Source organism: Pelodiscus sinensis, chromosome 4 (assembly GCF_052426305.1).
Source record: "Pelodiscus sinensis isolate ZL-2025 chromosome 4, ASM5242630v1, whole genome shotgun sequence".
Taxonomy (NCBI): domain Eukaryota; kingdom Metazoa; phylum Chordata; order Testudines; family Trionychidae; genus Pelodiscus; species Pelodiscus sinensis.
The window spans coordinates 111,199,018-111,343,196 of NC_143055.1; the positions used below are offsets into that span (position 1 = coordinate 111,199,018).

The 144,179-nt window shown below is 43.9% G+C and overlaps 3 protein-coding genes across 5 annotated transcripts in view; all 3 read left to right on the plus strand.

Moving 5' to 3' along the window:
- The first annotated feature begins 11,079 nt into the window (after positions 1-11,079).
- LOC102454554 (radial spoke head component 4A) lies at positions 11,080-27,492 on the plus strand. The gene is made up of 6 exons (XM_075929677.2): positions 11,080-12,295; positions 13,139-13,373; positions 15,562-16,314; positions 21,349-21,490; positions 26,485-26,602; positions 27,121-27,492. The coding sequence occupies exons 1-6, from the start codon at positions 11,178-11,180 to the stop codon at positions 27,353-27,355; spliced, it is 2,601 nt and encodes an 866-aa protein (XP_075785792.2). The 5' UTR covers positions 11,080-11,177; the 3' UTR covers positions 27,356-27,492.
- A 2,686-nt stretch (positions 27,493-30,178) lies between these two features.
- Positions 30,179-115,472, plus strand: CENPE (centromere protein E). Its single transcript, XM_089778051.1, has 44 exons — positions 30,179-30,336; positions 31,821-31,915; positions 33,682-33,771; positions 33,858-33,976; positions 40,628-40,747; positions 42,304-42,385; positions 42,691-42,758; positions 42,852-42,920; positions 49,561-49,612; positions 50,994-51,081; positions 52,596-52,722; positions 56,378-56,497; positions 59,315-59,473; positions 60,068-60,212; positions 61,964-62,052; positions 63,261-63,317; positions 63,399-63,566; positions 64,872-64,946; positions 65,219-65,341; positions 65,713-65,847; positions 66,146-66,323; positions 66,911-67,065; positions 69,025-69,339; positions 70,146-70,457; positions 70,662-70,820; positions 75,784-75,996; positions 79,734-79,892; positions 81,921-82,046; positions 87,012-87,116; positions 88,485-88,634; positions 88,908-89,129; positions 91,884-92,018; positions 96,439-96,636; positions 96,739-96,885; positions 100,515-100,727; positions 102,917-103,126; positions 103,574-103,783; positions 105,386-105,604; positions 106,356-106,559; positions 106,857-106,969; positions 108,643-108,740; positions 112,840-113,002; positions 113,559-113,818; positions 114,714-115,472. Exons 1-44 carry the CDS (start codon positions 30,194-30,196, stop codon positions 114,809-114,811), a joined length of 6,486 nt encoding a protein of 2,161 aa, XP_089634177.1. The 5' UTR covers positions 30,179-30,193; the 3' UTR covers positions 114,812-115,472.
- Positions 115,473-126,834: 11,362 nt separating this feature from the next.
- BDH2 (3-hydroxybutyrate dehydrogenase 2) overlaps positions 126,835-144,179 on the plus strand; it is a 22,593-nt gene continuing 5,248 nt past the window's right edge. The window contains exons 1-7 of one of the 3 annotated variants that reach the window (XM_006126885.5): positions 126,837-126,978; positions 130,998-131,077; positions 133,168-133,246; positions 135,437-135,533; positions 136,237-136,345; positions 139,698-139,758; positions 140,805-140,918. In XM_006126885.5, the coding sequence (XP_006126947.1) occupies positions 131,006-131,077; positions 133,168-133,246; positions 135,437-135,533; positions 136,237-136,345; positions 139,698-139,758; positions 140,805-140,918 (532 nt within the window). In that variant the 5' untranslated portion in view covers positions 126,837-126,978; positions 130,998-131,005. Of the gene's footprint in view, positions 126,979-130,976; positions 131,078-133,167; positions 133,247-135,436; positions 135,534-136,236; positions 136,346-139,697; positions 139,759-140,804; positions 140,919-144,179 lie in introns of all 3 variants that reach the window. The other 2 variants (XM_006126886.5, XM_089778050.1) reach the window with 2 other exon arrangements.

The following is a 144,179-nucleotide window of genomic DNA, read 5'->3' on the forward strand; positions in this document are numbered from 1 at the left end:
AATTGAATGAAATTGACTATGAAAGATTTTACATTCATCATGGTAGAAAAATGTTTTTGTGATACTGTAAAATCTGTAGGTATAATGTGACCACAAAGCCAGCATTAAGTGTTTAAAATTTTTCTAACACCGGCTTTGGCTTATAAAGAATATTTAAATATATTATATTTGTTTCAGTCAAAATGCCTTAGTTCACTTAGTGAGTAATTCTCTCACTATAATTTAAAATCTTTTACAGCCTAACCTGGGAATGATTTCTGAGTATTTTTGAATAGCCATAAAACAAATTACACTCAATAAAAAGTTGCATCCATTCATCTATGAATGATAGAAAAGTTTAATTCCTTATTTTAAAATACTGAGATGTGGTTTAGTTTTTTCATTTATTGAATGTAGTAGACTGATAATCTTACTAGGGCATTCTGCTGGCAGACTTCTTCATATATATACTGTTGTGCATCTCTCCTGAGTAACATGTGAATTTCACTGATGGTAACAGTAATGGATCATCTAAAATCCCTCGTGAACCACTTTAAAGAGTTACTGTCAAAGCTTCTTCTAGGGATATTCCAAAACTGCATTTGCCCATGGCACTTTTTTGCCTATGTTGCCCTTAGCAACTGAGGAGATGAGGCTGATTTCCCGCACTCCTGCCACTAAGTTACTGTAACTGTCTTTAGATCCAAAGCCTTCAAAAAATTAGGCAAATGTAACTTTTCTCACATAAGTAGTCCTATTGACATTAATAAGACTACTCACATGAGTAAAGTTATGCACATGCTTGTTTGCAAGGTCAGGACCTTAGATCATAAGAACTCCAGAGCAGGGATAATTTCTTCCATATGTTTTACAGTGCCTAGAACAATGGTCTCTGTCTGCTTGGGATTTCTGGATACTGTTTCCTAAGATTACGTATAAATTTCTAATTACCGCCTTTAGGGCTGACAGGTCCTTTGTCCCAGGATCAGGCTCAGTATTCAATTATTCTACAGTTGGGAACCCTGAGGTGCACAGTTGCAACGATCACACTATAGAAACTCTTGTATATTTACAAATTTAGTTTATTAATGCAGTTAGCACAGTCACAAACACCACAATTTCATAAGATAGGGAATGTACATGCATATTTCCTTACCATATACTTACATCATTCCTTCTAGAACAATCTTAGAGCCCATCATCTTTCTCATTATCTTCACCTTCTCCATCATCATCAGAGGCCATTATTCTAGCCCTTCCAAGGACTACATCTTCTTCTCCCTATTGCCCATAGGCGGGGGTCCCACTTTTATACTATGTGACGCTGAGATGTTTGATACATATTCAATAGGGGATGTTTCTAATGTTGAAGTGTTCTTTTCCTATAGGTCAATGTATCATTGCTCTCGACTTATTATCATACATGTCAATTTGTTACCATGGGCCTTTGTGGTCATTTATCACATCCTGTGACCTGATTACTTCAGCTCAGCCTGAACCAGTTATGTTGGGACTTTTTATATAATAATGCAACTGCTGAGTCTGAGGGTATTTTCCCTACCATCCTATGTGGGTGAAAGGTCCCAGACATAAATTCTCCTTTTCAGTCCAGTGAAGCTCTAAATAAGCTATGACCTGTGTCTGGGTGAGATCAATGTCTCAACCACAGAAATCTGCTCACCTTAGCTTCTGCTGATCTTGCAAATGGCCTTTAGCAGATTTCTTGCGTTACAGCTCTTAACTATTACCTCTATACTAAATCTACCCATTAATATATTAATGAAATGATCTAAATCAACACAACCATATTATTAGCATGCTAGGCTAGCAACTTGATAGGCTACAATACTGTTGGGCTGTGTCTAGACTGGCAAGTTTTTCCGCAAAATCATCTGATTTTGCAGAAAAACTTGCCAGCTGTCTACACTGGCCGCTTGAATTTCCGCAAGAACACTGACGATCTCATGTAAGATCGTCAGTGTTCTTGCGGAAATACTGTGCTGCTCCCGTTCGGGCAAAAGCCCTCTTGCACAAATCATTTGTGCAAGAGGACCAGTGTAAACAGCACAGTACTGTTTTGCACAAAAAAGCCCCGATGGCTAAAATGGCGATTGGGGGTTTTTTGCGCAAAACCACGTCTAGATTGGCCACGGACGCTTTTCCACAAAAAGTGCTTTTGCGGAAAAGCATCCTGCCAATCTAGACATGATTTTCCGAAAATGCTTTTCACGGAAAACTTTTCCGTGAAAAGCATTTCTGGAAAATCATGCCAGTGTAGACGTAGCCTTGTAGTATTATAATACAGAACAACTCCAATAGTCCAGCACCCAATTGTCTGGCACTCCTGATAGTCCGGCATCAAAATGGCAAGCGCTCCTGATGGAACCGGGATGGAACCCGGAACTGCTCAGGTCAGCCGCTCTCACATGGGTTACAGCAGGGAGGAGAAGTGTTTGGCTCCAGGGAAGGGGAAGGGGAGTGGGAAGGAAATTGGGTTACACACAGCATCCCGGCCAGCTGATTGAAAAGCCAGCCGTGCAGCGCACGTGCACCAGAGCCTGGAGGGAGATGTGCAGCTGTACCAGGACCTGAGCATAATGTTGGGGTCGGGGAAGTGGGATCAGGTTACAGCAGGGAGGAGAGGTGTTTGGCTCCAGGGAAGGAGAGGGGAATTGGGTTACAGCAGGGAGGAGAAGTGTTTGGCTCCGGAGAAGGGAAGGGGGATCGGGTTACACATGGCATCCCGGCCAGCTGATTGAAAGACCGGTAGCTCAGCGAACATGCCCCAGTGGCTCCGGGACCCGAGCATAAGGTTGTGGGGGTAGAGGGATTGGGTTGGGAGTATGCAGTACCTCCTGATACTCCAGCATATCCAATAATCCAACACCACCTGGGTCCCAAAGGTGCCAGAATATCGGAAATCTACTGTATACATAAAAGAATGTACAGTCTCTAACTAATTTACAGTATATTCATTATATGCTCTATCACATGGTCCTATTCACTAAATCATTTCAGTGCATGCTTAAAGTCAAGTGCATGATTATGTCCCTTTGACATGAATGAGATTTAAAAACATGTTTAAGATCATTGTTGAAATGGATTAATAATCAGTAAGAGTCTGATTCTGTACCTATGTAATTCTAAACCAAGCTCTTACTGACTTCCATAGTACAAGATTGAACGCTACACAGCCCACAACATATGTAATCACACAAGTTATATGTATCTGATCATCATTAAGTAATTATTTTCATATTTTGTATGTAACCCTTCTACCAGATAGCACCAGCAGCAACCAGGGCCGGGTTCAATCTCTAAGGGTCCCTTTTCATCCATCTCACACACAACCAGCTTGAGCTCCCACCCAATAGCCTGGGAAATTCACACACCCCTGGGTGCCTCTGAGAAGCAATGCTTCCCCACTCTGAGCATAGAAAAGAAACTTTTAATGAAAGAGAGAGAGAAGTCACATGGCATTAGCTTGGGAAAATGCCATAACCAGAGTTCATAACCAACCCATGAGTAACCAGCCCAGCTCAAATGGATTGAGCCTCTCAAGCTCACTAGTCCAACAATGTAAGGGTCCCACTCACCTACCCAAACTTTCTCCGTACCCCACTTCAAATGCCCCACTTACAGGTCTGTTCAGTCAGTGCGGACCCAGACACATCACCCTGATGACTCCACTCATTAAGCCTGAGGTCATGCCACCTTTGTGCTGCTCCTGTGGTCTGCTTGCACCACCAGCCACCCTCCACTTCTTTTACCGGCCGTCTGCAGGTCACACTGACCAGCCGCCCTGCTGGCCGCCTGCCGCTGCTCCTACTGGCTGCCCGTCACTCTCACCAGTCACTCTACTGACCACCTGCCACTGCTCCTCGCCAACTGCCTGCCTGCGGCTTCTCCTACCGGCCACCCACTGATTGCTCCCACCAGCTGCTCTGCTGGCCACAATGGATCTGGCTCCAGGCCAAACCAGTGACTTCAGCTCTTAGTGATTTCAACTCTTTAGCCACCACCTAGGCTGGCAAAAAGATTCCAGGTTTCATTGGAATATCAAAAAGACTCTTGATGGAGTCTGCTTTAGGTCTATCCTTAGAACTGGGGGGATCAGAGGGAAGAAGAAGAGACAGGTTGAATAAGTCTTATAGCTCACACCTGGGAGGCATGAAGCAGGCTGGCTCAAGCCCTTTCCCCCAACTCAGTTCACTTAGATCTGGAAGGGGGTGGTTTGTTTATCTGAGACCCCTTACAATGATGGTGTCTCTCCTGCAAGCACTGGTGTCATATTTTACAGTTCCTACATTTAGCGGTAGCATGGTTTGTGACCCCACAACAGCCAAATTAGTTATATTACACCACATTACATTCTAACAACAGATCCTCCATCAGCCCTAGCTGAATTGGATTTACATAATCACACCCCGGATTCCTTCCCCATCCTGGCATGAGCTGTATTTACATATCAACAGTTAATTATCTTGCAGGGCTAAACAATTTGAATGAGCATACCCACCCCCAGGGCTACTCTCTCCTTTTAGCTGGCTGATTGCAAGCAGTAGTTCAGCCCCTGCTTACATGTAGTTGAGGGAGGACAGAAGAGGATGGCTAAAGAGAAAGTTGCTTTGTCTAGACTCAGATTACAGGAACCCTGTGTAATAAGAAACTGGCTCATTTTTGCATTATAGTGATATTTATTTGGTACAAAAGAAATTATATCTGTGACCAGAACCACTGACCAGGAGAGGGAACGGGAGAAGCAATTGCCCCTGGTCCTGACAAGTAAAAGGGGCCAGAGGCTCTAGCTACCAGTGCTGTCACAGTACCAGTGGTGGCTGCTGGAGCTCCAGGCCCCTTTGAATCTGCCAGAGCGCCACTTCATGTGGCTCTTAGGACTGATGGGAAGGGCTGCAATTCAGGCAGTGCTGAGGGCTGGCTGCTCCCGGCCCCACCCCTTCTGGGACCACAGAGACGACCTCTCCCACACCTTGCCCCAGTTCCCACAGTGACTGTCGGCCCCACTATCTGTGACACAGACTCTGTATGGAGTTATCACTGTGTCACACAACACACTTAAGGGCTTCAGAAGCATATTGCACTTACTATTTTCTTAATACAAATTATTTCAATTATCAGAACTAAATAGGCTCTCCTTTATTGTGACAATATTAGTCTTTTGGTTCTCTGCATGAAAGTATAAAGCTAAAATTCATTTGCTAACATTGACATAAAAATATCCAGCATGTTGGACTCATATAAACAAATCATTTGCACTGGTACACCTCCAATCTGATATAAGGTAAATCAGTTTTTAATTCAGGATCATATTTCTACATCCAGCTGATGCTCAGAAAATAATCTTTTCCTCCTCCAAAATGAACATGCTCAGTTGGTGTCTGATAGCAATAGTATGATAAATCACCAGTGAAGGATGATTGAATCTACTTGGAAGATTAAACTGCTTTTTCCACTGTACCTACTGAGAACAATGTGAGAAAATTAATGTCACACATTCCTTATTAAATCAAAGTCAAGCATTTGATGATATAGTCTTGTGCTGTCTTCAGCAGAGAACTAAAATACATTTGTATCATAAATGTTCAAGACAAAAAATGTTCACCTGCATTATGGATTATGATTGAAAGGCAATATATAATGCTTAAAGATCTCATCAGAAAACCAAACAAATAAGTGAGATCCTTGAGCAGCTGAACATAGATTAGAATTCCAATAGTTATGTAGCACAGAGTTTTCATACTATCAAATATGTTAACATTTTCAAGACTCCAAAAATAAAAAATATATGAAGTACCTATAAGTGTCAGATATTACTACTAATATACACAAATAATAACCAGCCCAATTTTCAACAGTCGAAAACCAAAAGAACATCCAAACTGCCCTTTTAGATGTTTGTAACAGCTCCTACAATCATAAGGCCCCCTTCTTACCCAACTAAGAATTTCAGAATGAAAAAGAGACAATTTGGGCACCTTACTAGTTCTCAATGTTTAAAAATTGGGCACACAATTTTAGATTTATAGTAGCATTTCTAGATTACAGGTTTTATATACGATAGGGGTGGTGTCATTTTTTTGTTTTGTTTTGTTTTGAGCACTAGTATAAATCCGTACTGTAGGCACTCTTCACTAGAGTAAAAGGTAACTTTGCAACAATATATCTTACTCCAGTTTGAGTTACACCAGTGTAAAAATGGAGAGAATCAGGCCTAATGGCATTTCTTCCTAATTGAAATCTGTGTGATTCTGAACAGAATTTGACCAGATAAGTGGCAGTCATTCCAGTATGAACATTTGTATTTGTAGTTATGTATTTATCAAGGAACTTTTAACATTTCATCTGTATTCTGCTCTTTAATCCAAATCCAGCTGAACAATTTCTAATTTACCAAATCTCTCAACATTTTCAGACAGTTATCTTTGTAAAAAGCAATACATAAATGAATACAGGCAGTCCCCGGGTTACGTACAAGATAGGGACTATAGGTTTGTTCTTAAGTTGAATCTGTATGTAAGTTGGAACTAGCATCCAGATTCAGCCACTGCTGAAACTGATCAGTTTCAACAGCGGCTGAATCTGGACACCAGTTCCGACTTACATACAGATTCAACTTAAGAACCCCAGGCGTCCCCAAGTCAGCTGCTGCTGAAACTGATCAGCAGCTGATTCCAGGAAGCCCGGGGCAGAGCAACTCTGCCTGGGGCTTCCTGTAGTCAGCCGCTGGTCAGTTTCAGCAGCGGCTGACTTGGGGATGCCTGGGGCAGAGCAGCTGGGGTGCTGCCAGGTTGGTCCAGTAGCACCAAGGAGCGGTGCTGCGGGACCAACCGGCCAGCACCCCACCTGCTCTACCACAGGCCCCGGGCTTTGCTCCACGTTTCCCTGGTCTTCTGGGGGAGGGGTGACACTAGCTGCGTCCCCCCCCAGCAGACCAGGGAGTCGCGGAGCAAAGCAGCGGAGGACCCAGGCCGGACCGCGGCGCTTCCAGATTAGCTGGAAGCGCTGCGGGTCTGGCCCCGGGTCCTCCGCTGCTTTGTTCAGCGTCTCCCTGGTCTGCAGGGAGTAAAGCGGCGGAGGACCCGGGACCAGCCCCGCGGCGCTTCCAGATCAGCTGGAAGCGCCGCGAATCTGGCCCCGGGTCCTCTGCCGCTTTGCTCAGCATCTCCCTGGTCTGCAGACCAGGGAGACACTGAGCAAAGCGGCGGAAGACCCGGGCCGGACCTGCGGCGCTTCCAGATCAGCGCTGCGGGTCCGGCCCGGGTCCTCTGCCGCTTTGCTCCCCGTCTCCCTGGTCTGCTGGCTCCCCCAGCAGACCAGGGAGATGGGGAGCAGCTTTTCTCGCCCCGGAGGAGGCGGGTGGCGGGACCAGGCGTCCCGCCGCTCCAGTCCTCTGGGGCGAGAAAATCCCCGTTCATAACGCGGATCCGACATAAGTCGGATCCGCGCAACTCGGGGACTGCCTGTACATAAAATCATGTTTTCAGAAAAAAATAATCTTTTCCTGCAAAATGTACAATTCCTCCATCCCTAAAGTGTAAGGACTTTTATTTTCAGTTTAAACTTCTTTTTTTTTTTCAGAAAAATCCTTGGTTTTACCAAAAGCATAAGTCATTTTTTCCTGCTTTTCACACTACTTCTGTATCATTCAAATATATAAAAACTGTTTTATTAGGAAAATAGATAGATAGATAGATAGATAGATAGATAGATAGATAGATAGATAGATAGATAGATAGATAGATAGATAGATAGATAGATAGATAGATAGATAGATAGATAGATAGTCAGTGTGTATATGCAAAACTGCCTGTTGAAGGAAGGCTATGGGTTAATCTCTAGAGGTATGTCTACACTAGCCTCCCTAGTTTGAACTGTAGACATACCCTAGAAGATGCACACAATAAACAAACAGCCATGCACACAAGCTCTGAAATGTGTGTGCATCTGAACGTACTGATGAATCTCATACCCACAATATACACATTTCAAGCTGTTAGCAGATAACACTTTAAAGATCTGACATTAAAATGGGAAGAAAATAAAAATCTATATCAGAATATGTTAGAGAACACAAGAAAGTATTCAAAAGTTTTTTTTAAAAAAGGAGAAAAGGATTAACTTAATTGTATATGTCGCAAATGGTGTGGCATGATTATTAAATATAAATATTTCTAAGCTAATCCTTTAAAGTCTAAACAGTAAACTATTTATTCAAGTGAAAAGTTTTATCTTTGAATTAGAAATATAATTAAATTCAGAGTTTTTAAGTTCTATTTTAGTTTCGCAGCAAACCACTCTGAATTCCATTCATCAAAACATTGATCTACTGAATACTTTTTCCCCAGTCCTTCTGTCCACCAAAATAGATGCTGATGTTTAATCAGAAAAATTATTAATTAATAGTTTTCTCCGCTAATTTTCAACAGTTTTTGTTGTTGTAGAAATAAACACTGATAAATTCCTGCAATAAATAAAATAAAATAAAAATCAAAGCCAAGAAGCCTACTAATGTACTATCCTGGATCACTATCCTTTTTGGATACTAGCTTGAATCAACAGAAAAAAGAAGCCTGGGTTTTAGTGGAGAGTCAGATATCTCATTTGGGTATCTCAAATTTCCTGGGGATTTTTTAAGCAAGAGCCCAAATTTTAAATTGGATTGGCATATAAAGTATGTAGAAAGAGAGCTCTGCTCTGACAGATCTTACAAAAATGTAAAAAAACAATGAGTGATCCTGTAGCACCATAGAGACTAACAAAAAATTATATTTTATATTTATAGTATTATCATCTCATTCTGAGGTTTAACTAGTAATTCGAAGTAAAGGGTTTATTTCAGAATCGCCCTTCTCTGCTGCGTGTAGACACGGGCAGTTCTTCTGGGCTAGTCAATTTCCAAAAATGGTGACCGCCCGGGAACATGTTAATAAAGCGCGTGATATTTAAATCCTGCGCTTCATTTGCAATTTCGCTCTCATTAGCCTCCCTAGTTTGAACTAGGTGGCTAGTATAGACATGCCCTTAGTCACTAAGGTGCTAGAGGACCACTCGTTTTTTTTAAGCTTTTTTAAGTTTCAGACTAGCACAGCTACCCCTCTGAAATCTTAAAGGGCCCTCCCAACCAAGGCTCTCCTCCACTAGATGATAATATCTATGTGTATTGGGAATTTATACCTGAGTGTATCATGGGGATGGTAATGGACAATGAAAGGCAAAAGAAAAGGATACCTGTTGATATACGGGCAAAGTGCTCCTAGTGTGGGCACAGTTAAACTGGCAAAACTGTGATTTTGTTTGTATCATTTATTTCACTCCTACTCCCATAACCATGAGCAACATAAGCTTTCTCAGAAAACTTCCAATTTTGCTGCTATCACTACATCTACTGTGAGGGCTTTGCCAGAACAACTGTATCAGGCAGGGACCCACCTTCTTCACACCCCTCAATGACATATACCAACAAAAATATGCAGTGCAAACCTCTTTAACAATCTGGGAGGCTACGTCTAGACTGGCATGATTTTCCGCAAATGCTTTTAATGGAAAAGTTTTCCGTTAAAAGCATTTCGGAACAGAGCGTCTAGATTGGCACGGACACTTTTCCACAAAAGCACTTTTTTCAGAAAAGCGTCCGTGCCAATCTAGACACGCTTTTCCGCAAAAAAGCCCCGATCGCCATTTTCGCGATCGAGGCTTTTTTGCGGAAAACAAATCTGAGCTGTCTACACTGACCCTTTTGTACAAAAGCAAAAGGGACTTTTGCCTGAACGGGAGCAGAATAGTATTTCCACAAGAAGCACTGATTTCTTACAGTAGGAAGTCAGTGCTTTTGCAGAAATTCAAGCAGCCAGTGTAGACAGCTGGCAAGTTTTTCCAGAAAAGCAGCTGATTTTCTGGAAAAACTGGCCAGTCTAGACACAGCTGGAGTGTTTGCTTGAAATACCTCTTTGAAAATGCCAGTGTAGAGCTTCAAAATATTTTTCCTGCCCTTTGTACGTAGATGAGCTCTGAAACACTTAACGCTGTTGATATTTGATGTATCGTGTTGGTACCTATGCCTTCATTAGCACTATTAAAATGAAGGTGCAGTTCAAGTCTCTACTAGTGATTCAGGATTTTTTTTACATGAGAATATTATACTAGTTTAATGTAAGATGTGCTTTTAAATCCATTTACTTAACTTGATGAAGGGTCCCCTTTGGACACTCTTATTTTGGTTTAAACAAGTCTTTTTTTCATGTATCTTTAAATCAATTTAAGATAAAGCGAAATAAGCCACTTCCAAAATGAAATAAGAATATCTGAATAGAAATGTATACCAATTTAAATCAATTTAAAACTCAATTTAAAATTTGTGACACTTTGTCATATAGCCCAGGCCATTTTTAAAAATTAAATCTGAGGCTCTGCAGACAAATTGAGAGGTCATTTCATGTCCTGAGGCTAGTCCTTTGTAATTCTCAGAAGCATAGGTGATTTGGGGTAACACCACTCCCCTGTATCCCTGCCAAAATCGTAATTACTAAATGGGGTGCCTCCGCATGGCCCCTCCCTTTTCCTATGGGTGGTCCTACCTGCACACACCCTTCTTCACAGCACCCGTCTCTTATGCACATAACCCACATTTTAGGAAACACTGGGCTGGACAACTTGACAGGGACCAAAGAGACGGGATACAGCACAAGAGCAGGGAAGACTAAGGAGGCATCAAAATATTGCTCGGACACAGGCCACAAATGAATGTCGTTTGCATGTGCATTGCCCTGCATACGCATTATTAGTCCGCAAACTTTTCAGGGCTAGCACTGCGCCCGCTTTTGCTTTGTATTATCAAGACCTCCCCCTTCCCCGCAGATACTCCGTGCCGCGTGAAATCAAGATGCACCGCAGCACCACCCGCCCTTCTGGGGCAGCGAGCCCAACCTGGGCGAACCCCGCAGAGCGGAGTGGAGGATTGAGCGCGCGCTGGAAATCCCCGCCCGGCCCCTGCGCGCTGACAGCCAGCCAGCCAACCACGCACGCGCTGGAGCTCGGCCACGCCCCTGGAAGGAGCCCTGGAGGGTCACGCGGCGCACGTGCACCCAATCAAATCCGCCTAGCAACTGACTCGCGTTTACCTTGGCAACGCTCGGAGACAGGTGCTGGGGGACCGGTAGCGCCGACGGGCAGCCAGCGCCATGGCGGATCCCTCCGAAGACCCCTCGCCTGAGGCTCAGGCGCCGAGCTCGGAACAACTAGACCCGAGCCCCCCATCCGGCCAGGGCCCCGACCAGGGAACCCCCCCTGCTCAGGGCCCAGACCAGCCCACCGAGCCCGGCCAGGGAACCCCTCCTGCTATGGGGCCCTATCAGCCCACCGAGCCCGGCCAGGGAACCCCCCCTGCTATGGGGCCCTATCAGCCCAGCCAGCCCGGCCAGGGAACCCCCCCTGCTATGGGGCCCTACCAGCCCACCGAGCCCGGCCAGGGAACCCCCCCTGCTATGGGGCCCTATCAGCCCACCGAGCCCGGCCAGGGAACCCCCCCTGCTATGGGGCCCTATCAGCCCACCGAGCCCGGCCAGGGAACCCCCCCTGCTATGGGGCCCTACCAGCCCAGCCAGCCCGGCCAGGGAACCCCCCCTGCTATGGGGCCCTACCAGCCCAGCCAGCCCGGCCAGGGAACCCCCCCTGCTATGGGGCCCTATCAGCCCAGCCAGCCTGGCCAGGGAACCCCCCCTCCTATGGGGCCCTACCAGCCCAGCCAGCCCGGCCAGGGAACCCCCCCTGCTATGGGGCCCTATCAGCCCAGCCAGCCCGGCCAGGGAACCCCCCCTGCTATGGGGCCCTACCAGCCCAGACAGGCCCTCTACCAACCCTCTCAAACAGGCCAATTTCCATATGAATCATATGAACCTGGACAAACTCCTTATCAACCTCACCAGCCAGGCCAGATTACCACACCAGGTCAAGTTCCCTATCAGCTTCACCAACCAGGACAATCTGCCTATGAAGCTCATCAAATGGGACAAGAGCTCAGACAAAGCATCTATCAGCCACATGCACCAGGACAAACTCCCTATCAGGCACAGGAACCAAGAGGAAGCCTTTATCGGCAACAAGAACCTATGCTTGGTCCCTATGAGCCTTTTGCACCTGAACATGGCCCTTACCAACCACATGAACCAGGCTATGGCCTGTATCAGCCAGGATACAGCCCATGTGAGAATGAAATATCTGATCCTGGACCTAGAGCATTGGCAATCCAGAATGCAAAGGCCTATCTAATGAAGAGCAGCACGAAGTCTGGCCTGAACTTGTGAGTATGAAAAGGGGGGGAAAACTTTACCTGGGAAAGGAGGTATGGGGGGGAGAGGGTGTAAGATAGTGTATGTGGAGAGGACAAAGAGGTAAGGAGCTATAGAAAAGAGAAGGGGAAATATGCAGGAATCAGGGTTAATGCTTTTGTGGCATTTATAGGTTCTCAGCAGCACTGAGGATCGGACCTACCAAAAGGAATTTAGAGGCATTAAAGGGAGATCGACACAATTAAGGCCATGTTTTCACTACTGGGAAGACTGGCACTGTGGTGGTCAATCTTCCAGAGTTTGATTTAGCGGATCTAGTAAAGACACACTGAATAGAATGCTGAGGGTGCCCCTGGTCAAAGCTGGCACTCCTTGATTCATGAGGAGTAAGAGAAGTCGATGGGAGTGTTTGCTTCCATTGAGCTCTCTCTGTAGAGATGGTGCTAAAGGTTGAATTAAGGTAGGCTAACTCCAGCTACATAATTAATGTAGCTGGAGCTGCATATCTTACTTTGAACTTCTAGGTATGTATAGATAAGGCTTAAGAGTTTTAAATCCAGCTTCAAACAGTTTGTGGGAAAATAGTGGGCAAAGTTATAAATGGAAGATGAACATATATTATTTGTACTACAAACATGCTATTCCTTATGAATATTCCAGGGGTATATCTCAGGCTTAGTTTCCATAGCACTCAATTGAGATTTTCAATATCACAGCTAATTACTATAGTGATGGCAGCTTATCTCAGGACATATGCATTTACCTTTGATATGAAAAATATACTGTGCTGAGAATTTGATATAGTTAGACAGTAATAGTCTACTGGGAGTTTTCATTCTCTTTTGATTTGATAGATATGATCATCTTGCTCGCATGCTGACCAAGATCTTGGATGAACGCCCTATAAATGCAGTAGACATAATTGAGAATATTAGTAAGGATGTGAAATGGGCTCAGTTCCAGAAAAAAATGGACACGCTCCGTGATGAGCATGAAATGCTTCCAACATTTGAACTGGCAGAGAAATATAAGGCTCTGTTCCTCAAGGGGACAGGAGAGGGAGGAGATCAAGAGCCAGAAGAAGAAATAGTGAGTAACTATCGTAGAAACAGAGGTTAAAGATGGAAAAGGCATGAGGTTATCTTGCCCATCCACTGGCAAGTTAGGATTTTCCCCTACAGTATATTCGAATCTTCACTGATATACCCCCTCACAATCTTGAATGATCCCTTCAATGGGTTTCTACCTCTTGTCCCTCTAGAAATGAGGTATGAAAAAGAAGCACTACAGCATTTTCTTACATAAAAAAACCAAAAAAGCTCCCTTCAATCCCAGTTCCAGTTTTGGTCAGTGTACCATATATAAAAAAATGATGGTGACATTTGGCCTAAAGAACTGAAATGTAGAACTGAAAAGATATTTTTTATATAAAAGCAATAAGGTATTTTTGGGTCCCCTTACTTTGTATATGCTGAATATTAAGTTCTCAAATAGTGTTAATAGAGGTCTGTGGTGAAAGGTAGAAAGTAGATACCAGTTGTTTGGGTTTGACCTTTCTATCAAGCTAACATTATATGTACAAGTAAATCACTGAAACTGAATATTAAAGATGGAAAGACATTAAGCCATCATGTGCGTGCTATAACAGTCATCTTCAGGTCAGTGACAGCCAAGAACAAAGTGGCAACATGTCCTTGTGCACACAAGCAGGCTACGTCTACACTGGCATGATTTTCCGAAAATGCTTTTAACGGAAAACATTTCCGTTAAAAGCATTTTCGGAAAAGCACGTCTAGATTGGCAGGGTGCTTTTCCGCAAAAGCACTTTTTGCGGAAAAGCGTCTGTGGCCAATCTAGACGCGGTCTTCCGCAAAATAGCCCCGATCGCCATTTTCACGATTGGGGCTTTTTTGCGGAAAACAGTACTGTGCTGTCTACACTGGCCCTTTTGCGCAAAAGTCTTTCGGAAAAAAACTTTTGCTCGAACGGGAGCAGCATAGTATTTCCGGAAAAGCACTGACGATCTTACATGAGATCGTCAGTGCTTTTCCAGAAATTCAAGCGGCCAGTGTAGACAGCTGGCAAGTTTTTCCGCAAAAGCAGATGATTTTGCAGAAAAACTTGCCAGTCTAGACATAGCCGCAGTGTATTTTGGAAGAAGAAATTTAATGTGTATACCCTCACACAATCAGTTGATAGTTTAAAGCTTGAAAGTGCCAGAAACATTCCACATAAACCAAAAGTCACTTGGACTAAACTACTCACCCTATAGTAGTGAACTTCCAGTCGTACATTTTTTGCTCCTCTATCTGAGATAAGGGGCTGGGAATGATTGTCAAAATGGTAAAGGGGCAGGAGAACAATTTGTATAGTGGAGGTGCTGAGAGCCATTGAACCAACCTGTAGTGTAAACCCTGTATATATAGAAACCACTTCAAGTCAAGGGTGCTGCAGCACCCGCATCACCTGTAATTCCAGCACCCCTGTAAAGGGGCAAAGATGGCAAGGCATATAGGGAGACTTTTCAGAAAGGTATGTTGTTGGCCAAATGTGTTCCCATTAAAGCCAATGGGAGTTTTACCACTGATTTCAATGTGATCAGAAGTACACCAATGTGAATGCTTTTTGAAACACCCACATCTAATGTAGTCAATCTTAAATAATGCATGCTTAGAATATCTCTATATCCAAGTATTCAAAAGAGTGACACTAATTTCTGGGAGGGATTGCTGTCTTTATGTGAATTTCTCTGGTTCTTTCAGGCTTTTGAAATCCAACCAAATTGACTGAATATGTAAAAAAAAGGTTCTGTCCATCCAAACTGCACCTATTTTGCACATCAGGAAGTGCAGCCTCACTGTCCCTGGCCACGAGTGGCCTTCTAGCCAGTTAGTGGCATGTATGTGCTAGAATATGAGTGCCAGCACTCAGATCCCTTATATAGATTGTTTATGCTGTCTATCTATAAATAATGTGACCCTGAATGTTTTGAAGTAAAGAGAACATTGGGAGTTTGAACATTTTTATTCTTTTCCAGACTGTGCTACCTGAAAGCTGTGTATTGTTTAAGCTCTCTGCTTCAGTTTCTCCTTCTGTAAAATGGTGTATTATTATTTTCTTCTGGGATGGTGTGAGGCTTAGTTGTTTATAAAGCACTTTGAAAGGATCAAATACAATATAGAAATGCTAAGTATTATTTTAGTGAGTAATACATGTAACCTTTTAAAAATTTCTTTTATTTACACCTCAGCTTTAACTCCAACAACTTCTTCCCTAGACAGATACTCCTCTACCCAATGTGATGGAGACAGCCTTCTATTTTGAACAGGCTGGAGTTGGCTTGAGCATGGATGAAAACTACCACATATTACTTGCCCTCAAGCAGCTCGTCAGCACGCAGCCAATCCAGACATGCCGCTTCTGGGGCAAGATCTTGGGCCTGGAGACGAATTATATTGTGGCTGAAGTGGAGTACCGTGAAGGGGAAGAGGAGGAGGAGACAGAAGAGGAAGAAGTGATTGAAGAGGGGGGGAAAGAAGGGAGTGAGGGCGAAGAAGAAGATGAGGAAAAAGAAGATGATGAGCCACCAAAGTCCACCTATAAGCCCCCACTGGCGGTCCCAAAAGAAGAAAACCGGACTGGAACCAATAAGTTTATCTATTTTGTCTGTAATGAGCCAGGTAAACCCTGGGTGAAGTTACCTCCAGTGACACCAGCACAAATTGTGGCTGCTAGGAAAATCAAAAAGTTCTTCACTGGAAGGCTGGATGCTCCTATTGTGAGCTACCCACCTTTCCCAGGGAATGAGGCTAATTACCTACGTGCACAAATCGCTCGGATCTCAGCAGGGACCCAGATCAGCCCTCTGGGGTTCTACCAGTTTGGAGAGGAGGAAGGAGATGAAGAGGAAGAGGGGGGAGCAGGAAGAGATACATATGAAGAAAATCCTGACTTTGAGGTCATTAGTGTAACAGAACTTGCAGATTCCCTTTCTAACTGGGTGCACCATGTACAGAATATTCTAATACAGGTAATGCTCTATGTAATCCTCATCGATATTGGCTACCAATTACATGATTACCAGTGGTGTCTCAGAAAGTAAATGAAAATCTTCATCTGTAGAGAGTGTACTGTTCACAATTGGGGCTAAGCTAGAATTGTCTACTATGACATACTGGAAGCAACTTTCTAAGGATTTGTTGTTGTTATTTTGGTTCTTGGGGGGGGGAGGGAGGTGCCTTCCTGTGGATAAATAATCAGGAATAACCTGATAAGAGAGTATATCCCTCAATAATCAATTTCCTGTAATTATTTGGAGTGAGCATTGATAGACTTTAATCCTTTCTGGCTAGTGTGTGGTTTTGCATTTCTGTTTCTCCAAAGGATGGTGACAGTTTGTTTCCTGATTTGACAATGACTAGGTATGTTTTGCTAGCTAGAGTGGGAATACCAATATGGGCTGCTTGTAACTGTACGTAAGGGGCACACAATTTTCTTCAATTGATTTTTTTGTTGTACAGGCAGTCCCCGGGTTACGTACAAGATAGGGACTGTAGGTTTGTTCTTAAGTTGAATCTGTATGTAAGTCGGAACTGGCATCCAGATTCAGCTGCTGCTGAAACTGATCAACTTAAGAACATACAGATTCAACTTAAGAACCCGAGGCGTCCCCAAGTCAGCTGCTGCTGAAACTGATCAGCAGCTGATTCCAGGAAGCCCGGGGCAGAGCAACTCTGCCTCAGGCTTCCTGTAGTCAGCCGCTGGTCAGTTTCAGCAGCGGCTGACTTGGGGATGCCTGGGGCAGAGCAGCTCGGGTGCTGCTGGGTTGGTCCAGTAGCGCGGCCGCTCCTCGGCGCTACTGGACCAACCCAGCAGCACCCCAGCTGCTCTGCCCCAGGCATCCTGATTCAGCCACTGCTGAAACTGATCAGCAGCGGCTGAATCAGGACGCCTGGGGCAGAGCAGCTGGGGTGCTGCCGGGTTGATCCAGTAACACCAAGGAGCAGTGCTGCGGGACCAACCGGCAGCGCCCCACCTGCTCTACCACAGGCCCCGGGCTTTGCTCCACATCTCCCTGGTCTGCTGGGGGGGGGGGGGCACTAGCTGCGTCCCCCCTCCCCCAGCAGACCAGGGAGACGCTGAGCAAAGCCGCGGACGACCTGGGCCGGACTCACGGCGCTTCCAGCTGATCCAGCTCAGCTGGAAGTGCCGCGGGTCCGGCCCCGGGTCCTCCGCCGCTTTGCTCAGCGTCTCCTTGATCTGCAGACCAGGGAGACACTGAGCAAAGCCGCGGAGGACCCAGGGTTGACCCGCGGCGCTTCTAGCTGATCCAGCTCAGCTGATCCAGCTGGAAACGCCGCGAGTCCGGCCCCGGGTCCTCCGCCGCTTTGCTCAGCGTCTCCCTGGTCTGCAGACCAGGGAGACGCTGAGCAAAGCCGCGGAGGACCCGGGCCAGATCGCGGCGCTTCCAGCTGATCTGGAAGCGCCGCGGGTCCAGACCGGGTCTTCCGCCGCTTTGCTCAGCGTCTCCCTGGTCTGCAGACCAGGGAGACACTGAGCAAAGCGGCGGAAGACCCGGTCTGGACCCGCGGCGCTTCCAGATCAGCGCCGTGGGTCTGGCCCGGGTCCTCCGCCGCTTTGCTCCCCGTCTCCCTGGTCTGCTGGTTCCCCCAGCAGACCAGGGAGACGGGGAGCAGCTTTTCTCGCCCCGGAGGAGGCGGGCGGCGGGACCAGGCGTCCCGCCGCTCCAGTCCTCCGGGGCAAGAAAATCCCCGTTCATAACTGCGGATCTGACGTAAGTCAGATCCACGTAACTCGGGGACTGCCTGTATGCACTGTAAGTAATGTCATTATAGAAGCTTGAAAATAATACTGGACTCTGCTTATTTGTTCTCTTTGTTTCTTCTGAAGGAAAAGCTGTGTGTGACATGGCATTTGTTTCCATGTTAAAAGTTAATGATGTCAGCACAGGTCCAGGAAAAGTATTTGTTAACTTAATCTTCTTTGCTGAGTGATTGACTGCCCCCTACCAGTACAACAATAATACTATAAAGTCACACATTGAGTATTTTGTTTTTCATTTCTTGGCAACAGAAGAACAATGGCTTTAAATATAAAATCAATAGATATTTAGAATCTTACGGATATTTCAAGTTGTTCCTTCCAGCTGTTGGAGAGACATAACAAGTAACCTATACAAAATGATGGACAGCCATGTATTTCAAGGCCAGAGGGGACTGTCGTGGTCAGATAGTCAGAACCCTTCTATAACACAGATTATAGAATTTCCAAAATAATTCTTGGAACCTATATTTAGCAAAACATCCAATCCTAATTTTTTTTTTAAAAAAACTGCCCATTATAGAGAATCCACCAAGACATTTAGTAAATTTTTCCAATTTTTCTTTTTGGAACCCTCTCCAATTTATCAACATCATTCTTGAACTGTGAACATCAGAACTAGATCTAGGATTTCAGAAGCAGTCACACCAGTGTCCAGAGGTGAAAATAAGCAGGTGCACAGCTCTAGCAAGACCAGCAATAGCGACCAGTGAGCTATTTAAAGAGCTGGCAGGGACCCAGGTTGCAATAGTATCTGTAAGAAATGTTAAATTACTTTCACCACTGCCAGTATCAAATACAGATGTAAACTAACCTCTTTATTTCTGCTTGGGATTCCTCTGTTTATACATGCAAGGTCTGCATTATCCCTTTTCATCACAGAATCACACTGGGAGTTTTTGTTCATATGATTATCTAACATGACCCACAAATCTTTTTCAGAATCACTGCTTCTGAGGATGATTTCTTCCATCCTATAAGTATATATTCCTTTTTCCCCAGATGTATGCACTTACATTGGATATTTACATTAAAAAACATTGTTTGTTTGCTTCCAGCACACCAATCAATCTGGATTGCTCTTATCAGTGACCTCCCCTCTTCATTATTTGCCATTCCCCCAATTTTTCCATTACATGGAAACTTTATCCATGATGATTTTATAGTTTCTTCTAGGGATGTAAGCGAGTAGTCAAGTACTCGACCACCCGACAAACCTAAGCTTTTCGGGTACTTGAGTACTTGACCACACGCTTTCCTCCCCCCTTGCTGCCTCTGTATGAGAGGCAGCACATGGTGGGAAACAGGAGCCAATGCTGGGGGGAGCTGACTTAAAAGGCAGTTCCCCCCAGCACCATATCCATGGTGCTGCCTGCCCTCCCCCTATAAGAGACAGAAGAGGGAGGGGGGGAGCGGATACTGCCAGGAATCAGCCTTTGCCTACGGTGGGCAGAGGCTGCTTTGGCAGCAGTCCTGTCTGTAGGGGTCCATCAGGGAGGTGGGCCTTGTTCTCCTCCCTTTGCCTGCGGACAGAGGCTGCTGCTGTGAGGTAGTCCCTGTCTGCAACAGCCTGGGCTGGCCATGGGCAAAGGCTGCATCAGCAGTAGCTCCTGTCTGCTTTGGCCAGCTCAGGACACCACAAACGGGCTGCTGGACCCGAGGTCTTTCCACATTTAAAATCCAGAGGCACAGTGGTCCCAGACCGGCGCGAGCCAGGACTGTGTAGTCCTGGCTTGCACTGGCTCCAGGAGCCACACACGCTACACCTCTGGATTTTAAATGGAGTAAGAGCCCAGCGGCTCTTAATACATTTAAAATGTAGAGCAGCAGTGGTCCGTAGCTGTTGTGAGCTGGGACTGCTCAGTCCTGGCTCACACCAGCTCTGGGAGGTACGCCCGCTGCAGCTGTTGACTAATCATATAGTCGATACAAATTGTATAAACTATATGATTAGCCAGATAATCACTCTTTAACATCCTTAGTTTCTTCCAGGTCATTGATAAAAAGGTTAAATAGTGTAGGGCCAAGAACCAATTCTATAGGATACTGCTTGGTGATGATTAACTGTTTACAGTTACAGTTATATTTTGAGACTTGTCAGTAAACCAACTTTTAATCCATTTGTGATGGGGCATCTGCCCCACACTGGCCCTTTAAAGATTAAAACAACCCTGGGAGAGGGCTGGTGCAGTGGAGCTGGGGAGCCAGCAGCTGTGACCAGTATGAGCCAATTAAAGCCCACCTGAGGGCTGTATAAATAAAGGCTCCTGGAGGGGTGGAAAGAGACTTACTTGCTCTAGCTAGGGAGCAGGAAGGATTTGGCTGCCAGGTAAGGGAGGTTTCCCAAGGCAGAGCAGTACTGGGGAAAGGCGGGGAGGGCCGGGGAGCTCTGGCTTGACTTTACAAGGGCTGCAGGGAGGCAGCCAGGGAAGGCAAAGGCGGTAGGTCCATACCCCCTTACCAGCCAGAAGGGAGGCACTCCAGCATCAGCAGGAGGCACCTGCGTGGTGAATCTGCCCTGTGACGCCATTTAATGTGTGCCATATTCATTTTGTTTCCTAAACTGTTTTAATCAAAATGTCATGTGGTCCCAAGCCAAGATCCTTACAGAAATGTGTTACATTAACACTATTATCTGTGTTAACCAAACTTGTAATCTCTTAAAAAACATATGAAGCTAAGGTTATGAAAGAAGATCCTCTCAAACCACATTGATTGTCATTATTTACATTACTCTCCTTGAATTCTTTATTAATCAATTTCTACTTTATTGTAGTCACAGTGGACTAGTACTGTCACAGTTGGTGGTATCAGCAACAACTGTGCCTCACAGGTGTGTCTGAGGCACAGTGCCTAAAGAAGCCCCTGGGGTGTTGAAGCCCTTGAGGGGCTCTGCCTCCCGATACAATCTAGCTATGAATGAAAACAGAGTTTTAGTCTTTTGGTTTAAGTTCCAAATCTTTCAATAACACCAACACTTTTAAAAAAAATGGAGAACCCTAAAGCAGATTGAAATCTGACAATTGACGTATTAGGGAGTGAATTCTTAAGCAGTTGGTTCAATAGGAGATGCATGGAGAACTGACAAGTATAATTGTACGTCATCTATTTTTCTTTTTATATGTGATACCTTGGTGCCTCTGAACTGAATGTTTTAACTCACATCACAGTATTTCAAATATTGCTGTCCTTGTTTTATACCTCTTTGATACGCTGGTTGTAGGGCCGCTGTGCCTGGGTTAACCCGTCTCAAAAGTCAGAGGAGGAAGAAGAAGAAGGCGAGGAAGAGGAAAAAACAGAAGAGCCAGATGAGCCACAGCCAGAAGTGGGCCCCCCTCTTCTGACTCCACTCTCTGAAGATGCAGGTACCGGCAATTCAGACTTCTTCGAATCCTTTATTTATTTAACAGTGAATATCCACATGGAGCTTTTAACAGCTGTCTAATAAACATGTAGGCTACGTCTACATTGGTGTGATCTTGCGCAAAAACGGCCACTCTTGCGCAAAAACTTGTTGCCTGTCTACACTGGCCGCAAGTTCTTGTGCAAGTACACTGACGTCCTAATGTATGAAATCAGGGCTTCTTACAAAAGAACTCTGATGCTCCTGCTCAGGAATAAGCCCTTTTGTGCAACTGTTCTTGCACAAGAGGCCAGTGTAGACAGGCAGCCAAGAGATTTTGTGCAAGAGCCATCCACAAAGAAAAAAGCCCTAGGGGCTGCTTGGACGCTCTGTATGTGCAGGCACTGCTCCGGACTTCCTGGTAACCCGAGCCCCCTTAAAGGCACACTCAGCATGCAGAGGCCACGTGGCAGAAGCACCTCTGCCACCAAGCTCTGCTGTGTGGCTCTGCTGAATCAAAAGCCACCAGACCACCCAGGATGGCTGCTCCAGGGGGGGAGCAATAACCTGCACCCCCAGCTCAGGAGGCCCCAAGGGGCACAAAGCGGCGTGCCCGTTTCTGGTCCCCAGGGGTGATCGAGGCCCTGCTGGACCCTCCACAACGTCCGTGCCTGTCACAGGAATGAGGACATCTTCCGCCGCATGGCCCATGAGCTCTCCAACCAGGGCCATCCAGCCCGGACCCTCGAACAGGTCTGGGCTAAACTCAAGGAGCTGCGCCTGGGCTATGTCCGGGACAGGAGCTGACAGCTGCCCCCGTTACCAGCAGCTCCATGGCATCCCAGGCGAGGCAGCACCCCAGGGACCCTCGGGTCTAGTTGACACCAGTAGGTGTGTCCCCCCGTCACCAGGCCCAGCGAGGCGGGGGACGATTCAGAGCTTCCCACTGGGTCAGAGGACGATGAGGAGGACCAGGGCAGCACTGTGACCCTGCAACTCAAAGTCCGTTCAGGCAGCTCGGACGTCTCCCACGCGTCATTGGAGGCCTGAGAAGGATCCACTGGTGAGTGTTGCACTTTGCATTCACAAGGGCGGGGGGAGCCAGGCACCTGGGGGGAAGGGAGAGAGCGCATCACTCAGGCAGCATGAGTTGCACGCTGTGTACCATACCAGTATGCAGCACGTGCAGCCTGGTGACCGAGCAGCATGTGGCCACGGCAGGCAGCAACAGGGCACGCCTGGGACCATGCTGCTCACACACATCTGGACCGGGGGGAAGGATGGATGCCGGCTGGAACCAGCCAGGGCTCCACCAGGGCCCCAGGGGCTCATACCAGAGCCCACACCTCCCAAAGGGTGCAGCACACAGACAGCACACTGTTCATGCCTGGCTGTGCGACACAGCCAGCTGCTCCTAGGAAAACTGCAGCAACACAGCCCTATGGGCATGGCCCTCACTGAGCCTCTCGCCTGCTCCTGGTGCCTTGACTGGCCTCCCGAGTGAAGTCCCCACTGCAGCCACACATGTCATAGAATCATAGAATAATAGGACTGGAAGGGACCTCAAGAGGTCATCGAGTCCAGCCCCCCGTCCTCCTTGTGACACCCTTTTAGATATTTGAAAACTGCTATCATGTCCCCCCTTAATCTTCTTTTTTCCAAACTAAACAAGCCCAGTTCATGTCCCTGGGGTACGTATGTGAGGGCTAGCAGGAGGGGGAGGGGGAAAGCACTCGGGCCGGCCCTAGAGCCACCTGAGTTTCACCACAAGGATGATACACTCCCCAGTCATCCCTGGTTCCGTCCAGGAGACATCCACATGATGGGGATCTGAGAGCCCAGACCACGTCTGCCATATGTGCTCCCAGGCTCTGTGTGGTGATTCATCTTGCTCCCTGTCAAACACCATTGATTAGCCCACAGCCTCCACCAGCAGGGAGTTCTACAGGTAAACACAACACACACGCATGCGCTCGCGTAGGGCCACATCAACCAGGGCAGCAGGGGGTAGGCCATGTCCCCCACAACAGATGTGGGCATGGGCACGTCCCCAACAGTAAATTCCTGCTGGGGGAAGAAAGTGCCCGCCTCCATCCTGCCAAACAGTCTGGTTTGTCAGAGAATTCAGGCGTTGCATGCCCTGCCGGACCAGCCCGCATAAATGTCCATGAAGCTGCCACGGTGGTCCATGAGGGCCTGGAGCACGATGGAGAAATACCCCTTGCAGTTTATGAAATGGGCTGCTCGATGCTCTGAGGCACCGACAGGGATGTGGGTTGCATCCAGGACTCCCCTGCAGTTGGGGAACCCCAGGACAGTGAAGCTGGCCACCGTAGCCTCCATGTCCTGCAGGCGGATGACTTGCTGGAGCAGGATGTTGTTGATGGCACGGATGACCTGCAGAAGGGTACACAGAAACACAGGGGAATGCATCACATAAGGCAGAGTGAGTGCATGCTCCCTTGGGGGGGTTCCCACCCCCCTGTGATGCCCTCTGTCCTCTCACACACCAGGGCCCCCCCCCGGCTCACGCCCCCCCCCCCAGCAGGCCAGTGCAAGGGAGGGATGGCCCAAACCCCTGGGTGACGGGGCATTCCCCCATCACCCCAGCCTGGAGGCTTGCCTGCCCCTGGGCATGGAGTTCAGCACCCTCTCCCCCTCACCCCCCCCCAGACTTACCTGCATGACAACGGCACCAACAGTTGATCTGCCCACCCCAAACTGGTGTGCCACCGATTGGTAGCTGTCCGGGGTTGCCAGCTTCTATATGGCAAAGGAATGGGTGCCTGCAGCCAGGTGGCGCTTCTCTGGAGCGCAGGGGTGAGCCAGGCACACAGCTCCAGGAATGTCTGCTTTCGCATCCGAAAGTTCCGGAGCTATTGCTGGTTGTCCCAATGACCCAGGACCAGCCGGTCCCACCAGTCCGTACTGGTGTCCAGTCTCCACAAGGGTCTCTCCACGGGGGGCGGGGGGGATGCTACAGGGATGCTACTGCCTCCCTGGTGAGGGAGTCCAGAGCAACCTGCGCCTCGAGGTCCTGGGTGACAAGTGCAGCAGCATGGAGCAGCAGCTGCAGGCACTCCAAAATGGCCGGAAGGGGCCAGAGCAGGCATAAGGCTACCCCTGGCACAACAAAAGAGCTGACGGCAAAAAAAATCAGCAAATGGCACTAAGGCACAACCTGTGGTGTCCAAGAAGGCAGAGGGCAATCACAACTAGAACTGCTACGGCTGTCAGTCCCTGCAAGAGATACTAAAGCACACAGCAGGAGAGAAAAGGCTGTCAGGGAGATCCCTTTAAGCATGTGTCTCAAAGGAGCTCCAGGCCCCGCCCTGGCCCCTGGAAAGGGCTGGTGCCCTTTTGCTATCTCCAAAGTGGTTCTGGGCTCCTGCTTTTGCGCTAGAGCGTCCCACCAATGTAGACGCTCTCTTGCGCAAAAGACTATTGCTCTGACGATGAGTTCTGGCCAATATAGACACTCTTTTGTGCTAAAAGAGTTTTAGCGCAAGATTGCGCCAATGTGGACGTAGCCTGAGTTTTGGGCTCCTAATGCAGCATGGAAGTATTTTGGAATTGTGAGATAATGACATTAGCTGTATGTTTCTGCTAATGTCAACAGAGAAATAAGTGTTGATATTTAAACTCTGGTCTTTCTGTTTCAGAGTTAACAAGTCCACTAGAGTCAGAGAGTTTAAGACCAGAAGAGATCCCTAGTCTTACCTCCTTTATATCATAGGCCACCAACCCCAGATTGACCAGATACAAATTTGCCATGTGGGGTCAGGAGCAATCAGTTAGACCCTTAGCACATGAGCAAGAACCAGTCAGCCCAGCACCTGAGAAAATACTCAGTGCCACCCAGTGTCATATCTCCAGACGTAATCATCCGTAATACTTCACAGAAAGGAGATAAGTCTTTCCTAAAATACATTGGGGAAGGGGGAAAATCCCTTTCCACCTTGTTACCACCTCCTGGCATGCTCTTTTCAGGGTCTTTGCTACTCGTGACTGGACTTCCTTAGTTTGCTCCCAGGTAAGGTAGTTCTTGGACCCTCACCTCTAACTGAGCCTAGCAATTTGCTTCTTTTTCCTGGCTGTGTTCGTAGAGGCTGCCTGGCACAGGGTCACTGCCCCTCTGCTTTTCCAGGTCCCTGTGACTCTTCTTGTTTTTCTGTATTCTCTCCTTTGTAGCAGTCCTTCTTTACTTTATTGGCTGCAGCTATGGGTGCCTGCCTCCATGATTGTCCGCTATGCTGCCTGCATGGGAATGTGATCTAGCTGCTTGCCTGTAAACCTGAGAGGCTTTCCTCCCTCTTCTGCCTATGCTCATGTAGGGTTCATATACACATCTGCTTTGGGAGCAAAACACAAACTGAAAGTGGTTCTCAGACCTCTTCCTTCTAATCCCTGTCAGTACAGGCAGCCCAGCTACACAACTGTATTCATAAATTTGTACAGCTCTCTCAGAACTAATTAAATTGTTTGCCCCACAACAGTTTCCAGAATTCCACCCCTCTCATGGATAAAAATCTTCTATTTTTCTGCCTGAATTTGTCTAGCTTATCCATTTGTTCTTGTACCACCATTATCCTTTAGCTTAAAGCTTATTTGCAGAGAACAATCATTATCCCTTTCAGCCTTCATTTTGTGAGACTAAAAAAGTCAAGATCTTCCTGTCTCATAAAATTAAGTCCCTCATTTCCCCCAATAATTCTAGTAACTCTTATCTGCACCTGCTCCAGTTTAAATTCTGATTTCTTGAACGTGGGTCATCAGAACTGTAGACAGTTTTCCAAATGAGTTCTTACCAACGCCTTGTATAATGTCATTAATACTTGTGTGTCTAGTGGAAATGCCTTGCCTAATACATCCTAGAATTGCACTTGTTTCTCACAGCCGTATTAATAGTCATAGAAACAAAATCTGGTCCTGTACCAGCTACCAAATATTTAATAGATGTTCATGATTCAACTTATTCATCTGTGTGTGTTTTTATTTTATTTGTGTTTTTGGCAGAAATTCAAAATATCCCTCCATGGACATCTCAGTTATCCACAAATCTGGTTCCTCAATACGCCATTGCAGTTCTTCAGTCCAACTTGTGGCCTGGAGCATACTCTTTTGCTATCGGCAAGTAGGTAGCTCTTATTTATGTAGCTTCTGGCGAACCTTGGTATGTCAAAGTGTTCATTACTACTCCATTCTAAATTGGCTAATCAAATAAACCTATTTAATTCATTCAGTTGAAATGTTTATTTTGGTGATTTTTAATCCATTGACTTCACTTATTAAAATATAGTCACCTCAATGATCGTGGAGACCACTTAATAGTGCACAGCAATAGTAAACAATAATTTAGGGCAAGTGTAACTAGTGGAAATCAGATTTACAGAATGTAATTATTGAATTAGTATTTGGCCAAGGTATCAGTCTTACCACCTACCCTTTTTCATACAAAACAGTGCCATGGGAATGGGATCTTTAATAGCCACTGACATGTTTATCTTTATTTACATTAGTTAAGAGCAGATGCCATTATTGAAAATATGTCCAATATTGGTTTTTGTTCAGCGAAGCAGAAAAGCTTAAGAATAGACAGCACCCTCATACTTTTTTGCTAGGAAATTGTGATCTCTTGATTTTGTTCCTCAGGAAATTTGATAACATTTATCTGGGCTGGGGTCACAAATACAGTGTGGATAACTATTCGCCTTCACTACCCCCATCGGTGCAAGCAGAGTACCCTAGTGGGCCAGAAATCACTGAAATGAGTGACCCTACTGTGGAAGAGGAGCAGGCACTCAAAGCTGCACAGGAAGAAGCTTTGGCTGCAGCTGAGGAAATAGATGAGTTGGAGGAAGAAGAGGATGAAGATGAGGATGATTAAAATCTACAAAAGTCAGATTTGTATAAAAGTTTTTCTAAAAAATAGTTTTAATATATTTAGTATAATGAGTATAATGACTGAGCCAATCTTAAAAAAATCAATGTGTGTATATATAAAATAAACACCTTTGTTATTTCTCTTCTTGTAGGCTCTTCTTATTTTGAATAAATATGTTGATGTCCTGCCATGGGGGCAGGAGACTGGACTTGATGACCTCTCAAGGTCCCTTCCAGTCCTAGTATTCTATGATTCTATGTTAGGAAAAATTTCTTAAGGAATCAATTTAAGGCTGGCAGCATGGATCCTGATGCATAAGACCATAAAAATGGCTAGTTCTTTTTTTTAACCTGCTATAGTCTTGGCCTTCACAACATCCTCTAGCAAAGAGTTCCACAGGTTGACTGTGCATTGTGTGGAAAAAATACTTTCTTCCATGTTTTAAGATCATTTGGTGATCCCTAGTTCTTGTAAAAGCGGCGAGGAGTCCTGTGGCATCTTATAGACTAACCAAAGTGTTGGAGCATAAGCTTTCGTGGGCAAAGACCCACATGATTTGCCCACGAAAGCTTATGCTCCAACACTTCGGTTAGTCTATAAGGTGCCACAGGACTCATCACCGCTTTTGCAGATTCAGATTAACACAGCTACCACTCTGATACCTAGTTATGAGAGTGTAAATAACCGTTCAATATTTATGTTCTCCACATCAGCCATGATTTTATAAACCTCTATTGTATCTCCCACCCCAGAATTCAGGATACGGGCAGATCATAGATTTATACAGAGGTAATATAATATTCTGACTCCTTATTTATCCCTCTTATTGATTCTCAACATTGCTTGCTTTTTTAATTGCTGCTGCACATTGAATAGAGAACTTTTCACAGTGACTCCAATATCTTTCTTGAATGGTAACAGTTAACTTAGACCCCATTTCATATGTAGAGTTAGGATTTTCCAATGTGCATTACTTTGCATTTATCAATACTGAATTTCATCTGCCATTTTGTTGCCCGATCACCTACTTTTGTGAGATCTTTTTGAATGCCTTTTGTGTTTATCCTTACACTGGCATTTTTCTTTCCAGCTTATTCCTCAGTTAAAGGGATCACTGTCAACTTCAATTTTCAAAAGTGATTTATGTTCAAAAGAAGCAGTTTTTTAGGGCTGCACCTAGATTAGAAATATTAGAACCTAAATTTCACTACCAGATCATCTACATGTGTAATATAGATCCAGTCCTGTCCTTCATTAGGACCTGTAATTTACCAGTCACTGAAACAGTAATTGGGTGTTTGTATATCTGTATTATATTGTCTTCATACTGGATGTAGTGAAAGTATGTGAGCTCTGTTGACCTGGAAGGCTTGCAGGATCAAATACTAAACCTGTGACATAACTGGGCAGTTCATTAATAAAGGCTTGCTGTCTATCACACAATTACTGTAATAGATTTTAAGATTCAATGTGACTTCTAGTGCAATCAAGTGCAGGTCTCATGGCAAAATAAATGATGTAGGGTTAGAACTTCCATAACTTTTCAAGGATAGGCTGCACTGATCTCTTTACACATGGGGTGCTGCAGGTGTGTGGTATCTATCAGACAATGAATAAAGTTACACCAAAGTCTAGACAAAGGCTATTATTTCACTCACTTAAGCTAAGAGTAACAAGTGATCCTGTGGCACCTTAGAGCAGGTCTACACTGGGGAGTTATTTTAAAGTTATTTCTAAATAACTCCCTTTATTTCAAAATAACAAAGCAAATGTCTACACTACCAAGCCTACTATTTTGAAATTGTGGGCTTGTTATTTTGAAATAACTCCTGCTCATGAAGAGGAATAAGCTTATTTTGAAATAATTCCTGAAATAAGTATTTCAAAATAACCTGGCAGTGTTGTCATAGTTTATGGCTATGTCTACACTGCCCCCTCTTGCAAACAAAAAAGGCAGATAAGGAAAGTGTAGAATATTGTTGCACCTCATTTGCATAATTAACGAGGCTCTGTTTTTGTGCAGTGTAGATGTAGCCTAAGGGTATGTTTACATTACAGAGAAGATCAAAGCTGTCACTATCAATCTTCCAAGGTTTGACTTAGTGGGTCTATGGAAGACATGCTAATTCAAACTGAGAGGGGCACTGGTCAATGGCAAAATGCAGGACCTGCATTTTGCTTCAGCTACCCCAGACTAACACGGCTACATCTCTATCACTGGTCAATGGCAGTAGTCCTGTTTCTACAAGTAATAAGGGAAGGCAAAAGGAGAGTTTTCTGTCTTCCACTTCTTGCACCATGGACATGACAAAAGTTGAGGTAAGGGATTTTGACTTCAGCTATACAATTAACATAGCTGAAGTTGTGTATTTTAATTTGACCTTATTCTATAGTGTAGACAAATCGTAAGGTGCCACAGGACCACTCCTTACTTTTAAGTTACAGACTAACTGGGATATCCCTCTGAGATATTTTAGGGTAAGACAAGAGTGGGGGGCAGAGAAATGGCATAAAACACATTCCAGGGACAGAACCCTGGCTGTGTCACGGACTACAACTCCCAGCATGCAATATGTCCCGGCTGTGCGAGGAGGGCAGAGGGAGGGGTGGCTTTACAGGCTGACAGCTGGAGTTTCTCGAGCTAGAGCAGTTCCCTGTACTGTAGCAGTGTGATCCCCATTACCATGAAACGTTCCTACCCGTTGAATCCCTGAAAGGGGCTGTCTAAAGCCGGGTTGTTCCAGGCACCTCCCCCTGAGTGCCGGTGACAGTGGCGCAGTCCGGATTCCGGAAGTGTCTGTCAGGGACGGGCCAATAAGAAATAGCTCGAGAGTAATTCAAATGCTGGCGGCAGTTGGCGGCCCGGTGGAGGAATCAGCCGGGTGGGCTTGGTGCAACGGCTCCGGGGAGGTGACGCGCAGCGGGGCGATGGCGGAGGAGGGGGCCGTGACGGTCTGCGTGCGGGTGCGGCCGCTTATCGCCAGGTGACTGCGGGCAACCGAAGCCCCCTGCCCGGGACCGCGCCTTGCCCCTCAGCCGCCGCTGGGCCCTTCGATCCCGGGGGCCCTTCCTGCCTTAGTCTCCCCGCGGCGGCGGGGCCGAGTGGGGTCGCTGCGCCCAGCCGGGGGTGAAAGACTTGCGAGCTGGGCTGCTACGTGCCAGGCCTCTCCCTGCAGCTCGCCTTCCCCTGAGCATGGCCCAGCTGATGCGGGGCGAGGGGGCTTAATGTTGCCCCTTGGGTGCCCGGTGCGCTCTGCGGGAAGGGGGGTACGAGCAGACTCGGTGCCTCTTGTGTGTTGGGGGCGGACAGCGAGGAGCCAAGGCAAGGTTGGGAGACCAAGTGTGATGCTCGGAGGAGGGACAAAGCGGGGCTAAAGCGGCATAGAGAACAACGAGCCATATAGCGGGGAAGGGATGTCCCCGTCGGTAGGGAGAGGAGACAATAAGGAAGCAGCCCGTGACGGCAAAGCACAATGAAACAAATGAACAGAGGGGGAAGTGACATAAAGGAGAATCAAAGCATGGCAGAGACCATTCAACTTCTAGCACAGGTTTGGGATATAAGCGACTAGGTGACCAACCGACAAGCATAAGCTGGACCAGGAGCTGGTTCCCCCCCCCCCCCCAGCACCGTCCCCAGGGTGCCATCTGCCCTGACTGCCTCTATCAGAGGCAGCAAGGCGTGGGATGGGGAGGCTGTGGCAAGCAACCCCTGGCTGTATCCAATAATAGCCGCAATGAACGGGCTGCTGGACTCAGCACGAGCCTGGACTGAGCAGATCTGCCTTGTGCTGGTCCAGGAGCTGCACCTCTGCATTTTAAATTGGTTTTAAAATGCAGAGCCTCAGCATGGGTGACTTCCGGAGCTGTCAGGAGCCAGGACTGCTTGGCTCCTGCAGCTACTGGCACCGTAGCTCTGCAGAGTGGTCCTACTGATGAATTGTATAGTTGATACAAATTGCATTGACTATACAGTTAGCTAGGTAACTGCAATTTAACATCCTTAGCAAAGGTATGAAACAGAAAGTTGATGTGGTGAATTGCAGAGTGCTGCTGTTTTATTTAAATTGCTAATGTTTATAACTAGGTATATAGGGTTGATTTGGGGATTAGTAGATATCCGATAAACTTCGCTTTGCTTCACCTCAGAATTTGGTCTTCTGTTTCACTTGTTGAGATGAGTCTGGATGGTGTCCTCTTATTCACGTGCTAAGGATGGGCTATGGATGCCCATTGATCAAATGTGGAACTTGCTTGTGCTCTTGATTGGATGAAGTAGGTAGGTGACAATGGGCACCTACATTTATGTCTCTAATCTGCTGAAGAAAATCTGTTCCATTAAGGTGAATACTACTTTCCTATGACTAAGGGAATTTTTTCTTTTAAGAAGAAAAATAAAATGAACACGATTTCTGTTTTGATCTCTGATAGGATTCATCTTTTTTTTTTTTTTTTTTTTTTTTTAAAGAGAAAATGAAGCATCTGAAGATAAAGTACAGTTTTACTGGAGAAGTGAAAATTCCACAATTTTACAAGTGGATGGTACAAGGACTTTTAATTATGGTAAGACCCCTTATCACTATATTATCTGAGCAATTGACAATTGTTAATTTTATCCTCAACACATCTGTGATTGCCCACCCCTACTATATCACATCCTGTCATGCAAAGTACAGGATGGATGTAGCCTGTCCAGCCCTTCTATCTGACCTGTCCCTCTGATTAGCAGAGCAAGCATACTTACAGCAGGCAGCAACAGCCACTGGAAACATTTAGCTGTCCCCTCCCCTTCTTGTCAAGTCCTGCAGTAGGGCTGCTCTCAGGACTCTCCGGCTAGCAGGGGAGGATAGGAGACAACAAGAGGGGAATGCTGATATGCCAGGGTGTCCTTCCTCCATACCCCATCTTTGCAGAGCACGGGTCTGCGAAAGGGGGACACAGGAGAGATGCTCCAGTCTGAGGTATGAATGGTGACAGAGACCAGTGCCTCCCAAAGAGGCAGTGCACTGCTCCTAACATTTCTTCAGCAACTAGCTAATTCACTCTCTCACACAGTCAGCACCACACACCCCAGTTTGTTGTGCACCCAGTTTCTGTGTCTCCCACTTTCTCAGTCCGCACAGTCTAACACACACAATGTGTGTCAGTCTTTCACCCCCATCACCTTTGCTTGGGGCCCTGCCCCTTCCATAGATCTAGAGCTGTCCCTTGATGATGTCCCAAAATTCATGTAGTGGCCTCCCTGGAAAAAATTGCCTACTCCAGCAGTGTAGGATGCTTCTCAAGGTTGCTTAAAGCCCCAAAACCATGGAGAAAAATTGCTTGCTGGTGACTCTCATGTATTGTGTTTACCCATCATTGTGATGGAGATCTTTTAATGGTTCCTACTTCTATGAGAATAATAAAATCCCCTTTGCCCACACCTTTTCTTTTATTATTATCATACAGCAAAGACGCAGTGTTTGGTTGTTTAAACCCACACTTGGGCTATAGTAATGCCTGGTCTGTGCTACAGAGTCTTACCAGCAAATGTGTAGAGCCCTGCAAATCCACAGCTATCTGTGGCTCATTTTTCTGCAGTTGCGGATACAAATTTTATATTCATGTGGGGCTCTACATATCTCTGTCTGCTACGAGTGTATGAGTATGAGGGAGAAATCACACCCCTTAGCTGACATAGCTGTTCTTGCAAAAACCTTTGTCAGCATAGCTTCACCTAGAGTGCTTCTGTCACCTTAGCTAAAGTCATTCAGGAATAGGGATGTTAATAAGTAACATCCATGCAGCGGAGGGCTGCTCCAGCATTGCCAGCAGACCTGCTTCTGGCTCTGCAAGAAGCCAGAAGCAGCCCGAGGGAGTAGGGTGGTGCTCCTAACATTTAACTGGCTAATTAAATGGGATTTTACATCCTTATTCAGGAAAATGATGTAGCTGTGTCCCCTAAGATTTGCCAACCAAGAACTGGATCAGATTTCTAAGTCTGACTTAAATGACTTCCCTTCCTTTCTTGCTTCAAATCACAGTAGATAACCTAATAATTGTCATATTTATACTAAGTATTTATAGCATCTTTTTCAGTTGCATTTAACCATATCCGAATTTCCCACGCTTTGCCTATTACATTTTTGTTCTGTTCATTTTGCGTCCGTTTGGGTTTTAGACAATAAGTTATCTCTGCCATAAAATATCTTGGCATCATCCTGCAGAAGGGTTGGATTTGGGGCCTCAGTGTTTCAATCCCATTGGATTAAAAGATGCCAAAATTAAGTGTGATGGAAGATCATTTTTTCTCAAATCACTGTGCTGCTTTTTAATTTTTCTTCTTGAAGATTGTGTCTTTTGTGCAAATGACAGCACCCAACAAGTATATGAAGGTGTAGCTGTTCCAATTGTTAAGTCGGCTGTCCAAGGATATAATGGTAAGTTTCATATTTGTTTTTATACCTTTACCCTTATTTGTAGAATGTGTGGGTAGTGGTCAATTAATACTTATTCCTCTTTATAGGCACTATTTTTGCCTATGGGCAGACTGCCTCAGGAAAAACTTACACAATGATGGGGAATGGCAAATCTGTGGGCATTATACCTAAAGCGATTGAGGATGTCTTCAAAATTATTTGTAACGTAAGTAATACAGTTAAACTTATTACCTGGATCCTTGTCATAAAAATATAAGAGAAGGGACTTGGTAATGACGAACTTAACAATGGAAACAAGTTACATGCAGCAGCATGTGTTACAATACTTTGCCATGGTTCATAATCCCATATGAAACTTGCGAAGGGCTAGGCTGGGGATGGGTGGGCCATGTTGCTGTGGGATACAGAGTGACATCATCATCACTCTGTCCCACTGGGATAACATTTTTTTTTATAGGTATAGTAAGATATCTAGTATATTATCCGTTGTTACAAAGACAGTCTCAAGTGCGTTGGGATAAGTATGTTCTAAACTCGTCTCTTCAAATAACTTTTTTTCTAAATGACTGTAAATCACCTCTGAAAGTGATTCTGCTAGGTATTTCAAACTATAGAGCTTTGCATAAGAAGGTCAGACTCACATGGTTGAATGCCAGAAGGGACCATTAGTGTCATCTGGTCTGACCTGCAGAACTCAGGTCTGTGAGGAGGTGCAGTGACTAAATTGGGGGCAAGCAAAATCCTCTCAGTGGGCCAGATCTGGCCCACCTAGGGCTTTGATCTGACTCGTGAGGCAGTTCCAGGCCCTGCTTCCTAACGGGTGTGCCCAATCTGTGGCACATGTGCTGTGGGGGGGAAAGAGCTCAGCACTGCCCCTCATCCCGCCCCATGCAGCGGCTGGAGAGGAGGCAGTGCTGGGGCTGGGGTCCCTCCATGGTGCTTCAGCCATGCAATCCAGGGCCGGCCCCAGAGGCAATGTGGCCATGCGTCCCCAGGATGCCCTGGAGGCGCCACAGCCATGGAGCCTGGGACCAACCTTGGAGGTGCCGCTACCATGCGCACATGGTCTAGAGCCAGCCGCAGACCACGTGGCCCCAGCAGCGGTGTCTTCTGCCTCCGGGATTGGCCCTGGGCTGCATGGCTTTGGCAGCGGTGCCTCTGGCTCCAGGCTACATGACCGTGGCAGCAGTGCCTCTGGGCTCCAGCGCAGGCCCTGGATTGCTTGGCTATCATGGCAGCTGGACCCCCTCTGGGACAGTGTGGCTGCAGCCATTGTTGCAAGGGGGCACAAAGCCAGGTAAGGTTCCTTCACATGCCCAGACCCTCCCCAATCTCCCCTCCTTTCCCCACCTTCACCCCAAGAGATGGCACCCCCAGCTTGCTCCGACACCCTCCCTTGTTCTTGCACTCTCTCCTGGCCACACACTGCACCTTCCCTTGTTTCTTCTCCCTCCACTTGGCCAGACACCCTACTCCCAACTTGCTTCTGCACCCCAGCTCCCTCGCAGATCCTGTACCCCATCCCTATTCACTTGCTGGCAGCTCTGTCTTTCGCACTGTACTCCTCATTTTTGTCCCTACCCCAACCTAAAGGGAACCAGAATATCCACTGATTCCAGAACCCCAGGAAAGTAAATCTGGTCTATGGGAAGCCCTAAATCGTAGTCTCCCTCTGCCTCTCCTTCCTTCACCTCCCCCTATGAGGCTGGGCACCAGAGGAGTGAGGTGTCTCACTTGGGATTATATCTGTGAGCATGAGGGTGGGATTGGAGGAATTTTTTTGCTTCTCACTTGTATGGTCCCCAACTATTTTTATGTGGGTCAGTGACCCCTGACCCAAAAAGGGTTTCCCACCCCTAGCATAAATAAAGAAAACATTGAGACCTTTTGTGTTGAACATAATAATTTATTTAAAATGAAGCTTGATAAACACATGCTTAGTCTGTTTCATAATTTAAATTAAACTGTTCTTACCAGCTACAGCTGATTCAGAAAATAAGGTCACCGTACCCAGCAGGGCAATTCTTGGCCCCGCCCGTTCTGCACAATGCCGGCAGCCACTTCAAAAATTTGAAGTGGCCCCCTCCCCTTCCAAAATTATTGCCCACCCCTCGACTAAATGGTGAAATCTGGAGTTTGACTTCCTGTGCTGCAGTAGCTACAATGTATTGGGGTAGGTGTGCACTAGAAAAATATGCTAAAATGAAAAACTTATCAACATCTAAAGTTGTATTGTGTGCTTCATGCCCTTAGGTCATTGGTCTACAACCTTTTTATGCCCAAGGTCACTTTAAATGCAGGACAACCCAGTACCTCCCTTTACCCGTTCCCTGAGGCCCTGCCCACTCCATTTCACCCCTCTCTTTATCACTTGCTCTCTCCCACCCTCACTCAGTTTCACTGGGCTGGGACAGAAGGTGTGGGCTCTGGACCAGGACTAAGGGATTTGGGTGTGGAGAAGCACTGAGAGGTGCAAGTTCTGGGAAGAAATTTGAGTGCAGGAAGGGACTCCAGGCTCAACCAGAATGTTGGAGTTGGGCGTGGGGTGCTGAACGAACTCCGAGGCCAAGGAGAAAACCCCTGAATGCTTGTAGGAATCAGGGCTTTGCATTTCACCCTTCAGTGCCCCTACTGGTCAAACTTCCCTGGTCTGGCACCCTTGGAACCTGATTGATCCTGGACCAGGGGAAGTCAATGCATTGGGGTCTCCACTTTTCCTCCTAGCCACTGGGCTGCCACCTGGGGCTCTGATCTTCCCATGTGGGGAGAGGCTCCATTTATCCTCCCTCTTCCCCCCCCCCCCCCACCCTTCCCCCATGGTTAGCCAGTCTTGTTGAGTGTGTGCTCAATTATGTGGTTTTACGCATTAATTAACACAGCAGACTTCAAGAAAGCTCCCAAAGACCACAAATCAGACAAGTATCATAGGTGTGGTCAGGTTTATTGTTAAGCAAAGTACAGCAAACTTCTCATAATCCGGCACCTTTAGGACCCAGAGGGTGCCGGATTATCAGATATGCCGGACTATTGGAAGGGGGGGCTATGAGGGGTCTAGCGTGGTGTGGGGGGATGACACCCCAGACCCCTCATAGCCCCCCCCTTCCGATAGTCCGGCTCTGCCCCAGCTGCCCCGATTGAGCCGCTGCTGGTCAGTTTCAGCAGCAGCTGAATCGGGACGCCTGCGGCAGAGCAGCTGGGGTGCTGCCGGGTTGTCCCACAGTGCCAAGGGGCGGCGCTACCGGACCAACCCAGCAGTACCCCAGCTTCTCTGCCCCAGGCGTCCCCAAGTCAGCCGCTGCTGAAACTGACCAGTGGCTGACTCCAGGAAGCCCGGGGCAGAGCAGCTCTGCCTCGGGCTTCCCGGAGTCAGCCGCTGGTCAGTTTCAGCGGCGGCTGAATCAGGGACAGCTGGGGTGCTACCGGGTTCGTCCCACAGCGCCGAGGGGCAGCGCTACAGGACCTACTGGCAGCACCTCAGACGCTCTGCCCCCAGCTTCTCCGATTCAGCCATTGGTCAGTTTCAGCAGTGGCTGAAACGGGGAAGCCAGGGGCAGAGCAGCTTCAATGGTCCGGCTGCCTGGAGCACTTCCAGGTTCCTGATGGTGCCAGACCATCAGATGCCGGACCAATGGAGTTTTACTGTACAGTAACAACAGTCAGTAGACTCTATTGAATCACTAATATGTAATCCATAACAATGGAATGAGTCAATCAGTGGAAGGTCTCCATGCCCGCAGGTCAGACACATACTATCTTCCACCCCTCTCACAAGACACCACTTTATATATAGGTACTAACAACTTGCACATCATTTCTGATGTGTCAGATTCCCATCCTCTGACTCTTCTTGGATATCACCCTTTACTTCATTTGATTAGATCATCTCTATCCATCTGTATCTGTGGGGAGTGTATATCAAGATCATTTTTTAATGAGCTGGTGGTACCATGTGCTTTCAACTTATGACCAGTACCAATTACTGTTTTACACCTGGCCTATTACAAATTAGTGTTTTTCACTCTCAGCCCTGTTTGTGCCAAGTCCTGTGAGCAGGGGCCTGCCTCTTGCTCACAGCTTAGCTTTGCTTTATGTTAGCCAGGTTTTGTCCATTTATAGCTAGAATTCAGACCATGTTTGTGCTACATGGGCTTTTGTTTTAGGCCTTCATCTTATTATAAGGGGTTCCTGGTTTGTCAAGCTGAGAGAGGTTCAGAATACATTGTGCCTGCTGTGTGTCCATTAAGGATGTTACATTGTAGTTATCTGCTAATCATCTAGTCAATACAATTTGTATCAAGTACACAATTATTTGATAAGTGCTGCTCTGAAAAGACTGAGTAATCCCAGCTCATGTGGCTTCAGGACCCACCTGCGCGATGGCTCTGACTTTTAAATGTAGTAAGAGCTGCCAGGCTCCCCTGTTTCCCCTCTGCTGCTTCTGATAGCAGTGGGGAGCAGTGTGGCACTGCAGAGACGGTGCTGCGGGAAACCGGCTTTTAAGCCAGGTCTCCCCAGAACTGGTTCATGGTGGGGTTTTTTTTTTTTTTTTTTTTTTTTTCCCCTCTCCACCCCCTCTCCCCCACACACACCCATAGAGGTGCAGGAGGAGTAGCGAGTAGTCAATACTCCAGTCAACTACTCACTAACATCCCTAGTAGTTATCCCACTGCAAGAAAAAAAAACAGCATTTGCTGCATTTTAAGGAAGCCTAAATCAAGTCAACAGGGGAGTCTGGCTCTGCTGAAGTTTTGCACAGAAGGTGGGGAAGTTAGAGAGGAAGGTCAGTGAAGTAAAGTTGGATTGTGATGAGTGGGAGATGGGGAACCAGACTCCATCTCCTTCCTCTTCCCTAAAAGTGCAAGTGAGACAAATGCTGGGAGTAGAAGAAAGCAGGGATCACGTGGAACAGAAGGATAGGTGTGAATGCTGGGGGGTGGGAGGGACGCAAATGTTCTGTTTACCCCTAAAGCTTATTTTGCTGAGAGATGATGTTCCCACAGGCAGCTCAGCATGGCACAAACACAAAGCTGTCTGCGTAATAACCATCCCAGTTCCACATTCTCCTTGCTGAATATTCCAGGAAGAGACTGGGATTTTTTTCAGGAAGGCACAAGCACATTTCTTCCCCTGTCTGAAGCTAGTAATGCTTCATCTCTAGTAGTTTCTTTCCACCCCTGCATGCTGCTACAGCTGGGGAGTCTGCAAGGGCTGAGGAGGATTTACCCCATGTAGCTTCTTCCAGTTGGTTATGCAAAGTAAGCACTCTGAACAATTTCCAGCAATGCTCAATAGGTCAGTGTTATAAGCACAGCTCCTGCCCAGGTCAGTTTTCTGTTCTTCAGGATCAGAGGAGGGAACCTAGCAATGAAAGCAGTGAGGCAAGCCCATATCCCAGTCTCTACACCTCCCTTAAAGTACTTTTCAAAGAAAAGACACCCCCACACACACAGCATATAGCAAATCATCCTGCGGCTACTGGCAGCATGCAACCTGAACTCTGAGCTTTGTTGAAGCTTCTTCTGCTACTGGACAACAAAGCTGGGGAGGAAGGGCTGAAAGGGTAGGACTGAGAAGGAGATTAATAGTCAGAGCCTCTAGTTGGGGACATCTACCTTAGGCTAATGGGGGATGGCTATGGTTAACTCACTGCAAATGTGCATCACTGAATGCGTACAGGAAGCAGGACGCTCATGAAGAGTCCCATTGAAGTCAGTGGGGCCAGAGCACAAGAAGCTGTATTTTGGCCTTCATGTGATGCAAGAGATTCCAAGTGCCATTTATGAAATGTGGGAGAGGGCATTGGTTAATTAATGGTTTGTCTATGAATTTGACAGCATAAGAGTAAATCTCCAAGCACTTTATACCAGATCTTCTTTCAAAAAGGTGCAAAATGCACATTACATAAGAATGGCCATACTGAGTCAGACCAAAGGTCCATCTAGCCCAGTATCCTGTCTTTCAACAGTAGCCAATGCCAGGTGTCCCAGAGGGAGTGAACAGAATAGATAATCATCAGGTGATCTCTCTCCTGTCACCCATTTCCAGCCTCTGACAAACAGAGGTTAAGGGCACCATTCCTACCCATCCTGGCTAATGGCCATTGATGGATCTAGCCTCCATTAATTTATCTAGCTCTTTTTTAGAACCCTGTTAAAGTCCTAGCCTTCACAACATTTTCTGGCAAGGCGTTCCACAGGTTGACTATGTGCTGCATGAAGAAAAACTTCATTTTGTTTGTTTAAAACCTGCTACCTATTAATTTCATTTGGTGACCCCTGGTTCTTAGATTATGGTAACAAGTAAATAACTTTTCCTTATTCACTTTTTCCAGACCAGTCATGATTTGATAGACCTCTATCATATCCCATCCTTAATCTCCTCTTCACTAAACTGAAAAATCCATGCCTTCGTAATCTCTCTTCTTATGGGACCTGTTCCAAACCCCTAATCACTTTTGTTGCCCTTTTCTGAACCTTTTACAATGCCAATATATCTGTTTTGAGATGAGAGCACATCTGAACACAGTATTCAAGATGTGGGCGTATCATGGTTTTATATCGAGGCAATAAGATAGTCTTGTCTTATTCTCTCTCCCTTTTTAAATTATTCCTAACATTGTTTGCTTTTTTGATTGTATTAAGGGTAGAGAAATGTTAATTAATTACTATTAATTAATTAATTTTCCTTGGAAGTAATTATGGGACAGTATATCAGAAGGGAGATGCTGTGCACATTGGCAATGAGGGAAGAAAATCAATGAAACCATCCATGTAAAGATGTAGTCAAGACTAATAAGCATCTTCTTTTAAAGCACATTTTTGCCCTTCTGATCTAATGTTTGTTTTTTAATCTTTAGATTCCAGGCAGAGAGTTTCTTTTGAGAGTTTCCTATATGGAAATATACAATGAAACCATAACAGACTTACTCTGTGATAGCCGGAAAAACAAACCTCTAGGAATTCGAGAGGATGTTAATGTAAGTACATCAAGCTGACATGAGATGCTTTATTTGGTCTTACTGTTTGACTTTTTTACAAATCAGTACAACAAATCACCGTTGTGTAGGCATGGATTCAAATCATGAAATGTGGATGTAAATAGACTCTGGCTGAATGTTTGCCAAATTGTGGTTATGTAATGTTTACTAAGATTACATTGGAAGAATGCTTTTGTCGGGGTTTTAGGTGCCCTGGCAGAGCTTTTAAGGGGTGATTCTTTGAGGTTCTTGTGAGTAGTCTCATTTGGGTTGTACTGGCCAGTGCAGCTAAGATGATGGAACCTTCTAGCAGTGTTTAGAGTGCTCACAGATCACTTCTACTCCATCCCTCAACCTTCCTCAATATGTTACATGTATAGGATGTCAGCTACAACAATATCGTGTGAATGCCTGTTCTCATTTTTAGTTGACATAAACAAGAAGTGGATAGCATCATCTCGTGCAAATGTAACCAGACTTGTTTGTCCTAGTGACCTTTTATTTTTATTTTTTCTGAACAAGATGTACAACTAAGTTGACTTCTAGGTTTTAAGGTTTCTTTATGTGAGTGCAGTTTATTTTATTTTATTTTGTTTTTGTACACAATTCTACAACTGTAAGTTGTAATTTTCTTGGTAGAGATTGCATTATCATACTTCAGAGAATTGAAATACTATTTTTTTTCAGTGTAAAATTGTTGCAATTAAAGTGACCATTGTGCACTTTGTATTTTGTGCTGAAATTGAAATCAGTATATCTGAAAATGTAGAAAACATCCAGAAATACTCTGTTGCTTAACAGCACTATTTAGTTGTGATTGATTTTTGTTGTTGGCCCCAACTGAACTGCTTTCTTAATTGCCATAACATCAACAAGGTGAATGAGTGAAGATGTGTCTGTACTGTACAGTAAAACCTGTGCTATTCAGCACTTAACTAGCCAGAAAACTTTAGAAACTGGCAAATTTCGGAGCTGCGGGTGGGGGGAGACTGGCACTTTAAGCCGGGTGTGCAGCATGTACCTGGGGAATGGGCGAACGGCCGTCTGTCGCCATGCTACATCTCAGCCCCTCCTCCTGGCAGCCCAGCACCCTCGTGGCTTCCCTGGCAGCCTGCCCTCCCTGCAGGTCAGCCCCCTTGCGGCTCCCCCGCACCAGGTTGCCTCCTCTGTCCCTCCCCCCAGCAGGCCACATCCCCAGCCCTTGCACTGCTTTCCCTGCCCCGCCCCCCCCAAGATATCTGGAATTTTCAGAAAACCGGCACAACCTAATCCCTGTGTGTGCCAAATAACACAGGCTTTACTGTATTTCAAAAAGAGAAGTGAAATTTCACTCTAACTATGAAATCTTAACCAAACTAGTATAGGTTGGACGGGTCTGGCACCCTCAGGAATGAGGGAATTTACCAGAGCAGGGAAGGTCCCCTGCTTCTGGTCCCACAGACCGCCTCCCCTCCCTGTTGCTGTGTGGCTTTTTATTTATTCAACTGTATAGTCATCTGTATCTCATTTATTTTAGAGTTGGATGAAATTCATCTTTAATTCTGTTTCACTTGCAGAGAAACATCTACGTGGAAGATCTGATTGAAGAGGTGGTTGTTAATCCAGAGCAAGTCATGGAATGGCTCAGGAAAGGAGAAAGTAGGATTATTAGTCTCATCATTGATGCAATTTTAAAACACATGACCGTTCTTCTAAATTTAATATGTAGCTTTTGAGATGGCAGTTTTAGCCATTATTTTCAGTTTATCAGTTAGACTACTTTTGCTTACAGTTTTAATATTGTCTAGAGCATATAGGTTTTTGTTTAAAACATTTATGGTTAAGACCAAATAAATCTATTAGTCTTAAAGGTACGATAGGCCTCCTTGTTGGTTTTACAGATAGAGGCTAACACAGCTATCTCTCTAATGCTGGTTAAAACACAATGACTTTTATTTTGACAGAAAACCGACACTATGGAGAAACAAAAATGAATGAACACAGCAGCCGTTCTCACACCATTTTCAGAATGGTAAGTGTCTGTGTAATAGGTTTTGTTTTTTTCCCATTATGTTTTAATTGAAAGGATATGCAATGATCTTATGAGACTTTTTTTTTCTTTTAGATTATAGAAAGTCGGGAAAATGACCCTAACAACTCAAACTGTGATGGAGCAGTAATGGTATCTCATCTGGTAAGTTACATTTGAAGAAGGTTGTTGGCTACTACTTGGGCATTAATGTGAAAAATTAGCATGTTAAAAGTAGCTAAAATATTGGGCATCACTAAGATGTAATCCTAGAATCAGATTTTTCTCCCATCATATTTAGAGTGAAACATTCTTAATGGAAAAACTTGAGTGAAGGAGAAATATTATACAGTTTTAAGACTATATAACAATACACATGTAAAATTCTATTAGATATTGTGCAGGTGGATAATTTGCATCATAGCCTCACTGAAATTAGCATACATACTGCCTGGGATTTCTGCAAGGGAAGGAGAATTCACTAAGTCTTAGAACTACTTCATAGCCCCTTTTGGCTGCTGGGACAGAAAGGGGCATGGCGGGGGGTAGGAGGCATCTGATTGAACTCCACAGTTGCCATAATTCTGTCAGCCTCTGTCAGTTGGGGTAAGATGAAACAGCCTTCAGGAGCCAGGTGGCCTCAGGACTAGAAGAACATATAATGGTGGCTTGCAGCCACTCTTGTTGAGAGATGTAATAGCTGCTGACTGATTCCTTTTCCTCTTGGTTTGGTGAATAGATTTTACCAATATGGCAGGTATTCAAAGGAGGGAATTAATATTTGATCTATCAGTTTGTATTCAGGGAGCTAAGAATTAGGCTCTATGTGCAATTCCTTTTTAAAACCTCTCCAATATGACAAACTACTGCCTGCTTGCCACACTTTGGTGAACTGGTTATCAAGGAGGCAGTCACTAATCATCTCTAACTTCTCCAGTATCAAACTTCTTTGGCTACCTGCATCTTGACCAAACTAGTCTGATCAGCAGTGGATCCGTCAGAAGCTTTAGATACCTTATGATTATTGGTGGTTGGGTTGTTCTCTTCAGCAGAATTGGGTCAAGTAGATTCTCAGTTTTTGAGCACTTTCCTGAAAACTGAGGTAGAATATAACCGCTGAGATTTTCAGCAGTTTAATGGTTACCTAGTTAACTGCTTTAACATCCCTGATGTGAATTGGCCAATTCTTAATAAATAGTTCAAAACAATCACAGAATTCCATTTAACGTTTTGCAGGAATTAGTTTGGATCCTTTTCCGTGAAGCTGAAGCAAAATAGTTAAAGAAATTTTTTTTTTTTTTTTTGCTTCAGTAGCATTTTTTCTTTATTTCTAAAGAAGATGTACTTAAGTCTTCGGCTAAAAGATGCATTAAATGGGCACTGCAGCCATATGTTAAGGAACATCCTTCCATTTCTTCTAAGTATCTTCTCATCTTTGGCACATTTGCAGCATTCTGTGACAAATGTGCATGTGACTGTTGACTTTTTGTTCAGTTTATTATAGCTTTCACTGCCATTTCTTTATACTGTGTTGTGTGATTTTTTTTTTTTAATTGTTTCTGAAAGAAATGCAACCCCATCTTCTGTTGTCATACAGGCACATTTTACTGGATCATTATGTACATTGCTCCACTCGTCAAGGCTTAAGCTGGCAAGTTTCCCTTCACTATTTCTTGCACACTGTTCAAGATCTTTTGCTAGATACAGTGTATGAAATCTTCTACCAATGTCTACTTTGCCAGGGGAGTGTAGCCTGGTAGTAAGGATTCAACCATGTCAATGAAAGTGTTTTATTGTTGATGGTGCTAAAAGGAGAATTTGTGGCATAAATGAACCAAGCCAACTTATCTATGGTGTCTTGTTGGTATTTGCTGGTCCTTGTTACAAACCCATCAATGATGATAGTTTTACTGGATTACTGAAGTCTTTTATGAGTGCACTTAATTTTGTAGTACGCTCCATTTGGTTTGTTTGGCTGTGAAAGCAAGTAGGGAATGGGGTGTTCTTGGGAAAGCTGAATTATGCTGAAGTAAAATAGGAAATAGACTTATGGCATTACCACTATGATACTTGGCCATTATTTCCAAAATAAGGGATATGTATTATGTAATATGAAATAAGAAAATGACACTAATTGGCAAATCTAGAGTTCTCTTTACTGGGATTCTCCATACCATATACTTGGGGGGATGGGGCGGAGAGAGAGATATGCATGCAAAACTTGGTTTCATTTACCAGTCTGACCTCTGGAGTCAAGGTCTGAACAAAGACCTGAAGTAGATTGGTCACTACATCTAAATAGGAGTCAACAGTGTGACACTGTTGAGGGGAGGGGGGGAACAAATATGATTCTGGGATGCGTTTATAGGAGTGTTGTGAGCAAGACATGAGGTCATTCTTCCACTTTACTCTGCACTGATTAGGCCTCAATTGAAGTACTGTGTCCAGTTCTGGGCACCAAATTTCAAGAAAGATTTGGAAAAGGTTCAAAGAAGAGCAACAAGAATAATTAAAGGTCTGGAAAACATGAGCTATGAGGCAAGGCTGAAGGAATTGGGCTTGTTTAGTTTAGAAAAGTGTTACAAGGAGGAGGGAGAAAAATTGTTCTCCTTGGCCTCTGATGCTAGGTCAAGAAGCAAAGGGTTTAAACTGCAGCAAGGGAGGTTTAGGTTGGTCATTAGGAAACACTTCCTAACTGTCAGGGTGGTTAAACACTGGACTAAAGTGCCTAGGGAGGTTGTGGAATCTCTATCTCTGGAGATTATTTAAGAGCAGGTAAATAGGCATCTATCAGGGATGATCTAGGCTGAGCTTGGTCCTGCCACGAGGACAGGAGACTCAATGACCTCTCGAGGTCCCTTCCAGTTCTAGTGTTCCGTGATACTATGACCATAAAAAAGCTAAGCACCAGGTGTCAAAGTGGGCAAGTTGATCCACTTGATCAAGCCGTATACGCATTTAGTTCTGCATTCACAGAACAGAAGAGGCTCCCACAGTATTTCAACTATGCAATAAAACTTGTTAAAGGTAAGCAATTCAAGAGCAGTTTTAAAAGCATATATATAGTACTAAGCAATTAAAACTGCCTTAAAAGGCATCCCAAGCATTAAAAGCAATATTTTTATATCTAATCCTTAATCCAGTTTAGCAGCCTAATTCTCAATTCAGGTTAACACACACATTCTACTCACCCTCTGTAGCTGGCCAGACTCCAGGTAATGTTGGTTAATTTGGTTGAGGCGGAAGTCCGATGTGCTGTATTTATGGACTCCTGCTCGTGGGGCAAAATGGTGTGGTATATAACCCCTTGAGGGAGGGTAAATTAGTCTGTGTGGAGTAATATCCATTGGTTACACAAAGTTCGGGTCCGGGTGGGATGATGTCCGTAGGCTACACCTCTCCCCCCCTTCTGCAGGTGTTTTCACAACCAATCTCGGAGCATCCTGCTTACACCACCCAATTTTGCTTGCCTCACTACGAGTTATAAACAATAGAATGTCCTTGACTAGGTCTCTTCCTTGTTACTCTTTATTTTCTTCTGTACCATCAGCACACATACACAGTTCTTTTATTTCACAAAGTCCTTTTTCTTAAAGTTGTAAACAAGTCCATAATTCTCCAGGGCTCTTGCCTGGACCTCAGCATGGCTGCTCTTCAGCTCATTTACTGTTAGTTCAGTCATGCTAATCATTCATGCTATCCATGATTCATGACACCAGGTACAGGCAGTCCCCGACTTACGTGGATCCGACTAACCTCGGATCCCTAGATACGAACGGGGTGAGGCAACTCCCACACATGTGCAGCAGCATTCCTGGGCTCGCTCACCTGGGTCCTAGGATCCTCCTCCTCCTCGGGCCGGCTCCGACTGGGGTCCCGCAGAGCTGCCGGGCAGAGGAAAAGTGCCTCCCCACCCTCCTGCCAGCAACAGGCTGCGGAACAGACAAAAGCAGCCTCTCTGCCCCTCCTCCCCTCTATACATGCCGGGCTCCCGGAGCACAGCAGGGTCCCCGGGGCTCGCTCACCTGGGTCCTAGAATCCACCTCCTCCTCCTCTTCGGCTGGCTCCAACTGGCCTCTGCCTGCAGCAGCTGGCCACAGGGACAGGGATCCCGCAGAGCTGCCGGGCAGAGGGAGAGTGCCTCCCCACGCCCGCTGCCCCCCCCCCCCCCCCCCCGCGGCCTCGCATCCTGCACACCTCCCCCCTCCCCCCCTGCCAGCAACAGGCTGCCCCCTCCCCTGAGCAACAGGCTGCCGAACAGCAGACAAAAGCAGCCTCTCCGCCCCTCCTCCCCCTATACATGCTGGGCTCCCTGGGCAAACAAAGACTCCACCAAAACAAACAAAGTGCTGACCTCATTGTGTTAGCAAAAAAAGGACCCTCCTCCTAGAACCCTGGGTGGTGTGTGGAAATAAAGCTATTAGCTCAAAGCATGGTGCAGAGCTGTTTGGTATTTGATGAGTTACTCCTTTAGTCCTGAGTTTGTCACAGGGACAGAAATAGATGTGAAATCTTCTGAACAGGGGAACAGACAGCAAAACAAACATTAGAGGGGAGTTAACCTTTCCCTATGCCATCCAAAACTAAAAAAAATGTTTGGCTAGAGTTTCCCCTACAATATGTATCAGTTCCGACTTACATACAAATTCAACTTAAGAACAAACCTACAGTCCCTATCTTGTACGTAACCCGGGGACTGCCTGTACTGAGTCTATTCTATTAGCTTCAATTTGCTTTAATTCACAATATTTCTCCCCATTTTTTTTCTTTCCCTCTCATTCTCTATTTGTACCCTGGACCTCGTAACTCAATTCATCTGAAGAAGTGGGTTGTGCCTGTAGAAGCTCATGATACCAGCTACATATTTTGTTAGTCTCTAAGGTGCTGCAAGACTCTTTGTGTTTTAAATTTTTCCTTTTCTAGTAACATCCAACATTGTAAACAGCTTGGGAATTTACTTGATAAATAACCTTTATACTAAAAACCATAGAGAAAGTCTTGAATGATGCATTGCGAAGTTAATTTATTTAAGTTGATCTGAATCTTTCATCCCTGTCATTTTCTCTCAGTAGGCAGTATTTCTTATGATTTTTCATTCTTGCAACTAGGCCCTACAGATCCTCTTGCACTTACACTTGACATAGTTTTCCTTTTGTACCCAGGGAATGAAGGTGTGTGTGTGTGTGTGTGTGTGTGTGTGTGTGTGTGTGGGTGTGTGTGTGTGTGAGAGAGATATGTTTGTGTTACTAGTCCATTCCACATTTTGTTCCTGTGCTGCCTCTATCCTCTTCTGTATGGCTGTATCTAGACTACAGGGTTTTTTCCGAAAAAAGTAGCCTTTTTTTGAGAACTTCACTTACATTCTTCACTGCAGCTGCATTCTTTCAAAAGTAAATCGAAAGAATGCTGCAGTCTTTTTGATCATGGTAAAGCTCATTTTACGAGGAATAACACCTTTTATTCTAAAGCACTCTTTAGGAAAAAAGGCGCTAGTGAATGCAAACTCTTTTTTCGAGAGTGTCTAGACTCTCTTTCGAAAAAGCTGCTCGCTTTTTCTGAAAAGCTGCTTGTAGTCTAGACACTCGTTCGAAAAAGCCTCTTTCGAAAGAGGCTTGTATTCTAGACATAGCCTATGTTGTGTCTCTATCTTAAGACAATGTCTTAACTAACTCTTCTGCCATGCTTGGCCAAGGTCCACCACCACATAAACCCCAAACAAAATCAATCCTTTCCAGCCTCTGTCTGTCTTAGCACATGTGCCTTTAGTCTGAGAAACACATTGAAAACCCACAACTTTGAAGAAGGAAGAACTAGTAGGGTGGACAGACTAGGGCCATTAATTCATTCCTATTAGTCTATAGGTATGTGTATAGCATGGTTTTTTATTATTATTATTTGATTGTAACTTTATTTTTAAATGGCTTAGTATTGATTTAAAAAAAATCATGAATACAATATAAATAAACTGATTTTAATAGATTTTTATCCACCCAGCTGCTAGCTCAGAATCCCTGCTACCTGCCAACTGTACCACATACCAGTATAAGGGATTATGAACAGATACTGTTATTTTGGCACTTGACTTCCTCCATTTGACCTCTTTTATTGGGTGTGGGGAGATGAATAGTTGCTGTAGGCTTAGTTTAGAGGAGACTGAAGGTCTCCATTAATTATGTATTAATGGTAACTGAGGACTTGGCAAATTTATTCACTTGTGTTATTCAGGGTGTAGAAAAAGAAATGTTTGCTTGGGAGACAAACTTGTGTTCAATGGGAGTTTCAATGTATATTAAAGAGTACATATTTTAAAAGGAAAACTTGCATTGCAAGTTTATGGATAGAGTTTGTGATGTTGGTAATGGAGTCTACATTGATTATTTTAAAGTCATTTTCTTCGTGAAACATACGAAAATTTTAGTCTCGTTGGTGTATAGTATAGAAATGTCAAAGCTATTTGCTTACAAAATGTGGACTAAAGCGACGAGGAGTCCTGTGGCACCTTATAGACTAACTGAAGTGTAGGAGCATAAGCTTTCGTGGGCAAAGACCCACTTCGTCAGATGCATGTGACATGCATCTGACGAAGTGGGTCTTTGCCCACGAAAGCTTATGCTCCTACACTTCAGTTAGTCTATAAGGTGCCACAGGACTCCTCGTCGCTTTTGCAGATTCAGACTAACACGGCTACCCCTCTGATACTTGACAAAATGTGGACTGAAATTCTTAGCATATATTTAGAACTGAGAACATTTAAAACTGACTTATTTGAGACCTGTGCTTCATGAAATCTTTAATGAATTTGCAGAACTTAGTGGATCTGGCAGGAAGTGAAAGAGCTAGACAAACAGGATCAGAAGGTAGGTAACTACTACTAAATCTGTAATAGTTTCCTAGGGTGTGTCTCTGTCTGCCTAGCACTTAAATGCTGACTGAAATTATAACAGCTGGAAAGTAATATAACCTAGACGAAATTATCTGTCTACAGTGTGCTGGATTCTAAATGTAAATAGAACCATTGAGGAAAAAGAAGCCAGGATGTTGGCGATAGTTCAGAACAAGGGGCTATTCAAAAAAATTAAAAGGCAAACAAACTTAAAATGTAAATACAGGTTGAGACTCCCTGGTCTGGCACCGTTGAGATCTAACCGGTCCTGAATGGAGGAATTTGCTGGATCAGGGCAGGTTTCCTGCCACCAGTCTCTTAGTTCACTGATCCTCCCCGGTGCTGGCAATGCTTCCTGCTCAGCTGCGTGTCCCCGCCCCCCTTCCCCGTCCCATGGCCTGTCTAGGTGGTCAGCCCTAGCGAGGGCCTCTGGGCTGCTGGCCCCAGCCAGGACTGTTGTGGGCTTCCAACCCTAGCCGTAGCTGCTGTATGCTGGCCATGCTAGCACTGGGTTCCCAGCCCCAGGGCTCTCTGGGACCACAGTTTAGGGAGGTCCAACCTATGCTACTTGTTTTTCACATAAATCCCTTGTTATGTGTTATCACCACAACCTATTATTGAGGCCAAAAGCTCACAAATTATGCCATAATCAGAGTATTAACAGTTATCTTAGATGGGATTAAAATTTTTGCGTAGATACAAACCCTAAAGGCATCTGCCAGCCACCAATTCATTATTTAATGAGAAGCTCATTCTTCAGTTATCACTCAGGAGGTGGAGTTGAGTGAGCTTCATTAGTTGGTTATATGTTGGATTTTTTGTTAGTGTTTTAAAAACTCCTTCTACATCATTTTCTATTGGCTGCTCTCAGACTACAGAACTAAATGGAAAAATAGTCAGATCTGTTATGGCAACTCCTATGTACCTAAGATAGATTAACTGGAAGTTTTTCTTCACACTGCGCAGTCAACCTATGGAACTCCTTGCCAGAGGGTGTTGTGAAGACCAGGACTTAAATAGGGTTCAAAAAGAGAACTAGATCCATTGCTGGACCTAACCTCCATGAATGTCTGTTAGCCAGTATGGGTAGGAATGGTGTCCCTAGCCTGTTGTCAGGGTCTGGAAATGGATGACAATAGAGGGATCACTTGATTCCATATTCCGTTCACTCCCTATGGGGCATGTGGTATTGGCCACTGTTGGAAGACAGGATACTGGGCTAGATGGGCCTGTCGTCTGACCCAGTATGGCTATTATGTTCTTACGTTACGGTCTCTGAAATAGTTACTTTGATCATTATGTAGGATAAAAGTGAACTTTCATAAGTAAATGCAGTGTTTCTATGTAATCTCTAGGTCTCCGGCTTAAAGAAGGATGTAACATAAACAGGAGTCTATTCATCTTGGGTCAAGTAATTAAGAAACTCTGTGATGACCCATCTGGGTAAGTGTTTGTAGCATCTATTCTGGAAATTAGTATTTGTAACTCATTACACAGTTGACTAGCTAGCAAGCCTTGAAATCCATTTGCATTCGTAATCAGGGCTCGACAAATTAGAGAACCTTACTTGCCAGACAAAACAGAGACTCGCCACCCCCACCGTGCAGGTGCGCGGCACCCGGCGAACGGGACGACCAGGATGGCATGTTTGCTTCTGTGACAGGGTGGGGCCACTTCACAGTGGCGAGGACAACCTGCCCCGTACTTCAACAGCACTGACCCCCGTGCTGCACGGGCAGCGCGGAGTTCTGACAGCAGTCTGCGCCACTTGCTCCCGTGCAGCCGCCCAGCTGAGCGGCGTACAGGGGGGCTGAGTCCTGGGATGGGAGCCGGAAGCGGGGGTGGGGCTGCACATGGGCTTAGGGAGGGGCCAGAGTGTGCGTGCATCCCTGACGTCAGGGGGAGAGGCGCTGGCACGAGAGCACCACATTCTAAAGGGGAGCAGAGGAGAGCAGAAGAGAGGAGGGAGGCGATGGAGGAGAGTAATGGAGGGAGAGGGGAGAACAGAGGAGTGAGCTAGAAGACTGCGGTGGGCGGAGGAGTGAAGGGTGAGAGGGGAGGGGGATGGGAGTCGGAGGAGATCAGAGAAGGCAGGAGGGAGACGGGGAGTGGAGCAGAGAGCAGAGCGTGGGGGCAAAGGCCGTGAAAGGAGAAGCGGAGGTAGGAAGCAGCCCAGAGTGGAGACACTAAGGAGCCCCATCCTGGGCTGCTTCCTACCTCCGCTCCTCCTTTCACGGCCTCTGCCCCCACGCTCTGCTCTCTGCTCCACTCCCCGTCTCCCTCCTGCCTTCTCTGATCTCCTCCGACTCCCGTCCCCCTCCCCTCTCCTCCACTCTCACCCTTCACTCAGGGCCCACTGCAGTCTTCTAGCTCACTCCTCTGTTCTCCCCTCTCCCTCTGTTACTCTCCTCCATCACCTCCCTCCTCTCCTCTGCTCCCCTTTAGAATGTGGTGCTCTCTTGCCCCAGTGCCTCCCCCCCAATGTCAGGGACGCATGCACACTCTGGCCCTGCCCTTCACCCACGTGCAGCCCTGCCCCCGCTTCCGACTCCCAACCCAGGACTCGGCCTCCCTGTACGCTGCTCAGCTGGGCAGCCGCATGGGAGCAAGCGATGCAGACCGCTGTCAGAACACCGCGCTGCCCGTGCAGCACAGGGGTCGGCGTTGTTGAAGTGTAGGGCAGGTCACCCTCGCCACCGCGGGACACCTCCGCCCCATCACAGCTTGCCAGCTGTCAAAATCTACTTACCATGGGTGAGCGAATTTGTCAAGCTCTGTTCATAATATAGATTTGTCCTTATTTCTTTTCATCAGGCAGACATGAAGAGATCTGCTATCTTAAACCAGGTGTTGCTAGGTCAATCTGTTACCTTTTGTAATTTAATTTATTCGCCAGTAGAACACTAATTTGTGCTTCATGGTTGGTTTGGTGTTTTTCTCTTCCCCCTCCACAACAGTTTCATAAATTATAGAGACAGCAAGTTGACAAGAATTCTCCAGAACTCCTTGGGAGGAAACGCTAAGACAGTTATCATTTGCACAATTACTCCAGTTTCATTTGATGAAACTCTCAGCACACTTCAGGTAAAATTATTCCATTCTCTTCTTTTTTTTTTTTTTTTTTCCCCCTCCTAAATATTAATATGATGTGGCTAAGTAGGTCCAAGTGTGGAAGCTGAGAAACTGGTAACCAAACTGACTACTTGATCTTTCCTGTGGACTTAAGAGCTGTTGGAAGTGCACTGCTTTAAATTTTGAGCCTTTACCCCAGGCATCTTCTGGCGCTTGTTGTATGAACGCTGCTGCTTCTGCCAGATTTTTCATTTATTTTTGTTTCCATCATCTGTATAAACTATAGTCTCTAGTTTCTCACACATTCTCCTTTTCAAGGACTTCATTGTTATGGGCATAGTTATCATTTTGTTCGTGTGTAATCATACGTGAACCCTGCTAAGAACCATTAAGGTTGCAAAGTCAAACACTCAGTTAGGTAATGACAAATTTAAGGTTGCTTGTATAGTAATGTTTTTTTCTCCTTTGTGTGGACCTGTCACATGGCTACTGATCCCATTCCTGAAAAGATCACATGACCTTAAGCCAAAAATCGACTTTTTGGGTGATTAAATTTTTGTTCCCCTCCCCTGCCTTTACAGTTTGACTTTTTTCCACAATTAACTCTCACTTGACAGCTAGAACAGCAGCACAATAGAAAAAAAAATAAATCTGTAGTTCTGTAGTGAGATAGGAAAGCTTAGAACTAAACCAAATATGAACTTCTTGCTCATTAAATTCATCTTAGATTAACTTTTGTACATGTGTAGCAACTGCTTCAGGAGGCTTAACATGTGAAGTTCGAATTTAAGATCAGGCACTCTGCACTAAGTGCATAATGTTATGGTATGGGTTTTTTGTTTTTCCCCTTCCCCAAAATAAAGCGCATTCGGTCTGAACCTACAGCCATTACTTGAATTTGTTGTCCCGGGGAAGTTAATAGGACTATTCAGATGAGTAAAAATTGTAGGATTCAGTTTGCTCCTCCATGTTCTGCAAAATCAAATTTGGCTGTATAATGTCTTCCTTGAAACATTGCTTGGTATTAGCCCAAAAATGAAACAAGGGAAGTTTTCAGCCTCCCTTTTTTCCCCAAAAATTCCTCAAGTTATGAGCAGGGCCCTACCAAATTCACAGCCACAAAAGTTGTCATGGACCATGAAATCTGGTCTTGTATGCTCATACCCTACACTATAAAGATTTAACAGGGGAGATCACCTGTGATGGATAGAAGGAGTGCTGGCTAGCACTTGGTAACTAACGGTTTAAACTCAGGTAGCTAAGGGCAGAGCCAGAAGAACCAATGGAATACAGAGCTAAAATTTTAAGTTGTAAATATATTCCTGCTGCCTGCTTTTTTTGGGTAGACTGAAGGGGGGTTTCAGGATACCAGAGGTATCCCAAAAAGCTCCACCACGTTCAGAGACTGCGTTTGCTCTTCTGAAAGGGAAAAAAAAACAAACATAAGAGCAAGTGCACTCTTTCAGAATTCCTCGTTCTACAAGGAAGGGGGTGGGGTCTGACATTTGGCCTAGACTAGACAGGCCAAATGTCGGAAAGCCTCTTCCGACAAAAGAATTGGAAAAAGACATGCATGTTGTGTACCTTTTTCTGACAAAAGCTTGTAGTCTAGCTGTAACCCTCATAGGAGTTCTAAATTAGTAGCTGGAGGAAGCAAGATGAAGTAATCAAATGGAATTACTGTGCCTACAAGAAATATCAGGCATGGGAATGTATTGGATCTTGAAGTACTGCTCGTGAGTAGATAGAGAAATGTATGTTTTTAGTTGTGATTAGGGTATTTTTCTTTATTTTCTTGTTTGGTTAAACTTCTCTGTGTGAAATCCATTTGCCTCCCTCCTCCTCTCCCATTCACTATACTTAAGCTGTGCCAGAGATACCATTTTTCTCTGTTTTAATCTGCTCTTTTCTCAGTTGCTTTAACACCTAGAATGCTTTATCAAATACAGGTTGTACCTCCCTTAACTGGTCCAGTAGCACTTAGAGAGTGGACCAGCATTTAGAGAGCCCCAAGAGGGCAGCATTTAGAGAGCCCCAAGAGACTGAGACAGCAGCAGGGGCAGGCTAGAGCCCTAACCCATTGGCAGCACAGTCCAGGAGGGGAGGGACCTTCCCTGCACCAGCAAATCTCCTCGTTCGGGACCAGTCAGGTCCCAAGGGTGCCAGACCAGCAAGGTCCAACCTGTATATCTTTTGGCTCTGTTAATAAAATAATCTATTTTAAGGTGATTATTTGATTCTCTTGCCCTGGAGGGAGGGGGGTGGGTGGGTGGGTGTGTGTGTGCTTAGACTACAGTTTATTTTCTGTTTTCTTCTGCAAGCTCTATTGTGGTAAAAGAGCTTGAGGTACTTTTCTGGAAGTTCAAATGATTCTTCCTGGGTTTTAAGTCATTAGGCTGCCACCATTAAGTGTCCAATTTCCAGTGTCAATGAATCTTTGACTCTGGGGAGGTCTTGTAAGCAGAACCTAAAGAGATAAGGAATTTTTAGGGTCTCTTGTGGGTCCCCACCTTCTGCGCGCTGAGTGCCTGAGTGGGGAACAGCCCTCACGCCACCCTTTCTCCAATTGGAGGTGCTGACCAAAAAGGCGTGGGCGGGGTGGAGGGGGGGAGAAGAATAATTTCTGTGCAGTCTTCAGACTTGGGTTGCAGAAAAATAGCAGCTGTTGATCGGGCAACCAGCTCTGAAGGCAGCACATTGCCAGCAGCATCACAACATTAAAATGGCAATCCCCTGCCATGCCAATCTTCTGCGTTGCCTTCAGAACTGGGCAACCTGAGTGGTAGGTGCTGACTGCAGTGTAGACGTAGTCTCACAGTTATTTCAGAATAAGCTATTCCAGAATAGTTATTCCGAAACAGCTTATTTCAAAATGGCACATCTACACTCCGAGGAAGCCTCAAAATTAATCTGAGGCAGGTTTCCCAAATGTAGATGTGCTATCTTGATTTAGACTCCCAGGAGGAAGAACTTAGAATGGCCCTGGTGAGGGGCTATTTTGAAATAGCAGAAGTTGATCATCTACACATGCCTTATTTTGAAATAGCTACTTCAAAATAAGCAGGGCTCAACAATCTATGTAATCTACTCGCCCGTGGTGAGTAGATTACAACCCGGAAGAGTTAGGTTTGGGCGATCTGCATGCGCAGATCTCCAGCTGTGCTGTCCGGTGAGCCCTAGAAATAGGCATTGTTCTTTGTAGAATGAAGTTTACAGAAATTGGAATAAGCCATTCATTTTGAAATTTCAAAATAACGGAACTGCTAGGTAGACGTTCACATAATTATTTTGGAATAACAGACATTATTCTAAAATAACTTTGCTGTATAGACACACCCTGACGGTCCAGCTCTGTGGGCAACAGTTCAGTAGTAATGGGGCATGGTATAGTGTGTTAAAAATTGTAAATTGCAAATCGTAGGACTGTGAAATTTACCAAAATGAGCCATGACTTTGGTAGGTCCCTAGTTAGGAATAAGCGAAAATAACAGCAGCCTTAAATACATGGATATATAGTGTTTCCTACTACTCCAAATAGTAAATATTATTTTTACCTTCTAGTCAATCCTGTTAATAGGACTCTTCACTGTGATAGCAGAAGTAAATAAATCTCTGTACTTTTCTATTGGAAAGCTTCACTGTCTTGTATGGTATGTCATTTTTCCAGTTTGCCAATACAGCAAAAAGAATGAGGAACACTCCAAAAGTCAACGAAGTCCTGGATGATGAAGCCCTCCTGAAACGATATCGCAAGGAAATAGTGGACTTGAAAAAACAGCTGGAAGAAGTATGACAGAATATGTTGAACTAACCATAGCATTTAAAGTAACCAAAATAATGCAACATAAAAGCAACTAACCTTATTAAAAACTATTTACTTTTAAAACACTTAGGATCATACTCACATCTCATACAAAAAACTGAAGTGAGATTAATATGGTGTAACGCACAGCTCATGGTAACTAATGTGTATGTCCTCATTTCCATAGATCCATATGTGAACTGTACTGAATCTTGTGAAGTTTAACTTAACTAGATCTATGGGTTTATGGATGTAGTGGGATCTGCATGACTAGCTTCTGTCTTTTGGTGTCAATTCAGAACAAGACGTTTCTAGAAGCAATCAAAGGAATTTCTTTGCATTTGAAAGATCACTAACCTATCTCTAGTATTTCTTAATCTACTATTATAATGCAGTAGTGATAGGAATTTAAGAGGAGACTGAAAATTTTCAGACCTTGTTTCCGCTCCACACGTCCACCTGGTTCAGTCTTCTTATGCATCATATACAGTGAAAACACAGGAAAAATTCTAAATAGTATCACTTCTCATACATCCACTAATTAAATCCTGTAGTTTGTCAGACTGACGAATTTCCTGTAATGAGACCATAATATATGTTCCCTTGACAAAAGGAGACTACAGCAGACTTTCAACTGGCTTATTCTTAGTGTTTCTGTTTACAGCCAATCAATTAATTACAGTCATCTCCATACAGAGCAGAATGAGAAATTCAGATGTATTTGTTGTACCTGAAACTGTTCCTAATGATTCTTTTTTTTTTTTTTTCAAGTGGATAGTGTTACTATTAAGGCTCAGATCTTATCAGAGGAGGCTTTGTTCCAGTCTTGTACTGTAGAAAGCCATATAGAATGGAAGTTTGCCTCAGTTCCTGAATACTCCCTTAAGAGGTTGAAAGAGCATAACATTTAGCTCCATGCTGTAACTTCCTTTTTAAAATAATCATTTTTGCATAGCTCTTTTGTAAACTTAAAGAATCATTAGTTACTTTAAGATCCAAAATGTAAATTAAAACATAAATTACTATTCTATATATAGTTTTTAATGCCACAAAGCCTATAAAATGTATGCAGGTTTTTAAAGGAGGAAAAAAGAATCTTGCTACCTACATCTAAGCCCTTTTCTTAAGAGACCCAAACTTTTTTAATCCCTGTCCATAGGCCTGCAACACTATCCAAAAGTCTTGCCCACCCTCTGCTAAGATGGTCTTTTTCTTTTTATTGTAAAGTTTAAGGAAACATTTATATTTTTCTGCAAAACTGTGGTATCTAAAGCAGTCATGGCAGTGCCAGAACATTAGTTCTCCGAAGAACTCTCCTGAAATGGCTCTCAAAACAGTCTATGGATATCTGATGTTGGAATCAGGACTATCTTTCAGAAACATCTAGCTTAAACTCTGACAGTCTGTGTCATAAACTGCTAGCATTTGAGGGAATTTGTGTTTGTTTGCTATGAAACACTGGGTTTCCACGTTCAACATTGGGTTTCATAAATACAGGTCGAACTTCTCTAGTGTGGCAACCTCAGGGCCTGACCAGTGCCTATCCAGAGAATTTGCTGAACCATAGGAAGTCCAATATTTTCTAGCATGGGGTGGGCAAAACGGCTTCCGTGGGCTGGATCTGGCCCACGAAGTGGGTTAATCTGGCACATGCAGGCCCTGCCACTACCCTGCCCACTCCTCTGCCCCAAGCCAATCAGGACCTAGGAACCAGGGAGCGTGTGGCGGTTAGAGTCAACGCTGGCAGTTGACTCCTAAGCACCACGTGCCCGAGGAAGGGAGTAAGAGACTTTATGTCCATCCCCTGCCCACAGTCTCTGATTGGCCTGGAGTAAGGGGGGGGCACAAAGTCTCCTCCTACCGCCAGGGACATGGGCACCTAGAGAGAACTGCCAGTTGTTCAGAACAGCTGGTGGTTCTCTCTGCGGGTGGTGGGGGCAAAGACTTCATGCTCTCCCCCAGACCAATCAGGGGAAGCACAGAAGTGTCCTGGTCCTGCCCCTTCTGCCTGAGGCCCCACCACTTCCGGGGTGGCCCCCAGTCAAAAATTATTGCCCATCCCTGGTCTAGCAGGATTGCCAACACTTCCACTGCTTATTGGGCTTTTAGAAGACACTTAGGGGTAAATTAGGGTATGTCTACACTACCCCGCTAGTTCGAACTAGCGGGGTAATGTATGCATACCGAACTTGCTAATGAAGCCCGGGATTTGAATTTCCCGGGCTTCATTAGCATAAAGCCGGCACCGCCATTTTTAAAAGCCGGCTAGTGCGAACCCCGTGCCGCGCGGCTACACGCGGCACGGGCTAGATAGTTCGAACTACGTAGCCATTCCGAACTATCTGTACACCTCGTTCCACCTCGTTTATGCTAATGAAGCCCGGGAAATTCAAATCCCGGGCTTCATTAGTAAGTTCGGTATGCATACATTACCCCGCTAGTTCGAACTAGCGGGGTAGTGTAGACATACCCCCTGAGATAAATAACAGCGCAGAACACTGAGAACCAGGACTGATAGCTGTAAACAAACTTTATGGGACCATGGGAAATTTGGCTACATCCATAAGTGGACATCCGACTGACTAAAATCATGCCAGACCACAAAGGGTACCAGACTAGAGAGGTTCAACCTGTAGTAAATTTTTAAAAATACAGGCTAGATTATTCCATCAAGAAAACTGAAAAAACATATGGAAAGCTGTTCAAGTTAACTCTTAAAAAAAATTGCTAATGTATGTATCTCTCTAAAAGTAGTTCTTACTTGAAACAAAACTAACACTGCTTTGATTTTGTTTATGATAGGTTTCTTCAAAAACTCATCTCCATGCAATGGAGAAAGACCAACTAGCTCAGCTGTTAGAAGAAAAAAACTCTCTCCAGAAAATACAAGAAAATAGGATACACAATCTAACTGAAATGCTCGTCACTTCCTCCTCGTTTACATTGCAGAAAGAACTTAAAGTAAGACTAAGTAAATATTCAAGGTCACACAGGTATCTGGAAAACCTTGAGTTATAATGGGAGAACGTGTGTTTTGTGTGTGGTGTTTTGTTCTCTCCCCCCCCCCCCCTCCCCCCCCCCCCCCCCCCCCCCAGATCTGTGAAATCTAGTAAGTGGCCATTTATGAAATGGCTAATATTTAGACTTTTGGTTGACATTTCAGTACAATGACAGGCTATTTAGCTGACCTTGTGGTAAACTAGCTATAATATGCACAAGATGACCTTGTGAGTAAAGCATAGGACTAGGATGAGTTACACAATCTCTTCCTTTTGTTTCCTTGTCAATAAGCTGAGGATAGTTTTTAAAGTAACAGGTTTGTTGTGAAGTTTTTTTTTATCTGGTGGAAAATTTAAATCAGCTGTAATTTTCTGGAAAACAGTGTTCAGCTGAACTCAGTTTTTTGGAAAAACTACAGTACAAAGTCACCCCCTATAGTTATCTGCTTGTACTGTTATAGGAACAACAAAATGTAAAATTTAAAAAAGATTACCGTTATTATTACTATTATTATTATTAATGCTTTATTTGACTCTTGTTGTTCCCCTTTTTAAGGCCAGAAGAAAAAGAAGAGTTACTTGGGCCCCTGGGAAAATAAGTCAAGAGGACATGGGCTATTTTGCCAACTTTAAAAAACTAAAGGAAAATGGTGCTAACAACATGATAACATTGCCAGAGAAGTTTTCAGAAAGGGAGGATTGTGAGTACATGTTTGAGGAGAAGACACTAACTAGGAAACCTGATTTAGAAAGTGTTTGCTGGTTATCTAAATGAAGTCTTTGAGATGGGGCGAGATCTCTCCAACATAAACATAGCTTGGAGTAAAAGAATTTACGGTTGTCATAAAGTATAGTTGCTGTACTGTACTAAAATAGAGATACTGCACATGAATAATAGCAAACTAGAAGACTTGCTTCTAGATTTCCTAATAAGGGTAAAAACAGCACCCCAATGGGGCAAATAAAGTACAGGCAGTCCCCGGGTTACATACAAGATAGAGACTATAGGTTTGTTCTTAAGTTGAATCTGTACGTAAGTCGGACCTGGCGTTAGCTGCTGCTGAAACTGATCAGTTTCAACCGCGGCTGAATCTGGATGCCAGTTCTGACTTGCATACAGATTCAACTTAAGAAACCCAGGCGTCCCCAAGTCAGCTGCTGCTGAAACTGATCAGCAGCTGATTCCAGGAAGCCTGGGGCAGAGCAATTCTGCCTCGGGCTTCCTGTAGTTAGCCGCTGGTCAGTTTCAGCAGCGGCTGACTTGGGGACGCCTGGGGCAGAGCAGCTCAGGTGCTGCTGGGTTGCTCCAGTAGCGTGGCTCCTCGGCGATACTGGAGCAACCCAGCAGCACCCCAGCTGCTCTGCCCCAGGCGTCCTGATTCAGCCGCTGCTGAAACTGACCAGCAGCGGCTGAATCAGGATGCCTGGGGCAGAGCAGCTGGGGTGCTGCCAGGTTGGTCCAGAGCGGCGCTGTGGGACCAACCCGGCAGCCCCCAGCTGCTCTATCCCAGGGGTAGGCAAGAAAAGCCTGGTCTGCCGGGGGGGGGGGGGACACTAGCTGCAGCCCCCCCTCCAGCTGACCAGGGGGACAGGAGAAAAGCGCGCCTGGGCTGTCCCGCTGCGGGCATGCTCCAAGGCTTTGCTCCCCGTCTCCCTGCAGATGACTTCTTCAGATGACTGGAGTGTTGGAAGCTTCTATTTGTTGTTTTTTAAGTTTTATCTATTTCAGATAAAGGATAAAAGCATAGACCCACAGTGTCTTCCCAGGAAAATGCAACTCCAGATGGCTAATTAAAATTAACTGTTTCAGATCCTGGAAAAAAAAAATTCTTTACAACATAGGGTCCCTATCCAAATTGCTGAGTAAGATTTGTAATAAAATAAACAGATCAGCAGAAATGGGTGAATTCATTGTTAAAACCATAAGCCTCAAAAGCAGGGGATAAGGGTTATATAAGAATATATGGACACAGTTGTTCACTGGAACTTAACTCCTTCCTGCTTCCCCACTTCCCTCAAAACTACTTCTAGGATGAGCACATTGCATTTAGAGGAAACCCAAAGGGGGAAAAGTAGTATATCATTTTAAAACAAGGTGGTAGTGGTGGGGGGGTTTTGGGGGGGAGGCGGATTTCCTTACTTGCGGTTCTTCTCGCTTTGTAATAAAGAATCCATCAACTTGGATCTTCCTCTCCTTAGATTAATATTTGTTTGCTGTCAGGTTGATACCTGTACTTTGTGGCATAGTTTCAGGCCATCGATAGAAGGATTGCATAAGAGCAAAAATGTAAATCTAGTTAGCCACATCTGTAGACATTGCTATCTAATAACTGATTATGACGAATGTAATCCTTTTTGTGAGGAAACAAATTTCACCATAATGAACAAGTTGCTGGGGATTTTGTTTGCTTGTTTTTTGTTTTTTTTAATGGTACCTATCTTTCTTTTTTAGCTATGTATTCAGAATGTGAGTATCCATGTCTGCCTACCTCTGATGCAATCTCAGAAAGTGAATGGAATTCTGGAGCTAATATGAACTGGGTAACTTTCAAAATACATAATTTAATACAGATCTTACAGAGCTAAGGAAATTTGTTGTCTGAAACTTTTCAGTCTGCAATCAGGATGTTAGCAAATGGTTTTTTTGTAAACCTTGCAACTGCTGAATTTTTCAGTGGTTGTATGTTTACAAGCAGGTGGGAGCTGGTGCGTGGTTGCTCCCACCTGCCCTCCCTCATCCTTCCTCCACCCCTGTGATAGAGAGGAAGCAGTGGGAAGGGAGAGGAGGCAGCTCTGTGGAGTTGGTTAGTGCAGGGAGCTGGCTTCAAAGCCAGCTTCTTCTGTGTACTACCTGCCCCAACCCTCAGCCTTGCTACCTCTCTATCAGAGGCAGCAGTTTTGGAGACAGAAGGCTCTGCAAGTGCCTGTGGGGCACTGTCTTTTAAACCACTCTTCCCCCCCCCCCCCCCCCCAGAGCACTGGTTCCTGCATTCTCCTTCCTCCCCACCCCCACTGCCTCTGTGCGAGGCAAAGGTGAGGGGGAGGCAGGCAGCTCCCCACAGTTACTGGCTCCTGCCTCTCCCTGCCCTCCCCTCTGCTGCCTAGACAGAGGGTACGTCTAGACTACATGCCTCTGTCGCCAGAGGCATGTTGATTAGGCTACCAGACATAGTAAAATGAAGCGGCGATTTAAATAATCGCCGCTTCATTTAAATTTACATGGTTGCTGCGCTGAGCCGACAAACAGCTGATCAGGTTTACCTGGGTGGTCGACAAATACCTTTGATGTCGACACCCGTGCATCCAGACTATCGCGCTGAGCCGACAAACAGCTGATCAGCTGTTTGTCGGCTCAGCGCGGCAGCCATGTAAATTTAAATGAAGCGGCGATTATTTAAATCACTGCTTCATTTTACTATGTCTGGTAGCCTAATCAACATGCCTCTGGCGACAGAGGCATGTAGTCTAGACGTACCCTTAGTGTGCAGTCAGTTAGGGTTAACCAACAACATCCCTAGTTTGCAATTTGATCTGGCCAGGCTGACTTCTTGTACAAGATCAGTTATGCTTCCTATATCTCTAATCATTATACTAACCAATGTTATCTTCTTAGTCTTAAGAGTGTGGTTAAAAAAATGCATCTTAATTTGAGGGCTGATTGTATGAGTAGCCAGAGTTTAAATCAACTATTTTTTAACTTAGCCGTTTTCTAAGATTGAGTAACTAACAGAAAGCATTTCTTTTTCTAGAGTCAAAAAGACTTTGCAGATTCTGTCCAGCTCTGTGAAACCCTAGCACACGAAAAGGTAGGCCAGCTCAGTGTCTTAAATTAATTTTTATAAGATACAAGTAAACCTCCTCATAACATGACTCTTCCTTTTTTTCAGGATATTGCTATAAATGAGGTGAACGTCTTGCAAGCTAACTTTGACAGCCTAGTATTAGAAAATGAACAGCTGAAATTGGAGATAAGTGAACTGAAGGAGAAACTGAAGGAAAAGATAGAAATAGATGAATTTGAGGCATTGGAAAAACAAACTGAAAAAGACCATGAGGTAAGATATTGAAATTGACATTACTGGTATGACCTCGCTGAAAATGGAGGCAAAGTCTATTTTCAGAAATGTGTAATATAAGACCTTATTTCAAATGACAGGTTTTCAGAAAGTCATTGACTACCAAGGATCATGAACACAGAGTTCTAAAGTATATCTAGACTAGTTGAAGGGCTGTAGAATTTGGTCATGGAGAATAATTTGCTCCAGTCTTCTGACTTCAATATGTAGGCAAGCTCAGTGTTACAATTAACTGAAATGTAGCCAAATGAGCTGTTTGTAATTTGGGTAATGTCCACAGTCAAAATTGAATTGACTAATCTGCAATACATATTTTTTTGGTTTTTGTCAAGAATATTGTTGTCATTAACATTCCTAAACAGTGCTTTCTAAACATTATTTTAAATATTTAACTCAAACATTTTGAACAGAAGATCTTGCTTTATTACATTGCTAAAATGCATAACATGTGTAGGTTTGAGTTATAACTATTTAAGTCTTGTGTCACTGAGACTCACCAGTAATTGTGTGGGACATTAAAGTGCTCGCTTTTGCTGCAAAAAACCCTAAGATGATTCCTTTATGTACTGGGAAATGATATGGTATAGAAGGAGTAAGCTTCCAATTCACAGCAAATGTAAAACAAGTTATGCTAAAGACCAAAACTAAATCCTGTTAGCTGAGTACAGTTGATGGCTAATATGAGCATCTTCTGACTGTTGTAAAACATTCTCCGAGGGTGAACAATTGGTGGTTGGGAGGACAGAGTGAAGACTGTGCTGCTTGTTGACAGTAAACTCTGATTATTGTAATACTGTTTTCTCTCTAAGATGCTGAAATAGCTTTTACTAAGTGAAAAAGTGTGAACCAGTGTTGTAATGATGGGTTTTTTGAAGAGAGCATCACCATATCTAAAACTTTTGCCTTCAGTCTTGGGAACCCAAACTCAATAGCAACTGATCTTAATCTTAGTGATTTAAATTCACTTTCAGTTTTTCCTGCATGAATTGCTTATTTGAATCTCACTGCATCCTATGTCTGGGCTATGGCAGGTTGAGGTATCTTACAATTCTAAAACTATTGCAAAGCTGAAGTAAAAGGCTGTGACTTCATGCAACTTTTCCTTTGTGCCTTAAAACAAATGTAATTACTTGTTTAACTATAGTAAACAGCCACATACTGTCTTGCCAAACCACAAGGAAAATTTAAGACAGATCTTGCTTATTTTCATGGTGATGGTAATAACCAATTAATGGATGGGTGCTTTCTAATATCCTCTGCAATTTTGCTTCAATTGCTCCACAGATACAACTATTGCATGAAATTACCAACTTACAGAATATAGTTAAAAATGCCGAAGCATACAATGAAGATCTGGAGGTGAGCCTGGCTGATGCTTTTTGCATGTAACAACTGAATGGCTACATAGGATGACATACATAGTTTAATATCTGTTTTTGTACAAAACTAACTCTTTTAGTAGATAAAGTAATTGGGCACTGATCAATTTTTAATCGGTATGTTTCATGTGCTGGGTTTTTTGTTTTGGGGTTTGTTTTCCCTAACCAAAAAAAAATTACCTGTAAAACCATATTAGGTACTTAAATTGTCCACCTGCTTATGCTGTTTTTCTTTCTTTTTTTCTCCCCCAGACTGAATTAAAATCAAAATTGGAAGAGCTTAAAGAAAAAGAAAATCAAGTAAAAGACTTGCAGAAATATGTGGAAGAACTACAGAAGGCAGAAACAGGGAAGAAAGATGAGTCTCTTTCAATGGTAAACTTCTCTTCTGGTTTGTTTGTTTGTTTTGGGGGGGGGGACTAATTTGGTTACAATAGGAAAATATGAAATCCTCCCAGAAAAAGCTTACAATTACTATGAGAGATGTATTCTGCTGACTACATTTTACTCTTCAACACTTGTGAATTTTTACAGGGCAAATACAATTCACACTACCTATATCAGTACCTGTGTCTAAGGAAGATTTACTAGAAAAATTACTACTGTGGCACTTAAGTACAAGTTGTCTAGGACTCTTTAAAACCAGTATGATAGTTATTTGGCTGTGTAGGGTTCCTAACAAGATTATAGTTGCTTTACCTTAGTTTCTGGTTGTTTTGGGTTTAATATCTGTCTCATTCTTACAGGGAGACTCTGATAAATTACTTGATGAAATTCAACAAATGAGTAAGTCTCTCATTGATACGGAAACCGTAGCCCTGGATGCTAAGAAAGAATCTGCATTTCTCAGGAGTGAAAATCTAGAGCTAAAAGAGAAAATGGCAAGTAACTTACGCTGAAATAAGTGATAGGCTTCTTGCCTACCAGCTGGGAGAGACTTGCTACTTTGTCCTCAGTAGCTGAGGAACCTTACCCAAGCCAGAGAGCTGTGTGCATGGAGTCCTGAGCCCCTGGCTGGGCTGGGGCTCATTAAGCAGCTGTGGGGCCATGCTACTGTGCAACTTAGAGGAAACCTTGTTCAACAGGCATGACAAAAAGGGCTTTGCTTATTATTAAATGTGTACTTTAGTTTGTCACAGTAATTTTGTGATTAGGGTAATCTTACTCTTTTTCATACAGAATGAACTCTTAAATAGTTACAAGCAAATGGAAAAGGACACTCAATTGTATCAAAGTCAATTAGAAGCAGGAAAAGTGAGCTACAAACAAATGCAAGCTGACTTACAGAGAGAGCTACAATCTGCCTTTCAAGAAAACACAAAGCTAACCTTGCTCTTAGAGGGTAAAGCTCCGAAAGGTACTGTTCAAAATGGATAGTCTGAATTATTTAGTAAATAGCCCCACTTTGTAATATATTGACATTAATAGTTGGGGGAGGAGGCTTAAGAGAGATGGGGAAGGTGTAAAGTAAGACCAAATGAGCTTTACTTCATTCAATCACTTAGATTCATTGTTCACCAGTTTGGGCTCTGCAGAGAAGTTAAAGTGTGTGTGTGTGTGTGTGTGTGTGTGTGTGTGTGTGTGTGTGTGTGTGTGTGTGTGTGTGTGTGTGTGTGTGTGTTAGATTCATTGTTCACCAGTTTGGGCTCTGCAGAGAAGTTAAAGTGTGTGTGTGTGTGTGTGTGTGTGTGTGTGTGTGTGTGTGTGTGTGTGTGTGTGTGTGTGTTTATTTATATATATATTTGGGACAATTTTGTCATAAAATAATTCTGAGATTAAAAAAAATTGCTTGGCAGCCTGATCTCCTTTCATTGTCAACAAGTCTCCCTTTAATCAAATTTAATTAAAACATACATGTGTGCATCTTCTGCCTGTTAAACAAAGTGGTCTTTTTTCCACTTCTTTAAAACTTTTTAATTAATCTAAATCTTTCAAAATCTTTAGATTTGTTATCACTTGTGGAATTAGAAAGAGAGATGGCCAGTTTAAAAAATGAATTGGATAAAGTGGTAGAAGAGAACACCGCTTTACGAAAGGAAGTAGATACATCATCAGAATTCAAATCTCTACCCAATAAAGTTGAGATTCTTCAGAAACAGGTAAAAATTCAAAGCTGATGTTACAAAGGCCTTATACCAACTCAACAGTATGTCTTTAATTGGGCAACTTTTGTCATGTATGTAGTCCATGATCTGGAGGGAGAACAGGTAGGTGGGAGAAATGGGGCATACAGATTCCCCTAGGGGAGTAGCTTTGAGGAAGGAAGGGGCACTAAGCAAATTACATAGCTTATTTCAAGGTAACTTTGAAATTTAATTTTGAAGTAAACCACTATTCTGAAATGTCACTTAACTCTCATGAAACAAGGGTTACAAGGACTCCAGAATAACATGCCTGTTATTTCGAAATAACAGGTTGCTTTAAAGGCGTGTAATAGTTACTTTGGGATACTTCCGGTATCCTGAGATAGCTCTGCAGTGTAGATATACCTTAAGTGATCTGCAAATATTTTAAAAATATTAAGGATTCACTGGCTGCCCTAGGATATGCACTAGAGATGCACATGTATGTGTAATATGAATGACATTTTCTAGGGAGACTCTTAAACTTAAGACATACTGTACTTTAAGACTTACTTACTTTATATTGAATTGTTATATTAGAAGGTTACTTGGCTATCCAGTCATGCTCTCAAAAGTAGCTCAAATTTTGATTAGAACAAAGATAAAACAACCAAATAACTTGTAGGTTTTTCAAATTTATTTAATGTTTATATTTCAAAACTTAAAAGTGAAGAAATCCATTTTTTCCCAACTTCCAAAACACATTTTAGTGACTTGTTAGTAATTCATAAAACAACTGCACTGCCTAATCTGATTTAGAGGTCAGCTGGGATTTGGAGATTTGGTTTAGTGCCTCAAATTTTAGACTGGCCATTCATGGCCTTTGAATAGGTTTCTACTATCATAGATGGGAATGAAATAATTAATTTTTGAAGTTTAAAGCAAAGTCCTGGGCTGGTTTCATTTGCTTAACCTTCCTTTCATTATAGCTTAAGGCACAGCTACTCAAGTTTGGAAGCCCCGGAGGGCCACAATGATACTCCCAGCACATGCTGAGGGCCGCAACTTAAGTGTGGTTGCGTATATGTGCAAATAGCTTCTTTCACATTGACAGGCATGAATACAAAGATTAAGTCTTAAGATACAGTGCCAGACCCAAATGTGGCCAGCGTGAGCCAGTCAGCACCTCTCAGGCTCTGTCCACAAGGCTAAGCAGCCATCACTTTCCACAATGCCCTGGTGCTCCTGGCCTTTCTGGGAGCTATAAATGCCAGCGCCCTGTACCCATCTGTTCCAGCCAGCCTGTCTGCTTGCGTTTTTCAGTGCTCACCACATTTGTGAAACTCCTAGCTGTTGTGGAGAGTGTTTACAATGGATGCCATGCCCAAAGGATCCCATCCATGAGCTTTATGTTGAGCCTTGCATAAACCAAACCGCACCACAGGCTGCAAACAAACAGGATGCATGTTGAGTAGTCCTTGCTTAAGGAATTTTACATGGCCTTTATTAATGACTTTTTTATCTTCAAATACTTAACTAAAATTACATCCCAAAATATGCACTTAAAATATCCAAGATAAATTTCATCTGCAGAATTTTAATCACAAAATCCCTTCCCAAAAATGCTTCAAAGGGTAAGAACAGTGATTTACCAAAGTCTTCCATATTGGAGAATAATAATATGTTGTTGTACATATAAAATCTGTTTCATGCAGATCTCTTTAAAGAATATCAGCCTAGATTTTTGAGACGACCTGTCTTAAAGAGAGAGATGTCAGCCAGCCCAAGGAATTTATAAGGGTTCAGAGACGGGAGAACGAAGCAGGTCTTTGTAGTTTGGTTTTTAAAGTCTTGGCTGTTGCCTGGGCAAAATGTAGCTTCATAGCCACTTACTGATTTGATAAAGCTTTCATCAGCCTATTTTCATTTCTTGTCTTTGCATATGGGGAGCTAGCTATTGTAGCGCATATACTAATATTCCAGTTCACTTGGCAGATATTTGAGAAATCAGAGGAGCTATTTTTATTAACATCAGAGAGAGAGAAACTACTCTTTGAAGTGGCTGATAAGGATACTAGACTTCAAGGCATGTCAGAAGAAATTGGAAAATCAAAAGAAGACTTGGCAAGTACTCAACTGAAGTATGAAAAGGCTGATCAGGAGTATCTACAGCTCAAATACCAGTATGAAGAACTTGAGCAAAAGTGGTTGGCTGCATCTGAAGAAAGTGAGCAAATGAAACACCAAGTGGAACACCTATCTGATGAAGCCCAAAAGCTTAAAACAGTTGTGGACAATGTGAGACTAGAGGTTGGTGCCTTCCACTTTTTGTAGGGAATATTCACTACAACTTGCTCATAGTGGAGGCCTCCTTGAGAAACTCTTAATCTGAGACAGAAGATTATGTAATAATTGTGTATTTCACAAAAGCCATTTACTGCACCTTACCTGCTGGTATTGTGGCTATTTTTGTAAGCTAAAATTGCATAAAATGGATGTATTAATCTGAGAAATATTTTCTTATTTGCTGAAGTCCTACCATGTAATATATTATGATTGATAGATTTTTTTTTTTCTTTTGGTTACCTAAGAACGACTTAGTGTTTAGGAGAAAAATACTTATGCAGATGGTTTTGGTTTTTTGTTTTTAAATGGATCACCAAGCTTCAATAGCTTTCTTCCTTCCAAAACACATTTTGCAGGTATCTGGGAAGTAGAGGAAAACTTTACCTTTCCTAACCTTCACATTTGGCTTTAAATTGCATGAAAGGCAGAAAATGAACTTGATAAAGTCTACTACTTTACAGAAGTCCTCACTAACTTTCTATACATACAATTTTTCAGGCGTGTGAACCAAGCAGGATTAGCCTTTGGAGCTGATAGGCTAGTTTATCTAAATAAGGTCATGAATAGATAAGTGTGCAATAGTGCATACTGTAAATCTTCTGGCACCGAATGTAATCCAGGAACTAGAATGGAGAAGGTGCAATTCTCAGTTAATGAAAGTTAGTTTTATTTTAAAAGGCAAACAAAGGTTTGTGGGGAAAATGTTTGAACACAGTATTTGACTTTCCATTGTAACCTCTAATCTGCTTGGACTTTATTACAAACTAAAGCTCTCCATTAAGATGCAAGAATTGCAAGAAAAGAGTGCTGAGCTAGAACAACTTCTTGGTGTGAAAGAAGAGCTCATGCAAACTCAGGAGAAGTTGGGTGAAATGGAGCAATTGCAAGAGAAATCAAAAATGAATGAATCTACAATGGAGGCTGAAAGGATGGAGAAACTGGCAATTGCTCAGAAACTTCATGAAAGTCAAGAAGAAGTCAAAATTCTAATCCAGGAAAGAGAGGACCTAAAGAAAAAACAAGAAACTCTTCAAAGTGAGAGAGACCAACTTAAGGAAGATATACAGGAGACAATTACAATGGTAAGAGACTGGTATTGATCAAAATGCAGAATTGTGTGGTATTGGGTGGGGAATGCTATAGAAATACATAGAAATATTATTGAAAATTAAGGAATGGTGAAGGATGAAGCTGGAGAAGGAACATGTAATATCTCTCCCCTTAGAATAGTTACTGATGTGACATGAGTTCATTTTGAAATGTATAATTCTCCTCTTGTACTAAAGAACATCCTGGCACAGGAAGAACTAAGAAATGCACAAAACTCTCTCTGTCAGCACCAGAAGACTGTTGAGGAGTTGGAGAAAGATATTTCAGAGAAAAGATCTGAGATTGTGAATCTTCAAGATACTCTAGGAGAAACTATTGGTGAGCTGAAGCTCAAGGTAAGATGTCAAATCAAATTTTAAAATAAGTGTCCGTTAATATCTTGATTTAAAATGTTTTTTGTGGAAATAAAATACAGGACTATGTAGCACTTTAAAGACTAACAAGATGGTTTATTAGATGATGAGCTTTCGTGGGCCAGACTCACTTCCGAAAGCTCATCATCTAATAAACCATCTTGTTAGTCTTTAAAGTGCTACATAGTCCTGTATTTTGTTTCAGCTACACCAGACTAACACGGCTACATCTCTATCACTTTTGTGGAAATAGGCAGTGTGGGCCTATCTTGCATGATTTTCTAAGTTCAACCATCATACTGGAAACCTTCTAGTCAATAACTTACATCAGTGGTCTCCAACCTTTTTACACCCAAGATCACTTTTTAAATGACAGACCAAGCCAAGATCTACCACCCCGCCCCTTCCTTGAAGCCCCGCCCCCTCTCTGCTCCTCCTCTCCATCACTTGCTATCCCCAATCCTTATACTGCTACTTTAAAAAAAAAATTCCCACCATTTCTCGCAGCTACTCACCTGTGCTATTGCTTGGTGTGTAGCTGCTCCTCAAATGAGGAAATTTAATATAAATGTACTGTGCAGGTGTGCAGTTCAGAGAGGGCTCAAGAGCTACTCTTAGAGCCTCCGAGATCTACCGGTAGATCGCGACCTACTGGTTGGTGACCATGGACTTACATCAATGGTCACCAACAGATTGATCGCAGTGCCCCCAGGGGTCAATCGTCACTGCCAGCTGACTGGACAGCTGTCCCTCTTTGCTCCAGGCCAGCTGGAGCGCAGCACAGCCTCAGTGGGTTGAACACCATGGCTAGCTGGGCTGGAGCAAACAGGGGTAGCCAGTTGGCCAAGGTGCTGAGCTCACCAAGGCTGTGCTATGCTGAATCAATGAGGGACAGCCACTTGGCCAGCTGGCTGTGTGACTGCTGGCCGGGTGGATGCCCTTCTTTGATCCGGCCCACAAGGCTGCACCATGCTCCAGCTGGGCTGGATTAAAAGGGGCAGCCACCTGGGCGGCTGTCCCTCTTTTTTGTTAATTTGCTGGCTGGGATGGGGGAAGAGGCACACGTGAAAGAGCGAGGATGCATGCGTGTTTGCCTCCTGCTCCGGGAGGGGACTCAGCGGCTAGCACGCTGGGGGCGTTGAGGCTGGGCTGTGTGCAGGTTCAGGGAGTTCCTTCCCTAGTGCCCTGCTGTGCCTGGCCCGACAAAAGCCAGCCCTAGGTGGCCCCGGGCTCTGCCTGCAGGCAAAGGTCTGGGCCAGGTAGGGAAAAGACTGCCCCCTTCCACTCCTTACCTAGCACTGAGGGGCATGGAGTGATGCAGTGGATCAGGCTGGGGGGAATCATGGGGCTGAGGGGAGTGAGGCTGGAGCCAGAGGGAAGATGTGAAGGGAGGAGAGGTACAACTTTACTTTGCAGAAGCTGCACTTGCCTTTACTCGCCATTTCTTTGCCTCCTTCCCCACCTAGCAATTTAGATGCATTCTCACCTTTTCTACATTACTGCCCTAATCCCTTCCTGTCCCCAAACTCCCTCTCATATCCGTACCCCACATCCTCTCCTGCCGCTAAACTCCCTTCCAGACCCTGCACCCCACCTCCCACCCAGATCCTAAATTCCTATCCTACTTGTTGTCATCCCTGTGTCCCACACATTAAACCCCACATTTTTGTTCCTACCTCAGAATCTAAGGGTCCACTAACTCTGGAACCCCAGAAAAGTAAATCCAGCCTATGGGAAGCCATGAACCTCAGTCTTCCCTTCCCTTCGCCTTGGCGGGGCTAGAGTGCCAAAAGAGTGAGGTGTGTCAGTTGGGAGTCACATCAGTGAGTGTCAGGGTTTGGGGAGGAGGTGTGTGGTTTTTTTTGTTTTTTTGTTTTTTGGTTTTTTTTTTGTGCTTCTTTCTTGTGTGGTCCCCAACTGATTTTTCTGTAGGTGAGTGGCCTCCAATCCCAAAAAAGGTTCCCCACACCTGCCATAAATAAAGAGAACATTTGAAACCTTTTGTGCTGGACATAATGTTTTACTTTATTTAAAATGAAGTTTGATCAATTAACATGAAAAAGCTTAAATTAAACAAGTCTCCCTAGCTGCAGTGCTAACAAAATGGCGTGGGTGTAATTAACAGTGAGTTTCCATTAGCCACTGGTAGGTGGCAGAAAGGTTTGGAGAGGACAGGGCCTCGAGAAAGGGGTGGGGCTTTGGGGAAGGGATGGGGAAAATGCTTGCCCTGACATTTAAAAGTGATCTTGGGTGTAAAATGGTTGGACACCACTGACTTAGGTCAAGAAGAGAAACTTCCTCTCAGACAGGACTGGCCAAAATATGGCCCATGGACCAGATCCAGATCATGGGAGCCTCAAGGAGCTCCTTCCCTGTCCTACCTCGGCACTAAGAAAAGCCAGCTGTAGTGCTCTGTAAACACTGAAAGGATGGGGATAGGGGTGAGACTTCTCACATGGGGGAAATAAAATTTTGCTGTTCCCATTGGCCAGTTACAGCCAATAAGAGCTGCCTGTCTTGCAGACAGGCAGCATATGAAGTACCACCACTACCGTCCTGCTCAGTGTTCCATTCAGAGCAGTACTCATGGTCTCTGCAGCAGTGAACCTGGCTAAAGAATCTGCTGTGTTGGTGGCCAGGAGCAGTCCACATAAATGCCTCCTGGCCAAAGCCTGCCTCTGGCACCCCACCCCTTCCCTCTTCTATGCCCCCTTCTCCCCAACCCTCTGCTCCCCCACTACTGCACCCAGAACTCTTCTCAGAACCACACCTGCTCCTGCACCTCTTCTCCAGGTCACAACCCCTTCCCAGACCTTGCACCAGGGTTCCCCCCCTAAGGTGCACACTTGTGCAGCTTCGCACAAAAAAAATCAATCTGCCTGCCTCCTTCCAGAGCCATGCAGCAGCACTCCTCTTCCTGCTGGACCTGGAAGGTGAGTGGTATGGCTGCTTTGATGGGTAAGGCTGGAAGCCACAAGCCACATGGTGGGTATCTGCTCTGGAGGTTGGGGCTATGGCCACACATTAGGCAGTTGCATAGCTGGGGCCGGAGCTGCTTGAGGAACGGCTGCTCCACTCCAGTGGGCGAGGGCTAGGGCCGCATGTACTAAAAAGAATTAGCTATGATTTCATAGGAAGTACTATGGCACAAATGCCAAGCACCTTTAGCAATCGGCCATCAGGGTCTAATGCAAGCCCATAAGAACATGAGTGAGACTTTTAGGGGACATGACTCCTAGAAAATATACAGCATAGACTATCACTAGAAAAGAAATGTAAACTGAATTCTGCCTTCTTTCGGTTCTTTGTTTCCAAACCTCTCCTTGTTTTTTTTCCTAAAACTACTTCAAATGGCAGAGGAATCTCAAATCCATCACCTGTTGACACACTAATGTTGAAGACAACATATTTTCTTGCCCACTCAGTGAAACAGAAAATAAGTATGACACAACTTGTAGGATAATCTAATGGTTCTCTATCAGGGATATATGTATCCCTGGGGGTAAGCAGAGGTCTTCCTAAGGGAAGATCAAGTCAATTTGTGCTACGCAAATTGCTAGCTTATTTCAAGGTAATTTTGAAATTGTCTACACAGCCCCAAACTTCAAAATAAAGCACTATTCTGAAATGTCCCTTAAACCTCGAGGAATGAGGTTTACAGGGACATCAGAATAGCGAGGCCGTTATATTTTGAAATAGCTATTTTGGTATACTTCTGGTATCCTGAAATAGCTCCACACTGTAGACCTAGCCCCAGCCCCAGATACTTGTCTAGTTTTATAATAGGCTACATGAAAAGCATAAGAAAAACGTAAGTGAAGTCAGTACAAACTACAATTTCATACAATGACTTGTTACTGGTCTATATACCAACTGTTAATTGCTGTAAGTTGCCTTATAATAGCAGCTGGACTTGCTTCTGGCAAGATGGAAAATGCAGAAGGCACAAAGGGGGCTTAGAGTGAAAGATGTATCTTTCAGCATTCCTGCATTGATGCACTGTGGTCATGACTTGGTATCCTAATAAGTCGAGATACGGTAGTTCAAGCTTTTCTGCTGAATCTTATACTCTTGATGTTTCTATCAAACTCTTCCATGTCCTTTTGGTGTTTTGCATTCCAATAGTAATCAGGACTGGAAAGGAGTCCAAGAGATCACCTAGTCCAACTGTGGGAGGACCTGGGAGAAGGCTATAAACAGAGAAAGTTGGCTACTTTTTAAAATTTTGCAGTATTCATTTTTTTATTTGACTTCATATTAAATAAACACTTGAAGTCATGCACCTTGTTAAGAACTTGGGTACCACAGTGGTGTACATGACCCCAATATTGGTGCACAAAACAAAACTCACTACGCTCATGAATGGAAAATCTTAGAAGGAACACTGCCTTGCACCCTAATCCCCTGTTCCTGGTCACCACCCAAATCCCTGCACCACTTCCCCAGTTCACAATCTCTTTCCCCCTTCAAATTATTGTCCACCCCTGCTCTAGGAGTTGTACCTCTACAATTTTCTCCTCTAGCTCTTCCCATATTCTTCAGACCATTAGGATTGGAGATTGCTTATCTCCTAGAACCAGAAGGGACCTTGAAAGGTCATCGAGTCCAGTCCTCTGCCTTCACAGCAGGACCAAGTACCATCCCTGACAAATTTTTGCCCCAAATCCCTAAATGACCTCCACAAGGATTGAACTCAGAACCCTCGGTTTAGCAGGCCAATGCTCAAACCACTGAGTTATCACACACAACACGTCGTTAAAGTAGTGTATCTGTTAGGTGAAGGCTGTGGAAGATAATTTTGAGCAAGTGAGGTATAACAAAAAAGGTGGTCTCGATTATTTTTTGGGATCAAATTCCTGCTGTAATATAAAATAGTGGAGATTGTCTCCTTTTTTTGGTCAGCCTTTGAGTGCATGCTATAATGTTGGATACCCTGTCTTTGTAGATATTGCATCTGACTGAAGAGCTAAAACAGGTCACTTTACAGCGAGACCAACTCCTTCAAGAAAAAGTAAATACTAAACACCATGAAGAAAGTGATCAACTTGATTTGCTACAGGAACAAATCTTGTCTCTTAATCAAGAAAAGACTCTATTGCAGCAAAAACTGGAGTGTCTGCAAGTGGAAAAGGAACAGTGTGAGGAGTGCATTTCACTGGTAACTGTTTTTCTAATGTATATATAACATTCCACATAGATGTACATGTGCCCAATTCCATCAAGTCAGAGTCTTTGTTAGCAGTTCTTCTAGACCACACATGTGCCCTTCCTGCTCATGTGCTGGAGGAAGGGCAGAAATGAGTCATGTCTGCCACCTTCCTGTTTGTTCTCACTGTTAATGGTGAGGGTTGGTGCTCCTGGTAACTACTTGCTTTGTTTTACTAGCTCTCAAACTTTTTTTAAAATGTATAGTTCAGTAGCATAAACTAGCAAAGTTGGATATATTTTTAACAGAAAGAGTCCCCAGTCTTGAAGTTTCATGCCCGTATGCAGCCCATGTCACAAATAAGCACAAAAGCTGCTTAATTTGTCTAGGTGAAGGGCATGTGAGGGAAATGGGCATTATTATTAGTAGTATATCCTTCTCTCTCAGAGCTTAAAAATACAAGGGTTTCCATCTTTAAAGTTCCTCTTTTATGTGGGCAACTCGTCCCTCTTCAGAATTGATCTCTAATCTTGAGAAGACTGATTTAACCATGCCTCAGCAGCTGCTTTTCCTCCTCAAGGATCTCAAAGTATTCCAAGCATCCTTCCTACTGTGACAGGTAATCAAAATCCCAGACTTCACTTCATAAATAGGCTTTTCCAGTAAGGTCTTGCTTCCTGTGTAGAGGCCTTCTCATAGGCATTCATCAGATCCATCTGTGGCAACACTATACACTTTGCCTCTTCTGAGGGCTATCTTCACTCTCCATGGTCCTTCTTCAACACCTCCTGAGACATTGGCTGAGACCCTGTCAGCTGAACACCTATATATCTCAGTGCCTCACTCCACTGGCCTTCCTGAATGCCACAGATCTCCTGTGAAGAGTACATTAAAGGAAGGCACTGTTGAACCTACACTGGCAACTTAATGCATTTGGCACTGGCTGTGCCCTCAATATCATTTGAAGGAACAATTCAGTCCTTTATTCTGGTACTGCCAACTCCAATCACCTCTCTGACATTAAGAGCAAGGACTGCCAAATTTAGTTTGCAGCTTCCTCTTATAACTTAAATCAAAGTCAGGGTATGGTTGTGGCAGGACAATGGCATGTACATTAAATGTGACTTGTTCCTCATTACATGGAAAGGGAGGGTTCTGGTAGTAGGGGCAGTTATATCCATGAATGAGCACAGGGAGACAGCAAGCACCCCAGCCCCAGGGAGCATTTGCTGGCCAGTAGCTTGGCCCCCATACCTTCGGCCGTCCCAAGGAGCAGCTGCTGGCCAGCCAATGCAGTCCAGGGACACCTCTGGGAAGCTGCCCCAGACCGGGCCAGAGAGGAAGCCAATGAGTGCCCTTCCATCCTTCTGCCCTGACTCCTTTCCTACCACGCATCCAGCTCCCTGAAGGGCCTCAGCAACACAGGGTAAGTCATCTTGTGTTATATAAACATACCTTCTAATACCTGTGGCCAAGCAAGTAGACTTGTATTTCTTTGTACCAGATTTCTTGGTTGTTATGGCTGTTAATGAACATTCAAAACAGCCACTGAGAGCCATTTCCAAGGAGAAGGAGTCTCATGATTAGTTATAAGGCAAGAAAGCTATTCCACTCTTATTCCTCCAGATGAGGGTAGCTAACAACCACCTGTGAATGCTGAAAAATGAAAAGTATATTTTTGCAGAAACAGATTGCCTGATGAGTAAAGGGAACAGTTCCTGTCCCTGGCTTCTGTAGGACATCTCATTTCAAACATCACTACGTGTTCATCCATGTTGATGACATGACTTCATGCTTCCATAGCTACTGCCATCTCCAGGAGGTGCTGCTCTTGGCTTTAGGCTTTTGGTAAAATACAACTGAAGATAAGATCCTTCAAAGGACACCTCTAAGAAAACAGATGGTACCACCCTGCTTACTTTGAAAGCTCCAAATGACTCTATTCATTGGGAGTATGCACCTCAATAATAAAGAGGAAATGAAACCGTTTGGACCTCAGCCTTACTTTGGACCTTCCTTTCAACAGCAGTCACAGGACACTGCCAAGAGACAGTCTCTCCTCCTTAATATCACCAGTCAGGATTACTTTCAGCAGTCAGTTCTCACCAGACATTTTTTGACTTTGAATCAGTAATTTTGACTGCTCATTTGAGGACAGTACACCAAACACACCTCATTACTCTCTGGGAAACCCTATCCCTCTTCAAAAGTTGTTGGACAGGTTGTGAGACAAGTGGATGCTCAGCACAGTAATGGAGGAGTATGTTATGCAATTCACCTCCCTCCACTTTTCCAACCCAACTCCAGTCCATTTTTTTTACTCTCCATAAAACTATATTGCTTCATAAAGTTTGGCCTCTGAAACTGAGAGTAACAAAGGATGTTGCCCACTAGAGGAAGGTGAAAAGATTGTATTTTGAATACTAGTCTGGTGGGGGATGGGGTTCCCTGTTGTAGACTTCAGAAAACTGAAATTTCATCAAGAAATCCATTCTTATCACTCATTAATTTATCTTCTCTACAGTAAGGTAAAAGTGGATGTGAATGAAATGCCATCCATATCATCTCCATCTCTGAGAGATGCAAATGTGGATACAGTATTGCCGGAAGTGCACAATCAGCCAACCTGTCATAAAGAAATAATCCAAAAGTTATCATTTTTAAGGAAAGAATAGGGGGGGGAAAACCACCCTATTATGACTGGTTAATGAATGTCTTGACTCCATTAAAAAAATGTTAATTTTATATCTTTTTAGAGATTCAAAATGTTGATTTTTGGCTTTGTCACATTCAGTGCCATAAATGAAGCTTTTTAATATTTGCATAATTTGGAAAAAAAGTCAAGAACTGCAAGAAAACACAGTAGGAACAAATGCTTGGATTGAAAGAAGAGTAAAGGTGTTGGGAAGCGGCTAGAAGAAATGAAAGAATTGATAAACAATGACTCTAGAAAAGAGCTTTCAAAGCACTCAGACTTCATGACTCAGGAAACAAACTGTAGAACAGGAAAAAGATAATCTGAAAAGACAAGAGACTCTCTAATAGTGTGTTGGATATCATTTAATTAAATAATCATGTAACTGCACCAAATTTTATCAGTTACTTGATTATTCTGTAGTCCTTGGGAGCGGGGCCAGCTGCCAATGTGTTCCCAGCCTCATTCCTGGGAAGCCCCATGCTGTTGCCAGCATCCAATGGAGCAGTCTTTGTCACCAGTGAGCCAGGGCCTGCCATGCAGCAGCAGCCCTGTCTCCCTCCCCTTGCTCCATGCTGATGTCTCTGATAGAGAGGAAGCAGCACGAGGGCGAGGCAGCTCCATGTAAGCCAATATACATAGGAAACTGGCTTGAAAGCCAGCTTCCTGCATGTGCCAGTTCCCACCTGCCCTCCTCATCCTCTGCGCTGCTGCCTCCCTATCAGAGGCAGCACAGCGGGGGAGGCAGGTGGCTCCATGGGCCCTGGCTCCTGATACAGAGGCAGCAGGGGGTGTGGAGTGCATGTGGTTGTTATGGTTAACCGATAAGCCTGGGCTTAATGGTTAATGTTTACACGACTGTACGCTAACATCCCTACTCTCCAAAGTGAGAGGGATAACTCTCATCCAGGAACTGTAGTGCAGTTTTCTATTAATATATAGAATTCAAGTATTTTTATCAACATTGGGATAGTACTTTTTGTTGTCTGTTTTTGTTTTTAAAGACACCTAACATTTACTTATAACAAATCTCTTTCATGTCCTTTGCTTAAAGAATACAGAGCTGGAGGAAGAACTGAGAAATGCTTCTAGCTCTCTCAAAGAGCATCAGGAAACTATTGAGGATTTAAAAGGAAATATTTTAGAGAAGGAAACTCAGCTCTCCAAAGTTCAAGAAAGGCTAGGGAAAATAATTGATGATCTGGAACAGGAGGTAAGATGTACCTTACAAATTAAAAATTTGTGTCACTGGCTCCTGTGTTCTCTGTAGACTTGTATTTAGCAAATTTGTGATCTGTGGAATCCTAATTTCAGTTTGAAACTTCACTAAAATATGCCTTTGCCCATCATGGTACTTTGGGTGCTGTTCAACAAAATAAAATATTTCTGACAACTGTAAAGGGCAGTGAAAGCCTAATATTACTTCACAGCTGCAAACCTGAGTAGATTTTGTAGTAAATAAACGTAACTTAGAATTTTGGCATGAAACTGTGGTTCTATACAAGTCAGTATTAAAATTCCAATATACTTCATAGGAGGTGGCCAGATTTCACCCTTAATATGTAGAATAAGGCATGGATTTATTTTTAAACACCCCAATAGGAAATATTTTTATGTAGCTCTATATCACTTGACTGCATATTAGTAAACATTTAAGATACAGGCAGTCCCCGGGTTACGTGCAAGATAGGGACTGTAGGTTTGTTCTTAAGTTGAATTTGTATGTAAGTCGGAACTGGTACATATTGTAGGGGAAACTCTAGCCAAACATTTCTCCAGAGCTCAGTTTTATTCTCCCACACCTCACTTTCCCTCAGTCCTTTATTCTCAAGCTGAGGTGTCTGCTGAGAAAAGCCGCTCCGCATCTCCCAGGTCTGCTGGGGGGTGGGGGAGCGCTAGCTTCGCGTCTCCCTGGTCTGCTGGGGGGAAGCAGCTAGTGCGGGGTTGCCTCACCCCGTTTGTAAGGAGGGATCCGATGTAAGTCGGATCCATGTAACCCAGGGACTGCCTGTACTTAAAGTTCTTTTTGGGCCTTAAATGCTAAGGCAATCATAATCTCGAGTTTCTTGGAGCATTTTTAAATTCGACACCTCTCTTGTGGTAATATGAAATCTGAATATTCACTAGTATCAAGTGTAGGAAACTAAATAGGCTTTCATGGATTAGATATTAATCAGTAAATGTAAAACATCTGTTTTACTGTATACACAAACTTAGCTTTAAGGATATTTTACTTTGTATACAGGTTTGACCTCCCTAGTCTGGCACCCTCTGAACCTGACTGGCCCTGGATGAGGGATTTTGCCAGACTAGAGGAAGTCTTCCTGTCCCCTGCAGCCACCAGCCCCTCCCAGCACTGTTTCTTCTACCGGTGGGAGGCTGCCGCCTGCCCTACTGCTGGCCCCGCTGCTGCATGCCAGGTCTCCTGGCCTCACTAAGCAGCCCCACTGCAACGTGCCAGGCTTTCTGGTCCTGCAACATCCATGCCGGACCTCAGATATTACTGGATCAGAGAGTCCTGGTTAACAGAGGTTCAACCTGTAGTTGGATGTGATGTTGACAACTTTTTTTATGGCTATAAAGATTTAGCTTTATGAATCTCAACATCTGTCCGTAACTAACTCTTTTCCTCCCTACTGTTTTCTGATATGCACTCAACAATTCCTGCAATTGTGAAAATTTAAATGAGTGTACAGTGGAAAAAAATACATGAAACAAACTAACTTGTTAATGCATCTGACGAAGTGGGTCTTTGCCCACGAAAGCTTATGCTCCAACACTTCAGTTAGTCTATAAGGTGCCGCAGGATTCCTCGCTGCTTTAACTTGTTAATAGAGAAATTCAATTTTTATTTTTTATAAGCCTTTCTGTAAACCAGTTTCATATGGCTATAAAATTGAACTTGATTTTTTTCACACAGAGACTACTCAGACTACTCAATTAAATCTTATTGGTCTGTAATGAAGTCTGCCAAATATTGCTTTGACAGTAAAAGTGTAATAATAAAGGAAATGACTCCCCTAATGAGGTTTAAAAACACTATTAGAAGCAAGCCAGTGAACTTAGTAATAGATCCTTCCATGCACCAAACATGGATTTTTATTTTATTTTTTTGGCAACAGAATCAGTATATTAGGTTTAAAAAAAAAACCCACTACATTCTGTGATTAAATGAGAATTTTTGTGTGTGCTAAATCCTGGATGAGGAGGAGGATGATTCCAATTCTTGTTTTCCTTTCAGGTCATTCAGTTATCTGAAAATCTGACTCTTGTCTCTTCTGAACGTGACAAATTACTAGCAGAAAAAGAATGTATTGAACAAACAATGAATGAACATATATGTCAGCAGCTTCAGGAGATCTCTTCAGTTACTCATGAAAGAGATGAGTTTCAGAAAATTCTAGAGTGTGTTGGAGATCAGTTAAACAAAGAGAGGGTATGTATCAAACCTTTCTTGGGAGCTTAAATTTACTTCAGAGTGGTTTGAACTGCTTTACAGTTGAATTCCTGACACCTGATTCTAGGACAGGATCACTCCAATTACCACAGATTGTATTTTGCACTTGTCAGAGGGTAATACAGATTTGATTTAGGCACCAGAATTTAGGTACACTCTTTCTACTTGATGATAAACGAATATTCCTAAAACAATGATGGGCAACCTAGGCTAGTGAGTGGACTAAATGAGTGGTCCTCCATCTCAGTGAGCTGCACTATTATTGTAACCAAAAAGGATCTCCTACAATAGGTTAGTTATACTATTTGCACTTGCATATCTAGACTTTGCAGGATGTTCCAACTGAACCATAGCAGCACTTTGCATTCAGAGGAAGCACGTGGCTCTTCACATGCCTCACTTAGTGTGCCCTTGCTTATGTACATGCCACTTCAGTAATACCAGTAGGAAAAAAACTACATGGACAGAAACCAGCGTAATCTGGCAACTCTGCATGTGGGCAACAGTAAACCGAATACCTTGTGGGTCACACACAGAACCCTGATGGGCTGCCTGTGGCCCTCGGGCAGCATGTTGCCCACTATTGCTATAAAAAGTTTCTAGACATAATTATATGCTGTTATAGAAACTAGAAACAGTGATTCTGCCTGTAATGTGGATATAACTATTCAGAACATGTTTAATGCTAACAGGAAACTTGAGCTCCTGAATAATTCAGTTCAGGTTGAGTTGGATTAGGGAGAGGTTAGTCCCAGAAAGAAAACCAACTGACAAAATACACCCTCTAATATTGGAAGTAAAACAATGCTATGCTCTTTCAAAGCACAGCATACATACGCAACAGATGGTGAAGTTGACAAACTATTATCTGTGATTGTGTCCTACCTGGTTTTCAGTCCGCCTTGTCTGGAATCAGGTATTAGTGAAAGGTTTCACCTTACAGGTAATGAAAACCAGATTCTAAAGTTAATGAAAGCAAAATAACAGAATATTTTCTAAGTTCTGTAAACTCTCTGCTCAGAAATAGAGGTTTTAGGTAAATTTACCAAAAACTGAATTGGACTCAGTAATTTTAATAGGAATGCAGGTATCCTGACTACTTTGGAAATAGGAGTAGCCCAACTGTTTCAGTAGGGTAGCAGAGGAGAGCTCCCAAGTGTTCTTTTTGTGAGACCCTTTGCTACTTATCTAGCTTTACAACAGTTAAGCTTGAGAAAATTTTTGTGGTCACTAAGGATGGACTCTTCAGATTTATATTTAGAAAACCAACCTCCTAAAGCCTGAATTTATTGGCCTGTCTTCTTTGCACATGCACATTCTTATTTGCATTTTGAGGTCTACATTTCCAGAAAGAGAGGCACTGTGTCCTTTTGGAATCCTTAGAAGAATTTAGGGTGGGGAGGTACCAATTGAAATAAACTCAATTTTCATGGCTTTCAAATAGCAGACTTAGTGAGTATTTTCTCTCTTTAGGCCCTTGAACATTTCTGCTTACACTTTTTTGTAGTTCCAGTTGTGTAGAATACAGTGAAGTATCTTATTTAATATCCTCATTGTGTAATTTCTTGTTTCAATCTCTGAAAACTCAGGCAAAAATGGAAAATCTACAGGAGGAGCTAAAATGCCAAAAAGAGCAGGTTGATGCAGAGAATAATTTGATAATAGAGAGAGAAAAGGAGTTGCTGAAGACAGAGACAACCCAGCTTAAAGAGAAGGCAAGTACTGGAGCCAAAACACCAAGGATTCCCTAACTTTCCTTTCCTGGATAAAGAACACTTACACAACATAGTGAACAAGGTTATTTTTACTAGTGGTAAGAACTTCTTATAGGCAGGTAAAGTCCTTGTCCTGTTTACTTGACAATGGAAGCTGGCTAGATGCAGAGCACTCTTGAATATCTGCCTCACAGCTGTTTTCTTCCAAATTATCTTGACTCCTCTCCCTGCTTGCTCCCATAGAAATGTCCAAATCATGAGCATGCTGCTAGTCATGAAAATGATTGAGGTGTCACCCACAGATGATGCAAACCGTAGGAATGTGGGTAAGAAGCACAAAAATGAAAACTTTTATTTTATGCTTTTTAGCCATATCTACTATACATTTGAGAGTTTGTGCATCTGTGTCCATCAGTCTCTCTGTGAGGTATTTGTTCAAGAACTCCTAAATGGTAAGAGCTAGAACCACCAAATTTGTTATGCAACTTCTTCTAACTTAAAGCAAGGTTAGGGTTAGGGTTAGGGACAGGGCCACCTGGGCAGCGCAGCCCATGCCAGCCTAGTCTTGGGGAGCAACGCTGGTGCTCCATTTCATGCTGCATCCCCTTCTTCCCTCCTTCATGAAAGCTATGTGGTGATTCATGAGTTTAACTATCCCCGCTACCAGACCCCTCCATTTCTGTTTGTTGAGAAACAACTACATTCCATGCATATACCAGGACAATGGGATATGCATGGAATGCAGTTGTTTCTCATCAAACAGAAATGGAGGGGTCTAGTAGTAGGGATAGTTAAACTCGTGCTTGCTGCCTCTGTGTGGTCATTCATAAGGGACAGCTATACTGCAGACTGACCACAGGGTGGGCAGTAAGGAAGCTTCCCCCCAGTAGGCCTGGCCCTAAGGAGCGACAGGGCCACCTGGGCAGCGCAGCCCATGCCATCCTAGCCTTGGGGAGCAATGCTGGTGCTCCACTTCTTGCTGCATCCCCCTCTTCCCTCCTCCACCCCTCCCAGCAGGACCTGAGCAATGCCAGTAAGTCTGGTAGTAAAAATACAAATAAATCTGTTGCTTACCAGAAGATCCAGAGAGGACAAAAAGCAGTGTTTAACATTAAACCAAAAGGGGCTAGGGGGAGGCTAATCCAAGGGCAAATATCTTTCTCTATTATGACTACATGCTGAAAGATAAGACTGAACAAAAACATAACTGTAAACTGCAATGAGACGCTGGTACATTGTCATGTTCACAAAAGATGCATCCATTCCTTCAAAAGGCGACCTTTTTTTCTTTTTTCCAAAAGATCTAATGAAACAGGAAGTACTTCATACCCATTCTTTTTAAAGGCAACAATGTCAGGGTTCTATGAGTTAAGTGACTGACTTTTCTCTCCTTTCTGTCAGTAGCAAAGTAAACATATTTGGCAGCTTGCTACTTGGAGTCTGTATTCTGCAGCAAGGGCGATATCTTCTCATCAGCTCTTCAGAGGACAGCTGCTGGCTAGGACACAAGAGAAACCATTCCAAAAGAGAATTAGTTCACTATAAGACTAATGTTTTTAAAATAACTCTATTTTCTCTTCCTTTCAATTCTGAACCTTCACTTCTTCAGAATATGTAGTGGTGTTGTAACCATTTTGGGCCCAGGATATTAAAAAGAAAAGGTGGGTCACATCTGAACAATTTAGGTCCCTTTCCCCAGGTTCAGTGGCCCTCTCTGGGTTGGTTAGAACCTTTTTACCAGAACACAGTAATACCCGTAATCTGTATTTATTAGCAATTAATCGACAGAATACACACGTCAAGCATTCCTATGCTCGCTAATCCCAGTAAAGCAGGCTGTGTTCTCCTGATGGCTAATCAGAACTGAATTGTCTGGGGCTCCAGATTCTACACAATATGGTGCCAGGCAGGCTCTCAAAGGTATGGCAGCTTGTTCTTCAGCTGACTCCTGTAGTTAAGTTCTAACAAGCTTGTCTTCTGGTTCTTGTAAAGTTTAAAATGAATTTATATTATTTATACTTTAACCAATTATTTTGCTCAAAACATAGCTATGCAGAAATACTAACCAGTCACTTCACGTATTACACTGGAGAGTTTCACATGCCTAGGATCTGCCTATCTATACATCTCCTTTGTATCTTTCAAAATTGGTTAATACATCTCAAGGTCTGCTTATTTTTATGAGTTGCTGGAAGAACACCCGCTCATGGTAGGAATGCTTAATCAGCAGTAAATCATTCTCTGGTCCTTCAAAATATTCTCTCTAAATAACTTCTCAAAATAACCCCTGAAGGGCTAAAACAATTTCCATAGCAACAGCAAAGCCCCATAATTTATATTTATTCTCAAAAGCAACTTCTACCAAGAAACTCTGACACCACTTAAAAAAAAAAATTGACTTTCATTACCTCACTGAATTTGTCTCCTTTAGAATCCCGCAAAGACAATTAGGGTATGTCTACACTTGCAACGCTATTTAAAAAATAACTAGCACTATTCTGGAATAACTTAGTCGGCCTCTTCACAGCAGGCAGTTATTGCAAGATAGTGTCAAAATACTATTAAGCTGGAGGATTTCTTATTCCAGCTCCAATAAACCTCATTGTACGAGGAATAAGGGAAGTCGAAGGAAGTGCTCTTTTGAAATAAGTGCTGTATAGATGCTCGCTATTTAGAAATAAGCTATTTTGAACTAAGATACGCAGTTGACCACTCAATTTGCGTAGCTTATTTCCACATAGGGTGCATCTACACTGCAGGGCTTAAGTCACAAATTTCTTGCCTGTGTCTGTGTTTTTGTTGGGCTATTAATCTTAAATTTCAAAAGGTAATCTGATGTAGAAACTCAGTGTTTATAAAGGAAAATAGAAGGGGGGGGGTTGTGTGTTTGTTTTTGTTTTAAAGACTTTGAATGCTTATATCTTACACCATGTTGCTGTTTCCTGTAATTTACCAAAATGGTAAATTTGGGGGGGGTGCTAATTATTTGAAAGTTTGTAAAGCAAGCAAAATTACAGTACATATTCTTTGTGTGTTTTAATAGATAGAGAAGTTGAATGAAGAATTAAACTTAATTTCTGGTGAAAAGAATCAATTGACGAGCGAACTGAGAGAAAATAGAGACAGCAAAAATGAATATATTCAGCAACTGGAGAAACAGCGTTTCTCGTTAACAGAAGAAAGAGACAAACTCCAGCAAATGCTGGAGACTGTTAGAGCAGAGAAGAACAAACTCGAGGTGGACCTTAATGAGAGCATTGAGAAGGTACAGCAAATGTAGATTAAAATGTTTATTTAAAAAAAAAAAAAAAAAAAGCAACAACCCTAAATGTCTAGTAGCCTCTTGATATCCCTAGAGGTATCTGACACAACTCTCGGAGCCCTCTGTTACTATGTGCTCTGTCTGTGTTTAGGTAGACGCTACAGACTCTGCATCTGAGTAATATTGGGTGTCAAGATGCTAGATTAGACAAGCCTATAGCTACTCTCTTTAGTGGCTGTTGTCTCAAAGGCAGGGTGTAGAATAGGTTTGGTCTCGATCAGAATCATATTGCTGTTGTGAAAAAAAGATTGTCAGAGCTCAAGTCTTCTGCCCCAAGATAAATTATTCTTAACACAATTCCTGGGAAATATTTCTCCCAGTTTTTTTTCTAGACTTATACATCTCTTTGGAAGTTTGTGGCACAGGAGGGCCATATTGGAGATTTGAACATTATTGAGCACATGTGCCAAATATAGCACATGATTTCATTTTATCCAAAATGCCAGGGGCTTAGTATTGCTGTAAGTTAATTCCTGGAATCAGTGCCCCTAGTGGCATTTTTGGAAGAAGTGGGTGTCTAGCATGGTCTGAGGAAGACTTTACAAAGTACACTTCCTTTCCTTTATAAAAACATCCTTTGGTAGGAAGGGGTTACTGGATTCGATTGTCAGTTTATGCCTTAAATTACAAAGCTTTTGCTATGTATGGGGGACTTTCTGCCTGTTGGTTTTACCTTGATGCATGTTAACCTTTCCACCCTATTTCTGAGAATCACTGCTTGCTGTTTCCCATTAGTGAATCTGATTTCTGTCCTGCTATCCGCTTCTTTCCTTCAGCCCAGCTGGGTGCGCTGGCGAATGACTAATATGGTTTGTAACACATTTCCCTACAGGAAATATGTTGGTAGTAAACCTATGGATACCATAATGTTAGTTAATTTTCTGTTAGTCGCTTCTGAAGTCAAACTATCAAGGAGAAAATAGTAAGCATCCCTTCTGATACAAAGAGTAATTGAATAAGTAACCTTTTATCTATCATCTTTCCTAGTCTGTATGTAGTTTTCCAGTCATTATTTCTGTTATCCCTTGCCTTGCAAAATTGACAAAGATTGCATTTGCAAGATGTCTGTCTTGTTTTGGAATTCCTAGAGGTATTTAGGTGGAAGGTGTCGGCTGACAATAAAATGAATTTTCAGGGTTTCCAAACAGAAGATTTAATGAGTATGCTGACTCTTTTTTTTTTTTTTTTTTTTTTTTTTTCCCTTTTCTTTTAATATTTCCTTAAAATGAGCAAAATGGTTTCTTTGTAGTTACATGTTGATCGAATACAAGGAAGTCTCTCATATATCCTCATGTAATTCCTATGTTTCAGTCTGCGAAAATTCAGGCAGAAGTAGAAAATCTACATAAGGAGCTGAAAAAGCAGGCTGATATCCAGAATAACTTAATAATAGAGAGAGAGAAGGAGTTATTGATGGCTGAAGAAAAACTAACAGGAGAAATAACACTTTTAAAAGAGAAGGCAAGTATTATACCAAGAAAACAAAGACTGCTGCCTAGCTTTTTGTTTTAGGAAAAGAACACTTTTCCAGTGAGTTACTGGCTATAATTTTATTACAGATAAACTTGTGTTCACTCTCCCTCTTGTTGGATTTTGTGACTGCTTTTTTAAATTTACTTACTATGCTGTTTCACAGAATTTTTTCAGAGCAGTACATTTGAGGGATAGTGTTACTTTGTTACTTACAAACTTTCATACAACTTTTATTAATGTATTCCTTCTATGTCTTTATAGATAAAAAAGTTGGATGAAGAATTAAACTTAATCTCTGGTGAAAGGAATCAATTGTTGAATGAACTGGAAGAAAAGACAGAGGGTGAAAATGAACGTATTCAGCAATTAGAGGAACAGAATTCCTCATTAATAGAGGAAAGGGACCAACTCCAGCAAATTCTGGAGACTGTTAGAGTAGAGAAGAGCAAACTCGAGGTGGACCTTCATGCAAGTATTGAGAAGGTACAGCCAGTGTCTAGTGAAGTGTAAAAACATTCGTAAATGTGTAGTGTTTGATTCTTGTAGCCCTCCTAATTGGTCTAGTGACATCTGCCACCAATACCTATGTTAATAGTAATGGTGCTCTTAAACAGGATCCATTACCATGAGACATAAATTGGAAATTAATCTGATACATTAAAGTGTGTTGAAATCTGTGTGTTCAGAAATACTTTGAGACAGTATTTCCAGATAGTCACTTAAGGATAGAACAATATAGAGAATTTAAATTGATTTTTTTTTTTTTAATCAAATGGAATTTATATCCACTTCGCTTCTTGCTAAATGAGTTTAGTGCTTTTATGTGGCACAAGGTAGTTAAAGGAGCCCATCTATTTAACTTAACAAAGAGGAGAATAAGGGCCTAAAAGTACTTTTGTAGGGAAAACTATTTAATAATGGCCTCTTCAGCTTATCAGTGAATGATGTTACATGATCCAGTTAGAAGCTGAAGGTAGACAAATTCAGACTGAAAAAAATGCATAATTCTTTTGAAAAGGTGAGATTTGCCATTGGAACAATTTACAAGGGCTGTGATGGATTCTGTAGCACTGGCAATTTTTAAATGGGCATTGGCTGTTTCTCTCTAAAAGATGTTTTGGGAGAGGGAGTTGGGGCAGAACAGAGCAGGTTTTTGCCACTGCCATGAGTTCTTGGGGGTCTAATCCTTGCTGCTGCCTGGTGCCAGGTTCCCCACCCCCAGTAATTCCACAGTTCACATCAATCAGGAAAGGGACTTTGTGCAAGGGGGTAGGTGGTATAGAGGCCTGGGAAAGGGATGGGCTCGGGCCTGCGGGAACAAGGGTTACCGCAAGTCCTGTGTCCCTCTAGGGACAGCCCTGCTGATCGTAATCTATGAATATAAATTATGCAAATAATCTCTCAGAAATTACTCTGACCACCAGATGGGTGCCAGGTTAGGATTTATTGTCGTGGTGTCCTGACAGGTCGTCTGTTCTGTCAGTGATGATAAACAGAAGGCTGCATGCATGTGTGCTCAGTCATGTGTGTTGTGTTGACTTGTGCAATTAGTCAACACAGCAGATTCCCAGAGAGCCCCCAAAGACTACAAATCACATAAGGATTGAAGGCACCTGGCCAGGCTTATTGTTAAGCAAAGTATAGTAATAGTTGTCAGTAGACTATACTGAACTACTACATATATGTACCCTGTAACAATGGACTCAGCTCAATCAGTGGGAAATATCACTGTCCCCCAAAGACACCACTTTGTATACAGGTACAAACAAGTTACACATCACTCCTGACGAGTCAGGTTGCCACCCTCTCGTGCTACTTAGATATCACCCTGCACTTCATGGTTTGAGTAGAACATCTGAGTCCATCATGCTGTCATTTTAGACCCTTTTCTGAACTTGGGTGGGTAACTGTGTGGAGAGTGGGTACCAAGGTCTTTTTTAACAAGCTGGTGATACTATCCTTTTAGAATGTACTTTCAACATATACTAATTATTGTTCTACACTTGGACCTATTGCCAATTAGTGTTTTGCGCACTCAGCCCTGTTCTGTGCCAAGTTCGGTGAGCAGGGACCTGTCTCTTGCTCACAGCTTAGCTTTGCTTTGTATTAGCCTAGTTTTGTAGCTAGATCTCAAGACTCAAACCAGGTCTGTGCTATATGGGCTTTTGTTTCGGACCCTCATCTTACTACAGGCACTTATTAATAACTTCATATCATTATTGGCCTAGCCTTAATTACTATTAATAGGAATGTTGGAATTCTGTTTAGTCTTCTGACATGACTATATACCTAATATGGTGTATCTTTTTTAAAGAGTCAGTTGTGCTGTTTTAATGGTCCATTATGTAACTACTTATTTGCAATGTTTCAATTAATTATAATCAGGGCTCAACAAATGATTCAATCTATTTGACAGTGGTGAGTAAATTTTAAGCCAGCAGGGCCGCGCAGCGAGCGCTTTCACATGGCTGACAAGCAGGGCTCACCACCCCTTGGTGAGCCCTGGTTATAATACTGCATTACAAATGTCTTTTATTTTTAAAAAGCATTTTAAAGACTTCTTGGAGAGAATACCTGATCAATTTAATATGTGACTCAAATTCAGGAACTTCAGGGAGGTAATGACATGTTATAGGGCCTTGAACAATTTGCCTTGTCCCACTGCTTTATATTACTCACCTGTAAAATGGTGATTAATACTGATCACCATATCTCTGAGATACAAGTCAGTCTTGTTTGTAGAACATTTAGCATTTTGTATGGTTGTTTGCACTGTCAAAATATTACAGCTGTTTTTCTGTTGCCTAAAGACATTAGACTAAAAGCATTTCAGTGCTGCTTACAGAAGTGTTGCCTTTCCTAAACATACTAAGGTTACATATACACAGCAGAGTTAAGCAACTTGAGGTATGCTAATTGGATAGCTTAAATCGAAATAGCTTATTTCAAATTTGGGCACGTCTACACAACACTAATTTTGATATAGAGCACTCTCCCTCTGACTTCAGTAACTCTTGTTGTACGAGGAGTAAGGGAAGTTGGAGTAAGAAGTTCTCTGGCTAGACATTATCAAAATAATTGCTTGTTTGTAGATGTGCGCTTCATTTCTAAATAACATCAATTATTCCGAAATAATGGTGCTGTGTAGACATACCCTAAGTAACCCAGTTATGCTGGCTTAATTCATCCTTTAGTTCAAGAATAGCTTTATATTATTTTTGTTTTATTTTTGTCCAGAGCCTTGAAACTGAGAAGAAGCTGAAATGGCAACAAGAACTAATTAACAATGAGGAAAACAAAGCTTCAGAAAAAGAAGCAGAGCTGCTGATGCTTCAGAAGCAGTTGGAGAATTTAGAGAGTCTGAAGCACCAGGTGAAATTGAACTAGTCATTCCATAATCTTGTTTTCTGGAGTTTGGCACTGAGGAATTTTTTTTTTAACTCTTGTAAACCAATTGTCTTCCAGATAAGACTTAGAACAACTTCAGGTTTCAAAACACTTCTCTTTCTGCTGTAACAACTAGGAATATCTGTACAGACTTCTCAAGTATTCTTCATCTTCCTGCCTCATTGAATCATAGCTCATGATTAAACCCTTCTTTCCCTCAAAGTGGGACAACTGAAGAGTTTTATGTGGAATGCTGGGGACATGCAACACCAGAAGTTCTATGTACAAAAATAAGAATACAGGCAGTCCCCGGGTTACGTACAAGATAGGGACTGTAGGTTTGTTCTGAAGTTGAATTTGTATGTAAGTCGGAACTGATACATATTGTAGGGGAAACTCTAGTCAAACATTTCTCCAGAGCTCAGTTTTATTCTCCCACACCTCACTTCCCTCAGTCCTTTATTCTCAAGCTGAGGTGTCTGCTGAGAAAAGCCGCTCCGCATCTCCCTGGTCTGCTAGGGGGAAGCAGCTAGTGCGCGGTTGCCTCACCCCATTTGTAAGTAGGGATCCGATGTAAGTCGGATCCATGTAACCCGGGGACTGCCTGTAGTGTGATTCTAGTGCACCTTTTAGGGTTTTTTCTTTGTTTTTGAACTTTTTGCTCGTAGAGTACTTGTTCATGTTAATTCCAATCAAGACTGTGCATGTGCACAGTAGCTGGAAGATTTTTTTTCCCCCCTTAGCAGCTAACTGTAGGGTCAATCTGGGTGCCCTCTGGAGTAGCAATGGAATGGCACTCAGTATAGGGCCATACCACCTTCTCCTCAATTCCTTCTTACCACTAATGATGGTAGCTGAAACTTCCCCATGCTTGTCTTTTGCCTTGCAAGTGGGTAAGCATATTTCTTCAACTCTTGTATTAAGTTAGGAGGGTTCTCCAACCCCCAGACAGTTCTCTGGGGCATGCCTCATACTGTGGGCTTCAAAGCTTAACAGTCATGTGCCAAGCGCATGCCAAAGGGTGTTCCTTCTTTTCATGCCAGGGTGAGGTTACCAAAAGGACTGCCACAAAATCAGTCAGGAATTCCAGCCAAGTACACAGAGAGCACGGGCTTAGAAACTCTCTGATAGAGGCAGTACTGCTTCCACAATCTGCCCCGGCCCTGGAGATGTGGTGCCTAATGCCCCTTCATCAGTTAGGAGTGTGCCAACGTCAAGAGACAGCACTGAAGAAGGGATTGGCACCATCACTATTACTTGGGGCCATACTTGTCCTTGGCACAGATCCCACCGTAATTGGGCCACAATGCCAAAGATCATCCTGAGGCTATTTTAACTCCTGCTTAAGTGAGACAGTAAAGTCCCAAAACCCATGCTTGCTGTGACCACCTGCCATCCACACTGGAGGTTTTCCATGTGGTACAATACTTGATACGCCTTACAAACACCATTTTGGCCTCCAACATAGGGTTCTATCTCAGCACTGCAGGTACCCCAGATTGCTAGAGCAGTCCAAAGGAAAGCCAGCAATGATGGCATGCCAGGCACCTCCCCTCAACTATCCAGGAACCATAGTAGGTCTTCCGCCTCTGTTAGATCCACTTTAAGAGGTGCAGCCCCTCTGTGGTTGTCACATTCTGAGGTAGAATTGGACTCGTACCACTCAGGGTACAGTAGCAGCAGATCTTCATCGCTGCACCAGAGGAGTCCCTTTTCTGTCCAGTGGCCAACTCAATGGTAGAACTGTCCACAGTGGTCCTTTTTGGATCCCTTCGACTTTCCACCAAAGCTGGGGCAGGTGTCAACTTGAAAAATCCCCAGGGGCCCTTCTTCATCACTCCCTCAAAACTGGATTCTTCTTCTTCTCTCTAGAATGACAAACTAACCTAGGAAAGCAAAGTTTGAGTGTGGCGCATGCCAGCAGGGAATCACTGTAGACCTTCAAAACTTGATTGCCAGACTGGTTAGAGTCCCATATTGCAAACCATCACTGCAATAAATCTACCTTGTCTTACTTGGTTCAAAATCTAAATTTTGTACAAGTGATGTTAAACTGATGACTTGTAAAGTTTTTTCCCAAAGATTGGAAGCTCTGCAGTCTAAAGTGCTCCTTTTTATTTATAAAGCTAATAAAATCAGGGCAGGAATCAAGGGCAGGAAACAAGCAAAATGGAGCCTTCTAGGAGTTTTTAATACCCTATGCCCCGTGCCTGGAAATGTTCTGTTTCAAACAAAGTTCATAGTCTAGACTGTGAAAAGTTACTGGCACATAATGGAGTCCAGAAGTGCTTTTTTTGTGACAGTACTGCCTGGTACACAGTACCGGCACCTCTGTATGCAATGTCCGACAGTTGGCTGGGTTGCGTGCCTTAAAGGGCCTGCGTCTCTTAAAAGGGCAATTCCATGTTCCGCCCCAGCACTTTTTTTTTTCCTCTCAACTTTTCCCCTGGAGTACCAGCACTTTTAACAAAAAAAAGTACTGGAGTCCAGGATCACATGAATAGATCAAATGTCCTTGTAAACCTTGATGAATCTTAGAGGTAGCTGTTGGCCATCAGGGCAAGAATGAGTTTCTTCTATGCTCCATTGAGAGCAAAGTGTCTGATGGGCCATGAAACTTGAACAGTCCATTACAGTGTGCTGGCTAGACTGGATATAAACTACCATGAAGTGGAAATGGAATAGTATTGTTGATTAACCGATAAGCAAAAGCTTATAGTTAATGCTATAGACGCATTTCCCACTCCCTCTCGCCCTACCAGTAAATTTTTTAGCAGGCTGGCCAGCAGTCTGACTCAGTCTTGGCTTGCAACATGTCTGGAACCTACCCCTGCTGTGGCTCTGCATTTAAAGTTTATGAAGAGCTGGGCGGGCTCACGCTGGGTCCAGGACCTACCCCCATTTCAGCTCTTCATTGTAGGCTTTTTGCGCAAAAGGTCTTGTGCAAGAGTGCATCCTCCCTGCCATATGCTTTTGCACAAGAGATGTGCTTTTGTGCAAGAGAGTCCATGGCAGTGTGGATGCTCTCTTGCGCAAGAAAACTCTGATGGACATTTTAGCCATAGGGGTTTCTTGCACAAGAAACCCCTGTTGCCCGTCCACACTGCCTTCTTGCACAAGAGGGCTTATTCCTCGTGGGGAGAGAAATAACTCTTGCGCAAGAAGCTCTCTCTTCTGACATTTTACTGTAAATTTACTTGCGCAAGAACGCACATGCTGTGTAAACACTCTGCAAGTTTTTGTGCAAGAACAGCCATTCTTGTGCAAAAAGCCTGCAGTGTAGATGTAGCCTTAAAGTTTATTAAGAGCAGGCAGGCAGACAGCCCAGCTCAGTTCTGGCTCGCGCTGGGTCCAGGAGCTCAGACCCACCCTAGGCAGAAACTGCTTCCACTTTCTCAGAAGCAGCAGCCCAGGGCGGCAGGCAACCAGTCTGCAAAGGGGGGTGGGCTGATTTTTAAACTGGCTCCCCTGGTGGACCAGCTCCCATCTGGCACCCTGTGCTGCTGCCTCTGTTACAATGGCTACTGGCCCTGCCCCTGGGGACTGTAGAACAGCCGACTAATGGATAAAATTTCATGAAGTTACTCAACTATTCAATTAACCGATATTTAACATCCCTACCTTGAATGTGTTACCACAGGAGCAAACATATTTGTGATACAGATACGTAGCCAGTATTTGTAACTTCTTCAAATACAGTGATGCATGGGTTTAAAGAGGATAATATTTAGCAAGTCATAACTTCTGCCATTGACACCTTAACATGACATACTTTATAAAAGATTTGTTTCATTTGTCTAACAGTGACATCAATGATATACATGCTCTCATTTTTATTATATAGCATCACACAGATATTCTGGAAGTACTAGAGAGCCAGGAATACTCATTCTGTGTCTCCACTTCCATTTTCACCTGTAACATTCAAGCTACTCAACTTGTGCTGTCTCCCCAGGTGACACAATTCTCACAGAATAATTTTAGATTTGTAGTGCTTCATTCAGTGGAATAGCTGATGAAGATAGGTCAGTAAAACTATAAAACTCAATACCGTCACCTACCCTTCTTTATTTGCAATAGATGAAGCTCCACTACATTAAAGGTTGGTTGTGTTATTCATTAGGTTCCTCTTCACCGGTGATCCAAATCAAGATTTAATTCTAGGTCTCCATGGGGAAATACTAACTCACAAAATTGATATAAGAATTGGAGTTAAAGAAATTATATCATTATGAAAAGAAGGCTTGATGCTAAAATGTGGAAGTGGTGGTGTTACTAATTCTTTTAAATGCTACCTAAAAGGTTGTGTTGAATGGGTCTTTGTATGCAGTATTTGACATAATTGAGTGAATTATACTGAAAGTATACTCAATTGGAACAATTCATAGTAATGTTGTTTCTGTAGGTCCATCAGCTAACGGATGCATTAAATAGTGTTATGCATGAAAACCAACAGTTATTGGCTGAAAAAGCTGAGTATCTCCAACTTCAAGAACAGATTTCATCAATTAATCAAGAGAAAGATGAGCTTCAACAAATACTTGAGGGTATAAAGTCTGAGAGAGACCTGCTTAAGACTGAACTGGAAGAAAAAATTGACATGGTTTGTGTCCCAAGTACTACTGGATACTAATAGAAGTCATATTACTGTAAAATTAGAGTTGTATTCAATACTTATTCATGGTTTTGTTTTGGTTTTTTTCAGTGTACTGAAACAAATGCAAAACTTGAATGTGCTCTAGATGAATTAAAACAGAAGAATCTGAATGATGTCTCCGTTCTGGCAAACCAACCAGATGAGAGAGAATTGAGCCATGCAGACAGCATGGAAGCAAAAATCTTGGAAGTGAAGGTAAATATCAGTTACGTGCATCTCTGATCTATGAAACTATAGAACCATTCATTCCCTAATACAAGTTTAAAGAAATATCTCTGTTTCAATACAACATAATTATGGTTAAGATTCTGCCACTTTCATTTTTAGTAAAAGATCTTGGACAAGAAACAAAAATTCACAGGAGCTCAAGACCTGCCTATGACTTTTCTAAAATAATCAAAGGGCAAGGGAGATTAAAATATATGGCTGAAAGAGGGGCTCGTGGCCTGAGCTGCAGCCACTGACAGCTGAAGCCAGATGTCAGAGAGGTATGGTGAAGTCATGGAACCCGTGACCAAATTGTGGCCTTAAATACAATGTATAGTTCTTTGGAGAGCTTGAGTGTGTGCATTTCAGGCTTGAGTGTGTGCATTCCAGTGCTCCTCTGAGACACTATACATGTCTTCAAAGTTGCTGGAATAATTTCCCCTACTGATATCTGTTGGGTCACCTCCCAAGGCTGCACAGTCATACTGCCAATTTAAAAGGGCCCTGCTGACCTGCTGTCCTCAGTTCCTTCTTATTATCCGTGATGGTTGCTGGAACCCTCCTAGTTGCTCAGGCAATTTTTTTCCTACTGATTCTTCTGTTTCGTTAATGTAAATAGTTGTTAGGTTGGATATCCCCACACTTACTGGGGTCATCAACTTCTCGGTGCTGGAGCATGACTTTATCAGTGAGTTTTGAGTACTGTGCTTCCTGTGGCAAGTTTGTGCTTTTCTAGTGATCTCAAGTTGTGCCGTGTGCTTAAGGGAGGAGGAAAGGGTGGAGGAATTCTCACAGGAAAGGCTGCTTCCAAATCTTCAGGGACTTCAAGCCTCACACCAAAAAGGGCCAAGAAGTAGGACTGACAATCATAGAATCTTAGGGCTGGAAGAGACCTCAGGAGGACATCAAGTCCTGCCCCCTGCCCAGATCTCCTTACGGAGGCAACTTTATGATCCTCAGAGCCCTGCTATGACTTAGCGACATGCACCGCCGCCTCCATGCAGAGCATCTCTCTCGTGGGTTGGGAAATCTTTGCACTGATCTTCTCCAGTGCCTAAGAACAAAGAGAAGAGCCAGTCTCTGGTGCCAAAGGTAAGTAGACAGGAACCAGGAAAGAGCCAGACCTGTGCCAGGCCACTTCTCCTCCCCAGCTTTACATCATCAGATGCTTTCAGCTCCAGTACAACTGCAAGTCCCACAGACAAGCACAGGAGCCATCTCCTCCAGGCAGACAGAATTCTGGCCAGTTTGCAGTATCTTTTGACTCCACGGACCTAGGATCTACTCTAGTGCTACTGGAGTCCCCAACTGGTCCAGATTCAACATCACAGCCCTAAGTACAAGAGTGCCTCTAAACTTTTGACCAACAGATCCCCGGAGACTGGCACCTGTATAATGACTATTTTGGAACTGTTGGCAGTTTTCCCTATGGCAAAGTTCTGTGTTCACTTATCTATGAAAATAACACTAATCGCTATTACCTCTGCCCAACAGGTCAGCAGAATTGGAGCCCTTCTAGCATACCCTCTCATACACCATTTATCATAAAGACAAGTTTATGCCATGCCCACATCCTAAACTTTTACCTGAAGTACCATCCTCTTTCTGTCTTAAGTAACCCATTTGCCTTCCTTGCTTCTTTCCAAAGCCTCACAGCAACCAAAAGGAGACAGCATTGCATAGCCTGGACATTTAGATGAGCATTAGCTTTCTACCTGAACTGAACACGTTATGCCATTACCCAGCAGGCTAGAGACTGTGCTGGCTTCAGCTGTGCAGTCTCACAGGCAGCCGCTCCTTGAACTCCAAACTGCCCTCTGCAGTTACTTGGGAATCACCTATATTGGAATGGAAAAGTGCAAGCATTTGAAGAAAAAACTGTTACTAACCTTTCTATAACTTACTGTTTGAGATGTGTTAATGTGCCCATTCTAAAATAACTCTCCTTCCCCTCTTATGGTGGTCAGTAAGAAGAAATTGAAAGGGAGCAGGTTAACAGGGCCTCCTGTACCAGCATGGTGAGCGGCACAGTGCTGGAGCTGAGAGGTACTCTCAATGGAAAAAATTCTAGTAACTGCGCTTGGGGTGCACACAACTCAGTTGAAATGGACATATACAACACATTCTGAAATGTTGTAGAAAGGCTAGTAATCATTTTATCCCCCAAAACTGCCATCCTAAAATATTGTAGACTAAGTGGTTGATTTTAAATGGTCCTTTTTAGCATAATTTTTCACCCTTATTAAAGGGTGGGGGGTACGTCTGCCCTAAAAATTAAATGGTTAAATGCACTCACCTCATTTGAGGATGCTGTGGTATGCAGTTGGTACCTGACTTTGCTTGAAACAGTTGAATTCTAGGGAAATGCTATCCTGTTGCTGATTGCTGTTCCTTCCAGTACCATTCTTAATGCAGCTCACCAATCCCACCTGCTGGCCAACTGTCACAGATGGGTTAGTTTTAGCAGTAACACTCATTGCTCTGTAAATTACTTAATAGAACTGGCTTATGTACTTGACAGAGATACATTCAAAAATGTGAATAGTGTGTACAGTATGGTGGTGCACATTGGACAAAATAATTTGGAATAATCACGTACTCTTGATGCTTTTCCTCAAGTCAATTAATTTACACTTGGGCAAAATTGTAGATAAATTAAAGAATACCTATCCTGTTGTGGCTGTTGCTGCACATTTTAACATACTTTCGGTTTCCATAAGGAATAGAATGGTATATACTGAATATTTTAGAACACACATAAATCAGTGGTATGAACACGCATTGAAATGCTTCATGTTCATTTTCGGTCACTCCCATCTCTAAGAGACAATAGAAACAGGAACCTAAACAGGTGGAGAGAATGAGGAATGAAAAAGGTTCCATGTGAAGTGTGTGAGAATGAAAGACTGACTTTGTCTAGGGAGGAGATGACTGAGATGGTCCAGAGAGAATTGTAAATGCTATAAATTAAGTAAACTTGGGCACTTGTTCTTGCAGTATTGAAAAAAAGAAGGGAACATTCAATTAATCAATACAATCAATTTTATAACTGCTGAGGAAAATAAGAATTGCCACACTGGGTTATACCAATGGCACAGCTAGTTTGGGATCCTTGCAAACAGGATAAGAAACCTTTCATTAGAGAGTTATGGAATAATGTAACTATGGAAGAAGCTTCTTTCACGCATGTTCTGAAGACTTTTGTACCTCTTCTAGAATGCTGGTAACTTTTAATCTTTGCAATTACAACATTGCATATCCGTTTTCTGTATTCCTTTTATAATAACATTAACACTGCGTAATTGGCCTATAGAGGTCATTTTGAGCTCACTTGAAAGCATATAATTATTGAGTCTGAAGTTCTAGCTCTTTTGGAGAAATATCAGATTCTCTGCTTCTGTCCTCATGTGCATCCCATTTCATTCTCTGGTAAATATTGATTTGGAATCTTGCTCCATAGTTATTTATCTTACCATAATAAAACCAATAAATTCCCTAGAGAACCCCTGGAATCTGGCTGTTTAAAGCTTCATCCAGTCATTGATCAGTTTGTAAAATATTCTTCAACAATGCTTTATTCTTTATTGTAGCTGATTTCCATTTCTCCTTTATCTCAGGAGCTTCTTGAGAAATTCCGAATGATGGAAAAGAAATATGAGTGTCTCACTATGGTATCACTAAATCTGAAAAGTGAACTCAGCAGTCAAAAAGCACAAATAGCCAAGGTGCTGACACACCTTTCTTCTGAACAGGCAAAACAAATCAACAGGCTTCAAACTGAAAATGAGAAAATAAGCAATCATCTCCAGAGCTTGTTAAACAAACTCAAGGTAGAAATTTCAAACAATGGTTGCGTGGAGGGCTTCTTGTTAAATGTTGATGATAATTGTGGATCATTTTTTTCCTTTTATAGTCTAATTTATTGGAAGCACTTCTAGGGGTGCACAGTTGTTTCAGCCATTTTTTAAAAAATAAAATTGAAGCCTGGAACATTATGACTATGCTATATATCATACAATAAATAGCTCAGATTTGTACTTGATTACGTTGGTGTGAATCTAGAGTAGGCCAACCCGTGGCTCGCAAAAAAAAAAAAAAAAATTGCAGCTCCTGACAGAACCAGGATGGAACCCGGAACCGCTCTCGCGGCCAGGCCGCTGTGAGCCGCATGCATGGTCACGGCCCATGCCGTTCCACTCATGGCCCCTAGCGTCCCAGCCTGCACATGCAGGCAGCCGGCTGCTGAGCGCAGGCAGCAGCAGCGGCAGCTCAGGGACCTGGGCATAAGGTTAGTGGGAGAGAGGAACTGGGTTAGAGCGGGGAAGGGAAGTGTCTGGCTCGGGAGGTGGGGGGCACGGTGTGCCAGCCGCTCAGCTCACGCGCCGCAGTACCTGGAGGGAGACGCGCAGCTGTAGCAGCGGCTCCGTGACCCAAGATTTAGGTTGGTGTGGGGGGTGTGCCTGACTCTAGTCTGGGGGAGGGAAAGGAAGGAGAATTGGGTGGGGAGGAGGGGAGTGCGCAAGGCATCCCAGCCAGCACATCTCCAGGCCAGCCACACAGTGCATACACCCCAGCGCCTGGAGGGAGACATGTGGCTGTAGTGGCGGCTCCACCTCCAGGACCGAAGAATTAGGTTAGAGCGGGACAGGGGGATTGGTATAGAGGGGAGCTATATATCATACAATATATGCTCGGAGAAGGAAGGATTGGGTTGGGGGGGTGCCTGGCTCTGGGAAAGGGGAGGAGGATTGGGGTTGGGGGGGGTGCCTGGCTCTGGGGAATGGGAGGAGGATTGGGTTAGAGCAGGGGGGGTGCCTGGGAGAGGGGAGGAGAAGGGAAGAGCAGCCAGTGTGCTTCTGGATCCCAAGGTACTGGCTCCATCTGTCTCTGTTCCCTCCTCCCCCTTTCCCCATGAGTACCCTGCCCAAGTCCCCTTCCCCTGCCAGCACAGTTGGGGCCACAATAGTGAGGCTTGGGGGGCCACAATAGTGAGGGCGGGGGTTGGAGTGGTTGGGGTTTTTTTTTGCATTTCACTTATGTGGCCCCGACTGACTTTTCTGTGGGTCTGTGACCCCCTGATTCAAAACAGTTTCCCCGCCCATCTTATAAATAAAGACAATGCTGAAACATTTTGTGTTTGACATACACATTTAAAAATGAAGCCTGGCCAACAAGCCCCCATCTGGCCACAGCATCATAACACTCCTGCACCTCGCCCCCCCCCCCCCCCCGACCTCAAACCTGATCCTATCATACATTGGAACTCCCTGTCCTGAGCCTCTCTCATCCCCAAACTCCTGCATCCACACACTGCAAATCTGTGTCCTGAGCCCATCATACTCTCAGCCTCCCTGCCCTGAGACCCTCATACACCCCAGCCCAAATTCCTGCATCCTCACAACCACAAGCCTTTGGCTTGCTCAGCACCCCAACACTCTCCAGTCTGGAGCCCCCTCCTTGAGCCAGCATGCTCTACTTCCTCCTGCACCCAAATTCCCTCCCAGAGCTTGCACCTCTCACCCCTTCTCAGTGCTTTTTTTGTGAGCCACAGTAGCAGTGGAGACAGCATGAAGAGCCGGGGCAAAGTTGTTGAGCAAAAAAAAGAGAAGAAATCCGTGCCCTGGGACGGATGTACTAGCATCTATTTTTCCCCAGGGCGGGTTTTTTGTGTATTTGGGTTTTTTTTGTTTGTTTGTTTTCTCTCAACAACTTTGTCCTGTCTCCACTGCTGTTGTGGGTATCTCTTCTGAAATCAAAGTACTTAGATTTATATTGGCGCTCCGGTGTTAGTGCAAGCTATGTAGTATAGTACCTCAGTCAGTCTAGTCCAAATGTTTTTAAACTCTTCGAGCTTTTCTACAGCAATGAAATAAATATTCTTTACAAACATAATGCAAAAATGAGATGAGGCTTTTTGAGGTCTCTTACTATACATCACCTTTTAAAATTTTTGCATGTGCATGAAGCATCTTATCTAGACCCAAGGTATCCTTAATGCAGACCCTTTCATATTCAATAGTTTCTGTTCAGCCGTGTTTCCTGGAAGAAGGCAGAACACTATACTGCCATTAACAACCATGAAATGGAATTGCTTGATGAGAAGAGAAAACAGGATGAGCTTGTCTTCCAAATTCGGTGCCTCAAGAGGACTCATTCAAAACAGGATGAAACAGCTTTCCAAGAGTTAAACAACCATGAATTGCAGCAGAAATTGGACTTAAACATCAAGGTAGCACTCAGTTAAATGATGTGACTGAAATAGGCTTTAATATTTATACACTATTGGTTGGGAAATATTACAACATGGATGTGCTGCTTCACTGGGCAGTTGCTTTTATTTGCAGGGGACTTGTGCTGTAGTATAAGCTATAGGAAAATAATTGACATTAGCCTTCACTATTAAGTGTAATTCACCTGTTTTAATCTTATGGCAGCAATCTGATCAGAATTAAGTGGTCAATTTATTTATGAAGTGACACTAAGTTTATTAGAATGTTTATAAAGAAGAAAGCAAATACTGTGTTTACTAACAAATATATTTGTAAATTACTATAATAATAAGTAAAGTTATTTGAGCCATTTAATTGGTGAAAATCAATGTGGTGTACTCAAACTGGTAAATCGTTTGTTTTCTATTTTTTTATTTTTATTTATTTTATTTGTTTATTTAATGCAGAACATTCTCAGAGACATGTCAGAAATAGAAACTGGGCTGTTCAGCATAGAGGCTGAGCTTCAACAGCAACAGAGTGCTAGAAAAGAAGCCATGCAGGTTTTGGAAACATGTTCAGAAAATCATTGTGATGTAGAAAAACTTAAAGAAGGAATAAAGCAAGACAATGAGAGGCTTTTACAAGTGATTAAATTCTGGACACCCAAAGTCAAGGTAAAAGTTCCTGCTAAGTAATTTACTGTTACAGCTTGTCTTTCAACACAGTTCTGAAATCTATAAAACAACCAGCTTTTTTTTTTTCTGGGAGTATTTTTGTGTTAACAAGTATTTGTATATTGTGTTTAGGCAAACCATTTAACTTCCATTAGTATCTTCATATTGTATTGAGCTGTAAAGTGAAGATTTACTTGGAAATTTTACAGTGCATTTGTCTTTGTTTTGTGTTACTCTCTGCAAGTTCTTGATGTATATTGAACTTGAGGCCAGACTGCTCCAAGGATTTTTCATCCAGAAAATGGCTGTTTTCCCCCTCCCATGAACTTGCTTCTCCCTTCTCCTCCCCTTCCGCCCCCCCTCCCGTAATAGGGGTGGATAAGGGCAGGCAAACCAACCTCATTTATAGTAAAAAAGAAAGTCTAACAGTATCTTGTTGCTCCTTAAACCCAGGTGCACCACTGCATACCAGAGAAGTTTACATAGCTATGCACTATAGTTACTAAACGTGGCTTAGGTTTGACCCTACTATCAATTCTCTAGCCTGCTTAAGATTTTTGTCAGACCCTCATGACTTCTCTGAAACTGTAAATGACTTTTGCCTTAAACTTAAACAATGAGTTTTTCATGCTTCATGAAAAGATGTTCTATAAGTTGTGGCCCAATATAAAATACTATACTCTATAAAAGAGCCCCATAGTCAGTCTCAAAAATGAATTTACACATAAAGCTATTCCAGCAAAAGCAAAGTAAACTGATAATACAGTAGTGTGATTTAGAATTACACATTCTATATTAAATGACATGGTTTAATATGGCTTAAATCTCCAGAGATTTATGGTAATTAGGTACATGTGACAATTCATATGAAGTGCGCAATCTATTTATAGGCATTTCAGAGGAGTAAGTATAGTTTACAGGTAACATGAGTAGAGCAAAGGGACAGGCAAAATCTGGGCTCATTTTAAGGACCTTACCCCAAAGCCCATTGGAAATGCAGGGAAAAGTCGTCTATTGACTTCAGTATGTGTGCATATATCTGTTTGCACAGCTTTAGGGCTTCATCCAGTCACTTCTGTTTCTTCAAACTCTTCATCTAGGATACTGTTTTTTTTTTGTTTATCCAACACTACTTCAAGACTTGATATGATAATCTGGTAAAAAATTGTTGTTTTCCACACCTTTCCAGTAATATATAGTTTGAGTATTTTAGGAGAGGGAGTCAAAGTTTAAGGATGAGAAGTTCTGGGTTCTCTTATGAAGCTGTTTTCCTATCTTTCTTGACACCCCCAATTTTAAGATCTTGAGGAGAGGCATCCGAATCTGAAAATCCAGTTTGTACCTCAGATGGGTCTCAAGGGCTAGCTCAAATTTTATATAATTTATTTCCAATATACATTAAATGCATATATTTAACTTCTTTTTAAGGAGCCAGTTTCTGTATAATTATTTTGCCATTTTCCCACAAGTGGATGTATGTACTTTGACAAATTAAATATGTGGGCAGGGTTCTTAGCATATATCTTTACAGTATTTTATTTATGGCTGGTTCTAAAACTGAGTTTTACAGTTACATGCATGGCACTATTTTTAATTTTGCAGATAGTCCTTCAAGCTTCCTCAGAGATGGATACCAGAACTGCCAACTATCGCAAGGACTCAGAAATTGAATTGAAACAAAGAAAACAGAAAACTGAAGAGTTACTTGAGGAACTGAAGACGGTAAAGGAACAACTGGCACCTTGTGGTGTTGCTAATCTTGCTCTAGAAGAAAACTATAAGCTTTTTAACCAATTAAAAGCTACAGAACAAGATATAAAGGTATGTAATATGTTATGCTAGGTCAATTTTAAATCAACAGAAATACAAAATCAACTGTAAACAAAGCTGAGAAATTTCCCAGGGTACTTTAAACTGAGTTTAAAAACATGTAAGAAAATAAGTGAGACTAGATAATTGATTATTAATATAAATCTCTCCTATCCACCCCATTGCTCCAGATTTACATTTACCTTTTTTGTAGCTGTTTCCATATCCAAAAATAAAGTGGTTTTATTTAGACTGTGAAGAGTTGAAACTATGGCCACAGGTTAGATTTACAATAGTGTATATGAATGTGAACCAACTGAGGGCATTTTGAAGATGTTTAAATATATTAAAAGTATATGGTGCCTAACAGTGCAATTGCTGTAAGGCTATGTATGGTCAGATAGTCCTTATGTGTTAGACTAGTGATTGGCACAGAAGAAATCTTCAATTAAAAAGTTAAATGCCTTTATTTCAAACAATTCAGAAAGGTCCTATTGGATCAGGACTGAATTTAGAAACTTTATTTAATTATTTATTTATTTATTTATTTATTTTTCAGTGGGTGTGGGTTTTTTTGTTTTGTTTTTGTTTAAGTAGAAATAACTAGGTACTTACCTATTAAGTTTTGAGCATGCTGGAATATCTAGAAATATGTCCCACTGAAAGCCCAGGAGTCTACAGTAGTTGCTACAGGTGAGCAGCAGAAACCTGCCAGGTGCATTTGTAATTGCTAGGATTTTAATAACTTGATATTTTTCCCAAGATTATGAAAACAACAATCCAAAAGCTGGAAAATGCAGTAAATAAAGCAGAAAAAAATGTCGAGGAGAAAGAAGAGAGAATAGCCATGTTACAAACAGAGATTAGAAAGAAATCTGCTACAAGTGAATTTACCAAACTTCAGGCTAAATTAAATGAGACTGAGAAGTGTCTTAAGAAAGAGTTAACAGAAAAGCAGACGCTCAAGGTATGTTTAGTTTCATTGCAGAACTTCAATGCTATTTTCTACTAGAGAGGTGGGAGAAAATCTGAAAAGGTTCTTGGAGGTCAACATTTGGAAGCTAATCTGTTGCACTATTTCCCTATGATTCAGCCTTTATCTTCAAATTATTCTCAGTGAAGCAGCAAGTGACCAAGCTTGGAACCCAAGTTACACCACTAGAATCAGACTTTGTAAAATGGGTTTTAAATGTCCCTAATTACCTTTTACAGATCTAACTTTCTTCTCACTAAATTTCCTTTTTATTCCCACCCAACATATCAGGCAAAATTAGATAAAGGTCCCACGTTCTATAAAGAAGAAATTGATAATCTCAAAACTCAGTTGGTGAAAGCTGAAATGGAAATAAAGAAACAATCCAGCATTTTTGAACAGAAGTAAGTGTTTGTTTTTGTATTTACTGTAGTATACATCTTGTAATTTCCCAATTCACTTTTGGGAAGAATAAGATCTGATGTTTAGAACTTGTATAAAAAACAAGTTGTTTTGAATATATCCGTAGTGTCTACAGAGATTTCTCAGGTACTGATAGAAACTGCATTGAAAATACATGCCTTATTAAGTATTTGGTGCTCAAACATGGTTTTGAAGAGGGCTTTGAGTATCTTTAATCTATGCAGAAATTAAAGAGCTATTCTGTCGTAAGGAGGGGGAGACTGTCTAAATTTAAATACTTTGTGCTTCCTTGGTAAAGAGTTCTAATTCTTCTTCAACTGCTTGCTCGTGTGTGCTGGAAGGTTTTTCCCTCAGCAATATCCATAGGGGACCAGCTCCAGCTTCCCCAGCGCAGCGTGCACGTGCTGTGCTATATAAGGTGCTGCTGAACTCCCTCCATCCTCAGTTCCTTCTTGCCACCAGTGATGGGGTGTGTCTAGACTACAGGGTGTTTTTAAAAAAATAAATAAATAAAAGTGGCCTTTTTTTTAAATAACTTCCCCTGCATCTAGACTGCTGCCGCGTTTTCAAAAGTAAATTGAAAGAACGTGGCAGCTTTTTTGACTGTGGAAAACCTCATTTTACGAGGAATAATGCCTTTTTTCAAAAGTGCCCTTTCAAAAAAAGGCGCTATGTAATGCAAACTGCTTTTTCGAAAGAGAGCATCCAGACTGCCTGGGTAATCTCTTTCCAAAAAGCTGCTTGCTTTTTTGAAAGTACTGGTTGTAGTCTATATGCTCTTTTTTTGGAAGAAGCTTTTTCAAAAGTATCTTTCAAAAAAGGCTTGCAGTCTAGATGTAGCCATGGTGCTTGGAACTGCAGTGCCACAGCTATTGCTGTCACATCTTTCTTATCTTTGTTGTTTTGCCTGCAAATAGTTTCCCTCTGTTCTGTTAATCATACATAATTTAGGAGAGTTTGCAAGTCCCTTTGGGATGTTGCCTCAGGATGGGCCATGCCACAGTATCCCCTCTTCTCTTCCACCCAGCTTTATGTTGTGTGTTTAGCTACCACAGGCCTGTGCCCATTAGCCACCTTCACAAAAACTGTTTATGGTGCTTGGGAGAAGCAAACATTAGTGACAAGTGCCAGATTTGCAAATCTTTTAGGCTGCAAACTAAAAAGGAAAGAGATGGTCATATAAAGACTCTTCTGATTAGGGCTGTCAACGTGTGGTCGACTATAACATTAACCGATAAGCCTGGGCTTATCAGTTAATCTTGTCAACTACATGCATGTCGCCCCCCCCCCCCTTTGCTGCATCTGTATCAGATGCAGCAAGAGATAGGGGAAGTGGGAGCCAGTTTAAAAGCTGATTTAACGCCCCAATCCACCCCCAGCAGGGCTCCTCAGTGTCTCCCTGCCTCTGCGTTGCTGCCTCTCTCAAGCATGGGTCCACTCCAGACAGAGGCTGGTATCCGGCACAGCCCCTGTCTGGGGGGTGGGGTTCAAGCTCCCTGTGGACAGAGGCTGCTCCACCTCTAATCTATCTTCACTAATTTATCAGTATATTTGGATCTATTTAATTTCTCATTTGGAGAGCAGGCAAATTTAAAAGTGCAAAATGACAAAGTGGTAAACTGAAAATAATGATTTCCTCTTTTTCCTTGCATAGAATTGCTAATACAGAAGCTCTTGCGGAACACAGAGAGGAACAGTTAAGAAAATTAAAAGAGCAGCTCAGAAGAGCACAGCAAGAACAGGAGGTTACTGGTAAATATAAAATACATACAATGTTTTTACACAATATTTATAAACAAAATATGGGATTAAGGATGTAGGTTATACATAGAGTGCTAGGAAAATGTTAGTCTTTGGTTCACAATTGCTTAAGGGAAGGACAGGACTTTCTTTGAGATAAGCGGATCTGGTTGATTAACAGTGTCATGCGCCACTCGTTAACTGTGGAAATCACAGTAATTTAGCACTTAGTCACTGTATATGACTGCAGCAATGATGAGGTATGAAAGTGAAGACCTTTTAATTTTTATTCTTGTCTGATCTGAAGGGCATGTCTGGCTACTTCTGTAGTAGGCCCTGCACTTTAATCAAACATTCCTGGACCGAGTGGTACACTGAGGCAAGTTTGCATAGCTTTTGCAAAACTGGAGGCAAAAGGGAATCCTCATTATATCCAGATGTGAAAGAGTGTGGCCTAGTAGATAGAGCAGTGGGCTGTGACTTGAAAGGCCTGGATTCTTTTTCTGGCTCTGTTCACTTTGGGCAAATCACTTTCTCTCTTAAGTTTAGGCCTAAACTTGCCTACCGGTAAAAAGGGAAATAACAATTTTTTCCTCTTGTTGTGAAGCGCTTTAAGGTCTACTGATGAATAATGCTATTTGTTGCATATTATGGTTATGACCCTACCAAGTTCACAGCTTTGCAAACCATGTAATGGACCCTAACATCTGGTCTTTTTGTGTGCCTTTATACAATACTATAGAAATTTCATAGGGGAGACCAGCCTTTCTCCAGTGGAAGGGTCCTGACTCAAAAGGGAGTTGAAGGGATGTTGCTGTTTTGCCACCCTTACTTCTGCATTGCCTTTATAGCTGGTCAGCCATTGAGCAATGGCATTGGCCAACTACCCCTCTCTGAAGGCAGCAGCACATAAGTAAGGGTGGTAATACCATATCATGCCACCCTACTTCTGTGCTACCGTCTTCCAAACAAGGTGACTGGAGAGGGGTGGCCGCTGACTGAGGGCCAGCTCTGCAAGCAGAAGCTCTGCCTTCAGAGCTGGGCTCCCAACTAGCAGCCACTGCTCTCCCGCTATCCAGCTCTAAAAGCAGTGCTGCTGCCAGCAGGAGCACAGAAGAAAAGGAGAACACTATCACAAGCCTTCCCACAATAAGGGTATGTCTACACTACAGAGTTAGTTCGAACTAAGCTAATTCAAACTAAGCTAATTCGAACTAACGCGTCTAGAACTAAAATCTAGTTCGAATTAGCATTTTGCTAATTCGAACTAGCATGTCCACATTGAGTGGACCCTGAACAGGGCTTAAGGATGGCTGGAAGCAGTGCTGGTAGGGCATCAGAGGAGGACTTAGAGCGTGGAGATGCTGTCTCAGGCTAGCCAAGGGCTGCGCTTAAAGGGACCCGACCCCCACCCCGGACAGACAGTTCTCGGGGTGCCCCGCTTGAAAACCAGTCCTGGCTTGGATTGCCCGGAATGCCCACACTGGGCACATCACAGCACTCGGCCATCAGACCGGCTGCACTTGCCGCAGGCTGCCATCTGGGGAGAGGGGGCAATTGGGGGGCTGCAGGAGAGCTTCCACCCCCAGAAACCCGCAGAGCCAGCCCAGTCCTCCCCATCGGGGGCTCGTGCCCCATTCCTCCCTCACCTCCTTCCACTTACCCTTCCCTAGCCCCCCTTCCTGATGTACAAAATAAAGATAACGTTTCTTCCAACATTGACTCTGTCTTTATTGAACAAAACTGGGGGAGACTGGGAAAAGGAGGTGGGAGAGGGGAAGAGAAAGGCTGGGAGAGGGGAGGGCAACTAAAATGATTAGGGGTTGGGAACAGGTCCCAGATGAAGAGAGGCTACAGAGACTGGGACTGTTCAGCTTAGAAAAGAGGAGATGGAGCGGGGACAGGATAGAGGTCTCTAAAAGCAGGGGTTGGGTGGAGAGGGTGCATTCAGAAAAGTTCTTCCTGAGTTCCCATAAAGAAGGACTAGAGGACACCAAAGGAAAGGAATGGGTAGCAGGCTTCAAACTAGTAAGAGAAAGTTGTTGTTCAGAAAGCAAATAGTTAACCTGTGGAACTCCTTGCTGCAGGAGGCTGTGAAGGCTACAACTAGAACAGAGTTTAAAGGGAAGTGAGATCAAGTCATGGAGGTTGGGTCCATGGAGTAGTCTTAGCCAGGGGGTAGGAGTGGTGTCCCTGCCCAAAGTTTGTGGAAGGCTGGAGAGGGATGGCACGAGACAAATGGCTTGGTCACTGTCTTCGGTCCATCCCCTCCAGGGTCCCTAGTGTTGGCCGCTGTCGGCAGACAGGCTACTGGGCTAGATGGACCTTTGGTCTGACCCAGTACGGCCATTGTAAGCTCAGGGCTCAGGGTCGGGGGTCTCAGTGAACCCCCTTGATTTTCATGCACACCTGCTCCTGGGTGGCCAGGCTGGCAGCTCTCCTGCCCTAGCCGGCCACTTTCCTGTGCCTAGTGCGGAGATCGTGGACGAGGTCCACGATGTCTGCACTAGCCCAGGAAGGTGCCCACCTCTTGTGGTCCCGGGCAAGCTCCCGGGAGCCGCCAGCCTGGTCCCGGGAAGAGGGGGTGGGCTGGGGGACATCGGGTGGGTGGCTCTGTGCCGTGTCAGGTGCAGGGTCTGCTGGCTGGGTGCTGGCAGGCTTGCACCTGGCACGGGCACCGTAGCCAGCCCGTGCCCCTTTAAGGGGTCCGGGGCCGGGAGGGGGGCAGACGAGTTTCCCTGGTGTTAGCCAGAGTGGCCACCAGGGAAACCTGGGGAGGGCTAGCCTCCCACTAGTTCGAATTAAGGGGCTACACACCCCTTAATACGAACTAGTAAGTTCGAACTAGGCTTAATCCTCGTAAAGTGAGGTTTTCCTAGTTTGAACTAAGCGCTCCGCTAGTTCGATTTAAATTTGAACTAGCGGAGCGCTAGTGTAGCGCCTATGAATGTTAGTTATAACTAACGTCCGTTAGTTTGAACTAACATTGTAGTGTAGACATACCCTAAGTTTGCAACCCTCCTGCAGTTCCTTTTAGCTTCAGGAGCCCTACAGTTGAAACACTGACATTTCAGAATAGCCGAAATCATGACATTTACAATTTCTAAAATACTATGACCATGAAATGGACCAAAACAGACCATGAATTTGGTAGGGCCCTTATTATGGTTGTTACTTTAACCCTAACTGATATCTTATTGCATTTTGTATTTGTCAGTTAAATGCACTAGATAGTCTGGTTTAGTAGAGAATAGGGATGTTAATATGTAGTCGACTATACAATTACCCAATAAGCTTGGGCTTATTGGTTAATTCTGTCACCTATACTCATTCCCCCTCCCTCTTGCTGCCTCTGTATCAGGGGCACCAAGGGGGGGCAAGGCGGGAGCCAATGCCCTCCCTCTGCCCTGCTGCCTCTGATAGAGAAGCAGCAGAATGGAGAGTGACGGGGCAGGTGGAAGAAGTACATGCAGGAAGCTGGTTTTCAAGCCAACTGCCCCTGCTTATTGGCTCCCGTGGAGCCACAGCAGCAGGGTGGGGGTCAGGTGGGAGCTGATACGTGTGGGGAGCTGGCTTTTAAGCCAGTTGTCTGAGCATGCTAGCTCTGCTGAGCCACATGTTTCCTCCCACCCCACCCCACACTGGGCAAGAACAAGGGTGATGAGCAGGAGACAGGTTTTTAAACTGGCTCCCACGTGCCACCTCGTACTGCTACCTCTGCTAGAGGCAGCAGCATAGGGTTGCAAGGGGTCTCCCCCGAAGTGGGGCCACGAGCACACTGGCTGTCAGCCCAGCCCCACAGGGACTATCTAATAATTGTGTAACCACTAAGTTTCGATGTGGTTACACGATTATTAAATTATAGAACCGTTTGAGTTTCATACTAGGTAACTGGCAATCTATGTGAATACCTGTATAAAAAGATTAAAGCTGTTGTAACTGTACTTGTAACCTTACTGTGAACACTTAACCCCAAAAGGGAATTTTAATATAATTTTCTAGTGCTGGAACACTTATTTACTTTATGAAAGTCAACTTGATTTTTTTTGTATTGTCCAAGATATAGCAAATAATAGCTTCTGATATAGATTCAAATAACTTATTTTCCCAGTAACATTAGGAAAAGATATTCCTCGGGAATCCAGTCTACCCCTGACCTGTGGTGGTGGTAGTGGGATTGTGCAGAGCACACAGATGCTGATTTTAAAATCTGAACAAGCTAAATTACAGAAGGAAAACCTGCAGTTAAAGAAACAAAATGACCTTCTAGTAAGGTAAGTTTAAAAAAGCTGATACTCAGTCTAGAATCTAGTCTGATTTAACTGCATATATTGCTATACTTGCTGTTTGATTTGTAATCAAATGCAGTAAGAATTTATATTTCTGGGGAGAATCCTAAAAATGAGGAAATTTTGAAATCCATTTGTTTTGATGAACTTCCTTCTCTTTTTGGTTCGGGACATATGCCTTTCACACGTCAGTGATTTTTGAATCAAGATGCCATCAATGATAACATTTTTATCATTCAGTCTCTGCCTTACACCTTAGGAATGAGATCGTTTCCTTTCTTAATATAAACTTGCTCACATAAGGTGGCAGTAATTGCAGTTATTGCGGCAAAAAGTTGAGTGGGTATGGAGAGATTGTCCTTTTAAGTCAGAATCAAGACCCATTGATGTGGCATGTGAGAGAACTTGCATTGTCATGTTCATGGAACTCATCTTCTTAGGATACAGGACTTGTATTTCAAGGTTATCAAAGTGTTAACTTAACTTTTTAAAAACCTTGTAGGCTTGCAGGAGTTTACACTATTGTTTTCTCCTTTTTAAGCAATGAGCTTCATCTGAAAGAGGATCTTACAAAATGGAAAGAGAGAGCACTAAAACTGAAAGCACAGTCCTCTAGAGAAACCACTCAAGAGATGATACAAAAGTCTCCAAGGAAGACAGCATCTCGTTCACGTAAAGAGAAAATGCCATCTCCTTTCAAGGAACCATCTTCACAAGAAATTCCGCCTCTGGATTCACCAAATATACAGCCTCTGACTTGTCCAAATTTCTTCGATAACTCAAGCTTAGGCACGCTTATGGGTGTGTAATGCAGTACTGTTTTTGTTAGGAACACCTATTCAATAGAATGTTAAAGAGTCGGCTAACCAGACCTGTAAAAGGTCTAGTGTAGGAGCTTGCTACAGTTTATTCATATGTGCCAAGGGACTTGAATACTTAAACTAGATGAATAGCCAAAGGTGTAGGCTAGTGTTAATTGCAAATAGTGTGTAATTATGCAGTAGATATATCAGGTTCTGAGGGTTTTTTTGTTTACATTCTTTTCATGTATGTAGCTTTAGTTCAAGAAGTTTTTGGAAGCGGTGACTTCTAGAATTTGGATCTCCCATATCATATGTGGTTCCCTAGCAATTGGGATATTAGCTACTAGGGTAGGTTGCTCTCTTGTTTCTCTGCCAGAATTTTTAAAAGGTCTATATTTATTTAATCCTAATCAGAACAAAACCAAGTGTCAAAACCTCAAAACTTTTTAAAATGACATTCTTGACTTCCGACTAATGCTAGTGAATTCTAAAGGATTGGTCCTCCACCAATGCAGAGAGCTGTTTTCAATATGTGACTCTAGAGGCAGTAATCAAATTTCTGCCTCCAAGGACTAACCTTCTAGCTTTAAGAGCAAGTTTCTCACCCAGGCCACTAAACTGTACTTCCAACTGTGAGTGTCACCTAAGTTGCTGTTGCTTTTGCCAGCAAATCTCCCAAGGTCTGAGGTCCCCACAGAATACCATATCCTAGCCCAACTGCTAAGATCTAAGAAGGGCCTTGTCTAGACTACGATTTAAAGGTAGTAATTGCCTCATGTGGTCTAGCTCAATCTTTTGAACTCTTTCCAATAATTGTCAAGACAAAGCAATTAAACTCTAGTATATGCTAAAATGAGCAATTTATAAGTCTTTTTCTGTTTTCTCTTACATAGATACACGACCTTCAGGAACAGAATGTGTGGAAGATCACTTTAAGCTCTGGTTGGGAGCATCAGAAAAAGATAAAGCAGCTGAGTGCATAACCCAGTAAAATGTCCTTTATTGTTCACTGTCCTTGCTAGTGTCTTAAGTCCAGAGATTATATATAAAGAAGACTTTTTTCTACAGAAATAACCAGTATGTTTCAACTCTAGCCAGTGGGGATAAACTTCCTTGGAGCAGGAACTAAGCAAATAACATTTTGGAATACAAAAATGACTGCAAAAGATAGTGTTGCCTATATCCAGCTGATGATGTCACTGTAACAGTTCTGCTTTGCTTCTCTTGTGATGGCAAAGACGATGAAGCCCGTCAGTTCAAGAGGGAGTGAAAACTGGAATGGCTCACAAATCAGAGAATCTCTACTGTGCAACTTTTCAATGTTAAACTTTCCCCTCTCACTCCTATGACAACTTTCTAATGACAATCTATTTAATCTTGAAAGTCCATAAGAAATGTGGAATTTTTTTTCTATTTTTTTTTCTAGTATTTGATGTTACTTCAGGTTTTATATGTTGACTTTTCTAGGACAGGGGAATGGTATTCTCATTCAGCTTCTTTTAACCAGTTTACCGATCTAAACAACATTCTATTTATGAACTCTCAATCAAGGCTACATTTAAAAACTTTCTACTTCATGGCTGTAGTGCGTAGTTGACTCTGGTTTCAGAGTAATTTAAACTTTTGTCAATAAAGATTGTTATATACATATAGACAGACAAACTAGAATTGGTAATTGGATAGGCAACAAAGCTAACTATTGCCATTTCTTGATGGCCTGGGTGGGGAAGACGTGGCAGGGGGTCACAGCTGAGTGATGATGATCTCACCTAGTAGTAAGTAAGGGAGTTGAGAAACACTTGCCCATCAGATTCTGCGGTAAAGTTCTATCTAGTCGATCCTGCCCTTCCCTCTTTTACTTACATCCACATCTGAAAAGAAATAGGCATTCTGATTGTCATTCCCTTCCCATTGAAGGATTTCAAGTCTTGAAGGGGTTTCCCCACAGATAATAGCTTGGTGCATCCACAGCCTACTCACTGGGAAGGATTCCTTTTTGGTGACTGACATGTCCCATGGGAATAGTTTCCTGCTGAGGCATACTATAGAGCGCTCCTCCCCTCCGGTCTTCTGGACAATGCTGCACTTAAGCCATGTCTGAGGCACCTGTCTAAAGCATGACTTGTGGCTGAAGTCCAGATGTATGAGTAGGGGTTCCTGGCTCAACCTCTCATTCAGTCCCTGGAAGGCTTTTCTGCAGTCCTCTAACGACAGGACTTTTTTAGCCTTGATCTTCACCAGGTCAGTTAGGACATTTCAATGGTGGCAAACACTGGAATGAGTTGTCAATACTAGCCTGTGAGGCCAAGAACTCTGATGCACTTGCTGCTTGATGGTGGAAACATGAGAACAGCCGTAGTGGGTCACACCAACGGTCCATCTAGCCCAGTATCCTGTCAGCCAACAGTGGCCAATACCGGATGCCTCAGAGGGAGGGAACACAACAGGTAATCCTCATGTGATCCCACCCCTGCCACCAATTTCCGGACGACAAACACACACTACTGTGGTGTATGAAGGCACGGACTCCGGCCGGTGCAAGCACGAAATCCTTTTATTGCAAGATCACAACTACCTTTATACTCTTAAAAGTTTACAAACTGCTTTTTCCCAGTCCCAAACACAGCACTCTCGAAGGTCATTGACTCAGGCAGATGTTGTTATTGTTGGCTCAGGACTCTTGCTTGGTTTCGTCCTTGGGACGCTCTGTTATGCGGCCAAAGCACTATGCTTGCTGATTCTCTACATCTCCCCCTCTTTTATACAAAGCAATACCATTAATAAGTAACATTGTCATTACACGAGCCTCAACTTTCTGAGCAGAACGAATACAAGAAAAAAGTAAAGAAAGAATTATAAAAAGCACAATAAGAAGCCCACTAGCAAGTCCAATAAACACCCACATGCGCAAATTTAATCCAGAAAACCACGTAGTAGGATTAAGCCAAGATAAGTCAGATTGCAAAGTAGCAAAAGCCTTTTGTGTGGTTAATTCTTGCAATTGCTGAATTTGGTTCTTTAATTGAACATGCAAAGAATTAACATGAGAACGTAAAGAAACATCAAAAGCACCCTGTAAATGGTGTTTAACAAGGTTCCAATCATGAACTGATGAATTCCAGGGGAGGGATGTCACACACAGACCTCCAGCAATGTGCTCCCAATCACAATGCAGAGACAACCTAGTCTTTAAGGCTGCGTGCATATCACCAAGCCAAATGACTGTGGCTTCTAGGGCCTCAAGCCGCGCCAATATCTCTTCATCAATGGTCTTCTGCGTTTGGAACTCCCGTGTAACGTTTATTAGAGTTTCCCCTACCATTTTTGCAGTCTTAACCGACTGAGTTAAAGAGGCAATAGCAGCAGTGGCAGAAGCAAGAATAATAATTGCCGACAAGAGCAAAAATCAGCCACCCCAAAAATCGCTTCGTACGTCTACGAGTGTTAATAATCTCCTCCTGCAGCAACCTTGTAAGATGGCCAAAACCACTATCTCCTTCCCAGTCTCGTGTGAGATTAACAGGAATCCATAACTCAGAGCGTTGTCGAAGAGGGAACACAAAGGTTACATTATCACTCATGGAAATGCAGGTCTTATATCGCACCTCAGACAACATAACAGAATAACAAGAATGGGAAAATTTACATCTCTTAAAACTTGCATTTTGTGCCAAGGCAAAAACATATGGATGTGAAGTACAAACCATAACACTATTATATTGTTGCTTAATATAGTTAGATGTATAATTCTCTAAAATCAAACTCCCTAAACTATAACCCATAAATGCTAACCCTATCCGCCACACCCCCTTATGTAACATGGAGGCCGTGGCATTATCCCCATTAGTAATAAATTGTAACACAGGACCGGCAGAGCCTCCCCCATGCCATGAAAGGCTGTGATTATACCGGCCGAAGGGGACAGTGCGATTGTCCACTTGATCCCACAGCATACCATGCGGGCCCCAATCCACAACCGTGCCGAATTCGCCCCGGGGTACCAGGGGGCTGCGTCCACGACATGCCTGCCAAACTGGTGCCGCGTCCGCTGATATCCTCTTTATCATGCAGCGGGGCAAATCAGGAGCGTACGGCTCCCAAGAGTCATTGCCGCTTCCGTGCATCCCGGGAATGCTCAGTAAGGTATAGTTAACCCTTCCGTCGTGCTCCCACGCCACTAGGTGCAACTGTGGCTGCACGGGCATGCAACTTGAGTCATGAAGGGTAGAAAAGCAAAGCGGTGGGAGGTCAGTGACAAAGGTGATATTGGTAACATTAACGACCTCGGTTTCTTGCTCCGCTGTAGGGGGTATCCACACCCCTCCCACCCAGTCGGTACCATTGTTACTGATGGGCGGTGAGGGATCCCACCACGTCACAGGCCTGAATACGGGGGGATCAATGATGTGCGTCCAATACAAATGTGCTGTCGCAGTATGCACACAGAAACCGCTCCACAGGAACCACAAAAATGCAGTGGTGACCGTCATGGATTTGTCGCTATGGATCGGCAGCAGTCCCTTCATTCTTGAGTTGAATCTCTTGCGCTGATGGCTTACCAATCCTGGCTGGCTTAACAAATCGCACAGGAAGCCAATAGGGACCTGAGGGAAGAGAAACACATGCATACCCACGTCCCAACGTGATTAATGGTACGGGACCTTGCCACTGTCCGGATTCCAGGTGTCTGTAGTAAACTTGTGGCCGCTCCGGCCATGCAGAGTCTTGCCCAAAGTGGCGCTGTGCTGCCGTGAAAGACAAATCAGAAAGATTTAAAAAGTTTAACACATACATAGCTTTGTCCAAACGCTCCTGTGGGGTCATTCCCACTGGACTCCCCCTTTTTTGTTTATCAAGAAGGGTCTTGAGAGTGCGGTGCGTGCGTTCAACAATCGCCTGGCCCGTGGGGGGGTGTGGAATGCCTGTGGTGTGGCTTACACCCCAATCCTGCAAAAAGGACTGAACTTTGTGGGAGATATAAGCGGGACCATTATCAGTTTTAACAGAAACTGGAACACCCATAACAGCAAAACAATGTAACCAATGCCGAACAACATCACGAACCTTTTCTCCCACATGGGCAGTAGCAAGAATAAGGTGGGAAAAGGTATCAACAGTAACATGTACATAGCGCAATCTGCCAAATTTGGAAAAATGGGTCACATCAGACTGCCAAAGTTCATTGGCCCGTAGGCCTCGCGGGTTAACACCGCTAGGTACCAGAATGGCGGATAGACGCTGGCAATCCGGACAGGCGCGAACTATATCTTGCGCCTGCTGTTTAGTAAGGGAAAATTGCTGAGCTAATGATCTAGCATTCTGGTGAAAAAAATCATGTGAAAGTCGTGCTTATCATAACACATTTGAACCATATAGGTTATAACTGCTAGATATTAAAAACAAGATTAAGCATAAGCGCAACATAAATTGTTTGTCTAGCCTCATGCTGGCTGTTCTTCAGGACTTCGTAGTTTGCTTCACCTATCGCTGGCAGGTTTTTCTGGGCTGCAGCTGGTACCTTGGCCTTGGTCTCTCAGGTTTGTTTGCTTTTGGGCCTGGATTGCCGGTACCAAGCCTGCGTTGATCTCTGTCTACTTCTGGACCTAGGTCTCCGGTACCAGGTCTGCAGTGATCCTTGTTGGGGCTAACCTCTGTAGGCGCTGGAACCAGTTGGCAGTGAGAGGCATGAATCCAAGTGGGCAATCCCTTGCACTTTACAGCAGTATGTATGGTCAGAAGGAAGTGGTAGGGACCCTTTCACCTGGGTTCCAGGGCAGTCTTTCACTGGTGAACTTTCACGCAAACCCAGTCTCCTGGTTGTAGTTTATGGCGCGGCTCAGTCGGGTCCTCCTGGAAGGCGTCCTTAACCTGTGAATGATAAAACTATACACACCTCATAAGTTCCAGACAATACTTGACTAGGCTTCTTTTAACAAGTGTGGCATCAGCCAGGTTAATTTTGGGTTGCTTAACAATTTCATAGGTCGGCCACATGCAATTTCATGTGGACTGAGTCCAGTTTTCCGATTAGGAGTGGCTCTCATGCTCATTAGGGCAATCAGGAGTGCTTCTACCCATGTGTCAGCTGACGGTCAGGGCAGTGTGTGTGTGTGTGCTGAGAAAAGATTTAACGTCCGTGACTTTACTGCTAGGACCGGGGTCCCATCGCAGAGGGCACCCAGAGTGCACACAGGCCAGAGTTCTGACATATTTTAGCAAGTTTGTTCTCTAAAATCCTGTTTCATCTTTTTACTGCTTCTGCGCTCTCCAGGTGTCGCGCACAGTGCAGTGCTTGTCTGGTAGAGTAGTGCTTTGCCAGTTTTTGAACAATTTGTCCAGTAAAGTGGGTACCTTTATCACTGGAGATCACAAGGGGTATTCCCCATGATGGGATGTAATGATTTAGAAGTTTCTTTGCCACTGTGATGGCATCAGTTTTCCTGCAGGGATAAGCTTCTACTCATCTCAAAAACAAGCAAACAATCACCAGCACATTATTTTAAAAAAATGACATTTAGGCAATTGAATAAAGTCCATTTGTAAGTTCAGAAATGGTCCCAAAGGCGGAGGTTGCCGGGACTGTCTTTACAGGTTTACCCACGTTGTAGGCTTGGCAGACAGGGCAAGCCAAACAGTAATCTTTGACTGCTTGGGAGAATTTGGGAGCAAACCAATTTTGTTTTATGTTTGCCAACGTACGACAATCCAGGGAGCACGGAGGCAAGGTGAGGTAGCAAGACCACTGGGGCAACAATGTGGCCAACAGAGCTGCACCAGTAGTGCTCTGGGTGCAAAGTGCACCCTGCCAGTCTCCACTCCTGCTTTCCCGATTCTGGGGCTTGGTCTTGCAGGAGGGCCAGTTCCAAAAGAGATGGCAAAGGAGCTGGCGATCGTAGGAGAGAAGGGAAAAACAGCAGGTAGAGGAACAGATTTCACTACATTCCAGACAGTACAAACTGCATAGTCTGATACTAAAACTCCACTAGAATTATAAAAGCAAAAAAACCATCTGTGTAAAGCACAAAGTTAAGATTATTCAAGGGACTTAAATTATTCTTTCATTAAAACAATAATATTGTACACACAACGTTTGAAATATATATATCACAAACAAGACACACAAGACAAATCTGGACAGAACACAGAACACAAACTTATTATGTCATGACACAGAACCATGGTTTTTTGTTGTTGTTGTTTTTCTTCAGCTGGCACCAGCGCTTTTCTGATGATCTGAAAGACAAGAAAACATTTCTACCCACATTGGGGTGGTGCATTATATTTTAGAACACTTTTTCTTTACAGATTTTTGCTACTTTTTGATCAGCCTGCTGTTACCCAATGGCATGCTTTTATTTTGAACACCAGCTTGAGAGGGTTTGAATAAATTACTTTATTGTTTAATTATTAAGTTAAAGGTGGCATGCCTCAGTTTCCCTCTTGTACTGCAGACCAGGCTTTTTTTACTGCCACAGAAACTCTCTTAGAACAAAGTCCTTGCTAATTACTATTCCAGCAAGCAAAAAGGTTTTCTTTTCCTGAAAAGAATCACATGCAATGTTACAGGCTTACTCATGGGGGACAGTGCCCCCCCCCTTCCAGAACAGACAGGCAGTTTGCAGACACACACAACCTTGGGTCTGAAAGCAAGCCAAGAGTGCTATCAACTCAGCCTTGAAAAGAAACACAGTGAAGTTTCAGAGTTTGGATTCTTAAAACAATAATTAGTTTCCTTGGAAGACACGTTTAACCCTTAGGGTTCAGGTTTTACAAATTTATCAATTCTGAAAGAGTTTTTGCCTTGTTACGCAGGGGGTCCAAAGCCTTCCTGCAGTCTATATTAGCGTTTTCAATAGCCAATTGAAACAGCAACAGGTGCTGAACCTCCTCTGAGTCTACTTATCATTGTATGGCGGTTTGGAGCCTATCCAAAAATTACACATAGGGTTACTGGGGGCCCTGGCGGACCATAGCAAAAGATGTGTCCCTTTGGCCCGCATCAGGGACCTGTCATAAGGCTCGAAGGGTCAGCAATGTGGCTTGCGTAAATACCAAGCGATTCATCTGAGCCTGAGCATGGGGAGTAGCATATTGGCCCTGCCCTATGCGTTCATCTATGCCAACGTTTACCCCATTGGTAATATTATCCATAACTTGCGACATAACACCGTCACAATACTCGGTATCCCAAACTGCATACTGCGCCGGGCTAAGTAGCAGGCGTAATAGCGCGCGCCAATCATGCGGGGCCATAACATATGACTCCGAAATAGCCACAACCAAATTCATCGTATAAGAAGACTGTAATCCATAATCCTTCACAGATTTGCACAACTCTTTTACAAGTTCATATGGCAAAGCCTCATGTCGGGCGGGCCGTTGGGGCGCATATACAATTGGAAAAGCCTGTAGAAGCTGCACATCTTCTCGCCGAAGAGCCTCATGTCGGCATTCAGATAAAACCCTTGCCTGTTCATTATGCGAGGGTGCCACCAAGGGGGACCCATATGGAGTGACCGTGTGGCTTGCGGACCTGTATGAAGAAGCGGGAGCTAATGCTGGGGCAAAAGGCGGCAGGGCTACAATCAAGGACTGAGAAACAGCTTGTAGCCTCTGAGTCTGTAAAATTTGCTCCGCCGTCGGTGCAGATGCCGCCAGGGCCTTGACGGGCTCGAGCGACGGGTACGAGTCAGGCCCTACGCCGACCGCTGCCGTCCCTGTGTCAAAGGGGTCCTCGGGCCCACCGTCCTCAGATTCACTGTCCTCAGGGCCGAGGCACAAGTCATCAGGCTCCGGGGAGACCGGGACCGTGGCGTACACTGGCTCACAATCCTCCCCGGGGGGTTTTGGGGGAGGGGACGAGGGATCCTCTGGGTCCTGATATAGCCTGGGATCAAGTGTTGCTGACGCTTCCTTCAGGACCCGCTCGGCGGGATGCAATGCCCGTATGGCTGTATAAACAGTTCGCCACGTTACTATGATCCCTTTTGGGAGGGATAATGCAAGATGTTCAGAGGTTCTCAATTCCTTGCCCACCTTCTCCCAGAAGGTCAAATCATAAGAACCCCCTTCTGGGAACCACGGGCAATGGTCTCGTATCCAAACCAACAGCTGAACCAGCTGTACAGGGGGAACCTTAAACCCCTGTTCCTTCAGAATGTGCTGCAAGATCTCAAGCTGCAGTTTTTGCTCTTTCGTGGCAGACTGCCCCATTCTGTTACTCTGTCCGCGGCTGCTCACCTGTTCGTCCTGCGAATGGTGATGTCAGTAATTTCGGGAGCTCCTCTCAACAACTTATCCTCCGTCCAGCCGCGGGTACACCACCGGTTTGAATCACTCATTCAGTTCAAGCCCTGTATCGGGCGCCATTTGTGGTGTATGAAGGCACGGACTCCGGCCGGTGCAAGCACGAAATCCTTTTATTGCAAGATCACAACTACCTTTATACTCTTAAAAGTTTACAAACTGCTTTTTCCCAGTCCCAAACACAGCACTCTCGAAGGTCATTGACTCAGGCAGATGTTGTTATTGTTGGCTCAGGACTCTTGCTTGGTTTCGTCCTTGGGACGCTCTGTTATGCGGCCAAAGCACTATGCTTGCTGATTCTCTACACACTACCACCAACCTTTTCTTTTGAGGAAACTCCAGGATCACCATGCTTTGGAACAAGGAGTTGAGATTTGGCAGGGATGGCCTGTGTGTCAGATGCCAATGTGTCCTTTGCTATCCATATGAAAATCTGCCCAAATTTGGCCAGTTTGTGCATGTTCCTTAGAGACTTGCTAGAGCTTTGCAGCTTAATTCCCCACAGTTTCCATGTATTTTGTACATTGTAGCCTGGGGTTGAGCAGAACTTTCCCTGTATTTGAAGATCTGGGCTATGCTGGGTCCAGAGCTGAGACCAAGAAGTCTCTCCTGTGCTTTTGGTGGTGCTCCTTCTGGGCTCAGGCAGCATGGAGGATAAAGGCACCTTGTTTAGAAGGGAAAAGAGTGAAACCTGCCTGGGCAGGGTGAGTAGGCTGTGCTAAGGAGCCTGAAAAGGAAGAGATGATTGGTAAGGCTGGGCAATTTGACCAAAGATTTAAGGGGGCAAGAGAGAGGGGAAACATTTGATGAGCCAGGGAGCAGGAAGAGAACTGTGACTGGACGTGCAAGAAATGTGACATGGAGTTAGGTTAGAGGATGTCCTGAGAATGCATGAGGACCTGGAGATCCGGGAGTTAGTGGGGATGAGTTTTGCGATAAGCAGAAGGGATCAAGTGAGGAAGGGAGGAAAAACAGCTTGGTTGAGGAGCTGTGAACAGGGAACTGTGAATAGTTGTGCCAGGATACTGTCAAGGAGTCCGGAGGATGAGATTTGGATTGACTGGCAAGGACAGATAAGACAGAACTGGATGTGTAGTTAAGAGGATTTACTGCCATCATGGCTCTGTCGATTGATGATAACCAGAAGGCTGCTTGCGTGTGTGCTCGGTGATGGGGGCTGGACTTGATGACCTCCTGAGGTCTCTTCCAGCTCTATGATTCTATGATGTGGGCCCAATGACCACAGCAGACCCTGCGAGGGCCCCCAAAGACCACAAACCAGATAAAGATCAAAGGTGCCCAGCCAGGTTTATTGTTAAGCAAAGTACAGTGATAGTTGGCAGTAGACTCTACTGAAGGACGACACACATGTACGTAAAACAATGGCCTCAGCTCAACCAGTGGGAAACTCCCACTGCCCTTCCTCCCCTCCCCCCAAGACACCACTTTATATACAGGTACAAACAAATTATACATCACTGCTGATACGTCAGGTTGCCACACTGTCAGCTCGCCACCCTCTGACACTACTTAAATACCACCCATCGCCCTGTACCTCATGGTTTGAATAAATCCTCTCTATCAAACATGCTGTCACTTTAGACCCTTTTCTGAACCTGGGTCGGTATCTGTGGGGAGTGGGTACCAAGGCATTTTTTAATGAGCTGATGGTGCTTTCATGTGCTTTCAACTTATGACCAGTACCAAATACTGTTCTACACCTGGACCTATTACCAATTAGTGTTTTGCACTCTCAGCCCTGTTCATGCCAAGTTCTGTGAGCAGGAGCCTGCCTCTTGCTCACAGCTTAGCTTTGCTTTTTGTTAGCCAGGTTTTGTGTGTGTTGTTAGCTAGACCTTAGACCAGCCTGGTCTACATTGGCTTATGTTTTATGCCTTCATCTTACTACAGGGCGCACAGTTGGAAACAATGGAGTGAGATGAAGGAGATGAGTGTACAAGGAGTCTGGGACTGGGATGAGAAGCCTGAGGAATTGAGATTGGAACTGGCTAAATGAGAGCAAGCCTGGGATGAGAAGCCAGAGCAGGAAAGAGTACAGGATCAAAAAAGAATCTGTACACGCTATCACATGCATACTCCACTCTAGAGTCTGGAATGGAACCGGCATGCTTAAGTCTTGCTGGTTTTGCTACACCCATAAATGGCCCTGAATCCTTCTGGTAAATTCTCTCTCTCCCTCCCACCCACCCTTGCCTCCAGTGCTGGTCCACATAGAGGATGACAGCTTATTACTGTTACCAATTACTCCATTAGCCCAAATAGCAAAAGGGCTTCATGTGGTGGATCTACAAGTTCTAATGCCTTTGACCAGTCATGTCACATGCTGGCATTTGTTTTGTCAATTTGCTTTAAAAAACAAACAGGAAATTACACCTAAAAAGGTCATTGCTGAGGTTGCCAGCTGAAGTGTTAGGAAATGCCAGCATGGGCACCCATGTGTGACGGCTCAACCAGCAGCATAACCATTCACAAGGAGGAGAGAGCCCCTCATAGTCTGCTGCAGGGAAGACTTTTTTGCCAGCTCCAGAGGCTCTGCATCCCAAAACAACCACTGGCTACTGAATCCGTAACCCTCCCATGTGGTTGTTGGCCCACCCTTACATAAACTGTGTTTTCCCTCAGTGCTCCCTATCACCACAGTCCACCCACAGTATTTTCCTAGTTAATTCCATGTATGAGCAAACCTGCTTACTGTGGCCTTTCCCCCCACACTGATGGGTTGTATCCCACTCAGCCCAAGTGGCTTTCCTCTTCTGCCTCATGCTCATGGATTTGACTGCTTGAGGAGTTCAACCTTTTTTACTCTTCTCCCATTTGTCAGGCAAGCCACCTTACTTTGAAAATCCACTTTTATTGTATTCCCCTGTTTTACCACAGCCTCTGTCTCTGGTGGTGTCTCCTCACCTGGCCTTAGTGATACATTTAGAAGACTGCATAAACTGTTACAGGGCAAAGGTAAGTCTCTTAAACTTCTGCTGGTACCTTTCACCAACTAAGCCTGTCTGGTCCAATATGGCAGCCTTTAACGTGCTGTACTTTTGGGCCTGCTCCTTGCTCAGTGACATGTTAGCAGCTTGGGCTTCTGACACATAAGGGGCTAACCATAGGGCCCTTAATCCTTTAACCCAGCCTGCACCAGTCACAAATCTTTTGAAGATGAGCAAGAACCCTTTGGGATCCGCTTCAGAGCCCAATCCATAGAGTCCCAGCACCACCCTTCCCTCCCTCACATCTTTCCCCATTGGAGGGCTTGTCAGATTCTGTATTTACTGCTGTAGTTGGACCAATTCCTTCACAAACTCCTGAAACACCCACTGTCCTGCCTTAGCCATTCTAGCAGGACTTATCACGCTGTCTGCTAGCTCTCTGGGAATCCGTGAGGCATCCTCTATCTCATTTTGTTGCTCTGTCAGCAAAATGTTGTTGCATATGTATTGTGTATTCTTTGTTCCTTGAACTTGTGGTGACTGATGGATAGTCCATATAAACTGTTGTGGGAAAATAAATTCATTTATGTTTAGTTTGATTTGATTTGGTTTGATTTTTTTTTTTTTTTTTTTTGTGGTTTTGTTTTGAGGGGTTGGCTTGTTTGTTTAGAGTAACTTTCAGGCGATGTTGACAAGCTTCTCGAGTGCTAATAAGTGTTTCTATACCTCAAGCCTCACTAGATGGCAGTATTGCAACTTTTCATCAGAGAATAGCGTTGTCTTGAAAAGCAATTTACCAGCTGAACTACAACACCCAGCAGGCAGTCCGAAAAATTGTACTTTTCCCCTGTACAGCACTCGGTCAGGTCTGTAAGTCCTGAAAGGTGTTGCTGGAAATCCTGAGGTGGGTGACTTTTTTTACTCAATGCTGTATCTTTCATCCTGTTAGTTTCATTTGGAAAAACAGTCAGGAAAGTTATGAGTAAGAGTCTGAGAAACAAGCTAGTGCATTTATACACTTGTGTGTTCTCATTTCCCTAGTGATTGGAACATGGGTGGTGAGTTGTGGGCCCATGGTTCCACCAATATTCAGGAATGTGGGGCCTGGCTCCACCCATGTTTGAGTCTATATTTTTAGAGCCAGCTGTTCATAGGATGGACTGGGACAATTGTCCTGCACTCCCACTTTGAGGGGCCTTGTGCTTCAGAAGCTGTGGGGACCAAGGCGACCTGGAACAGTAGCGGGGTCGGGAGGGTCTGGAGCTGATAGCAGCAAGCGACTCACCCCTGCTCTGACCCCTCCATCCTCACCTCTTCTCCAGGGTGAAGTGGGATGGACCAGGGCCCTCAGCTAACTCCCAGGTTGCTCTTGCCTCTCCTCACCAAACCTGGTGCCTGTGGGTTGGCAATAGGTGGGGCAGTATGTTGTGCATTAACCCTTTATAGCAGGAGATGTGCTATAAAAACTGGCCTAAATCAAAAAATGAAATGACTGGATACTGCCAGTTCAGTTCCTAATGAGCATCTAGTCTGCCATGTTATCACATTACTGGAGGGGGCTGCACCCTTCATTGCTCATGTGAGTTGAGCTCTGTGCATTAGCCAAATCCTTTTTTAACCCAAATGGGAATGCAGTGATGGGCGGGGGGTAGGCGGCGGGGTGGGGGGAGAGGGGGAGCTAGAGGTTGTGCTTGACACTCCAGAGCAGCATCTGGTCCTGTTTTAGAAGAGCTGGATCAGTGGTCTGACTCCTGAACCCTTGTCTCTCGGGAACCGAGTGCCCAGGCCAGTCCTCATCTGCCCGCTCTGGAAGGAGAAATGATGGGCCAGACCCTGTGGGAGGGAAACTACCTTCTCATACTGCTGCCATGGGTGCTGTGTATAGAAAGGGAGGCTCTGCCTCCCCTGGGACCGAATGCCCAAATTGCTGCCTCTTCCTATCCCTATTCTGCGGGCTCCCCCAGCTGGCTGCTGCGCCTGGTGAATAGGAGGGGGATCTAGTATCTTACAAGTGGAAAAGCCATTCAAGTGGTAATGAAGCTATTTAACAGGCATTTGCTAACCCCCAGGTATATACTGTCAGTTTCTGAATTGACTGATAAACTGTGGTGCTTTATGGTCATATTTACTCAGAACAGGTTAGTCTACAGGACCTTAGTTTAAAATCCACATTCAAAATATTCCATTAGTTTGATGCCAAATATGATGATAAAATAACATCTGTTTTTAAAAAAAAAAAAAAACTTGGATAGATTTTTCAGACGCATAAACCTCTGTGACTGCTTTAAAATGTCTATTAGTGAGTTCAATATGTAGTAATCTGGAATAATTAATTAATGAAGGCTTAACAGTACATTTAAAATACAAGATCTTAGAAATACTGATTAAGAAAGCATAAGACAGAAGACCTGCATCGTGTACTGTATTCCATAATATTCAATACTAGCAGACTTACCCGGCATTGCCTGGGTCCTTCAGGACAGAAAGCTGGCTGTTGGGGCTGCAGGACTCAGGGCAGGGCTTTGTGGATGTGGTGGAGGAGTTCAGGGAATGGGAGAGGTGAGGGCTGAAGAGGGATTTGGGGGGGGTCCCATATGGCATGCCCCTCCCCCAACCTCTCCAGCCACCAGGGGTCTTTTTTTCCCCCTCCCTCCCCTGGTCCCTATTTACCTTTCGTTCTCCCTCTCTCCTAGGGAGGTGGGGTGTCTTATTTTTGTTTTCCCTCTCTCTCCCCTCCCCTACACACCTTCCTCCCTGCAAGGGAGCAGGGACTCTCCAACCTCTACACACAGAGCACATGGGCCTGCTGTCCAGGCCCTGTTTTGTTCCCACTCTTCTGACTCCCTGATCACACTCTTCCCCAACAATTAGAAAACCACTTGTTCTCCCCTGACAACCAGTATACCCCAGCCCTTTGTCCCAACATCCTCATGCCCTAGGCCTCCAATAATCCCCCCTGTGTGGCCAGTTTAGCAGTTCTGTGGCTAAATGTAGCAAATGTCACCAGATCTGATTAAAAGTCACAGGAACTTACTGAGGCAAACCATGAAAAATCTCTAACAGACTGAAAACGTTGCTGGATTGAGCGACAAAATTGTTGACTGGCAACAGTCAGGTTGAGGCAGTAGGGAATGGTTCCCCCCCCCCCCCCCCAGCACCTTCCATGAGGCTCTTTTTATGACCTCAGCACGGACTGGGGATGTACAGCTCTGCTTAAATAAGCCTGGACGCTGCTGCTTGTAATATGTACTGGCAGAATCACAGAATCCTAGAGTTGGAAGAGTCCTGAGGAGGGCACGGAAGAGCTTTCTCAGCCTAGAGCACCAAATGGGAGCTCTGGAAGATGAGTAGAAATCAGGGTTCTCTCGTTTTTGGATTCTCACTAAAATTAATAGTTTTCTGCCCGTTAATATCTAGAACTTTCCCTGAAGTGCTGGAATTGATTATATTTTCGTAGGCTATCACATTACACCTCGGTAGACAGACCCTCTTCACTCAGCCTATGTGCCAGGAATCCTTCTGGGAGAAGGTCTATCTATGGTCTGTGTTCTACTAGAGCCCAGGCTAGCTAGTCACAGTGGTCCCTTCCGGCCTTGGAATCTTGGAACTTATGAAAGCTACCAACTGGTAAGCATTGCCAGGCCTGCAAATCTTCCCAGGATATCGGGGAGCTTGCACGCACGCATGTTCTACCCATACTGGCAGGTCATAAGTGGGCTTACCCGATCTGAAATCCAGGCGTACAGACTCGCTTCACCTCACTTCTCAAAAGTATATATTATTCATGTCCATTTGAAGGTGGAGCCGGTCAAAGCTACCAATGGGATCTAGATGCCTATTTGCCTACAGTAATTACTCATTTAACACATGCCCACTTAACACATTTTCGCAATAGCACGATTTTTTTTAAGGGAACATTTTTCTAATAACACGACCGTCCCTGAAATAACACGAAAATAATCAAATGGTGGACTACTTTGTGCAGTGGTATAAGTTGGTGAAAACGGTAGTAAAACTCATGAGCGGATGAATACACATGGTCACAGCGCTCCTCCGCTCATGCACGTGTTTATCTTTGTGTTTTAATGAACCGCAGTGACTTGTGTTGCTAGATATCTTGTGTTGCTAGATAGCTAATGTTGACGTTGACTACCCAACACCAACAAAAAGCTGACTTTGCTACCACCACCTGAAACGCAACCCCCACCTTTTCCATTATTTTTAATGGGAAAATTGACTCCACATAGCACGTTTCACTTAGCACGAACATTTTCAGAAACGCATCTATCGTATTAAATGAGGACTTACTGTTTTCAATTCTAATGGATGCTGGGCATCCAAATCTCTTGGTCATCTTTGCAAATTCCAGCCTGAACTTCTCCTGATGATTGATGATGATATTAATGAGTGACATACTGTATCTTCCCTTTGTTGAAGGGACACTTCTAAAATGGCTAAGATGGTCAGAAGGTCTAGCATAATAATTCTCCTTCTGTTTTCAACTCTAATCTGTTCCCTTGGTCTCTTGAGAAACCATCCGCAGCTCAGCCTAACCACACATCCAATGTGATGTCTATATTTGCTGTACAGTGTTCAGTTGCTCAGTTTGGTAGCCTATTGTGCATTTTGCTGATGTCACACTTTGCGGAAGGACACTGGAGTCTCTGATTGGCCTATAGGAATAAGGCAAGTCCTGTTGTTGAAAGCTTTGGTTTTAAAGCCTCTCATTTTATAATCCCAATGTACAAAATGGATGCATCATTAGCTTGGGAGAAGAACAAGGCACTCTCCAGTTCTCTTGAGTGGCAAATGCTCTGAGTCACCTGTTGGATTATAGAAAGCATCTGTTCCCAACTCCCTGGAGCTCAGGTTAACTCCTTTTCCTTTTGCGAAATGTCACAGAACTTGTTTGAATCCCTGCAGAGTGCAGCATGGGTCGGCTTGACGGGAAGGTAATACTGCTGTCGGCAGCAGCACAAGGAATTGGAAGAGCAGCTGCTCTAGTAAGTCTAAAAGCTTCATTATTCTTTTTCCCTTCTTAGCTCCTCTCTAGCTTTGCTATTTTGATTTAGCTCAGATACCTGTACTGAACTGTTTCATTATCAAATTGGAAATTAAATCAGAGTGAACTCCTTCAACTCTTCCATGAAAAGCACATGAAATGATGTTCTTGCTACACCACGAGAGCTTTGCTTCCATTCTCGAAAAATGCATTAATGTGTCACACTGTCAAATGCATTCAAGCGTCACACTGTCAAAATTCCTTGGTGCTCTATAAATAGCCTATGAAGGAGAACTTCATAGCTGGATTGGCTGGTGTTGGCAGCTCGCTATGAAATGCTTTTGACTTCGAAGAGAGCTTCTGCTTCTCTGGAAGGTGGCTAAGTCCTGGGTGACTTTCTTCAAACAGCTCTGCTGCTTTGTTTTGAGAAGCTTATGTCCCAAGGTTTCATGTTGTGCCAGACTCGAGGTCAGACGATTAGTAGATTCTCTCTCGAGGCAGATCCATGTGGCAACAGAGCCGGGTGGAATATGGTGGCCGTTGTGACCTTGTTAATTAAAGCAATTCAATCTCAACGTGCTCTGAATGTCATTTGATCTGTGGGAGATGAAGGGAATGTGCAGATGCCAAGCTGTTCACAAAAACATCATATAAAAAATTTCAGATCTTCTTTGAAATTTGGCCTTGATTTTTTTTTTTTTAAGATTTTTTTTTTCCCCCCCTGGAAAAAGCCTAAAGCTTTGAATATATTTTGTCTTGGCTAATTTTAAAATTAAAGATTCAGTCTGTTCTTAGCTTCTTGTCGTAATAATTTTTCATTGCTCAGTTTGGTCACAATTTGGATTTTTTTCCATGTTTAACAAAAATTAAGTGGAGAACTGGGAAAACAAGTCTGAGTCATTCTGAAAAGCAGAATGAAAAACACTTCTGATTCCCCCCCCCCCCCCCCGCCCCAATTTCTGCTATTTTTCTCTGCTTTACTCTCCCCAGGTGGCCTCAACTGTGGTAGACTATTGATGGGGACTAGCAAAATACATTCAATGAAAGCCACCTAATTGTCACAAACTTTGATTTTTCACAGGCTTTGCCAGGCAGTTGTTTACATAACACGCTTTTGATGCTGAGGACTGCTAATCCTGTCGCTTGCATTAAAATAACCTGTTACTTGGAATGCCTAATTTCCAAAGCAGCTTCTTTTCCTAATGAATTTGCTTTGTCAATATACAACAAGCTGCAGATTGGGGTGGCAAGTCTGAAGACAGGTACTTTCAGAAATTGTATTACTACTTATTACGTACGGGTAGTCTGTCTCTGAAAGCTTCAGACTTCAAGCCACCTCTGATGAACAGATGAGTCTGTTGCATAGCAGTCACTTGTCAACAAGTCGTGATGAGTAGAACAAGTAGCTTTCTCTGGATAGACATGGGTGATTATCAGGGTGTCCCTGTGAGTGCTCCACTCCAGGCTTTGGTGTGTCCCTGGAGTGGGACATTCATCTTGAAGAACCTCAGTTACGCACAGGTGAATGCCTTTCACTTCTCTTGTACAAAGGGCATCTGTCAGGAACAGCTACCTGATTCTGTCAGAGGTAGTAAGCAGAACCATTAATTAAAGTTGCTTCCTTAAGTAGTGCATTCTTCAATGATTTGGATGTGAAGCACTATACAAAAGCACTCCTCTTCTATAAACTGTGGGCCAGATTCCCACCTGTTGAAAATTGGCATTGTTCCACTGAAGTCTCTAGTGCTGCATTGATTTTCACCAGTTTAGGACCAAATCCTACAAATTTGTAACATACTGGCTAGTACAGGTGCTGCTCTTGCTAAAGATAATATAACAGTCTCACTCTTGTGTATACCTGTTCCTTCAACTGGGTCAAGTATTGAGTTTGTTACAGCCTCCTGGCTTTGGGGATAAACATAAGTTTCCTAGCTAGCAGCATGGTGAAATAGCCAAATATTGATGCACATAATTTGTTTATGCACAGACAGAAAAGCAAGAGAATAGCTGTTTCAGTCCAAGAAGGCAGCCCTTATTACTGGTAAAACCTAATATATCTAAATGTTAATAGTTCCTTTTGCTTGTGTTAAGGCTTTTGCAAAAGAAGGAGCAAAGGTCATTGCTACAGACATCAATAAATCCAAGCTGCAAGAACTGGAGGAGTATTATGGTAATGGCTTTACAACAGACCTGAGTCCAACCCTTGTATTTTGTAACATGCTTGTAGAAATTTCATCTCTGGCTAATGCAGAATTCTAAAGGCGGTGGAAACTGTAATAATAGGTACTCCATGTTGGCATCTGGTCTTTTTCTCTGCTGCCGTAGAATATGGAGCCAAGGTGTCTGAGTGGTAGCATTCCATGAAAACGTCATTTCGGGAAAGATACGCAAGGTACATGGAGTAACTCCATGCATCTGTTTTCTGTTAACTGCTCCCATTTCACTGACATGTCCAGGCCATTGGGCTGACTGACAGATTTAACTACCTCTTATTGCAGTCATGGGACTTGAGCCTTAGGATGTTTGTGCTAAAAACACGGACTTCTATCTTTTGAGCTATAGAACTCACTTCATTAGCAACACAAGAATCAAATGTAGTCCTCTGCATTTCATCTTGACCAATTAAGGCATTAATGGCATCAGTTGTTTACTATTGTGAATTGATGTATCTTTTAAATATGAATTATACTAAATCACCCTCTATGATCTGTGTATAAATTCTCAGGTCTAAATTCTCTCCCTGCTGATAATATACTCCTGGTGTGTATCAACTACTCAAGGTCTCGCACTCTCATCATTGTTCTTCAGTTAGACAACACCCCCCCCCCGCCAAATAGCAGCAAAACTTGCGGAGGAAAAAAAATAGAACTGACCGGGGCAGCAAAACTTGATTGGGGAGGGGGGTTGCCTCGCACACACACACCCCAGAATTTCTTCATGCCCCCCAGTTTGGGAGCCCATGTCCTAGAAGAATGTGGAGATCGGCTGTGAATTTTAGTTCATTTCTTTTTGCTGTTTTCATTTCTGCCAGTAGATGGCACCCTATGCTTTCCACTTTAAGGTAACTGTCTCAGGAGGGCTACTGCAAAGTGTTTAGAAAGGAGTCCCATCAAACTCCATTTTGAAATCAACTGTGTTTGCCTGTGCATGCGAGAGGTAAATGTAAATCACACAGAAGGGGTTCTAGACAACCTTTTCAAACATTTCTGAAGATGGCTTGATAATTTTTTTCCAAAATACACATTTTTTTTTTTGTTTGTTAAGAATTATGACTAGAATAGGCTAATTCTGTGAAGACACCAGGGTCACCTCATGTACATTTTCCAACTAGCCAATATTCCCACACTATGTGCATGCCTTAAACGGTGGCAATCAGGGTACATCTAGACTGGCAGGTATTTCCGGGATACAAAAGTATCTTGGAAAAACTCCGCCGCATCCAGGGAACGCATTTGCTCTTCCGCTTTTTTGCAGAAGAGCAAATGTGCTCTTTCGAGGAGTCCTGTACACCTCGTTCTACAAGGAATAAGGGCTCCTCCAAAAGAGGAGGCTTTTCTGCCATTTGGCCCTGTCTAGACCAAATGGCAGAAAAGCCTCTTTGGGAAAAGCAATCGGAAAAAGCTACGCAAATTGCGGAGTGCAATTTGCATAGCTTTTTTTCCAAAAAATGGCGATGGTGTAGACCTAGCCTCAGATGTGTGTACTTCCTGCTATCCCATCTTCTGTAGTTATGACATCACCCCATCCAGGTAACAAGGTGACTAATGGCTTACGCAAGTCACTTATTCCTCACTAATGAGTTGCACAAGGCTGGTGAGTCATCCCCTTGGTTACAAATAAAATATTGCATGTGCTGTGATCTGTTGTTTGTGTGACCTCCATCATCATCTCATGGTACTGATTACTAGGTAGCCAAGCTGTGATGAGCGCAGGCCAATGGGCGCTTGTGGGATGATGCAATGGCTGTAATTCAGGAGGGTGATGGGTGCTTTGGTGGGTGGAGTTTCTGTGAACAGGAGTGTGTTGGAATTAACTCCGCTTTTGGGAAGACACCAGTGCACCTGCTTGGGTGGTGGCTCTTCTCTCTCAATAAAATCAGTGGTCTTTTCTAACTCCCTTCTTGGCTCTTCAATAGCACTCCCTGCTGTTGTAAAAGTACTTCAGGATTAGGACAATTTAGCCAAACTGTGTAGGGTTTTTGGGAGGAGGGGGAGTGGTAAATGGCCATGTTACTCAAGGGAATACATGTTACAGTTAAATATTCACCCCGGGAATTCCCACAGACATTGGTGGGAACTACTGGTGCGCTGCACCTCTAAAAATCAAACCAAAGCAAAATAAAACTATTTTTGCTTTATAGGCATTCAAACACGGGTGCTGGATGTCACCAACAAGGAACAAATAGAAAATCTGGCCAAGGAGATAGAAAAGATTGACGTCCTCTGCAATGTTGCAGGGTAACTAGAACCCATTGTTTAACCACCTTTCTCCTTCCAGCATTTGTTCCCCAATGGTTCTTCATTGGATTATATGCGTATCCCATCACAATGGCCTTGTTGAGAGTAAGCCAAGTAGACAAGCCATAGATTCAATGGCTATGGAGACGATATTCCCTTCTCACCGCTAGTGGCAGAGCCGGGTGGGGGATTGTGTGATCCTGTTCCGCCAAGAGAGGACTTGAGCTTCCAGAGATTTCTTTCAGGAACCCTTCATCCTCACCTCAGGATGTGTGATAAAGCCATTATGTTCTCCAGAACTGTAGAGCGTACATAATAAATTGTTTTTAACTTGAAAAAGATAAATCTTCACAAAAATAACTTCATGCTAGTGCTCACTGAAATTTTTTCAACTATCAATTTTTGACCAATTGTGATGGAGGAGGAAAGGGATCATTTCAGGGACATGCTTTTTATGACTAGTTCTGCTTATTATTAACTCTTTATCTAGCTATATGGTGGCTTACTGTGACTATCTTGGACTGCACATACTACTCCCAGGAAACTTGTGCAAGCTGAACTTTGCATTATAATCTCTGAGGAGAGTGTGGTCCAACCTTTCTTGATTGGAGGAGTAGTTATTACAAAGGAGTGGGAGGAAAAAAATAATTTATTCATAAAAGGCACAGGAAATGATCCGTTGCTTTTTGTGCACTTCATCCAGTTTTGTCCATCATGGAACCATTCTGGAGTGTGAGGAGACAGACTGGGACTTTTCCATGAACGTCAACATTCGCAGCATGTATCTAATGATCAAGACATTCCTTCCAAAGGTCAGGCTCTGTCAACGATGCTCTTTAGTAGTGTGTGTGTGTGGAGGGGGAAAGGGTTTACACTGGAGCTACTTAACATGCAACCCGTGGGCTGCATGTGGCCTGTGGCCCATTTGTTTGTGGTTTGGGTTTACATCGGGCTCAACACGTGGCCTGTGGGTGGGATCCTTTGAATGTGGCCTCCACTGGGAACATGCTCCACAACGGCGAGGCATTTCCCAAGAGGGGTGAGAATTGAAAGACACAAGCGGATAGACTGGCTGGAACTGAAGGGTACAAGGTGTTGGTGTTTCTAGCCCCCAGGGAAGAGGTTCCAGGAGCACCAGGGCATTGTGGATAGTGCTTTGTATTCATGCCCATCCGTATGCAAGGAGCTATTTGCATATATTTGCAACCACACTTATGTTGTGGCCCTCGGCACATGCTGTAATAATCATTGTGACCCCCAGGGCTTCCAAAGTTGAGTAGCCCTGGTTTCCACTCTACAATTAGTATTTACAATCATTCAGGTGCAGCACAATAAGAGTACACATGGTAAAGCAATACTCTACAACATGCACGCAGATAAGGGCTACACCATCACTACTAACATATTTGTGAAGATTGGGATGTGATGATGATTTCTCCCCCACACTCATGGCAGGAAGCTATCAATGTAATTATCTGTTATTGAACACCACACTATATAAGGGAACACTCATCCCATTAAACAAACAACTTACCTGAGCAATTGTATCATAGCTTGATGACTAATGACTTATACCTATCATTTGTACAACTCATTAATGAGGAATAAGGTTGGCTCATAGTCCTCTTGGTTCCAGATGAAGATGAAATACTGTATGTCTGATGCAGGGATGTTAACTAATGTGTGTTTTGTGTAAATGTGTAACTGCTTGAAATTTTAGCCGTTACATGCTTATATGGGGGAAGGGGGCAGGCAGGAGCCAGTGCTCACGGGAAGCCAGCTTTCAAAGAAGCAGTAGCGCAGGGGGGCAAGCAGCTCCATGGGAGCCGACACACAGGGAGCCAGCTTCCACCTGGCCTTTCCCCACCCCCCCCACACTGCCTAACAGAGGCAACAGCTCATGGGGGAGCAGGGAATTGAGAAGACAGTGGGTGGTTGGGCTGAGGAGCTTGGGAGACATGGCTGTGTTGGGTACTTGGCAGGGAAGTTACACAGACAGCAGTGAATCAGAGGGCAGTGGTTAGAGTACTCTACGATTATACAAGTAATAGCTCACTGCCAGGTATATTTGGCAATGAATACACCCACCCTTGAATATGCTGAAGTACATGGTATAGACAGAACATGTTTGAAGGGTGTGTGCAAGTGTGTTGGCTGAGAAGCACGTGCCTTGCTATGTGTATGTGGATTTATAGTGTACAGTAGCGTATAAATCAAATGTTGCAAATGGAAACAACTGTATTAAATGTGTTAGTAAAGAAGTAAATAGCTACCCACTGATGAGCAGAACCAGGAATGATCAGTTTCTCTTGCCTTCCTCTTCCCCATCCTGCAAACTGGAATAGGAATAATCGCAGCAAATTATTAATCATCTTTCCTATCAGTTGGGTAGGTGATAAATCTGGGAGCCAAGCAAGCAGCTGGAGTGTTTTCTGTGTCCCCAGCTTCATCCCTCATTTTTAAAAAACACATATAGCCCTGTTCCTGGAAAGTGGGGACTGGAGCCGGTATCAGTCCCACAGGACTCACTAACTTCCTGCCTCTTCAGAGAAAACAGTGGAGCTTCTGAAAATAGCCCTTAAGCCATTGGAAAGGGTTGTACGCAACCTGGATCACCATCCAAAACTCGTTTCTGGTCCATGGAGGAGGAGGAAGTGGTGTATTTTGTTTCAAGTATAACTGCATTATGATTGATGACTGTAACAAGTTATAGTCAAGCACCTACAGGCCCAAAACAAGATTGGGTCTTCATTTTGCTAGGCATTGAACATGCAAGATTGGGTCTTCATTTTGCTTTGAACATACAAGTAATAAGAGACCATTCTTATCCCAAAGTGTCTAAATAGATAAAGGGCAGGAAAAAGGCTTTATGGTCATCCCCTTTTCTATAGAATGGGTAAAAGACACAGATTAAATGACTTGCCCAAGGTTCCATGGTAAGTTTGTGGCAGAACCAGAAATTAGTCCCAGCTCTCTGTCCAGTGCTTTATATAAGACTATCCTTCCTCTCATTTAAAATCTTGGTCCATGTATTGAAACATTTCACTTCAGTTTTTATTCTTTTATATCAACTTTTGAATGGGCCCTTACCTGAGTGAATCTGGTGACCTAAGAATCTTTTATTGTCCCACATGTGTATTTAGGAGAAAACTGCCTCTTCTTCCAATTGGATCACAGCTTCTATCAAAGCTATTCCACAGGAGAAATAAACATTCAGGCTATGTCTAAACTGGCACCCTTTTCCGGAAATGCTTAAAAACGGAACAGTTTTCCGTTATAAGCACTTTTTCCGGAAAAGCGTCCATGGCCAATGTAGACACGCTTTTCCGCAAAAAAGCCCCGATCGTCATTTTCACGATCGGGGCTTTTTTGCTGAAAAGACTACTGTGCTGTCTACACTGGCCCTTTTCCGGAACAGTTTTTCTGGAAAAGGACTTTTGCCTGAACGGGAGCAGCATAGTTTTTCTGGAAAAACACTGACAATTTTACAGTAGGAAGTCAGTGCTTTTCTGGAAAAGCAAGCGGCCAGTGTAGACAGCTGGCAAGTTATTCCGGAAAAGCGGCTGCTTTTCCGGAATAAGTGGCCCAGTGTAGACACAGCCTCATTGTGCAGATCTCTATGTTGTAGCTACTAATTGCCCTGAGCCATTTTAGTTGTAAGAAGGGTACAGCTGTGTCAGTAACTGTACAGCATTTCCCCCTCTCTAATTGGCAGAGAATTTTTCAGGAATCTGTAGTGCTAATTGGGAGTCAGAGAAAGTGGGCGCTGTTTCTAGCTCTGGCATGGATTTTTGTGTATGATTTTTGCAGTCACTGGTCTTTTACTACTTCATCTCTAAAACACAAGCCTCGCTCAAAGGAGAGTTCTGAAGTTTAATTGTTTACAGGTAGGTGCAACATCAGTATATAGTAAAAAGTAAGTAGGTTTATTGTTGAATATGAGATCTCACAGTGTAACATCCTTACTGGCTGGGTTACTAATTCAAAGCTGTGAAACAAGAAGAGAGACTGCACTTTGGGATAATATTTGGAACCACAAGTCATGCTATCTTGTTGTGGAATAAAATATCACTTACTGTGAAGAAGGGTGGCATAACCGATCCTGACATGGCAGAATAACTTTGGTTTGAATGACTTCATGGCGGTTGTGGGGTTTTTTTGCAGATGCTCACACAGAAATCTGGAAACATTATCAACATGTCTTCTGTGGCATCCAGCATTAAAGGTAACAGACTTCTTAGAGGATTGTTTTGTCCTGTACATGCCTGCGATATCCCTAGGTCACGTCCAAGGTTCTGAACTGACAAATTATTATTCTACAGGGTCAATTTTGCAAGTGCCAATTTGAGCAGTAATGCACAAGTGCAGCCTTCTTTTGACCCCTTCTTGCATAAGTACTCTGAAAAACCAGGCCCTAGGCATCTCCAACTGGGCACCCAAAATTTAAGTGGCATTTTAGACAGCTTGGCTTTAGTTTCTGTGCTTTAGTTCCTCATATGTAAAAGCGGTGTGATACCACCTCCCTGGGTTTTGTGAAAAGAAATATTAATCCTTGTGAAGAACTAAGTTGCTGAAATGGGAGCACCATAGAAAAGCCCCCAAAGAAATGACGAATTCTGTGGTCAGTGCAGGTGTGCATGATACACAGTAAATAAGGCATGGGGCCATGGGTTGGAAAGATGGGGATTAAAGGAATGTGGAATAGCTGCCCATCCAGTGAGCACTGTGCCATGAATGATACAAGGGTACTGTGTGGGGGGAGGGGGAGGAGTATGTGGTCATGTAATTACAGATCATATAATGAATATGCACAATGGAGGGAAGAGTGTTACCCAAGCAATGCTGATTGATGAGATGAATTGCCTCATTTAGTAGTACCATGCCAGTACTTTTTCTGGCTTTTCACTGCTTCGTTAGTCCCATCTGCACAAGGGCTACCCCACAAGAGTTTTGCATTTGAGGGGTGGACAGTTTCCCTTTATAAATCTTTATGCAATTTTAAAAATAAACATCTTAGGCTAGTGCTGTAGGTATTTTCCATCTGTGCTTTTGGTTGGTGTACTGCTGTGTCCTGGTTCTCGAGGTACACTCATGCAGATGCTGTTGTGTAGCAATCATCACACTAGGCAGATTGTCATTCATGCTCTGTTCAAGAAGATGCCGTCCAGAAAATTCTAGCGCCCAAAAGCTGATCCTTATGGCATGTGACCATTTTCTTTGATTTTAGAGGGATTCTATTTTTGTTACCCTGACACTAACCACTTCCTTCAGGAGTTGTGAACAGATGTGTCTATAGCACTTCAAAGGCAGCAGTTATTGGTCTAACTAAGTCTGTAGCGGCCGACTTCATTGAACAGGGAATCAGATGCAACTGCATATGTCCTGGTAAGTAAATTCTTGGAGCATTTCCGTGGAGCTGGCATGGAAAACACAGGTTTGTCTTCAGCATTCTCTCCACGCTGTACACACCACTTGGCTGATTTAATGCTTCAGATTTAGTCTGAGGTTGTTGATAGAAAATAAAATTTGAAAACAGCCCAACCACCCACAAACAGCTGCTGAAGTCAATCCGCAGTCAAGGGAGAAACCATATTTAAGACTTCCTTCTGGCATTTCCTGACATGTAAAATGAAGAACTGCTTTTTGTATAGCATTCCAATCTCCGTGGCCTATAAAAGCACTCCTACGTATGCCTAGTGTATCACAAGGGTGTATTGTACTAGGGAGGTAAGCGGTTAGTCAATAAGCATATGATTATCAGATAGTCAACTAGTGACTCAACTTGTTGCTCTCCCTCCCGCTTGCTGCCTTTGTCAGAGGCAGTGGCGGGGGGCAGGGGAAGGAGGCAGGAGCTGGTGTTGGGGGAATCAGGATTCCACCAGCACTGTCTCTGTCGGGGAGAAGGGAAGGGGTGCATTGGAGAACTGGCAGTGCTCCCACCTTTAAAATGTAGCAAGAGCCCTGCTGGCTCTTGCTACATTTCAAAGACAAAAGCACCCTTATCAACTAATCAAATAGTTGACACAAATTCCATCAACTATTCGATTAGTTCATTCATCTAAATTTAACATCCCTATACAGGCAGTCCCCGGGTTACGTACAAGATAGGGACTGTAGGTTTGTTCTTAAGTTGAATCTGTATGTAAGTCGGAACTGGCGTCAGCCGCTGCTGAAACTGATCAGTTTCAACCGTGGCTGAATCTGGACACCAGTTCTGACTTACATACAGATTCAACTTAAGAAACCCAGGCATCCCCAAGTCAGCTGCCGCTGAAACTGATCAGCGGCTGATTCCAGGAAGCCTGGGGCAGAGCAACTCTGCCTCGGGCTTCCTGTAGTCAGCCGCTGGTCAGTTTCAGCAGCGGCTGACTTGGGGACGCCTGGGGCAGAGCAACTGGGGTGCTGCTGGGTTGCTCCAGTAGCGCGGCTCCTCGGCGCTACTGGAGCAACCCAGCAGCACCCCAGCTGCTCTGCCCCAGGCGTCCTGATTCAGCCGCTGCTGAAACTGACCAGCAGTGGCTGAATCAGGACGCCTGGGGCAGAGCAGCTGGAGTACTGCCGGGTTGGTCTGGAGCGGCGCTGTGGGATCAACCCGGCAGCCCCCAGCTGCTCTACCCTAGAGATAGGCAAGAAAAGCCTGGTCTGCTGTGGGGGGGCACTAGCTGCACCCTCCCCCCCCCAGCAGACCAGGGGGACAGGAGCGAAGCCGCGGAGCACGCTTGCAGCAGGACAGCCCAAGCGCGCCTGGGCTGTCCCGCTGCGGGCGTGCTCCAAGGCTTTGCTCCCCGTCTCCCTGCAGACCAGGGAGACGGAGAGCAAAGCCGCGGAGCACACCCACAGCGGGACAGCCCGGGCGCGCCTGGGCTGTCCCCCTGCGAGCGTGCTCAGCGGCTTTGCTCTCCGTCTCCCTGGTCTGCAGGGAGACGGGGAGCAAAGCCTTGGAGCACGCCCGCAGCGGGACAGCCCAGGCGCACCCGGGCTGTCCCGCCGCGGGCGTGCTCCGTGGCTTTGCTCCTGTCCCCCTGGTCTGCTGGGGGGGTCCAGCAAAGCCGCTGGACCCCCCCAGCAGACCAGGGACATCAGAGCAAAGCCGCTGCCTGGGCGGCTTTGCTCGTTTGCCCGGGAGCAAAGCAGCCCAGGCGGCAGCTTTGCTCGGGTGTCCCTGGTCTGCTGGGGGGTGTCCAGTGTCTTTGCTGGACCCCCCCAGCAGACCAGGGGGACAGGAGCAAAGCCGCCCAGGCGGCGGGAGTCCCGCTGCCTGGGCGGCTTTGCTCGGGTGTCCCTGGTCTGCTGGCGGGGTCCAGCGGCTTTGCTGGACCCCCCCAGCAGACCAGGGAGACTGGGAGCAGCTTTTCTCACCCTGGAGGACACGGGTGGCAACCCACCGCCCGTGAGCTCCGGGGTGAGAAAAGCCCCGTTCATAAGTGCGGATCCGACATAAGTCGGATCTGCGTAAGTCGGGGACTGCCTGTATTGTACCAGTTGTTATCTGGACATGAAAGTTGCAGCTTAGAGAAGGAGATGGGGGAGGAAGTGGTGCTTTCAGTAGCTGATTAAGAATGCTGAATATGACTACTTCATTCCTGATGGCTTGCTACCACGAGACAAAGCTGGAGGCAATTCTACTCCTGGGTGATATAAAATCCAATGAAGGACGGCTGGCATGCTAGGTCAGAGTATATTGATGTCAGTATGGCAGCAGCAATCACAAGAATACATACCACAGGTGTGTCTATGCACACCTACAAAATCTAACCTGGTTTTCATATTTAAGCATCAAATTTAGAGCCATGAATACATATGTCAGGGATGGTGTAGGTGGAGCTTGGTCCTGCCTTGAGGGCGGGGGGCTGGACTCGATGACCTCTTGAGGTCCCTTCCAGTCCTATTATTCTATGATTCTATGATATTTTAATAGTAATTTGCAGTGGGGTTTCATCAAATCCCAAACTCTGGCTAAATCGGACAAAAGACTTGACTTTCATTGGTAATGACATCTGCAGTTCCTTCTCTTTTTTTCTTCACTTGCAGTTTTAGTTGCTCAAGGCTTGTATAAGTCCATGAAGGTTCGTAAGCCACTTGTAAAACATTGGAACGGTTCTGAGTGACCTTGGACCAGTTTGGGATTTCCACCGCAGCCATGGGAAACTTAATGTCTTTTCAACTTGAAAACAGGCAAAACCTGTGTGGTTTCATTGGCATTTCCTGTAGAGTTTGGGGGTTTATTCATATGGTACTTGGGGTGAAACTCTAGGGGAGAAATCAGAAAACCTACACAACTCCTTGCAAATGAGGAATTTTGCATCCCACCAACACCACCTTTTAACAATGAATAAACGGATAGCATGCTTCCTGGAGTCTAGGAGCCCAGAGGAGGCAGCATGTTCAGTTGTCCCTGATGTGGAAGGAGCACCTTACATTGGTCTTAATTGCCTCTACAGCCAGCTGAAGAAACCAGCACAGATTCAAGAAAGTGTTTTGTCCTCCTGCCTTGTCTGCATTAAAGTGATTCTTTGGCAGGGAGGAACAACAGACAGGAGCAATGAAGCAATCTTGGAGGACTGCTTCTCCCTTTTGATTGGCCAAATCAAGTCCTGGAAATTTTGTGGAATGTCTTCCTCTTTGTGTGTGTGGGACACCCATTTA

Excerpts from the sequence above, each read along its gene's own strand:
- LOC102454554 (XM_075929677.2), top strand. The coding sequence starts at position 11,178 with ATGGCGGATCCCTCCGAAGACCCCTCGCCTGAGGCTCAGGCGCCGAGC. Across the intron at positions 13,374-15,561 it reads AAGAGCCAGAAGAAGAAATA|ACAGATACTCCTCTACCCAA; the intron begins GTGAGTAACTAT and ends CTTCTTCCCTAG. Across the intron at positions 26,603-27,120 it reads TACTCTTTTGCTATCGGCAA|GAAATTTGATAACATTTATC; the intron begins GTAGGTAGCTCT and ends TTTGTTCCTCAG.
- CENPE (XM_089778051.1), top strand. The coding sequence starts at position 30,194 with ATGCTGGCGGCAGTTGGCGGCCCGGTGGAGGAATCAGCCGGGTGGGCT. Across the intron at positions 66,324-66,910 it reads AGAGGGTAAAGCTCCGAAAG|ATTTGTTATCACTTGTGGAA; the intron begins GTACTGTTCAAA and ends CAAAATCTTTAG. Across the intron at positions 113,819-114,713 it reads AAGCTTAGGCACGCTTATGG|ATACACGACCTTCAGGAACA; the intron begins GTGTGTAATGCA and ends TCTCTTACATAG.